At 45.6% G+C, this 142,349-nt stretch overlaps 3 protein-coding genes and 3 long non-coding RNA genes across 8 annotated transcripts; 5 read left to right on the top strand and 1 right to left on the bottom strand.

The window, feature by feature from the left end:
* Nucleotides 1–254: 254 nt before the first annotated feature.
* Nucleotides 255–15,010, top strand: NEIL2 (nei like DNA glycosylase 2). Its single transcript, XM_038573648.1, has 5 exons — nt 255–405; nt 2,469–2,608; nt 6,112–6,470; nt 11,820–12,016; nt 13,954–15,010. The coding sequence occupies exons 2-5, from the start codon at nt 2,471–2,473 to the stop codon at nt 14,265–14,267; spliced, it is 1,008 nt and encodes a 335-aa protein (XP_038429576.1). The 5' UTR covers nt 255–405; nt 2,469–2,470; the 3' UTR covers nt 14,268–15,010.
* An 8,710-nt stretch (nt 15,011–23,720) lies between these two features.
* On the top strand, nt 23,721–57,040 carry FDFT1 (farnesyl-diphosphate farnesyltransferase 1). 2 transcript variants are annotated; one of them, XM_038573645.1, is made up of 8 exons: nt 23,721–23,987; nt 32,473–32,570; nt 33,476–33,659; nt 39,724–39,852; nt 43,204–43,395; nt 48,646–48,822; nt 50,280–50,432; nt 56,111–56,332. In XM_038573645.1, the coding sequence occupies exons 1-8, from the start codon at nt 23,889–23,891 to the stop codon at nt 56,330–56,332; spliced, it is 1,254 nt and encodes a 417-aa protein (XP_038429573.1). In that variant the 5' UTR covers nt 23,721–23,888. The 2 variants fall into 2 exon arrangements, with proteins under 2 accessions (XP_038429573.1, XP_038429572.1); XM_038573644.1 differs by lacking the exon at nt 23,721–23,987 and having other exon boundaries at nt 32,191–32,570; nt 56,111–57,040.
* A 3,613-nt stretch (nt 57,041–60,653) lies between these two features.
* Nucleotides 60,654–80,966, bottom strand: CTSB (cathepsin B). 2 transcript variants are annotated; one of them, XM_038573646.1, is made up of 10 exons: nt 80,858–80,966; nt 68,816–68,966; nt 67,386–67,471; nt 66,355–66,469; nt 65,218–65,336; nt 64,313–64,398; nt 63,792–63,935; nt 63,167–63,283; nt 62,029–62,157; nt 60,654–61,651 (listed from the first exon to the last, which is right to left on the bottom strand). In XM_038573646.1, exons 2-10 carry the CDS (start codon nt 68,939–68,941, stop codon nt 61,554–61,556), a joined length of 1,020 nt encoding a protein of 339 aa, XP_038429574.1. In that variant the 5' UTR covers nt 68,942–68,966; nt 80,858–80,966; the 3' UTR covers nt 60,654–61,553. The 2 variants fall into 2 exon arrangements, with proteins under 2 accessions (XP_038429574.1, XP_038429575.1); XM_038573647.1 differs by lacking the exons at nt 65,218–65,336; nt 67,386–67,471; nt 68,816–68,966; nt 80,858–80,966 and having other exon boundaries at nt 66,355–66,428.
* A 3,647-nt stretch (nt 80,967–84,613) lies between these two features.
* On the top strand, nt 84,614–87,798 carry LOC119865843. Its single transcript, XR_005378220.1, has 2 exons — nt 84,614–84,921; nt 87,602–87,798. It is a non-coding gene; the product is annotated as an uncharacterized LOC119865843 (long non-coding RNA).
* A 12,767-nt stretch (nt 87,799–100,565) lies between these two features.
* On the top strand, nt 100,566–115,930 carry LOC119865842. The gene is made up of 3 exons (XR_005378219.1): nt 100,566–100,748; nt 102,965–103,152; nt 114,619–115,930. It is a non-coding gene; the product is annotated as an uncharacterized LOC119865842 (long non-coding RNA).
* Nucleotides 115,931–124,881: 8,951 nt separating this feature from the next.
* Nucleotides 124,882–131,398, top strand: LOC119865841. The gene is made up of 3 exons (XR_005378218.1): nt 124,882–125,790; nt 127,747–127,887; nt 130,965–131,398. It is a non-coding gene; the product is annotated as an uncharacterized LOC119865841 (long non-coding RNA).
* Nucleotides 131,399–142,349: the final 10,951 nt, after the last annotated feature.

Raw genomic sequence — 142,349 nt, 5'->3', positions numbered from 1 at the left:
GGGCCCCGCCCCCTCGAGGCCCCGCCCCGCGCGCCCGCCCCCGCGGCCCGCCCCGCCCCGCTTGGCCCCGGCCCCGCCCCCGCCCCGCTTGGCCCCGCCCCCGCCCCGCGCGCCCCGTCCCGCCCCAGGGGCGGAGCCCCGCTCTACCCCGCGCCCCGGCGGAACCCCTCCCCCACCCCCCCCCCCCCCGCCAAGCCCTTCCCCCCGGGAGGAGGAGCCCCGCGCCTCCCCTCCCCTGCCCACCTCCCGACCTAGCCCCGCTGCGCGTCCCCGGGACCTTTCCGCGTCCAGCCCTGCGCAGTCGTGCGCGGACGGCGGCCGAGACCGCGCTGCACCCTGCGCCCGAGACGACGTGCGGGCCTCGCCGCAGCGCGGGGGGTGTCGCGGGGCGCGGGCCCGAAGCCGGTGAGTGCAGCCTCCCGCCCCTCCGTGGCCCGCGCGGTGGGGCGCGGGGAGCCGCCCCGGGGAGGCGGTGCGCGCAGCCCCTGCGCTCGGGAGTGCCCGGCTTCCCCGCGGCCTGCGCGCAGTCGTCACCTGCTGCCGCCGGGACCGCGCTGTGACCGGCAGCTGGAAGCATCCCTTACGGAACTGCACCCCAGGCCCAGTGTTTCGGTTGGCTTGTTTACCGGGTACCTCCCTGCATTTACCCCGGGGAGGCTCCCCTGGGGCCCTGTCTCCGCACCCTGCATCTCCCCGCCTCACCTAGACAAAGGGGCAGAAAGCCGCCAGTGCAGAGCCTTCCTCAGAGAGGAAGACGCTCCGAAGCCCCTCTCCTCTGCCACTGCCAGTGTGGTCCGCGAGGGAGCCGTGAACCCGCGAGCCCCTGGAGGGAGGGGGCTTGAGACTAGGCAGGACGCCCCCCTCAAATCTGTGTCCTCAAATCTGCCTCCACTCCCTTAAGGCTGTGGCAAAGACAGCTCGCTGCCCAGTTTCCCATCCATAAGCATCCCTCAAAAAACATGCCCACGTGTTAAGAGATTTCAGGGGTTAGATGCATTTCGGATGAAAGCTTTTCCAGAAGCTTCCTCAGTTGGAGATGACCTGGGCGGGCACTGAGAGCTAGCTGGTTGAGGTTAAGGTCTCTGAAGTCAGGCAAGTCTTGCAACCCAACACTTTTGTCAGGACAGCCTCGACAATGTCTTGAAGGTCTGATTAGGGGAAACAGCGCTACCCTTTAGCGAAAATAAAGCACCATCCCCCGTAAAATACACGTTATTGAATGTGCTGCTAATTCGACTGTGAGAAAGTGTGGATATAGTAAGATCTCCATTTTGGAGTTTTTTTTTTAATTTTTATTTATTTATGATAGTCACAGAGAGAGAGAGAGACATAGGCAGAGGGAGAAGCAGGCTCCATGCACCGGGAGCCCGACGTGGGATTCGATCCCGGGTCTCCAGGATCGCGCCCTGGGCCAAAGGCAGGCGCCAAACCGCTGCGCCACCCAGGGATCCCTCCATCTTGGAGATTTTTAATTGTCTTTTAGAATTGTTAAACTACAGTAGTAACCACTCTGCCAGGTACCTACTTAGTTCTTTGGGTTTTCATCGTAAATTATAGAGTCTTGTGCAGGTGAGGAAACACGTGGCTAAGTAGTGTACCCGGGGTAAGGGGCAGGGCAGGGGGTGTGGGGACATCTAGCTGTGAGAAGCCAGGGCACAGGCCATTCAGACTCCAACATCTGAATGCTTTATACATAAACTCTTAGTGAACTTGTTTGATTTGGGGCAGGGAGAGATGAGGGTCACAGATAGCCATACATCAAGGTTAAAACAACCTCAGCTGTTATCAGTGACCAGGGATAATTATCTGCAGTTAAGCTGGACGTGGCCTCTCCCTGCTCTGAACTAACATGACCCCGTGTCTGCACTTGTCATAGTTCTGAGCTCTGCATTGTCGTCACATACACAGTGCCCCTCCTGGTGGGGTGGTCCTGGGAAGACCAGATCTACATCTGTGTCTCTGTGTCCCTTACAGTCTTCTCTTCCATCACCATTTCTCCTCTAAAGTGCTGCTGATAAATCAGCAGTAATAGGCTGGAATGATTGGTATGGCTGAAGCAGGGGCGGGGGTGCCAAGAAAGCTTGGAGGCGAGTTTGGGGCCTGCGGTGCAGGTGGTAAGTACCAAAGGCCAGCTCCCATTCAGGCTGCTGCAACGTCAAAGAAGCGGGCTCCCATGACATGATGCCTTAGCATGCTGTCAGTGCTTAATAAGTGTTTGCTGCATGGAGAAATGTGAGACGGGCCGGAAAGGGAAACCATCGCTGGGAAACTGGGCCACACCCCGCCATAGCTGGTCCATCTCTTTGATCTGACCACTCTTCTCAGCCACACTCCCTCTGTGACCATATATACTTTTCAAGTCAATGGCAAAAAATAGCTGCTCGAAAGCTTGGAACTTTGCATCCACCAGAAATACCAGAGAAAAACTAGCTCAGTCAGTGGCTTCTTTTCCCCATATCTGCCTGCAGGGATGCCGGAAGGACCATCTGTGAGGAAGTTTCACCACTTGGTCTCCCCTTTTGTGGGGCAGCAGGTGGTCAAGACAGGGGGCAGCAGTAAGAAGCTGAACCCTGCCAGCTTTCAGTTCCTATGGCTCCAGGATGCCCAGGTGAGTTCATCGGGGCTTGTTTGCTACCTCCTGTAAATGGGCTGGCTCCATCAGCACATCCTGTGACTTCCCTTAGAACTTCTCTCAAGAATTTTAAACTAGCACTTCCTTGAGCCCAGGACAACCATGCTGGGACCCCACGCAGCTCCTCCTCTTTAGGTCTGATGTTTCTCAGCCAGAAGTGGGCATCTCAGTGGCCTGTGGAACTCTAAAATGTATACTGTGCACACGTGAGCTGGAGATTCAGATTCAGAGAGTCTGTAGTGATTCTGGTCACCCAGGGTCCAGCTGACTCTGATGTATGCCTCTGGTTGGGAACGAGCAAGGAGGTAAGGAAGGCACATAGCTTTCTGATCTAGATTCAGGTCGGCTCATCCACACCTTGAGCATGAGTCAGAATTGCCTCCAGGGGCTCCCAGGGCTGCTGTGGTCTGATTTGTGCCTCCTTCTGGAAGCCTGCTTCTTATCCTATCCCAAATCACTCTTTGAGTCATGGTGAACTACCCGGGGCTCCTCAACCAATCCTTCTTGCCCATGGTTTTGACACGTTCCCCACCCTCCACCCCCATTTGGGCAGATCTTCCTTTTTTCCCCCACCTCTGCCCCCATTCCTGTCCCTTCATGTGACTGGTAATTCCTCGTCGTCAGCCTTGCCATTACATCCTCTGAGAAGCCTGGCCTGTCTGCTCTAAGGGTGGGGAGAGACTTCTCTGCTTGCAGGGCACCCTGTACTTCCCTCTGTTGGATCCTTATTGCTGAATTGGTCCTACTGGTTGAGCAGAGGAGACAGATTGACAAGGCAGGGCCTGAGCCCTCCTAGTATTGTATGCCCAACACTTAGCTGAGTGCCAGCTCTTAGGAAGCATATATATGGTAATAAGCTATAGAAAAAGTAAATTAGCTCCTTTGCTTTGCTGTGTGCTCCTAAGCAAATTAATCTCTTAGTTGGAGTTTCTACAATTGTAAAATGGAGATAAATTGCTTAGCAGTTAAAATTGTGTTAAATAGACTTTATGGCTGACATAGGTGCTCAATAAAGGTTAATCCTCTTTTTTCCACCTTGTCCTTCAAACACACCTTGTGAGTTATAAAACCTTCTTGGTTAGAACTGAAAAGAGATCTTCTAGACCTTCACTTATTTTTTTTTTAATTTTATTTATTTATTCATGAGAGACAGAGAGAGAGGCAGAGACACAGGCAGAGGGAGAAGCAGACTCTATGCAGGGAGCCCGACGCGGGACTCAATCCCGGGACTCCAGGATCACACCCCAGGCTGAAGGCAGGCCCTAAACTGCTGAGCCACCCAGGGATCCCCTAGACCTTCACTTATATTTTCTACATTTGGAGATAGAGAATCAGAGAGGGAGAACACTCCACCCAAGTTGATATGTCAACTTGATATGGGCTAGCTGGATGCCAGGCCACCTGACCTCCAGATCTGTGCTCCTCCCATGAGAGCTTTTGGACTCTTTGACCAGATTACTGAAAGGTTTGCAGGGGCAGGATTGGATCCTTTCATCTCTGGAACCCTAGCCCTTAGCCTGTGCCTGTCCCAGATCTGGCTCTCAGAGAATATTTACGGAATGGCTGAGTGGACAGAAGAATGTGTGGATAGGGAGCCTCGAGATGGAACTGCAAACTGGTTCCTACTAAACCAACACAGAAATTGGTGTTGTGGGACCCCAAGAACCCTGAGGGACAGAGAGAACTGTCTCGCATGTGGTTGGTAAGTTCTCATCACTGTGCTCCTTTCTCTGTGCCTCTACCTCCTAAGGATCTGAGTTGAATTTGGAAAGGAAGACCTCTCTCTACAACGGGGAAGCCTGTTAGGTAATTGAATGGGAAGGGGGGAAGCATATAATGCCCATTGGAGGGCCTCAGCAGAGAAGAGGTCCTTGTGGCCTGAAGTAAAAGGCTTCATGGAGGAAGTAAGATTTGAGTTGGACCTTGAAGGATGAAGGATTTAGGTGGACCAGAAGGAAAAGAAAGGGCATTTCAGATTTGTGAAGCAGTCACAGATAGGCGAATGGAGATAGAATGAGCAACACGGGCTAATGAAGCAGGGAAAAGATTGGTTCTACCCTCTACCACCCGTTTTTCTGGCCTGTCTCTTCTGTGTCTTTCCTCGTTGGTTCTCCAGTTTCTGTATTTGGAATTGTGTTTAATTATGACAGATTCAGAAGAGCAGATTCTTCATGTCTGGAGCTTTGGTTTTTGCCTCTGCCCATTGACATAGTGTGAAGTCCTGGGGAGGTGGTCCAGGATATATGGGAGAACACGAGGTCATCGGGCACCAAGCTCTTTCTGTAGGATTTTATTGCTGCCAGTTTGTGTATGGTGTGCATGGCTGTGTGCTAATTATTTCTAACAAAGGAAAAGTATTATGAATTAAATAAGAGGACTAGGGACGCCTGGGTGGCTCAGTGGTTGAGCATCTGCCTTTGGCTCAGATCATGATCCTGGGTCCTAGGATCGAGTCCCGCATCAGGCTCCCCACAAGGAGCCTGCTTCTCCCTCTGCTTGTGCATCTGCCTCTCTCTCTCTCTCTGTGCCTATCATGAATAAATAAATAAAATTTTAAAAAAATACAAGGATGACAATTTGTATTTATTTCTTAGCTAATCTGTGAAAACATTGGCAGCATATCTTCTCAATCATTCTAGGGTGGTCCTGCTGTCTAGCATAGACCTATGTTACTGCTAATCTAATTCTTCTGGCTTTCAATCACTTTTTTTTTTTTAAGATTTTATTTATTTATTCACTATAGACAGAGAGAGACAGAGACAGAGACACAGGCAAAGGAAGAAGCAGGCTCCATGCCAGGAGCCTGATGTGGGACTCGATCCCGGGACTCCAGGATCGCGCCCTGGGCCAAAGGCAGGCGCCAAACCGCTGAGTCACCCAGGGATCCCCGCTTTCAATCACTTTGAAAACCATGTGCTAACCACTCGTACCACTGCAGCTAAGAGCAAAGCCAGATCCAAAATACTCGGGGAGCTTCATGGAAGAGGCAAGAAGGGATAAGTTTGCCTTAGGCCTAATATCTGCATATACTTCTAGTCTTCCCTTTTCTGGATCTGTAAGGCTGTCTTCATCCATTCAGACTACTGTAGCAGGATAGCACAGACTAGGTAGGTAGGTGGTTTATAAACAAGAGAAATTTATATCCCACAGTTCCAGAGAATAGAAATCCAAGATGAGACAGCCTGGCAGTTTTGGTGTCTGGTGAGAACCTGCTTCCTGGTTCATAGCCATCTTCTTGCTGTCTTCACATGATGCCGGGGCAAGGGCACTCTCTGGGATCTCTTCTATAGGGACACTAATCCCTTTTAGGAGGACTTCACCCTCATGACCTAATTACCTCCTGGAGGCGCCACCTCCAGATACCATCACATTGTGGGTTAAGTTTCACCATACAGATTAGGCGGTTGGTGGTGTGAGGGGAGGCGGCCACAAGTCCATAGCAAAGACTTAGATCGTGTCCGTTTTTTTTTTTTTTCTAGGTCCATGGAAAGAAATTATTCCTTAGATTTGATCCAGATGAAGAACTTGGGTCCCTTGGCAATGTCTCACTGCCTGAGCCTCTACAAAAAGGAGAGAGGGAGGAAGAGGACCAGGACCAAAAGCAGGCCTTGAGGCCCAGCAGCCAGAACATCTCTAACGAGCCCTCTCAGCCCCTGGAGCTTGTCATTCCCAGTGGAGACAGTGGTTTGGAGTGTTTGCAGGGAGACACTTCTGCTGGAGGAGGTGCTGAGAGGTGGCTGCAGGTCAGCTTCGGCTTATTTGGCAGCATTTGGGTGAACGAGTTCTCCAGAGCAAAGAAAGCAAACAAGAGGGGTGACTGGCGGGACCCCATTCCAAGGTAATGGTGTGGTTGAGCATGCTGTGGGTCATGGCTCTGCAGGGCCTGTGGGTTTTCACTCGGGTCCCATGTGCCGGTCGGGGGCTGGGCTCTGTGGGCTCACTCAGGTGAGCTCTGCAGCAGCCCTCTTCTTCAGAGACAGAAGACACCTCCCTGGCCACCTATAGGTCTGTGCTCAGAGGGGGTGGAAGTGTACTGGGACAGCTTAGAAAAGGGAAGAACTTTCCCAACAAGCATGGGACATTTATGGCTTGACTAGTGCACTCTGAATTTAGGGACAGAATTGTCCCCGTTTTAATCCGTTGAATGGTGGGAAGAATATCTTGGTGTGTAAAACCCCGTCCGTGTTCAGGATTATTTCCTCAGTGCAGATTTTTCCCCAGGAGTCGTTGCTGGTCACTGAGAATAAACATTCTCATGGCCTTGGAGAAGTGCTCACTTAGCTGAATTTTTTTTTTTTAAGATTTTATTTATTCATAAGAGAGACACACACAGGCAGAGATACAGGCAGAGGGAGAAGCAGGCTCCATGCAGGGAGCCGGATGCCAGACTTGATCCTGGGACTCTAGGATCACGCCCTGGGCCAAATGCAGGCGCTCAACCACTGAGCCATGCAGGTGTCCCTTTAGCTGAATTCTTAACTAGTTTTGAATTATTTGTATACTTTTTAATCAATTTGTAGTGGCTTTGTATATTATGTGTTAACCTTTGTGATATGTAGTGCCAGTATTGTTTCAAGCCCACCTGTGTCTTTTGATAATGTTTATGCTTTTTGGCATTCAAGATTTAAAAATTTTTTAGGAGTGCTTAGGTGGCTTAGTCAATGAAGGGTCGGACTCTTGGTTTTGGCTCAATCTTATGGATTGTGGGATGGAGCCCTGCATCATATCTGGCTCCATGTTCAGTGGGGAGTCACCTGTAGATTCTTACCCTCTGCCCCTCCCCCCACTCATGCACTCCTGCTCTCTAAAATAAATCTAAACAATTTTTTAAAATATCTTGGGCAGCCCGGGTGGCTCAGTGGTTTAGCGCTGCCTTCAGCCCAGGGCATGATCCTGGAGACCCAGGATCAAGTCCCACGTCAGGCTCCCTGCATGGAGCCTGCTTCTCCCTCTGCCTGTGTCTCTGCCCCTCTCTCTCTCTCTGTATCTCTCATGAATAAATAATTAAATAAAAATATCTATTGAAGTATAGTTGACATCAAAGTTATGTCAGTTTCAGGTGTAGAACGAAATGATTCAACAATTCTAGACATTACTCAGTGTTCACAATGATAAACGTAGTCACCAAACAATGTTATTACAGTATTATTGACTATATTCCCTATACTGTACTTTTCATTTCTGTGACTTACTTATTTTAGAACTGCAAGTCTTTACCTCTTAATCCTCTGTACCTATTTTGTCCATCCTCCCACCCCTTGGGATTTTACATTTTTGTGGGGTCATTGGTCCGTAGTTTTCTTGATAGTTCTTAAGGTTTCTCCTCTTGCCAAAGAAGGCCCCTTCTACCTAAAAGTCACACTACTCTTCCATTTTCTAAAGTTCCATAATTACATATCTTTATGTTCAGAACTATAGTGTTTATTTATGGTATGACATAGGGCTGGCAAGACGCTTTGGACTGTAAAAACAACTCAGACTGGATTGAGTGAGGAGGAGATTTTTTGGCTCACATAATGGGAAGTTTTGATTGACAGTGGGCATTGGTGTTGACTCAATTCCCAGCTATGGGCTTCACGTGCTTGTGATTATCCTGTCTGTGCATTTATCCACATGTTGGTCTTGTCCTTAGACCAGCAGCAAGAGGCCCTTGTAGTCCAGGCTTTATGTCCACACAGGAAGAGAGAAGAGGGGAAGAGAAGGTCATTTCTCGAAGTTCAGATGAGCAAGGAGAGCTTTCTCAGAAACTCTCAGCAAACCTCTCATGGCGTGAAGCTGGCTCATGGGCTGATTGCTGAATTAGTCACCAGTCAGGGCAATGGAAATGCTCTTCACTAACAAGCCTCATCCCTAACTGGGTTTTCAAATTTATTGTCCCAGAGTTAATACACATCATTCTCTTATTTTTTAAATATCTTCTTGTGAAGTTATGTCTGCCTTTTTTTTCTTCTTCATGTTTTTTTATTTTCCTTTGTCACCTACCCCCCTTTTTTTCTTAATTAGTCTTACCAAAGTTTTATCAGCTTTGTTGATCTTTCAAACAATGATATTAGTTTTATATACTCTATATGGGAAGAGTATTTTCTGCTTTTCCAAATGTTTCAGTGGGGTCATCATTTTGTTTTGTTGTTATTTTTTTATTGGATTGTGATCAGGATATCAAGCCTGTAAGTTTTCTACTTTGGGCATCTATTAAAATTTGCAGCCAAACACATCATTGATCTTTGCTTACATTTTGTGTATATAAATGAAGATATAGTATGTTATGTTCATGAAAAGTAAAATATTATGTAACTGTTAAGAACAAGTTATTGCTTTATTGCTTTGCTCATGCAAATTCTTCCCATCCTTACTTATTTTTTGTTTATTTAATAATGTCAAACATGGGAAGAGGAGCATTAAAATCCTCTAGGGTGATTGTGGTTTTAGGAAGTTCCTCCTTGCCTTTCTATGTGTTCATGTGTTTGCTATCCTGTTGTCCAAAGCATCAAGGTCTCTAACTCTCACAGGTTCTTTGTAGTGTTATTATTAAATAACAATACACGCTTGGAGAGCCTGGGTGGCTCAGTCAGTTAAGGGTCTTGATTTGGGCTCAGGTCATGATCTCAGGCTCGTGAGTTTGAGCCCCACATCAGGCTCCATACTGAGCATGGAGTCTGCTTAAGATTCTCTCTTCTCTCCTCTCCCTCTGCCCCTTCCCTCCACCTCTCCCTCTCTTTTTCTCTCTCTGTCTCATTCTCAAAACAATAAAGTAAAATAAAATAATAGCATACTCTCTATTTGCCTTTGTCTTGAATTCTGCTTTTCTTTTTTTCCCTTTAATTTCAGTTAATTAACATATTATTGGTTTCAGAGGTAGAGTTCACTGATTTCATCAGTCTTATATAATACCCAATGCTCATTACATCACCCAGTTACCCTGTCCCATCACCCGCTACCCTCCAGCGACCCTCAGTTTGTTTCCTATGATTAAGAGTCTCTTGTGGTTGTCTCCCTCTCTGATTTCATCTTGTTTTATTTTTCCCTCTCTTGCCCTATAATCTTCTGTTTTGTTTCTTAAATTCCACATATGAGTGAAATCATGTAATTGTCTTTCTCTGATGGACTTATATAACTTAGCATAATACTCTCTAGTTCCATTCACGTTGTTGCAAATGGCAAGATTTCATTTTTTTGATGGCTGAGTAATATTCCATTGTATGTAAATAAACCACATCTTCTTTGTCCATTCATCTGTTGATGGACATCTGGGCTCTTTCCATAGTTTGGCTATTGTGGACATAGCTGCTATAAACATTGGGGTGCAGGTGGCCCTTCAGATCACTATATTTGTATCTTTGGGGTAAATTCCCAGTAGTGCAATTGCTAGGTTATAGGACAGCTCTATTTTCAACTTTTTGAGGAACCTCCATACTGTTTTCCCAGAGTTGCTGCACCAGCTTGCAATCCCACCAAGTGTGAGAGGGTTCTCTTGTCCCTCACCAACATCTGTTGTTTCCTGACTTGTTATTTTTAGCCATTCTGACTGGTGTGAGGTGGTATCTCATAGTAGTTTTGATTTGTATTTTCCTGATGCCAAGTGATGTGGAGCATTTTTTCATGTGTCCATTGGCCATTTGTATGTGTTCTTTGGAGAACTGTTTATGTCTTCTGCCCATTTCTTGATTGGATTATTTGTTCTTTGGGTGTTGAATTGTTAAGTTCTTTACAGATTTTGGATACTAGCTCTTTATCTGATACGTCATGTCATTTGCAAATATCTTCTGCCATTCTGTTCATCTGTGTGCACCTCACAGCCTGCAGAAGCTGTTCACTCTGCAGTGTTCACTTTTCTGTAGCCAAATCACAAGAGTGAGGTGGGGCCAGGCCAGTGTCAGATTCTTTAATACCAGTGAGTTCATTCATCTGCTCAAGAAAGTGTTGCATGTCATCTTCAACCTGCTTTATCTGCCTAGAGTCAGTGCTCTGACCATGTTTTCAGCAAGGCAATCTCCCCCTCATCCAGACCTCAGATGGGCTCGTCGTCATCCTCCTCCTCATTCTCTGGTTGTCTGCAGATCAGCACTGAGGTAATCCAGCCTTTTAGGAGCTCCAAGTGCCTCTCAGCTCCTTAGTGATCACATGGCACCTCACTTGCTTCTGGCGGTCAGCATGGGTAGCTTCTGATTCAAGAATGCCTTCCTAACACATTACAGTTCTCAGCTGTGCTCTTGTACGGTCTCTTTAGATCTCTCACAATAAACATGTAGCCCAGGGCTGCCCTTCTGTCCTTTCTTTCCCTGTCCCCTTGGCTTGAGGTCCCTGCTGACCTCATTTCTGTGGGGCATGTATTTTTCCTTGAGTAAACCTCAGAGACTGTGGTAGATGTGCCTCCGAATCCTTTTCCTCTAAAGTTGTCTTTCCAGGGGAGCACCTGGGGGGCTCAGTCAGTTAAGCGCTCAATTCTCGATTTCAACTCAGGTCGTGATTTCAGGTCGTGGGATCGAGCCCTGACTCAGTCAGGCTCCATGCTCAACATAGAATATGCTGATCCCTGCCCTGCTGCTCTCATCCCCCCACCCCATCTCACACACACACACACACACACACACACTCCCTCTCAAATAAATAAATATAATTAAAAAAATAAATAAACGAAGTTGCCCTTTTACTTCCACATCAGAATAGCATCCAGGTCAGATACATGGATTTATTTTCCATTCTGCCTCAGATGTGGGGTCTGGTCTGGTTATCTACCCTTACACAGTAACCCATTATTTCTTTATCAAAGTTCATAAAGTTTTTCCTGTGTCCTTGGAATTCAGGAAGTCATGGGCATATATGTAGGGGTATGTATTTCTTGGTAAATCTTGCCTGGACTGGGAGTGGTGCCTCTTTGGCATCCATTTCTCTGTCTTTCCTAAAAAACTGCTTTTGTGCAAGTAGCCACACCTCCTGGGCTTTAAGACTTCTGTACGTCATGTTATCTTCAGTGAACCTGTATGGCTATGATCAGAAAGTTGGAGTGATACATAGGTTTTCTTTTACTTACTGCATGTAGCCCTGAGATTTTTATGATTCTGGCAGAGCCAGAGCCTTTTCTTGTTTGGAGTCTTGGCTTCCCTGGGTTAACTTTGACGTTGGAGTGGGACCAGTGTGTACATATCCCCTCAACTACCCGCACTTAGAATCTTTTCTTTCTTTCCAGGTTGGTCTTGTACCTTAGCGGTGGCAGCTTCCTGGCATTTTATAATTGTCAGATGTCCTGGAGATCTTCGGCCTTGGTCCAACCCACCTCTGACATCTTGTCTGAAAAGTTCCATCGAGGACAAGCCTTGGAAGCCCTGGGACGGGAGCAGCCTGTCTGCTATACACTATTGGACCAAAGATACTTCTCAGGCTTAGGTATAACTGATGAGAAAGGGATGAGACCCACCTCAGGTCTCCTTGCGGCAATCACTTACTCGCCTTAGCTTCACTTCCTTCAGGTTTGACTGAGAGAGTTAGGTTAGACAATTTCTGGTTTTTCTCTTGGCTTCCGAATTTACATCCTAATTATATTATCAGCTGGGGTCTGCCCATGGCCACACCATAGCATAACTTCCTAAAGGGCAGGAGTCATGTCTTCTTTCTCTTTGAATCCTCTCATGCGTGGTGCAGTGCCTGGCACACAGGAGGTACTTGATTACTCAGTCAGTGTCTTCAGGGAACAGGACACTGTGCAATTTGCTGAGGGAGAGCAGTGCATTTGCTAACAGGGCCTCTCGCAGATGGAGCTGCCTGCTGGCAAAGCACAGATGCCTCAGGCCTCCATCAGGATCTTAAAAGCCATGAGTGAAGAAGCAGGTTCCCTCTCTCTGTTCAGGTGTCCTGAGCAATGAAACCATGAGCATTTTCAGGTGAGGAAAAGAGCTGAGCAATTTGAAAACTAGAACAGCTAACTAGCTGAATTCTAAGAACTGACTGCTCTTACTACCTCCACAGAGGACTAAGTGCTTCTGTGACTGGCTACTGAGTCAGTTGAGTGAGCTGCTGGTGAAAAAATCACCTCATATCCAGGGCCTGATGGTGCCTGCTGTAGGCACAGCTCCCCTCAGCAGCAGGAAGGAGGCCCAGGGGCTTGCCAGATGGTGGCCTTGCATTTTCACATTAAGACCTGTGGGAGCCCATGCACCCTGAGGGAGAAAGAGGCCTTCAGGTGTAGCCTGTGGGATATTTATAAGCTGGAGCTAATGATCTCTTAACTAGTCATTGTTACTAACAATAGTAAGAACAGCCGACATCTTTCAAGTGACTAACATGCCAGGTACCTGGTTTCATCACTGCTAGTCTGTAGAATAGCTACTTGTTAGTTTTCCCTTTATTCACGTGAAGAAACCAAAGCAAAGGACACATTGCTGCTAAGTGGTGCAGGTGAGATACGAATTCACGTAGTTTGCCAGGGAACTGAAGAGAAACGTGTGTGTGACTAGGGGTGTGATTATGAAGCCCTTGCAAAGAGCGGTGATGTCCTTCATCCATTATCCTGCACATGCTGAACACTTGCATTCTACCAAGTTCAGCTTCTCTCCTCCAGGAGATTATTAATGGCCTGGCAAGCATGAGCTCATTTCACTGCAACTTCAGATAGATTATGACAAATGCCTAGTAGAGGTTAAAGAAAGTGTGCCATTGGAGCGTTTTGAAGAGAGTTGTTGATTCTGGAAGGAGGAGGGATCAAGGCTGGCTTCACCAAGAACGAGGCAGTAGTAGACAAATAGTGAAATAATACTTTCTAATACTTTATATTTCAGGCATTAGGCTTGACATTTTAAATAATAACAGCTAATATTTACTGAGTGGTTACCAGCCGCAGTGCTCAGCGTGTGTGTGTGTGTGTGTCAGTCAGTGTGTGCAAGAGAGAGGATTCTCATTTATTGCTCATAAAAGCCAGGTAACCGATTCCCATTTTACAGATGAGGAGTGTGAAGCTTATAGAAGCTAAGGAACTTGCCAGGGTCACATGGCTAGGATCCGGTTGAGCAGGGGTTCAAATGCAGGCGGTCAGGTTCCATAGCCTGTTTTGATAACCTCTTTGCTGTAACATGGTCCATGGTTTTACCTTCACAACAACCTGCAAGGTAAGTAAGTATTAGCAAACTCACTTGGCAGACAGGGAAGTTGACTGAGAGTACGTGACTTGCCCAAGAGCCACCAGGCCATGGTAGAGTTGGTTCTGGGTCCTCTGAGGGATCTCTCCTGCTGCCGCCATACCAGCTTCAGAAGTTTGTTGACTTTGTGGACTGGGCTTATCATGGATGTGTTGTTCTTCCTTCCCTTGTCCTCTCCCTGCTTCCTCCCAGGGAACATCATTAAGAATGAAGCCTTGTACAGAGCCGGGATCCATCCCCTTTCTCTTGGTTCACTCCTCAGTCCTCGGCATCTTGAGGCCCTCGTGGATCACGTGGTGGAGTTCAGTGCAGACTGGCTTCAGGGCAAGTTCCAGGGCAAACAGCAGCACACGCAGATCTACCAGAAAGAGCAGTGTCCCGTCGGGCACCCGGTCATGAAAGACGCATTCGGGCCTCCAGGTGGTTTCCAGAGGCTGACCTGGTGGTGCCCTCAGTGCCAGCCCAGGCTGCCACCCAACGAGCAAGAGCAGGCCCAGCACTCCTAGCATGCTCCAGCCCTTCTTCACAGAACCTTGCCCTCGAGGGGCCGTGATTCCTGAATGTCAAGAAAGCAGGTGTTGTCGGCGTTTGGGTCTGAGTTCAGGAGTTTGAGAGCAGGGTGGGTCAGGGGGATGTCAGTAGTGCTGCTAGCCATCTCGCTGGAGTTAGGTTGAAGGCGGTTTCTACAGGGTTCCATTTTTTCCTTCTCTAGTTTTGGTTAATTCTTGCTATCTAATGCTGCCATTGGGAAAGATGAGAAAAATCCTGATGACGACAGTAAAGGGAAAAACCTCCCAGTGGGGCGATGCGAAAGCACATGGAAAGCAGCTATGCTTCAACGTTACTTTGCAGGTGCTTGGTTTTGTGTTTGAAAACTTGGTTGATTATAAGGCTCTCTGTTTAAGACACAGGAAAACAGAATTTTCTTTCTTTGTTCTCCTAGAGGATGGAGTAGCACATGAGAGCAGTGCTCTGATTGAGCCTCCTGCCTGGATCCTTTTCTATGGGTTGGAGACCCCTGGAGAAGGGTCAGAGGAGGAGAGGGACCGGGGAATTGGCCACCTTCCCTCTGTGCCCAGGGGGTTTTAGGAAAAAGCCACTTACTTCCTCCTCAAGGTGATATATTTGACTGTTGGTATGTTGAGCAGCACAGGAATCGAGGGTTGTAGAGACACTGTCAGGCTGTTAGCAACAGCTATAAGAAAGTAGGACAGCTTTGTTTATGAAAATAAAGCTCTGTGTTATTTTCTGTTGTCATCTTTATTTGGCGGCCCAGACTCTTACGCTGTGAATAACTGAGCTCAATGAAGGCGCCTACCTAGGGCCCACTGATGTAGCCTGATGGATCCACTTAAAAGGAACAGGGCAGGGAGGGGGTGAATATACACCTGCTTTTCTGCTCATAGATGTGCTCCCCTGGCATGAAATCTGCCAAAGCACAGCTGGATTTACTTCTGTTGCACCAGCCTCTGGCCTACAAGTCACTATGTGATTTGCACTAGTGAAATTGAAAACAGTGGTTAATATTTCTGGCTTTCCCTTCATCTCTCTTTCCCTCATCTCTCATCAGGAGTTGTTAACACTGGGGAAAGCCATTTTATGGCATACTTGTAACCCGTAGAATAGTTAATATATACTGAATACGTACCCTGGAAAGCTTTTAGCCTAGTTCTGGCCATATCATCTGCAGAAATCCCCCATGGTGATGAGTACTCACTGTTACTGTCCTTGTTTTATAGATGAGGAAACTGAACTCCAGACTAGAGGCTGAGGAACTTGCTTAACATCACATAGTTAACAAAGTTCAAGGGCATGCACTTATCACCCACTATTTTGTGGTCCCCTCTGCATCAGGCCTTGTAACTGTGCCCCCGTGCCAACCCCCGTGCTGGCTGACATCATTAGGGGTATGTCCCTAGAAGTAGCCAAGCTTCCTTTGATCCATCTTCTCTAAAAATAGGCCCCTAGGAAGAAGCATCATTTGTGATGTCTCACAGATGAAGGGTTCTGTCATTAAATAATGCTCCCTCTTGGAGCTTTCTGGAGCTTATAGAAGGTTCCAAGAAATCCTGCACAATTTCCAAATCATTTTATCATGAAACCCATTTTACCAGGGCACCTGGGTGGTTCAGCAGTTAAGCAGCTGTCTTCAGCTCAGGTCATGATCTCGGGGTCCTGGGATCAAGCCCTGCATCTGGCTCCCTGCTCAGCAGGAAATCTGCTTCTCCCTCTCCCTCTGCTTGCTGCTTCTTCCTCTGCTTGTGCACTCACTCTCTCTCTGCCAAATAAATAAATTCTTAAGAAACCCATTTTACCTTTACTCTTCTTTGGAACAGAGTGTAGAAAAGGCTGTAATCCATTAGGTTCCAACATTTCTGCACACATTGTTTCAATCTGTTTTCAAATGTGCCTCTCCACAATCTGATTTTCCTTTGGATTGTTACCTGTAACCAGGACAGCAACCCTGTTCAATCATGACAATTTTTTTTTAAAGATTTTATTTATTAGAGCATGAGCCGGGTGAGGAGCAGAGGGAGAAGCAGACTCCCCGCTGAGCAGGGAGCCTGACGTCGGGCTCTAACCCAGGACTCCAGGATCATGACCTGAGTGAACCGAAGGCAGACACTTAACCAACTAAGCCACCCAGGTACCCCCAGTCATCGCAATTCTTACATCGAATTCTAAATCCTTCCTGCTTGTTTTGCACCACAAATCTCTTCTACAACTGTACTTCAGTTATCTTTTTTACTTCACAAAAGTGCCAGTTCTTTTGGCCTTAGATTATGTATGCCTAAGAAGATAGCATAATCTGGAAGACTTAAAGACAAATGGATGCTCTCGCCATCCTGGAGGCTGGAAGTCTCCCAGTCAAGATGCTGGCAGGTTGGTTTCCTCCTGAGCTGTCCCTCTTGGGCTCGCAGCTGCCTTCTTGCCGCATCTTCCCGGGCCCTTTTCTCTATGTGCAGGCCCTCTTGGGTTCTCTGTCTCTCCTTAGAAGGACACCTGTCTTATGTATGTGTGAGGGCCCCACAATTAGGACAGTTCACCTTAATTACCTTTTTAAAGGTCCTATCCAAATATCCCATATGGTAGGTTAAGTCTTCAACATTGAAATTGCCTGGGGGTGGAGGTGGTGGTGGTGGTAGTAGTGGATACAGTTCAGTTTGTAACAGGATACAAAGGGGTTTCAGAATCTTCAACTTCTCAGAGGCCATTTCTCCATACTTTTTTTTTTTTAACTTAAATTAGTTGTAAAACCCTACTTCCAGACCAGATGCTGTGAAAATACCATTTGAGTAATAATAGATTGCTATTTGTATCTACAAGAATATATACACTCTTGCTTGTGGTGTGTGTGTGTGTGTGTGTGTGTGTGTGTGTGTGTATAATGTGAAAATGTGTGTGAGGGGCACCTGGGTGGCTCAGTTAGTTAAGCATCTGCCTTTAGCTCAGGCCATGATCCTGGGATCCTGGAATCGAGCCCCACATCGGGCTCCCTGCTCAGCAAGGAGTCTGTTTCTCCCTCTGCGCTCCCCACTTGTGTGCACACTCTCTTTCATGTATACATACATATATATACTCACATATACATGTTTCCTTAATTCAAATTTACTTTTCTAACCCATATGGAATAACGTAAGTGTGAGATGTTAGGCATAAACTGGGGCAAAGATGGCATCCAGCCAATTTCTTCTAAGTCAACATCTGATCAGTACAAAAGGTTTATAGTACAGGAGGGAAATGGGATGCGAAGGCTCTAGAGACACTGGGCACCACAGCCTGAGTGTGGGTCTGCACCTGTTGTGATTGGTGAAAAAAGAAAGAGAAGAATGCTGTTGTTGGGAAGAGAAGAGCTAGGCCTGGAAACAGCAGTGTGAGGAGAGGTACGAGAGCATTGTGGGGTCAGGCTCCTGGGTGACTAGCTATGCGGACACAGGGCTGGGAGGTTGGGAGCTGGTAATTCCTCAAGCTTGCCACCTGCCCTAGAGGAGCCCAGCTGCTGGCCAACAGGGAACATCAGCCAGGGGATGTGCTCATCCCCTGGCTGAGCAGGTTCTGTGTGGGAAGCGAATCCAATGTGAGGCATGTTGAACTGGGGACACCTGTGTGGCACCTTACTGGGGGGGACATACTCCTAGCTCTCTGCAGCCTAGGTTGGAAGGCAGAGTTTGGAGTTTTCCCTCTAGTGTGATGTTCAGCTAAAGAAAGTTAACAAGGGCCCTCACATGGCATGAGAAAAGATGGCAATCGCCGTGGAACCGTAAAAAAAGTCTTGTGCTTAAAGGGCGAGAGCAGAAAGAGAAGCTAGTCAATGAAAGATCAAATATAATAGGAGGAAAAATAAGCTTCGGGTAGAAGCAAATAGCCCATAATACTGGCTTATGCTGAATTGAAGGAGGAGGAGGAGAAGAGACCGTTGGATCCGTCAGTCAATCAAATCTGAGATCATGATAACCTCCAGGAAAGCAATTTGTGCAGAGTGGCAACCAGTCTGAAGGGGCTGAGAGATGCGTGGGAGCTGAGGAAGTAGAAGGGATGAGAGTGGTCTGCTCTTCAAGAAGGTTGGTTCTGAAGGAAACGAGAGAGAGGAGGTCAGGGAGGAGAATCATATATGAAAGGGTGGCTATGATGTGAGGATTTGCACATTAGTGGAGAGGAGAAACTAGGAGGGTGCAAGAGCAGGCCAGCTTCGTCTCTTAAAGATGACCTGGCCAGGAGAGGAAGATCCAGAGAAAATTCGCTGAAGGTGAGGTCTTTTGAAATACAAAGGAGGAAGGGAAAGGTTTGTAACAGCGATTCTGGGAATTTAGAGCCACTTTGGGTTTCAGGGGAAGAGTAGTAGAGCCACACTGAAGATCCAGGCTAGGCTGCTCCACCTCCCAACTTTCTCCAGCTGCATCCAGAAGCCTAGGCTCAGGAACAATGAAACGGATTCTATATTAACCCACAGTTGAAGGTGGTCAGGGTAAGAATGGAACAAGGCCAGCGAGGTAAATGAGAATCCTTAATATTTAAAAAAAATTTTTTAAAGATTTTATTTATTTCAAAAGAGTCACAGAGAGGCAGAGACACAGGCAGAGGGAGAAGCAGAGTCCCTGTGGGAAGCCCAATGTGGGGACTCGATCTCAGGACCCTGGGACCACACCCTGAGTGGAAGGCAGACGCTCAACTAACTACTAAGCCATCCAGGTGTCCCTAAAAAATTTTTTAAAATATTTTATTTATTTATTCATGAGAGACACAGAAAGAGAGACATAGGCAGAAGGAGAAGCAGGCTCTCTGTAGGGAGCTTGATGTGGGACTCAATCCCGGGACCCCGGGATCACGACCTGAGCTGACGGCAGACGCTCAACCACTGAGCCACCCAGGGATCCCTGAAAATTTTTTAATTATCTTTTAAATTACATATATCGGGGATCCCTGGGTGGCGCAGTGGTTTAGCGCCTGCCTTTGGCCCAGGGCGCGATCCTGGAGACCCGGGATCGAATCCCACATCGGGCTCCCGGTGCATGGAGCCTGCTTTTCCCTCTGCCTGTGTCTCTGCCTCTCTCTCTCTCTGTGTGACTATCATAAATGAATAAAAATTTTTAAAAAAATTAAAAAAAGTTTATAAAAAAATAAAATAAATTACATATATCAACAGATTCAAGTGATATAAAAGTTTACAGAACAGAACATAGAAAAATAATTCTCACACCTGCTGTGTCCTCTCAGGAGCAGACTTCTTCCTCTGACTTCAGTGACTTACTAAAGTCTGTAGAATGAGGGGAAATAGAGTGCACCTAGCGGTTGAGTTGTAGGGGTCACTGTCAGCACCATCGGAATTATAGCAGAACTACATGGACTTAGTGGAAGAAATGTGAAAGCAGGAACATGGGTAACTGACAGAAACCATAGCTACTATGCTCCCTTTTAAGATTTTATCCAGCATGGCAGGAGGCACTCGGAAAGTTTTAGTCCTGAAAGGAGGGCAGGTAGGGATGGCATAAGCGGAGTGGATGGCAGCTAGAAAAGAGGTGATGGAGTGGTGTGGAGCAGTGGAAATTACTCATATTGTCCTTATGCTATTAGGATGGAAGGAGAGGTTTTTGCTTGACAGAGTTGCAGGTGAGGGATGGGATACATGGAGAGTCCAGGTTTCACTTAGAAGTAAGGCGAGGTGACACTTGTATTCAGCAGATTCTAGGGGAAAGATTTCTCTATCTCATGAATTAGAGTTTTGTGGTAATTGACACTGTGAAAAACGTGATGTGTAATGTTAGTGGCCCTCGCCATTCAATAAGTATTTCTGACATGCCTCCTAAATGCTGGGTCTGGGAACGCAAGGATAAAAACACAAACCCCTATAGGATAAAACCCCAAGGATAAAAGAAAACCCTTATAGTGATAGGAAGAGACTGGCTTATGACAAAGAATGTTAAGTGTTTCAGTAGGTTATAGAGAAACTGCTCTGTGAGGGTGGGGAGGCTAGAAGTGTGTCTAAAAGTTCCCATACAGTTCTAATTTCAAGCATTGTTACTCCACAGAAAGTAGTGGAGACTTGTTATGGGGCAAGCACTGTGCCAGATTTTATGTTTAAATGAGAGGCTCTGACCTTGAGTTCAGTGAAGACATAGAAAAGAGATCATTGGAATACACCAAGTTCAAGACAAGAGCATCAACTGAACATGATGGAAGTATTGAGGTTTGTGGAAATAAAGACTACTGAAATAAGAACAAATGAGGCTCTTTATTCAGAGCTTGCTAGAGCAAGGGCAGCAGCCATTGTCACTTGTCACTTGCATTTGGCAGAGACTCAGAAACAGGCAGGGGAGTGGGTAAGCTCTATAATGAACAAAAGGGGAGGAACCAGGTATGCATACTCTGGTTGGAAGGTTGGCATGGAGAAGCTGGAAGCAGGCTAACCAGCAGCTGGGTATCTTATGTAATTTGTTTGAAGAGTATATTTGGCTTTCTGTGATTGGTCCTGAGTTGAAAGTAGAGGAAAAATATGGGGAAGTTATTGACCTAGTCCTGACTACTCTGGGCCTGTTGCTGCACAGGTTGTGCATCAGAGTTTTGTCATGGTGTATGGTCTGGTCATTGTCTATCTGTGTATGCCATCTCCGACTGGGCACCTAGGTCAGACTTAGGAAGCTGGATTAGGATCCAACTCTGTCTCTAATAATAGCAACACCATTATATCAGCCATGTCTGTCTCTTCCTACTGTCTGGTGGCCCTGGAAGCTCTTTGAAATCAAACCTCGTCTTGCTTGTTTTTTTGTTTTTTGTTTTTTTAGTGTCTGCCACATGACTGGTGTCAAGTGGATGTTTGTTGAATCTAAAGAACAGATAAAGGAGAAGTCAGGGAACTTCAGAAAAGAATTTCTGAAGGAAGGGTATCCACGTAAGCTGTGATGACCTTAAGGCAGGTAGCTGGGTGAAGAGAAAGGAAGAACATCCTGGGTGTGAATTACTCTGGTGGAGACTGGGGATATGTGGTCCTGTGGCCTGTTGGGGAACTGCAAGTGCTGCCAGGGCTGGATCAGGGCTATACAGTACAGAAGTGATGGGATAGAAAACGGCGAAAATCCAAAAAAAGGAAAACGGGTGCCAAACAATGAGGGAGTTTTTATTCAATGCCAGAATCTTTAATTTTATCTTGAAAGGCATTTCTTTTAAGGCATTTAAAATTGAAGAATTGTAGGCAAGAGAGTAATATAATCAAGTGTGTGTGGGTTTTTTTTTTTTTTTTAAGATTTTATTTATTTATTTATTCATGAGAGAGAGAGAGAGAGAGAGAGGCAGAAAGGCAGAGACACAGGCAGAGGGAGAAGCAGGCTCCATGCAGGGAGCCCGACACGGGACTCGATGCCGGGTCTCCAGGATCAGGCCCTGGGCTGAAAGCGGCACTAAACCACTGAGCCACCTGTCTGCCCACAAGTGTGTGTTTTAAATTACTCAAGCTGTCAAATGGGCATGCATGGAGAGAGAGAGGTGGGAAGTTGACTTGAAAATAGTTGGGAGAGAAGATGAAGCTTAAAACAAGATGAATCAGAGAGGAGAGGTTACAATGAGAGATGTTTGTTTCTTAGGTTCCACAGACTTGATGGAGGGCAGGTGTAGGAAGAGAACGGAGTTAGGGATGACATCAGGATTTGATAATTAGGCAATGCTGCTAGTGCCATTCACCGAAGTGTCAATGGGAGAGAGATTTCAGTTAGGGATGTAATAACTTTGGAGGACATCAAAGAAGAGGAGGTACAGGTCAGTTCAGTAAATGTTCACTGTGCACCTAGTATGTACCAGGAACTGTTCTAAATGCTCGGGGGTGTGTTAGTGAACAAAATAAAGATCTGTCAACCATTGAGCTTAGGTCTAACAAGAAGAAACAGACACTGAACATACAAGTAAACTTAGTATTATATCAGCCTGTTATAAATACTAGGGCAGGGATGGGGGTTGGGGTGAGGGGTGGGTGGTGGTGGTGGTGGTGAACTAGAGCAGGATGGGGATCAGCAGTAATGGTGGGTGGAGGGCGAGCACAGTAAAGCACTGATCAGGAGAGTGGCTGGCTCAGGGTCCTGGATCGAGTCCAGAATTGGGGCTCCCCACGGGGAGCCTGCTTCTCCTCCTGCCCGTGTCTCTGCCTCTGTCTCTCATGAATAAATAAAATCTTAAAAAATAAAATAGTGACCAGGGCTCATGGCTGGCTTGGTTGCTTAAGCCGCTGACCCTTGATGTGGCCTCAGGTCATGATCTCAGGGTGAGAGAGTGTGGAGGGGAGAGGGTGGGAATTCACATTCAACCTGGAATCTGCTTCTCTCCCTCAGCCCTTGGTGCACTTGTCCCCAATCTCTGTCTCTCCAAAAAAAGAAAAAAATAATAAAGATGGAGCTATAAATTTCTACATCAGCCTTTCATAGGTCGTAGAAACGCTTCTGATGCATTTTGGGGACAAAGTGGACACACAATTTAAAAGATCCTAGAGATGGGCAGCCCGGGTGGGTCAGCGGTTTAGCTCCACCTTCAGCCCAGGGTGTGATCCTAGAGACCAGGGATCGAGTCCCACATCAGGCTCCCTGCATGGAGTGGAGCCTGCTTCTCCCTCTACCTGTGTCTCTCAGGAATAAATAAATAAAATCTTAAAAAAAAAAAAGATCCTAGAGGTGAAATTCTAGGAGTGAGCGACATCATCCCCCGAGAAGTGAAAGGCTCTGCGGGCTGTGCAGCGGGCACGGGGTCACTGCTGGACGGGGTGCCCGGTGTTGCACGGGGCTGCAGGTGTGACTGCCGGCCAGGGTGCCCGGTGTTGCACGGGGCTGCAGGTGTGACTGCCGGCCAGGGTGCCCGGTGTTGCACGGGGCTGCAGGTGTGACTGCCGGCCAGGGTGCCCGGTGTTGCACGGGGCTGCAGGTGTGACTGCCGACCGGGTGCCGGTGTTGCACGGGGCGGTCAGCGCCTCCAAGCCCTCGCTCCCCGGGGCGGACAGTCAGCGCCCGCACCTCCATGGCCCGCCCACCCGCCCTTTAAAAGTCCCGCGGCCTCGCGCAGACACAGCACGGGGAGGTGCACGCCCCTGGAGAGTCAGTGCGGCCGCAGGACAAACAGGACCCACCACGTGGAATGATGACTGACAAAGTCGTAGCGAACTCGCCCTCTGGGCTCGCACCAAAAACTCAGGACGCGGGAGCGAGAACCCGCCGCAGCCACCTCGCCGCGTCCCAACTCGGGTCTGAGGCCCCGCCCCACCCTCTACGGAGGAGAAGCGCAGGACGAGGCCCACCCCCCACCGAAGCACCAATCCCGCTCACCCGCCCCTTTCTCGTCCTCCAATTAGCTTAGAGGGTACGGTCGTCACGCCAGACTCCTCCTGCAGCCGATTGGCCGGCGTCTCCCTGGTGCGAACGGTTCTGGCCAATCAGAGCTCGTCAGTCCACCCCGCGCGCCCCCGAGAAGTGGCGCGAGAGCTAGAGCCCGTTGAGGTGGGCGGGGAGGTGGGCGTGGCGCCCCGCTCTGGGCCCGCCTCTGCCCCGCCCCGCCCATTGCGATTCCTGGGTTTAATCCTCGGCTGAGCGCCGGCCGGGGTCCACCGGAGGTATCCGGAGTAGAGCGCCAGCCCCGGGAGCCTGCCGCCTGCCGCCAGCATGGAGTTCGTGAAGTGCTTGGGGCGCCCGGAGGAGTTCTACAACCTCCTGCGCTTCCAGATGGGGGGCCGGCGGAAGGTGATACCCAAGATGGACCAGGTGGGCCGAGCATCCTTGCATCCCGGCCGGGGCCGGCGGCTGCGCGCGGTGCTTTGGGGCCTGGCGGGCAGGCCCGGCTGCCGCGGGCGGGGAGCGCGGCGAGCGAGTGCCCGACGCCTCCGGCGCCCTCCTTCCCTCGGGATAGCAGACCCCCGCCCCCTCTGGCGGCCCCGCCCGCCCGCCTGCCCTGCCCGGTTCCGCTTCCCTTGCCCCAAATCGGGCCCAGCCGACCCAGGTCTCCTCGGCGGGCCTCGTCTCCCCTCCCCCCACCCTCCCCCGAGTTGTCCTGGTGCTTAAAATGTTTCTGCTCTTTGAAGACATTGGTTGTCAGGTAGGTTCTCTTCATGCTTCTGTCCTTGCGCATTGATGTTTATCTGTGTGTGTTGATGTTGCAAGATTGAGATTATATGGGTAGATTAAGTGGGAGAGGACGTGGGAGAGAATTTCATCAAGGGAATGAACTCTGCAGATGTTGCCACAATTATCTTTTCTGCAATGAAACGTTGCGCATCCTTCCAGTTTTAGGTTACCCTTCTTCCAAAAGCTTCCCTCCCTTCTTGCGGTCTGATCAGTCCCTACTCGTCAGCGCTTCCTCGTTTTGTTTTTTTGTTTTTTGTTTTTTGTTTTTTTTGGTTTTTTTAATAACACATATTTACTCTTCCAAGTTCTCATTTGCTACCTGTATATCTGTCGAGTGGCAGCATTGTTGGCCCGTTGAAGGCCAAACGTGGTTTTATTTACTTGTATTTCATCTGCCTCATTCTTTGCTAAATGAATACTTACGAAGGTATTTATCACAACAAGAAAAATTATTCTTAAGTGGTTATTGAATGAATAAGACACATTCAACAGAATTAGTGGGTTATATCAAAACGTTTAAGTTCTCTTCTCCAGCGGTACATCACAGGTACCGTTCTTTGTTTTAAATGTACTTTTAATTGGTGTTCTTTATCAAAACACTTTCATTTCCATCAGGAAAAAAATTTTTCTCTTTCTTTCATAACTCAGGATCCTTCTCATCCTTCAAGGTATAGCTTCCGCCGTTGCCACCTCTGTTCACCATTCAGTGCACAGGGATGCACGGACACCTGTTCCTTGCTAGGTGTTATGCTTGATGCACCATGGCGGAATGGCATGGATAGACAGTTAAGACGTACAAAGAGCTCACCATCTTATCGGGTCAGTAAAGTAAGATTGTTCATAGAAAATTTGGGAGCACCATAACAAGTAACCTGTGAAACTTCCTCAGCCATTTTATCTGGTACTACTTTATATCAGCCCCATAGTCTTGTGTTGTGGTGATTTGTGTATTGGTTTTATGATCCCCAAATCCCTTTCAGGTTTAAGATTCTATATTTGATTCTGGATTTTTAAGCTATTGGGATATAGGAATCCTATTTGATGTCCCTTTAGTGAATTAATGAATAAAAGGCGGGGGCACAAGTTAAACTTCACGTGTCAGAGTATATAGTAATTGCCATAAGGAAATTTACAGAAGGGAGAACTCACTTCTGGCTGGAATAGAGGATTCATCTTTTGGGGAATGCTTAAATTGCTCACGTGTCTTGCTCAATGAATGTTTAATTAGAGATTCTTGCTAAGAGTTTTTGGAGCTTTCCTGACATTATTTGAAAATATTTATGTTGTTGCACATCTGTGTGTTTTGAGGGGAAACAACGGCCCCTGTCCTCATATTCTGTAATCCGGTTTGTATAGTCTCCTGAACACCTCCTGTGACAGGTAGTTCACTACCCCTGGAGACTTGCCCACTCCATCCCCAGACAGTTTTGGATTTTAGGAAGTGTTACGTTACTCAGTTCTCCTTCTGAAACCAGAGTCAAATCCTTGTTGTGTGATACAGCGCTTGATGTGTTTTAAGAGAACTCTCATACTCTCTCTGAGAATACTGACATTCCAGCCAAATGTTCTGTGTTTTTCCCTTAGTTATCATTATCTGTAACTCTTTCCAGATCATTTACCAGCCTGATCTTTCTCCTTTTGAAGTCCAAAGTTCAGTAGACCAGTGTTCACAGTTGAACAGTAACTACCCTTTCAGTGTGGTCTGGTCATTTCAGAACTTTAAATTCCTTTCTTATGGACGCTGTATGTCTATGTAACATAGATTAAGACTGCTTTCAGTTTTTTAAAAAAATACATTTTAACTATAAAATATTTTAAGGAAATAGAAAAATATTGAAAATACCATAACCAATTTGTGTCTATTTCCAAGATTAGATGGATAGTGTTTGCTGTATTTGCATCATCTTTTTTTTTCTTTTCCTAAGAAATAAAATGGTGATATATGCAACGAAAGTCCATTTCCCGATCCTACCTCACCAGCACATCAGTGTTCACTATCTTTTTGAAGTAGTCTCATCATGCTGGGGACTTGGAATTGTTGTCATTCAGGTCCCTAACTGTACTTGCTCAGAACCTTTTCTTCCATTTTGATGCTCTGTTGACTTTTTAAACTTAGATTTTCACCCTTTAGATAAAGAGTGTCCTGATAATGGCTAATGTTTATTGAGCTCTTACTATGTTCCAAGCACTATTTTATACACCTCCTGACATCTGTTATTTAAACCTTCCGGTATCCTTATAAGGAAGGTACTAGTTTTCCTGTTTTATAGATGCGTTGTGGCTGGACAGTCTGTTGGTTAGCAGGCTGGACTGTCAAGGGGATCCTGGGCCAATGTGTCTCATCATCCGCAGGCTAGCCCTGAGGTCCCATGTGGCAGCTGGAGTGTTTCAGCCTTGCTTGAATCACATTGGCTACTGTCTTATTGGCCAAAAAAGGGGACCTAGATTTAGGGAGGCAGAGAGAGACCCCCATCCTGTGATGAAAAGAGCCATAAGCTTTTGGGGCCTTTTTGTAACTCATCGCACTTAGTCAATCTTGACAACAACCCTAAAGTGACAAACACTATTATTACTGCTCTTTTATAGGTTAGCAAACAATGGCATAAAGTAATCAGATAATTTGTTCAAGTAGTGATTCCAGAGTGCCAACCCAGGCTAGTCTGAAAACCTCCTTGCCCCCAGTTTGGAGGCTGCCTGCAAGGAAGAGCTCAGGTTTGAAGGCCCCAGACTGCTGATCAGATCCTAGTGCTGTCACATGCGCTCCCACATGTGATACAGATACTCTCTAATTCCTAGTTCTTTTCTTCCTTTCCAAACCTGGTGTATATTAGCTTCCTTCCTTTAACAATTATGTGACCACCAATGTCAAGTACTATTCTAGATGCTAGAGATACAAAAGTAAACAGGATAGGTGAAGACCTTGCTTTAATGAACCTTACATTTTAGAGGAAGACAGAATGAAAAAAAAGCAAGTATGGTTGACCCTTGAACAACATGACTTTGAACTGTATGGATTTACTTATACATGGATTTTTTTCCTGATAAATACAGTCCAATACTGTAAATGTATTTTCTCTTAATATTTTATCAAGCTTACTTTATTGTAAGAATACAGTATATAATACATATAACATACAAAAACCTAAGTGTTGATCACTGTTTATGTTTTGGTAAGACTACTGGTCATAGCAGGCTATGAGTAATTATGTTTTGGGGGAGTCAAAAGTTATAGGCAGATTTTCAGCTGTGGGAGGTGGCCCATGTTCCTTATCCCCACATTGTTCAAGAGTCTAATATATGTAACATTTCAGGTGGAGGTAAACACTACAAAGAAAAATAATAACGGGGCAAAGGATCTATGTGTCTAAAGTCAGGGGACACAATTTATAGGGTTGTGATTTGGGTCCAGAGACTTGAATTCTCTGAGATTCATTTTTCTTTCTATAAAATAAGACCATTGGAGAAAACAGTAGCATTGGTTACACATAGAGAGAAAAGTAGTAAGGGCATAGGAGAAAGATTTCCATGTTATAATCTCTTGATTTTTTTTTTTTTTTAAGTGAGACTCTTCTAGCTCTAAGATTTGATGAGCAGTAAGTACAATATTATTTGTTTTGTTGCTTGCAGTTTTTCTGAGTCCTTTTTAAGCCCCCTAGAGCCATTAAAAAAGAGAATAGTTGAATAGAGGAAGCATAGGAACGCATTTTCCTTTGCTTAACATGATCTTAGCTTCTCTCTCTTTTTAAAGATTTTCTTTGAAAGATTGAGAGAGAGAGTGAGAGAGAGAGCACATGAATAGGAGGAAGGGAAGAGGGAGAAGCAGGCTCCCCACTGAGCAGGGAGCCCATGTTCTGCTCAATCCCAGGACCCTGAGATCATGACCTGAGCTGAAGGCAGATGCTTAACTGACTGAGCCACCTAGGCATCCCCATTAGTTTCTCTATCTCTTTCTTCTACTATTTTTTTTTTTTAAGATTTTATTTATTCATGAGAGACACAGAGAGGCTGAGACATAGGCAGAGGGAGAAGCAGGGTCCCTGTGGGAAGCTGGATGTGGGACTCTATCCCAAGACCCCGGGATCATGCCCTGAGCCAAAGGTAGACTCTCAACCACTGAGCAACCCAGACATCCCAGTTTCTCTTTTAAGTTAAGTAAAAACTGGGGAGAAATGTGCCTTTAGAAGATATTGATGGTTAGCTGTTTCTATCATGGAAGAACTTGGCTATAAAAATTCAGGGTTCAGTAAACTTGATTTATACTGAATTTTTAGAACTGCCATCTGCAAGTTGTGTGATCAGAGGGCACGTCATGGGCAGCCCTGGTGGCCCAGTGGTTTGGCGCCGCCTTCAGCCTGGGGTGTGATCGAGTCCCACATCGGGCTCCCTACATGGAGCCTGCTTCTCCCTCTGCCTGTGTCTCTGCTTCTCTCTCTCTCTCTCTCTCTCTCTCTCTCTCTGTGTGTGTGTGTGTGTCTCTCATGAATAAATAAATAAATAATAAAATCTTAAAAAGAAGGGGGCAGATCACGGTAAAAGGTGTTTTGTAATTGTGCATTTCTGGCTTCTTTCAAGTCTAAATCCTAACTCTTAGCTGAGTAACTTTTGGTAATTTAACCTCCAGGCAACAGTGTCTTCATCTATAAAATAGAGATATTGATCACAGGCCCTTAACCACAATTTCCCAATGCGTAAATGGTCTAAAGATGAGGAATGTTTTCATATCTACCTCAAAGTCATGTGGCAGCAAAGCTACCCTGAACTGAAGTGACCCTGGCTTAGTACAAATATTCAAAGATTTTGCTAAAGAAATACTAACAATTAATTATGGAATATTACTCTATAGAGGTTGGGGCCATATTTACATCTTATTGCCTGTTTTCTAAAACATTAAAAATTCTGAATTCTGCTGTACATCTGGCCATGAAGTTTGAATGAAAGTGGATGTAGGTCTGTAATATCTTCCTTAAAGGATTTTTTAAGGATGAAAGGTAATATTTATATTTTGCTTGGCCTTTAGTAGTTGCCCAGTAAGCGGTAGTTTGTAATTTTATTGTTACATAAAATTGGTTATGTTTGTGGGATTTCTCCCCATTCTGAGGAATCTGTGTTAAAGTCTTAAGGAAAGCTGTGGGAATGGTCAGTAGCCATTCTTTCAATTTGAGGCTAGAGTCCCAGTCCTGGGAGTTGAGTCTTTGTACTTCTAGCCACTGCACACTCTTCCTCCAAATGCCCTCCATCCCTGTTTCTCCCCCACTTGAGGGTTCTCAGGAGCACACTTCATCTCACACACCAGTGGAAAACATCAGAAGGCTCTAGGGACAGGCAAGCAGTTCGCTCCAGTTTTTTTTCTACATCCCCCCTCCCCCACAGCAGCTCATGGGAATCAAGCACTGGAAATTTTCACAGTGAGTGGAGTTTTCCAGTGTTTGATAGTTATACCTTCCTGTATCTTCTTGGTAGTTTGAGGAAATTCTTTGTTGCAGAGTGAGGAACTGAAACAGATAGGTGACAGAAGAAAGAATGATGAGGGAAGAAGGCAAAGGAAGGGATTTATTGACCTTGCTCATTTAAGAGTGGAGGAGGTGTGTTGGTAAGGAGCCTTTGGTATTCCTTAAAATTGCTGTTCTTCAAAAACCTCACGTCTTTTGTTTCAGTTTATGGTTAGAAATCAGCCCCCAAGCCATTAATTATAGCTGAGGATTAAAACATTTGGTAGTGCAGTGAAAGGAAGCATTCTGGCCTGGTAACAACAGCTTAGGTGAAGACCTGCCATAGAGCTCAGTAGTAGCTGTTATTTTATTTTACTTGACTGCTAAGCCTGGCCTTTCCACACTTGAGAGGGAAGGAGTTAGTGAATGGTTTTTAAATACTCTGAACGTATTCATTTATTCATCAAACCTTCACTCAGTATAGTTATATGCCAGATACTGCATGAAATTATTTTACTAATTTATGGTGCTAAATATTAATTTTCACTAATAATTTTTTATTGACTATGGCAAGGAAATGAAATTCTCATGATTATGTGATTTTTTTTTTTAAAGCCTTACTTTCTTGATGTAGGATAGGCATCCATGATAAGAAATTCAGGCAATAATACACATATAAAAAGAACACGGGTCCACCAGGGTTCAGAGTTCACTGTTAACATTCCAAAGTGACTATAGTATATTTCCACCAGTGGATATGCCATATAGATATTAACCACTCTCCTGTTAGACATTTCAAATGTTTTCCTTTCCTTTTTTTTTTTAATTTTTTTATTTATTTATGATAGTCACAGAGAGAGAGAGAGGGGCAGAGACATAGGCAGAGGGAGAAGCAGGCTCCATGCACTGAGAGCCCGACGTGGGATTCGATCCCGGGTCTCCAAGATCGCGCCCTGGGCCAAAGGCAGGCGCCAAACCGCTGCGCCACCCAGGGATCCCTGTTTTCCTTTTCTTAAAAAGAGTGAGGGAGACCGAATGGGAGAGGGGTTGGGAGGATATATGGGAACTTTGTATTTTCTAATGTTTTCCTGCTAACGTAAAAGAGCTCTAAAATTAAAGTCTCTATAAAACACACACAGCCAGCAATTCTTTCAGATATACTTGCTTTGAAAATATGGCACCTTTTTTCCCCCCTGGAAAAATGATTATTGTTTTCCTTAGGGAAGAGTAGAGTTCAGGAAGCTGCTCATTACAGGTCACTCATTTGAAAGAAAAAGACAATTGGGGGACGCCTGGGTGGCTCAGCGATTAAGTGCCTGCCTTCTGCTCAGGGTGTGATCCTGGACTCCTGGTGATCGAGTCCCCCATCGAGCTCCCTACATGGAGCCTGCTTCTCCCTCTGCCTGTGTCTCTGCCTCTCTATCTCTCTCTGTCTCTCATGAATAAATAAAATCTTCTTTTTTAAAAAAAAAAAAGGCGATTGGAAATGTTAAAAGTAATAGCATTCCAGAGGATAGAAGACGATTAACAGGTGTTAAAGAAAAGCCAGAGGTGAGGGATCCTAGGGTAGCTCATCGGTTTAGCGCCGCCTGCGGCCCAGGGCGATCCTGGGGACCTGGGTGGAGTCCCGCATCGGGCTCCCTGCATGGAGCCTGCTTCTCCCTCTGCCTATGTCTCTGCCCCCCCCCTTCTCTATTTCTTTGTGTGTGTCTCTAATGAATAATAATAATAATAATAATAATAATAATAATAATGATAATAATAATAGAAAGCCAGAGGTGGTAGTTAAAGCAGTAAAAGTAGGTTTTATTCAGAATAGCCACTGCAATAGGGGAAAAGAGACCTGCGTTTATAGAACTGGGCTCAGTTCCGAATACAAGGACAAGTGGGAATTTCTAGCTAAGGAGCAGAGTGGACGAGTCGGTGGATGGAAAATGACGAAGACGGCATGTCTGGGGTGAGGGATGTTTTCACCAAATGACCTAACCTGGCTGCATTCTTGCTGGAAGCAGACCGGGGCGATGGGATGACGGGGAATGGGGAACTCCGTCGGATAGTCAGGTGATCAGCAGCAGGATTCTTGCTAAAATTGGGCGATGCGGGAATAGACACAGAAGTACAAGAGTGGAGGGTTCAGAGGAGCCAACTCCAGTTTGGTGAAGGAGAGCTCTTGGCACCAGGAGGAAAAGCCAGCTTCCAGGAGAGGGCCGGGCTCCGCCCCCCGCCCGTGCTCGCCGGGAACAAGGGGAGGACGGACGCCGAGAAAGGCTCCGGTGGCCGGGGGCGGGGCTGACCCCGGGAGGGCGGCCCCAAGGGGGGCGGGGCGGGCAGCGGGAGCCGCCGGGGAGCCCGCCCCGCCCCTGGGGGGGCGCCTCCCAGCTCCGCTCGGGTCTATGGAGGAAAAACTGTCCGCGGGCCCTGCGCTCCCCATGGCCGCGGCCGCCTGCGGCACCAAGGCCATGTCCCTGTTCAAGCGGACCCTGGTGCTGAGCCCCGCCTCGGCGCCCCGGGCCACGGGCACCGGCTCCCCGCCGCGCGGCTGCCCCTTGCCCCCCGCCGCCTGGCCCTGCAAGGACCGGGCGCGGGGAGAGGGCGTGTGCGGCCGCCTGCGGAGCCCGCCCGCCGCCGGCCGCCTGCCCCAGTCCCACTCCTGCTCCTCCGCGGCCCCCAGCTCCGTGTGTCTTCTCTGCCCGCAGGACTCGCTCAGCAGCAGCTTGAAAACCTGCTACAAGTATCTCAATCAGACCAGTCGCAGTTTTGCAGCTGTCATCGAGGCGCTGGATGGGGAAATGCGGTGAGTGGCCGGACCGCTTCTTTTCACTTGGGGGGAGGAGGGCTTTTCCAGGGGACTTTGAGCCACTGGAGGCTGCTTTCTGACAGCCCCGAGCATTGCAGCCTCCGTTTGTGCCTCAGCGAGAGCATGCCCTAACAGAGTGGAAATGTCCTAGCTGGAACACCCATGTATTTACTGTAGAATGCTCTTCCGGGCACTTCGCCATCTAATAGCGTCCCTGTGGGCCCAGCTTGCAGGGAAGCGGGGAGGGGCGGGGGGGTGTTTATTAACTTTTTTTAGTCCTGGCAGCTGAACCTGTCTCCGAGTAGGTCATGCCTTTTTCTTGACTTCACTGTGCCTGCCACATTGCAATTCTAGTATATGGGGTCAATTCTAATGAAGTTGTTTTTTTTATTTTTTTACGTTTTATCTAGTTAAGTAATCTCTACAACCCCACGTGAGGCTCAAACTTAGGACTCCTGTGACTGAGCCAGCCCAAGCGGCTTCTGTGCAGATTGCGTACATGAACCTAGACCAATTGCCTTGGTGTATGATAGTATTTACATTGAGAAATTTTTGACTTTATTTTTTATCTACAAAATAATAGTTCCATGTAAACACTTGGTCTGTTGATATTTGTGCTGTTAGTTCTAAGTTAGTTAAATGTAACTCATTCTGTGAGCAGTTGTGACAGCTGGTAGGTTTTTTATTTTGTTTTTTATAAATAAGTCACTGAAGTCCATCGCTCCCATCTAAGACAGGAAAACTAAGATGTTTCGTTAAATACTAAAAGTTTTGGCTGTCCTTTCATAGTTTTTAGAAGTAGGGCTGTAGGAGGGTTTGCATAAATGACATTTTAAAATAAATATTTTGGAATGTTCGTTGCATTATATTAATGCATTTTTACATGAATTCCATTTTTACAGCCATGCGGTATGCATATTTTATCTGGTCCTCCGAGCTCTGGACACTCTGGAAGATGACATGACCATCAGTGTAGAAAAAAAGGTTCCACTGCTACACAACTTTCACTCTTACCTTTATGAACCAGACTGGCGGTATATGGAGAGCAAGGAGAAGGATCGACAAGTGCTAGAGGACTTCCCAACGGTAGTGGAATTACAAATCTCTTCTGTGTATGGTTGTGTTTATAATTGATGATATAGTTGTCAGCCAGCCCTCATACCTGTAGAGAACAATAAAATAAGCAGTCTGAGGGCAGTATGATATGATGTGATGGTTAAGAACTCTGGTAGCCAAAACTCTGAAGCCAGACTACCTGGGTTGGAATCCTCTCTCTCCCACTTATTAACTGGTGCATAGTGATGTGGCCTGTGTAAACCTCAGTTTCTTCATCTCTCTATAGATACCTGACTCATAGTATTGTTCTGAGGTTTAAAAGAGTCACTATAGGGGGATCCCTGGGTGGCGCAGCGGTTTGGCGCCTGCCTTTGGCCCAGGGCGCGATCCTGGAGACCCGGGATCGAATCCCACATCGGGCTTCCGGTGCATGGAGCCTGCTTCTCCCTCTGCCTGTGTCTCTGCCTCTCTCTCTCTGTCTCTCTCTCTGTGACTATCATAAATAAATAAAAATTAAAAAAAAAAAAAAAAAAGAGTCACTATAGGTTAGAATGGTATTAGCTCCTATTGTTAGCAGTATGTTGCTTAGAAGCCCAGTGTTTCTTCCTTTGGAAAGATACATTCTAATTCTAGTGGTATTAAAGATGGATTCTAGGCTTGCTCACAAAACTCATTGCCTATATAATACAGCTGAAGTATAGGGTGCTACTGGCTCCTGGTACCCTTAGCCTGTAGCACGGGTATACTGTTCATGATGGGTAGGTAGCTGCTGGGTTGAGGACCAAAAAGCAGAGTGATCCTCTACCACTAACACTACATGATCCAGGACAAGTTCCTAAGTTTCTTTGCCTTAGCTTCCTCATTTGTAAAGTTAGAGCTCTGAGGATTGATAAGTTCATATATATAAAGTACTTAGGAGAGTGCCTGCTATATGCTAATTATTCTATCAGTACTAGGTATTTAGTCCCTTACGTTGGACTTAAGTGGGTTATAATTAAAATCCTGAGTTTTAGAAAGTTGACAAGGTTATGTTTTATATATGTGACTAGATCTTACTTTTCTGGTATTTGCATGTCTCATCACATAAATAAGTGCTTCTTTCATATCTTATAAATAAAAGTTTGCTTTAATGAAGTCTCTTGTTCAGAGACTTTGGTCTAACAGATCAAAGAAGCCCTTCTATTTTGTACTTGCTAGCATTTGAGGGGAAGAATAGTCCTCATGTGGCTGTTGCTACTGGAACAATCAGTATTTCTGAGTGGGGAGGGGAGGAATCCACGCTTTGCAAAAGAATGTTTTGAGGGCACCTAGGTGGCTCAATGATTGAGCATCTGCCTTTGGCTCAGGTCGTGATCCTGGGATCCTGGGCTCGAGCTCTGCATCGAGCTCCCTGCAGGGAGCCTGCTTCTCCATTTGCCTATGTCTCTACCTCTCTGTGTTTCTCATAAATAAGGATAAAATCTTTTAAAAATCAAAAAACAAAAGAATGTTTGAGAGGCTCCTTTTGGAGTAAGGACTATTTCAGATTACTGAGATTATGTCTTTTTTTTTTTTTTTTTTTTTTATGATAGTCACAGAGAGAGAGAGAGAGAGAGGCAGAGACACAGGCAGAGGGAGAAGCAGGCTCCATGCACCTGGAGCCCAACGTGGGATTCGATCCCGGGTCTCCAGGATCGCGCCCTGGGCCAAAGGCAGGCGCCAAACCGCTGCGCCACCCAGGGATCCCTGAGATTATGTCTTTATTGTCAAAGACAAAAATAAAATACAATAAAGTTCAAACCAGGAGAAAAAGATCTGTGAGGAATAATTAGGTGGAGCTGATACAGTATAATGCAATTCAAAAGAAGAAAAAGGGAAAATAATTTGTGAAGCATGATTAGGTGAGGAGTTAAAGCACTTACCTAGAGAAGGTACCGGTGATTTGGTTCTCCCAGGACACCTCTCATATGACCAGAGAGGCTGGGTTTCCTCTGACTAGAAATCCATGGCCATTCACTGATGAGCTTGTGAAATTCTGCTAGCACAGGAAGTGCTGAAAGCAGGGTCCCATAGCATTTATAATTGATGTGTATTGTCACTTTAAAAAGTTATATTCTAGGGGCCTCTGGGTGGCTCAGTCTTAAGCATCTGCGTCAGCTCAGGTCATGAGGTGCTGGGATTGAGCCCCACGTCAGGCTCCCTGCTCAGTGTGGAGAGTCTGCTTCTCCCTTTCTCTCTCCCTCTGTGTTCTCTCTCAAATTAATAAATAAAGTCTTTAAAAAAAAAAAAAGTTATATTCTAGCTAGAGCCTCCAAAACCAAAAAACTCTTCCAAACTATTTTCGACTTGTGTAGATTCATAACAATTGAATAATGTCTAGTCCTGGGATAAATGTTATAGGTATTTTAAAAATCAAGGCAGCCCGAACCCACTCAGCAAAAATGAAAGAGTATGAAAATATGTGAATGCTAGAATAATTTGGGGGCTATAGCTGATAAATGTTTAGATAATATTTCAATATGCTTAGAAAACCAGTCTTCTTTATAAAGACTGCATTCCAGTGGAAGAAAGTTTGTTCAAGAAAATGTCATCATTAAATCAGTCTTTCCTATGTTGGGTAGTAGGGTGAGAGCAGATAGACACCACCCTTCTGAGAACAAGAGACTGGTCCTGGTAGAGTAGAAGGGAGCAGAGAACACAGGCCAGGCATCACTGTTTTGCTGGTGTTAACCTTTTATATCCTTAAGAATGTGAACCATATGAAGCTATGTGTTTCATGAGGATGTAACTTTGATTGGAGGTCCTTATAGCCTGTCATTCCGATTGAGATAGGAATATATGGAAAGTCATAGTGCCTCATTTTCATAGGTTATGGTTTGTGCACATGCTGATCTATATCCCAGCACCTCCTTGAGAAAAGATGTACAATTTGAAGGGTAAAGCAGTCTCCTTGGGTTAGATGTACTATCAGTTTTGGGCGAGGTCCTGAGACAGAACAGATAACTTGGCCTCACTCACACAGTACTGCTCTTAGACTGAGGTAAGAAGGACCTTCGCCTCCTGGGCCCTCACTTTTGGGGGCCCCACTTAAAGAGATGAGGGGTCCCCAGGGCCATGGGAGTGTGTCTTCCCAGAGTTTATGCAGCTCCCCTTCTAGACTGTGGTCCTGGTTTCTGGAATTTCTTGCCCTCAATTCTCTGAGCCCACTTCCCGGGTTTGCAGTCTGTTTCCTCAGGCCTGTCTTCTCCGGAGGGGACAGTGATGGTGCCCCTAGGCCTTCTGGTGCTAGACAGAGCTGGGAGTGGGAAGGGAGGGTGCAGGCTGGGAGATGGGGATCAGCAGTCTCTGCCCTACTGCATTTTGGAACAAAGCCCTGAGGAAAATTTAAATTCACTCCTGAGTCCTTCAGGATGTGGTGAAGGTATCTTTATAAAAGCAGGAGAATAGAGCATACTGTTTAACAAGTTACTAGTATGCCTGGTAATTTTAAGATTGTAAGCCAGTATGGTGTGTAGGCTTCCATTTGTACTCTTGTCCTGGGCCCTACAGACTTCAGGCATAAGGCTAGACAGAGTGTTCTAACCCAGGGAGCCCTTCCTCAATGTGTGTGCATTGAGATAATCTGGTGTTTTATGCTTTAGTGGTCATTAGTGGATATCATTTGAAGTCAGGCTTTCTAGAACTTTCACCGTATGTTATGGATTAGATTAGAGAATATCTTTTTTACCTGGTACTGGTGGAAACTAGTAGTCTTCGAAATCTACCCCTAAACACAACTTGAAGGGGCAGCTGGGTGGCTCAGTTGGTTAGGCTTTTGCCTTTGGCTAAGGTCATAATCCTGGGCTTCCTGGGATTGAGCCCCATGTCAGACTTCCTGCTTCTCCCTCTGCCTCTGATCCTCCCTCTGCTCCTGCTCTCTCTTGTTCTCTCTCAAATGAATAAATAAAATATTAAAAAAATACAACTTAAGGAATAACAGGGCTGTTTTTAAATGCTACTAGTAATAATAACAAACATTTATTGAGCTATGAATTAGTTATGAAATATTTCATTATTCACTTACTATTTGTATTTTATGTTAATATAGTTTTAACATTTAATCACTGGCATACTTTATTACCCTTTTAAAAATTGGTTAAAAACAGAATATTGCATATAAGTGAAGAAGGTAGAATTACCCAGTTGTTTTGATCATAACACCCCAAAGTTTATAGGGAATTTTTATTTATAGGTGAATAGAAGTGTCATGCTACCGTTGACCCCGACTTGGTGTTTGGCCATCCTCCATTATACTAGTGGATTCACCATGATATCCTTCCTCCATGTACTTGAGTCACCAGAAAGTGACTCATGGACCTATAAATCTATTATAGTTGTGAAACAGAATTACCTGGAGGGGCGGTAAAAAGTCACTCAGAGCTTGTTACTCCTACAGAGTATGTGAATCCAGGTACTGAGTGTGGAGGAGTCAGCAGTGTTCTCTCTCCACCCTACTTCTGGTGTCTGGGAAAACATCACTTTTTCCTAGATATTTTTGTTTCCATGTTTTGAATTAGATACTTAGTCCTCCAGAGTTGTTGAAGGAGATGTTTCTCCTTCAGCAGTACTGTGTTTACTTCATTTTGGAGTGCTTGATGTTAAGAATCTAAACCTCCTCTTTCCCTACCTCACTGATCTCTGTGCTTATAAATAGAGTGACCTAGTCAAGGGTCTGTGGAAAGAATGGGGTCTGAAGGCGACTCAGGGATTCAAATACCCTTTGGTAGAGTTGCTCATTTGTTTCAATCCACAAAGTAATGACTTTTTGGCTTTGTCTTGGAACCGCTATTCTGGAAAGATTGGATTGATTTTATAGATTCTAGGGGAGTTTAACAGTTGGTGCTGATCAGAGTAATCCTAAAATTTCTTAGGGTTCTGAATCCCTTTGGGGCTGTGCAATCAGCTGGTTTTCCCTTAGGTCCTTAAATATAGGTATTTCCTGAGGAAGCTTTTCTAAGCTTTCTGTGAACATAGACCAAGTATTTCTCACACTTTTGATGCTTAACAGAGTCTGCTAACTGTCTCCAGTATTGTGTGTTGGCTCTATTAATATTTTGTAGCATTTTAAGAAGTTTCGTGGTGTTTCCATATTGTATTTTGATCATCTATAGACACTTCTTTAAACTTAAACAGGATATTTGTGCAATAGCCATGAATTTAAAAACCACCAATATGACTTCTACATTAGAGCTTGGGCTATGAAAACAAAATGTGGGGTACCATGCCTCAGATTACACTAAATTGAGTTGTGTAAGGAATTAAAATGTGTAGTCTTATATTAGGGGAGACACTAACTTCCTGATAAAAATTTGAGAAGTGATGATAGAAAACAGCTGGCTGATCTTGGTAGAATGTAAACCTGCCAGGGGCTTAAGATTCGGCTCCTTTCCAGACTGTGCATCCCCAGTGTCTAGAACAAAGCTTGTTATGTAGAAAATGCCTAATACATGTTTGTGGGAATGAGTCCTCCCTATCATGAGGTTTGTCTGAAATGGGACATTCTTCCTAAAATTCTTACATTTATGTCCACTTTATGTTGAAGCCCTTATTTATACTGGAAAGATGAGCATAGAGCCAGACATTGAATTTTCTCGGGAGTCTAGAAGCTTTCACATTTTAAGATGCTTCTGTTCTAACAGTAATAAAATTTCTGAGTTTTTTTTTTTAAGATTTTATTTATTTAAAAAAAAAAAGATTTTATTTATTTATTCATGATAGACATAGAGAGAGAGAGAGAGAGAGAGAGAGAGAGGCAGAGACACAGGCAGAGGGAGAAGCAGGCTCCATGCCAGGAGCCCGACGTGGGACTTGATCCTGGAACTCCAGGATCGCGTCCTGAGCCAAAGGCAGGCGCTACACCGCTGAGCCACGCAGGGATCCCCAATTTCTGAGTTTATTATTGCATAACAAGCAATATGTAGAAAACTAGCATAACCTAGGTTTTAGGCTTATAGATGAATCATTTGGGAGTCTTAATAAGTTCTACTGCTGCTCTGTTTTATGATCTATACGTACCATGTTGGTTCCCAGTATAAATGCATGTTTCATGTTTTCTGTTTTATGATTTCCATTTCAGATCTCCCTGGAGTTTAGAAATTTGGCTGAGAAATATCAAACAGTGATTGTTGACATTTGCCGGAAAATGGGATTTGGGATGGCGGAGTTTTTGGATAAACACGTAACATCTGAACAGGAGTGGGACAAGGTTAGTGCCTACAAAGCAGTGTCGCATATTCACTGCAAAGTTCAGACTGAGGAATAAAGTTGTCTACGGTTCCAGGTTTTTGGTTTTACAACCCATTAATTTAGCTTGGCTGTCCCCTGATACACCCTTAACATAGGGGCTTATGGTTGAGTACTTGAAATAACCCATGCCCTAGGGAGTTTACCATTCAAGTGGACCAAAGTAGATAGAACCTGCCCAGGGATACAAACATTAAGCTTCGAAAAGTGTCTGTGACCTGCAATAAAATTTTAGGTAAGTGGCCAGATTACTTCATGTAATATAGAGATATCTGAGGTTTTCAACTCTTAAAAATGTGTTTTTTGTTACTTATTTTTTTCACCACTGAGCATGTGTGTATGTGTACATACCTTAGTATCTGAATCAATCTCCAGTTCCATCTTAACACAAGATGACTTTTAAACTCAGTGCCCGCTTGACCCCATTTGTTGACAAGAAGTAGGTATCAGGGCACCTGGGTGGCTCACTCGGTTAAGTGTCTGCCTTCAGCTCAGATCATGATCCCAGGGTCCTGGGATGGAGCCCCACATGGGGCTTCCTGCTCAGCGAAGAGCCTGTTTCTCCTCCTCCCTCTACCCCTCCCCCTGCTCTAGCTCTCTCTTTCTGTCCCTCTCTGTCTCTGCCTGTCTCTCTCTCTCTCAAAGAAATAAATCTTGAAAAGAAGTAGGTATTACTTAAACTGTTAAGTGGTATATATGTTTTCGTAGAAACAAAAACAAGTTTATGAGAATTCAGAGGTACTAACTTTGGATCGTGGGTGTGTTGTGCTGAGGCGTGAGCGCTTCTCCAATACCTTACTACTTCCTTTCCCATCATCTCCCTACAGAATTAACACAATAGGAGAAGTTCCAAGTTTCTTAACCTCCCCCCCCCAATTCATATGGTGGTAATAAGCAAATATGTATGGGGATTAGCAGTGGGAGACCCCACACAGATGAGGTTGTCTTCCTCAGGAGACCTGGAAAGGGATATGAGAGCAGATGATGAGGCAAATAAAATTATAATGGCTTTTATTTGGCCTGAGTTTACTCCTGAGCAGCAGCTGTGTAGGATATTGGCCAGGGTGGAAGTAGGGGGTCAGGGAGAAAGTGCTTATCTAGACAAAGGGACCTAATTGACTATGGCTATGACTAAACTAAACATCAAAATACAGGATAGGAAAGTGGGGTCTTGCCCATTTTCCATAGGAATCTTTGTCAGACTTCTTCATCACCCCAGTGGAAGCAAAGACATTTTAAACATCTGAGCTATGCGTGTATTTTGTATCTTTAGGAGTGTTTAAGTTAAAATCTCAGAAGAGAGGCTACTACATATATATTCCTCAGGTGAGTGTAAGTCCAGAGTCTGACCTCTTAATCCTTCAAGCCTTAGATCTTGCTGGCAACGTCTTTGGAACTGTTGGTTTATGCTCTCCAAGTTAGCATGAGTGTGGCTGCTGCTGAATTATCAGCCTATGAATTTAAAGTTAAAGCTGAAACTCCTCCTGGCCAAGAATCAACCCTGGTTAGCTGCATGGTATCTTCCTTTTCTGCCCTACAGACCTGTGTCTACAGGAAATATAATGTTAGGTTGTTGAATACAAATTCTGATTAGGTGAAATTAAATACAATTCAATTTTAATGATTTTTTTAACCCCCTTCAACTTTGGAGGAAAAGGACTACCTCCATTCTAGGAATATTTCTATCTAAAGAATTCTTCTTAAAATAAAATCTGCCTTTCCTTGGGTAGCACTAAGGAAATACTAATGTATTTTATTTTATTTTTTAAAAGACTTTATTTATTCATGAAAGACAGAGAGAGGCAGAGACATAGGCAGAGGGACAAACAGGCTCCATGCAGGGAGCCCGATATGGGACTTGATCCCGGGACTCCGGGATCATGCCCTAACCCAAAGGCAGAGAGTCAACCGCTAAGCCACCCAGGCATCCCAGTACTAATGTCTTAATGTCTAGTAATTCTTTTTAAATTTCTTGTAGTTGTCCACAGCTCATTTCTCTATCTCATTTAGCATATCTTTATGCTTTCCAGATTCTTCCTTTCCTAGCCATATTTCAAGTACTTTCTTTTTGGTGTTTCATTGGGCCCCTTGATTAGTCTCTGGCTTTATGTTACTTTTCAACCAGAGGCTCTCCTCTTTGGTCTTTCTCGAACTTTTACCCTTCCTAATGTCCACCCCAGAGGGTACCTTCCTTAACTGCTCTCCACTTCTTAAATTGTGTAATGAGCATTCATTTCATAAGAGTGTTGCATTAACTTGTCTTGGGAAACTCTTTTCAGGAGAGGATAGCTTTGACAAACCACTTTTATGGGGAAAAAAATCCTTTGATGATCAAAAATGACATTTACCAAGATCTCTTTTGAGAAGAGGCAATTTCAGCAAAGTTGTTAGAGCCTACCTCCTAAGCCACACTGCCTGGCTTTGAGTCCCTGGCCTCTGACTTTCAGATGAGTCAGATGAGTGATCTTGGGAAATTAATTGACTGACCTCTAGTTGCCCAGTTTATACATTTGTAAAATAGTGATAGTAATGATACGTGCCTCATAAAGGTATTTGTGAGGATTAAATATGCAGAGTGCTTAAAACTGGTAAGGACAGAGCCATAGTACTTTGTTCTTCTATGAAATGAAGATTTTGAGACACTGCAAGATCCTAAAGTATCTTTAAGACAACTCCACTTCGTATTCCAGTTTCTATTAGAATATTCCTCATTCCCTTATTACTATCACTCTCAGTTTTAGGTATCAGAAAGCTTACTGTACTAGTTTATTTTTTCTGTACTTTTTTATTTTTTCTGTATTTACTGTACTTTTTTTTTTTTTAAGATTTTATTTACTTATTCATGAGAGACACAGAGAAAGAGAGAGAGAGAGAGGGAGAGGCAGAGACACAGGCAGAGGGAGAAGCAGGCTCCATGCAGGGAGCCTGACATGGGACTTGATCCCGGGTCTCCAGGATCAGGTCCCGGGCTGAAGGCGGCGCTAAACCGCTGAGCCACCCGGGCTGCCCCTTTCAATGACTTTTTATTCTAGGAGTAGTACGTTTTCATGCTAGACAGAGAAAAAAACGCAGTTGAAAAAAATAAAACCAGCCAGAGATCAGAGATCACTTTTGTTCAATCTTTTGTGCCCATCCTTCTTGGCTGTTTTTTATTCCTTACATGTACATAGTGTATACTTGTGGTTTTTAATCAAAACAAGATCTTGTCCATTCTGTTTGGAACCTGTTTTTGTTTTTATAGCTAATGATCTCTAATATTCCCATTTTAGTAAATACTGCATTATTAAAGTATTTTAAAAATATTGTTTTACAGTACTGTCACTATGTCGCTGGACTGGTGGGGATTGGCCTTTCCCGACTGTTCTCAGCCTCAGAGTTAGAAGACCCTTTAGTTGGTGAAGACATAGAGTGTGCCAATTCTATGGGCCTGTTTCTGCAGAAAACAAACATCATCCGTGATTATCTGGAAGACCAGCGAGAAGGAAGAGAATTTTGGCCTCAAGAGGTAACAGATTTAGGGGACTTGGGAAAAATAATCTTAAATACTTTTCTGAAAACAAAACAAAACTTTTGGTTGGAAGTGATGGAAATGTCGGTTCAAATAGCTTATCCAAATAAAAGAAAGAGAAATTAAACTACCCTGAACAATGTAAGAGGATTTATAAAACAGGTTATGACTTAGTTTGCTTCAAGGTAGACTGGCTAAGTCCAGGGATTCAGATTATATACATAGTGTTACACAAACATACATACTCTTACACAGAAGCTCTCTTTTTTTGTCACCTCTAGGATAGGCTTTCTCCAAGTGATGGATATAACAACTCATGACTCACAATCTACTGGCTTAATAAAAAAGTTCTTAGGAAGGCCCAGTTGGTGGGGCTTGGATCCTGTGCCCATCCCATAATAAGTTACTATAGCCAGAGGGCTGAGTTCTCTGGCCAGACCTGGATTCTGTCTTCCTAGCACACATAGATTGGATTCTTACCCAAAAAGGATTCTATGGCAGGAGGGAGGAAGATGTTAGATAGGCAAAAACTACAGGATGTTCATTATAAGGGACAGGAGTTGATCTTTGACTTAATTTTAAGAAATGGATAGGGAAGGGCAGGGATTGGACATGGGCTTTATTCAGAAGGAAAGCTAGAAAATCCTATGACTGTTTCCTGATTTTAATAATCCAACATTTGCCTATTGCTTTCCATAAAATGGTTCTCTGAAATCAAGTGCTTTTAATTTTTTTTTGAAATATTGTATTTATTTGAGAGAGAGACAGTATGAGTTGGGGGAAGGGACAGACAGTATCAGTTGGGGGAATCCCAGGTGGATTCCTGTGTGGGCAGGTTAGCAAAAGAGCTTATGACCACCCTTCCTTTGACACCACAGCTCAGTTAAGGGAGGGGATTTGTGTAAGGACCCTCAGTGAGTCAGTGGCCACCTAAAAGGGTCACCTCAGTCTGCTGAGTCTCAGCCAGAGTCTCCCCCATACCACACTGCCTAACACACAGGGGCATCCCTCCAGTGTGGTCGTAAGCACCAGCTCTGTAGTCCTGCACACAATTTACTTCCCTCTTCTCTGAAATTGAATTGTTAGACCACAGGGTGGTGGTGTGAATAAAATGAGCTGAACTTTATCCAGACTGGTTACTAAACGTCAATTCAAATAGCTTGACCAAAACAGAGATTAAAGAGCCCTGAGATACTATTTCTTGCTTAGGATTGGCAAAAAGTCCTAAATTTGATAATCCCTAAATAGGACTGGGGACACGAACACTCTGTTTGAAAAAAAACATTCTGTTTGTGTGCTTGGTGAGAGTCCCCTGTACAAACAACCCTGAGAGCTGGCCTCTTGGCAAGTGGATAATATGGGAAGTTATTGATCCACCTTTGTTTCTAATAGTTACATTTTATAAACCACTCAGATATTCATCTATACAGGACTGATTGAATGAACTATGGTATATTCACCTGGTGGAGGACAAAAAGAACTATACTACGATGGAGTAATCTCCAGGTTATATTATTAAGTGTAAAAAAGCAAGGTGCACAGCAGTGTAGTTTATTTTATTATTATTATTATTATTTTTTATTTTTAAGATTTTATTTATTTATTCATGATAAACAGAGAGAGAGAGAGAAAGGCAGAGACACAAGGCAGAGGGAGAAGCAGGCTCCATGCCGGGAGCCTGATGCGGGACTCGATCCCAGGACTCCAGGATCATGCCCTGGGCCAAAGGCAGGCGCTGAACCACTGAGCCACCCAGGGATCCCCAGCAGTGTAGTTTAAACAATAGGAGAAACCAAAACATAATAAAATGTGATTAATTTACTGTTACTGAAATTACTGAAACTATTACAGAAACTTTTGTAACTAATAGCAAATAGACAGTTGTGTTCCTGTCAGTTGAGGAGCCAAGATTTTTAGTCTAAAATAAAAGGTACAAATATAAAACTATGAGTTAAGTTAAACAAAACTCTCATAATCCTAAACTGAATTGGAAATATCAGTCTGAACTCCTGTTACAGATTCTCTTAAAAAAGAAAAAGTTCAGCTCTGTCTATGAAGAGGTATAGAAAGAAACCAGCAGTAGTATGTACTGCTGGTGTATCCGTTTGGTCTTTTAATACCATTTCACTCTATGGAATAGTGGGGGCAGGAAATATACAAAATGAGCTTGGAATACACTGTCATCCCAGGAAAGAAGGTAGCTATCAAAGTGAAGAGTACAGGATCCAATTTAAAGGGGCTTTCACTGGCTGCATATGGAATAGTTTGAGTATCAGAAGGGATAATAACTGCAATGGCTTAAAACACATCAAATGTATTAAAATCTAAAGAAAAATAAGCATGCGCCTCTTGAAAGATATTGGTGTGTTCCCTTATCAGGAGGTACGTAATGTCGATCTTTGCCAACTTTTGGTGTTAGCAGTTGTTAGGCTTCATGCCTAGTTCTGTTAATTTATTGTGATTACAGAACAGTATTTTTAAATCATTACTCTATTGAGACAGTTTACATACTATACAGTTTATCTTTCTAACATTTTTAGTGTTTTTTGTTTTGTTTTGTTTTGTTTTTGTTTTTCAGTATGTTCACTGAGTTGTGCTACTATCACCACAGTTAATTTCAGGACATTTTCATTTTTCCAGAAAGAAACTCCATGCCCACTAGCAGTCACTATTTTCCCCTGGTGTCTACTCCCCAGCCTTCGTTAACCAACCTTCTTCTTCCTGTCTTTGAGATTTGCCTGTTTGGGACCTTTCATGTAAAAAAGAATCATACAATATGCGACTGACTTCTTTCACTTAGCATAATGTTTTCAAGGTGCCATGTGGTAGCATGTATCAGTACTTCATTCCTTGTTATAGTCAAATAATATTCATTTGTATAGGTAGGCCATATTTTATTTATCCATGCATTAGGTGAGGAATATTTGGATTGTTGCCACTTTTTTATTATTAATAGTTCTGTGAACATTTGTATACAAGGTTTTGAGTGGACGTGTTTCCATTTCTCTTCGATATATACCTAGGAGAGGAAATGCTGATTCATATAGCTACCAACCTTTTGAGGAACTGTCAGACTTTTTCCCACAGTGACTGTACCATTTTACCAGTCCTGCCAGCAGTGTGTGAGGGTTCCAGTTTCTCCTCCTCTTTGCCAACACTTACTATCCTTTTTTATGTATGTGTATGACATCTTTTTATTGTGGTAAAGTTTACGTAATATAAAATTTACCATTTAAACTAATAGTTACACAATAACTACCTACTCCTTCTCCCTGTTATCTGTCTTTTTGATTCTACCCATCTTCATGGGTGTCAAGCAGTATCTCATTGTGGTTTTGATTTGCAGTCTCTGATAGCTAATGATGTGGAGCTTTTCATGTGTTGATTGGCCATTTGTATATTTGCTTTGGAAAAATATCTATTTGGGTACTTATCCTGAAAACTACTAAAATACTTTCAGATATTTTCATGATGTTGTTTGTTGTTATTATTGAGTTGTAAGGGTTCTTTCTACTTCTGGATAGAAGTCCCTTTTTTATCAGATACTTGACTTAGAAATATTGTCTCCCATTCTGTGGGCTAACTTTTTTCTTCTTTGATGATGTCCTTTGGAACATAAGAGTTTTTAATTTTGATGTGGTGTAATTGATTTAGTTTTCTCTTTTGTTATTGTGTTTTTGGTGTCATATGTAAGAAACCATTGCCTAATCTAAGGTCATGAAGATTTATGCCTACATTTTCTTCTAAGAGTTTTATAGTTTGAGCTCTTACATTTAGGGCTTTGATCCATTTTGAGTTAATTTTTGTATGTGGTGTGAGGTAGGGGTCCAGTTTCATTTTTTTGTGTGGGTGTCCAGTTGTCCCAGTACTGTTTGTGGAAAAGATTGTTCTTTCTTCATTGAATTATTTCAGCACCTTGTTGAAAATCAGTTGACCCTAAGTGAAGGTTTATTTCAGGACTTCCAATTTTATGCCATAAAGTAATTTTTAATTCTATAATTGTGTCTTCCTTTATTAGCTGGACTGATTTAACTCCCCTCCTTTAATATTTGCTTATTGAATGGTACAGTTGATGTATGGAAGGCAGTATATATATTTGATTCTTTTCTTTACCCAGCTTTTAAGATAATGAATTTTCTCTCATCCTCATAAGGTGACCAATTAGTTATTTTTTGCTATCATTATAAACTCAGGGATTAAAACATACTTGATTTGGTTTAATCTGCCATAATTATTCTCATTACTAAAGTTCAGAATTTCCCTCCTTTGGTCGGGAAGAAGTTCAGGTTGGCTCCTGAGTCCTCATGAGGGGACCCTTTGAGCGCTTCCTTGCCATTTGGTATGTGAAGATGTTCTAAGCTCATTTTGTACATTTCTTGCCTGAGCTCTGGATTCATCCAGCTCTTCAGGAAGCCTAGGTAAGACACCTGGGCTAATAGGAAATAGTAACCAGCACTGCACTTGGCTACTAGGAATAGTCATTGCTCTTGGGGTAGTCATCGTGTGTGTGCGTTTAGTTTTAAAACTAAAATATCTTGTAAGTTGGTACTGATATTTCCAGTTCACACATTCAGGACTGTCAGCTTGTTACATAATCTCCTCTGTATTACATCTCTACTTCATTGCTTCCTCATGGAGATTCAGAGATGCCAGAATTAGTATATGCCATAATTACTCATTTGCTTTTTTTCCCCACATTACAGATCCTGCCATCTCTTAATAGTGATGCTAATGCTACTGCCACCAAATATGATTACTGAAAATAATTGAAAAAATGTTTTTGCACATGCCATACTAATTCCCAATTTCTTATGATTGTGTTCATATCTGAATTGGCAGAGCAAGTAGCTATGGCAACCGTAATAATGTTTAATGTTTAGCTTGCAGTACTGTTATAGCTGATTTTGTATCTATCTGGTTACTTCTTTCAGGAGTAGACTAATGCCTTTCTGAATAACAGGAATCCTCTTTATCTGAAATCATCAAAGTATTGCTTAGTACACACTTACTAAATGTCCCCTAAGAGACCATTTCCCAAATACTTAACTGACTCCTAGGCTGTGATCAGACCCTGACAGGTTGTCATAAATAGCTACCGCATGGAGCTTAAAACAGACTTGATCTTGGGGAAGGATGAGTCCGGAGCTAAGAAAAATGTTACTGTGTATCATAGTTCTTACTCATGAATATTCTCTCCTGTTGCTTGTACATCCTTCCCTTATGCACATGCTATAACTTATTTTTAAGGTTTGGAGCAAGTATGTTAAGAAGTTGGGTGATTTTGCTAAGCCACAGAATATTGACTCAGCCGTGCAGTGCCTGAACGAACTTATAACCAACGCGCTACACCACATCCCACATGTCATCACTTACCTCTCAAGACTTAGAAACCAAAGTGTGTTTAACTTCTGCGCTATTCCACAGGTATGCGGTGGAGCTATCTTGTAGATGAGAGGTGGGAGCTAAAAAGAGTGGCATGGGGGTAGTGATGGGGATAGAGAGAATGCATTTACTATTTTGATTTGCTTGCATTTAGGAATATGGTTCCTTGGAAAGATGACTGGTCTATTTTCTTTTGCCGAGGGGGAAGCAGGCAGTGTTTCACCACACCTTTTCTCTGCCCCACAGCCACTACACCCACTCAGCCTCATTAGGTGAAGGTTTGTCATTACAGAGAGTCTTACTTAATCACCTAGTTTTTGCTGTCCTTTTCTCAGACTCAGGATAATGGAACCTGATACTATGGACCTAGCCCCTCAGTCCTCTACACTTTTTAATTGCCTTACCAGTTATTTTATTTTATTTTTTAAAAGATTTTTATTTATTCATTCATGAGAGACACACACACAGAGAGAGAGACAGAGACACAGGCAGAGGGAGAAGCAGGGTCCATGCAGGGAGCCCAACGCGGGACTGGATCCCGGGATCTCCAGGATCACGCCCCGGGCCAAAGGCAGGCACTAAACCGCTGAGCCACCCGGGCTGCCCTTTACCAGTTATTTTAGTTTTCAACTCAAGTACATGCAAGTCATGAGATTTAACTGATTTAGAAACTTGATTTGAAAAAAAAAGACACTTGATTTGATTTTTTTTTTTTATAAAGATTTTATGTATTTTTTTGAAAGAGAGAGAGTGTGCAGGAGCCTGGGGGGAGCATCAGAGGGGAGAGGGTGAAGCAGACTCCCCACTGAGCAGGGAGCCTAACTTGAGATTTGATTCCAGGACTCTGGGATCATGACCTGAGCCCAAGGCAGATGCTTAACTGACTGAGCCACCCTGGTGCCCCTTGATTTGATCTTTTAAGGACCAATCTTGAGTGGTCATTGGAGCTAAATTCTGCATGCCTGACTTAGGTTCCCATTTACCCTAGAGATAATTTGCCTATGAGCATTGGGGACTATGCCCCCTTCCCATTTCCCCCCCATTCCCTCCATGTTATTTTTCATGTGTAATGGATATGTTCATTGTAGGAAAAATAGAAAATTCTTTGTAAATATTATTTTGAGATACATTTTTTGGCTCATTACTCTAGCATGGAAAATGACTTACAGGCGTAATGCTTGTGTTTTTCCAAATAAAAAGGGGTCCTTGTGGTTAAACCAAAGAATATTTAAGACTTCAAAGACCACTTGATTCTATGTGTAGTTAGAGAAGGGACGAGTGGGAAAGGTCCAAGTTTTGACATGCTTTTTTCTTTGGTATTTTTTCTTGGTTATTTATACCTTAGCCCTTTGGGCATGTTCTTATTCTACAGAAGATTTTTTTCACCTTTTCATAATGGTGATTGTTTAGAGTGCCATTTCATACTTTTTTTCATGAAATTAGTTGAATTAGTGTTTTGTTTTGTTTTTTTTCCTCTCTCTCCCTCCTTCTATCTGTAGGTGATGGCCATTGCCACTCTGGCTGCCTGTTACAATAATCAGCAGGTGTTCAAAGGTATAGTGAAGATCCGAAAAGGGCAAGCAGTAACTCTAATGATGGATGCTACCAATATGCCAGCGGTCAAAGCTATAATATACCAATATATGGAAGAGGTGAGTTTTCGTTTAATTACCTGGAGAATTTGTAGCTATTTTTAGGATTTAAATAATATCACTGTTTAAATAGTTCATATTTGGATGTTAGATCATTGTTAACGACTCACTGTGTTATGATAGACAGGAGTTGGTGTCCTGTATCAGGAAAAAATGTGTACCCAGGTTGCTGATGGTTCTGATCCGTACAGCACGATAGTGGGAGGGTATAAATGCAGTAAACCCTTAGGGTAGAGCCCCTCAGTAGGATCAGATTTTTGGAGGGGGATGATGGTGTTAGAAGCCAACCAGGCTTCTTGGTTTATGGAAGAAGAAGGTGAAGCCGAGGCTTGTGCATGCTAATATAGTATTTGACCGAGTGGATCTCAGACTCCAGGCCACGATGCCTGACACTCAACCTGGTACTTCCCATTATTTCATGGGCTCTAACTGAGAAACCACAGTAGGAAATTTCAGTGAAGGAAAACCATCATGTTGCAATGATTTCTCAACTTTCTAATGCAAATCTCATTTCAAATGCCAAAACCACACTATAAAACAAAACAAATCTCCTGCTGTGGGAGATACAATATGACTAGGTTCAAAAAACTTTCTTAGAGGCTAAAACTAATCACCAGGCCTTAGAGCAGTAGTTCTTAATTGAAGGTGCACTCTCTCCCCACCAAGGGGCATTTGGCAATATCTGGAGACATTTTTTATGATCGTCACACTAGGGAGGGAGGTGGCTTCTGATGAGTGGAGGCCCTGCGGTCCTTAGGTATGTTCTACTGAAGATTGAACTACTACTACAGAAATACATGAAACCAAAAGACCTTCCACCTTCTCTCCCAGAGATAACCACTGCTGTCAATAGTTTTCTGCCTCCTTCCCATCCTCTGGTTATGCCTTTACAGGGATGTGATTTGTAATAGTGGTTTCCCCTACACAGAATTCTGCAAGACATTGATTTCCTCTGATTTCTATTGCATTTTGCACATTTTCCTTGGAGTTCCTACCTGTCTTCAATCTGACAAGCTTTGGACCTTGCATTTCTACCAGAGGCACCAGAGAAGACATAAGAGAAGATCCCATTTTTTTTTTTAATTCTAAAATTTTTTAGCGACTTCAACACTAGATAAAGTGTTCATTCGGCCAGTGACCAAAAAATTGCTACTATTGAGATTTAGGACAGTCCGGTTCATCGTAAATGGCCAGCATTTCCTCTGAGTTCCCTGTGTGCCTGGCATAGCAACTGAATAGTAGGTGGGTACTATTAATATCAAGGAAACCTGAGGCTGGAGCCATGATTTGGACCGAGATCTGGCTGACTTCAGAGCCTACGCTGTTCACTACAATCCTAAGGGGTTTGGATTACCCTTTCTGAACTGAATGGTGCCATATTAGACACTTTTCCTCCATTTTATATAAATTGGAAACCTTTTGTGTAGTTTGTAGTTCAGAGAAGATTTTAGTTCTGTAGTTTTATACTGACCACTAATTTTAGAGAACGATTTTTTTTTAAATGTTGTAGATAGTTCCATTACTCTCTTAAGATTCAGATTTTATCTGATGTTTTCTTTAACCATTGGAATTAAATCCTAGTTGTGATTCAGTTTGATTTAGGGTACAGGTAGGCAAACTACAGCTGGCTGCCCTACACCCTCATAAATAACATTTTATTAGAACACAGCCACACCTGTTTGCTTATGCACTGTCTACGGGTGCCTCATGATACAGCAGCAGAGTTGAGAGGCTGCAACAGAGGTGGCCCACAAAACTGAAAATATTTTCTGGCCCTTTAAGAATGTTTGCAGACCTCTGATTTAAAGCACCAGTTGTTTAAAAGTACTCCAGTGAAACTCAAGGTAATTTGGGGAAGACATTAATACTTGAGTTGATTTGATTCAGAAAAATCTCTGAAGACTTCCGAATGTGGAGGAATAAAATGTAATAATAGCTTTGATGTCAACATGAATGAAATTTCAAGTTAAAACTTTTTGTGTCAAGTCCACAAGTTGTCTGGCTTTTTTTTTTTTTTTTTTTTTAAGATTTTATTTATTTGTTTTGAGAGAGAGCACAAGCAATGGGGAGAGGCAAGGGCAGAGGGAGAAGGAGAATGGGGCTCCATCCCAGCACCCCAGGATCATGACCTGAGCCAAAAGCAGACACTTAACAGACTGAGCCACCCAGGCGCCCCAGTTGTCTGGGTTTTTGCTGCTGTCCAAATTTTAACACTGAATCCTACTTCTCCTCACTGATCAAGTTTGTTCTTTATGGGAAGACAGGAAGGCACATTTATTCTCTCAGGTATTGGGGCCTAACTGGTGGTCACAGTAATGCACTTGCAGGGGACTTTAAAGCTTTCCTCACGCAACCTGACTGCTTAAAGGAAGGGTTAGAGTGACAGCCGAACTGGCTGAGTAGGTGGGCACTGCTCCTCAGTGTCCTGCGTCCTCTGGAGCAGCCACAGCTTCAAACCAGTCTGGACACCTGTCAGCTGGCGAGAAGCTCAACCAGCTATTTTGGGACCAAAACAAATGCTCAGGCCAACAGCCAGAAACTATTATTTCCTTCTCTGCCAATCCTCATTCCTTGGCGAGGGCAATATTTTTCAAGTTGACACAGCTTCCTGTTTCACCCTGCACCGTGGTTCATCTGGAGCATTGTCCTGCCCATCAAGCCCTTTCTGTGCTCCTGACTCACAAGTATGGTCCTCCGGTCAGCCACGTCAGTGGCCCCTGGCCACTTGCTAGAATCTCACCCCTACTCAAACCCATTGAATCAGAATCTGCCTTTACCAGGATCCGCAGGTGACACCTGTGAACCCAAAGTCTGGAAAGCACTGTTGTAATCCCCATCCTCTCCTGACCTGGCTCTGCCTTTTCACCATGTGAAGAAGTGTGAGCTAATGTGCTATGAAGCCCCTCCACACCTCTGTGTCCACCTCTGCTGTGGGAGCCTACCCCCTGCATGTCCACGCTCCTGCTCCCCACTGTCGCCCCCTCAGGGTCGGCGGCCTCTTTATCTGCAGCTCCACCAACCGCCCCACTCTAGTCACTCCTCTAGTGTATGTATGCTCAGGCCACTCTGCTTAAAAAGTGGGCACATCACTCTCAAAAAAAAAAAAAAAAAAAAAAGTGGGCACATCGTGACCCTGGCCTGGCTTTGTTCTTCTTTACCTGCTCTCCTCCCCCTTCTCCCTCACAGTTAAGCTTCTCAAAAGATACATATACTTCATGTTATTCCTCCTTTTTCAACCCACCTCATGCTAGCTAGCTTTTGTTCCTATCTTGTCATTAGAACTTTCCTTACTGAACTGATTTGATGACCTTCTAATGACCAGTTTTTTAAGTGTCCCTGATCCCATTGTTTGACAATGTGGTTCTTTTTCACCTCGAAAGCCCTTTCCTCTCTTGGCTTTTGTGACACTCATCCCCGGTTTAACCTCTTACCTGTCTACTCCTTTGCCTTTCTGACTCCTTACACTGTTATTTCCCAGAGTTCTGTCTTAATTTTCATTTTCTCTCACTGAGCAAAAGCTTTCTGGCATTCTCTTTGGTGGCCAGGCTTCTTCCTCCACCACATGCTCATCACTCCTGACTTGATTACTCCAGCTCAGGACTTGGTCATAACCTTTTTTTTTTTCTGGTTAATGACATTACCATTTGCCTGATCAAGCAGTCCAGATAACCCAGGGTCCTCTGTTATTCTCTCTAAGCCTGATGTATAGGCATCTCCCTATCCTGCCTGTTGTACCTGTGGACCTTCCTACTCCTCAGAATTTTGCGTGCATTGCCCTCTGACCAAGCAATTCTAGGACTTTACATACAAAATTAACCAGAAAATGTGCAAAGGTGCTTATCGTAGCATTTTGTCCTCAGTCCTCATTGGGAATGAATTGATTAAACTATTAGAGTACATTTGCATTATGCGGCTTGTGTTTAAAACTGGAATGGCATCATTTTCTAGGTTCTGGCATTAAGAGATGTCCATAAAAAAATTATGTAAGTGAAAAAAGTGAAATTGCAGCATAATATATTTATAGTCTATTTTTAAAATAAAATTGTGGGGGCTCATGACCTGAGCTGAAATTAGATGTTTAACTGACTGAGCCACCTAGGGGCCTCTCTATTGCTTGTTTTTAAGAGCATTACTCCATCATCTAAAATTTTTTTAAAAAGACAGTAGAAAGGAAATTGCAGTTTCATCCTTGCTTATGTTTTTCTCTCTAAAGCTACTCTTGGTAGCATAATATTAGGTATTAGATATCATTAGCATATTTCTTTCTTTTTTTTTTTTTTAATGAGCTTTATGCCCATTGTGGGGCCTGAACTCATGACCCCAAGATCAAAAGTTACATGCTGTCTTGATGTAGCAGCCAGCCCCTTGTAGGCATATTCTTTTATTTTCTTGTTATACTAAATTGCAGCTGGGCCTTTTTGGTGGGGAGGTAGGAGGGTGGCAAGAATATGAAATATGTCTGTGAAAAAACATGCCTATTATATAATGGAAATTTATGGAAAAAATTATTTAAAAATATGCCTGCTCTGTTGTCTGCTTCCTCTTTGCCTCTGTCTTGGATCATTCCCACTTCTCACCTCCATCATCTCTTAACTGCTCTGTCAGTTTGAGTCAGTGACGATTTGTGCAGGGCCTCTTGTGTGCCAGGCACAGAGCTGGGCAGGAGGCAGAAAGATGAGGCGTGGTGCCTTTGAGTCTTGCAGTCTAGGGAGACACAGAGGATAGCTGAATTCAGTGTTAAGCGATAAGGCGGCACATGGCCCAACTGAGGGGTTCAAGGCAGGTTTTCTAGAAGACCTGATACCTAAGCTGAGACTTGGGCAACAGGTGAGAGTTGGCCGGGTGAAGGAGCATAACAGGGGCATTCTAGGAGGGGGGAATGATGTGAGCGAGGAGCAGAGCATCACACTTGTGAGACAACGGTCGGCAGTTGAAAGTTCAGACACTCAGCAGCTGATTGGGAGCCACTGAAGGTGTCAAGCAGAGGCCTTCAGTTTCTTTGGTGACGGTATGGAGAGCAAGCGAGTGGACTTGAGGGTTCCAGTAGAGTCAGGAGCTCAGTTTGGAGGCTGGTCATAGCTCAGCTGAGAGGCTTGGAGGGCCTAGCCCGCAGCAATAACTGTAAGCATGGAGGTGAGGCCTGGGTTCAGCAAATGCTTTGGAGGTTTGTGGAGGGGTAGGAGGGCAGGGCCCCTGAGAGGACTCTAGGATGACTACTCTCCGGCTTCCAGCTTCTGCTTTGGCCTTTCTGCATCTAGCCTGTGGCCTACACCGTAGATCCGTCTTGTTTGTCTGGCTGCGTTTGCCCAGTCTCTCCGGTATCCTTTCCCCTTTCCCCTCTCCATGTTGCTCTGCTCCAGCACAAACTCTGCGGGCGCAGCCAAGCTCTCCCTCTGTGCCTCGCTCTGTGAGGCGTTGTGGACATGAAGATCAGTGAGGACCTGGGGGCAGGGACTCCCTGGTGCTCCCGAGGACTGGCTGTGGGACGAGGCCAGCCTCATTGGACATCCTGTCTACTTGTCAAGTGGCTTTGGGTTATTCCTTTCATGTCCTCATTGGTAAGATGGACATAAAATACCTACCTGTTGAGGGTTATCATAAGAAGTAAACACAGAAGATGCTTATAAAGTTCCTAGCACCCAATAGTGCCGCTTACTGCTTTTTCCTTTCTTTCACAGATTTATCATAGAATCCCCAGCTCAGACCCATCTTCTGGTAAAACAAGGCAGATCATCTCTACCATCAGGACACAGAATCTTCCCAATTGCCAGCTGATCTCCCGAAGTCACTACTCCCCTATTTACCTGTCGTTTGTCATGCTCTTGGCCGCCTTGAGCTGGCAATATCTGAGCACCCTGTCCCAGGTCACAGAGGACTATGTTCAGACTGGAGAACACTGATGGGTATCAGTCCAGAAGCTACAGTTCATCACAGATCGACCTTTTCTTCAAGAGAAAGGATATCAGTACACCCCCCACCCCTTTTTTTCCCTTCCTGCTTTAATCCCTGAAAGAACTTGGTGGACTTGGGACTTTTAGAAACTGTGACAGGCAGTTGAGAAGCTAAGAATAAAAGGGGTGGATACGTCCCCCTCAGCAAGCAGGCACTTGTGGGCAGCACTCACCTCTGTGCGGTGGCAGCAACGGAGCGCTCCTGGCTGCCCGTCAGGGGAAATGGTTGCTTATGGGGCTGCCGAGAGATATTTAGGGTGAATCCTGGCTAGAATCATAATTAAATGTATTTAATTTGAAGCAACCTTGGAGTACATGTCCTTGTGGAAAGTGAAGTGAATTTTCTCAGTTGGATTCCCGTTTTTCTCATTTTGCTTTCTCCAATCGATCTGAATGTAGTAGGTGTCAGTGTTTGTGGGTCTAGGTAATGGCCTCATGTTTCCTAAGAATGCAGACTGTCTTCTACCCATGAAGACTAAGGACTGATTCTGGGAGGGGTTCTGGAATTGCTTCCTCATTTAAAAGTTTAGCTTTCAGAAAGACTGCAGGACTGCTTTGGGCCCCATCGTAGAAGATTGGCCTCCAGTTAAGGCTGACTTTTTGAGAAGACATCATATATAAAGATGTGTTTATAATAAAGAACTGAATTACTTTGTATTTGTCGAGGGCGGCTTACTCGAAAGCCTGGACATGCATGGCCAATAGGAGCTCAAGAATGGAGTTAGTGATGGAAGGACTGATGGCTGTCTGCTGCCAGCACACAGCCAGCCAGGGTGGTACCAAGGAGAAGGGTCTGGCTGCCTGGCCTCTGCGTGGCTCTGCCTGCAAGAAATGAGCACGGGGCAGCCTTGCTTCACTGGCCAGCTGGCTCTCACTTAGCTGCATGCAGATGTTATCACATCCAGGGATTGTGTTTGTGGGTTTTTTGGTCTTTTGTTTCTTTTTTAAAAGAATCTGTTTCTATACTGAAGCCTCAAGAAAGGCACAAGTGTTTTCAGGCGATGGGCTAGAAAGCCGAATGGCATTTAGCCAAATTCTTCCGGCACCACTGTTTGCCTTGTCTTTAGCCCCACACAGCGGGGCGGGTGTGAGGTGCGCTCACTCGTGACTACTGCAAATCAGCCTGGGCCCCGGAGGACACGGCCCCTCTTTCTACGGTGGTTTGAAAAAGCCCCTCAAGCTGAGGAATCCCCATTGTGGGGGCATTAAAGGACTTAATGGGAGCCGTTATGCTCAGTGTACATAGTCTATAGTCTACTCTCCTGCTGCAGACCTTCATGTATGGTGATTAATCACCAAGCTGAGGGCTTTCTCCAGCAGTAGTGCTGGCCTCGAATTGTACTACACAAACACATTGATTTTCTTCCTGCTGCTGCCACCTGATGCAGTGGCTTAGTTTGGGTCCCTGGAAGCTGCTGTTAACTGGTTCATTTGAAGCTCAGCTCTGGACAAACTGGTCACCACCACGCTGAAGCCAGTCATTTGCCACGTGGAGTACGGCTATGAGCCAGATTCCACAGTAATTTTCCAAGTATTAAGCATCAGAACTTGGTTTGAGATTCCAAGGTAGGTTGTTAGAAATTTGTGTTGAGGTGCCAGATGAGTTCTGCTATGGCCCATGTAGGACAGAGGACAACCTGGTGGAGAGTCTTGGTCTGAGGTGGATGTATGGCTCAGTAATGACCTGTGGGACTTTCTGAGCTTCTGTATGGTTTAGAAGATCTCCTAGGTTCCTCCTCGCCATAAAATAACTTTTACTGTCACTGACTTCTGCAAAGTCTAAGCTCTTATGCCCACTCCTGAGTGCTTTAGATGATTTTTCTTCTAAAAATATTTCTCTTAAAATTGCCAGATAAAATACAGGATGCCCAGTTAAGCTTGAATTTTAGACACACTAGGTTTCTTTTTTTTTAGTATAATTATGATCCAAATATTGTAAGGACCTATTCCTCCTAAAAAATTACTTGCTCTAAAATTCAAATCTAATTGAGCATCTGGTTTTTGTTAAATCTGGCAACCCCACCCTCTGCTCCACACTTTAATCAAATGTATAGCATCTCTGGCCTACAGTCTACTTGATTTCTACTTACAGTGGAATATTTTAGCTTTTCCTCAGAGGAGTATTTGACCCATCTGAATCTAGGGCTCTAAATTTAAAACTCCGTTATGTTACAACAGACCGGAGTAGGAGCCCAATCTCCACATATTGGGAGCCTTCTAGAGCTCCAGGTTAAAGCTGCACATGTGCATCCCCATCTCCCTTTTGGAGCATTACCTGGAAGCCCCATTCAATCACAACCATTCCTCTGGGGCTGGCACACCCATGCGTGTAGGGGAGGAGGGGGCTAGCCATTTGTTAATTATCCTTAGTCATTTTGGAAGCAGAGCGCTAAAGCTGTGGTTCTCAAACGTTAAAATCGGAATTGCCTGAAGGCCCCAGATTGCTAGGACCATTTGTCTCTCAGGTCTGGGGAGTACCCCCAAACTGACATTTTTAACAAGTTCTCCGGTGATACAAATGCTGCTGGTTAGGAGCCCAGTTTGAGAACCACTGCTCTAGGCCTTATTTTTCAAGCTTTAACGAACATATGAATCATCAGGAGTCTTGTTAAATTGCAAGGGCAGACTCCGAGGTCTGGCCCAAACTCTACGTTTCTAACAAGCTGCTAGGCGATGCCCACGCTTTTGGTCTGACGCATTTTAGAGTGGAAAGGGTTCAAGTACATGCACAAACTTCTAAGTCTAAACTAAAACCGTGCCCTCCTCCAGATAGTGAAGAAGGCACAGTCCCTTCCATCGATCATCTCATTTGGACAGGCAACCAAGAAAAAGCACCCCACCTGTTGAACTGAGGTGACACGTGATCAATTAGGTAATTTGAGATTTAAGTATTGACATTGATCCCAACCCCAAATAAGCATAACTGGTTTTGTTTTCTAACAAAGAGTCCTAAACTAAGTGTGCAGATGCCCTGTAGTTCCTTTGGGTTCTTGTGGTAGCACGACTCTGCAGGCATCTCTGTGGGCTTCCGGGTGAGTGCAAGCTGCTGGTGGGCACAGGGTGGAAATGGGATTATCCCATTTGTTTTCTAACAAAGAGTCCTAAACTAAGTGTGCAGATGCCCTGTAGTTCCTTTGGGTTCTTGTGGTAGCACGACTCTGCAGGCATCTCTGTGGGCTTCCCGGGTGAGTGCAAGCTGCTGGTGGGCACAGGGTGGAAATGGGATTATCCAACTGTCAGGGAGCAGGTCAAATTTATCAGAACTACACTGAGGTAATGAATGTCTCCTCATTGAAATTTTAAGAATAAAGTCATTGCAAATGTGTGGCTTTGGTAGCCTTTGTTAAGCACTTAAAAATTTGTGAAACCTAACTTCATCCTTAAGTTTTTCATCTTAATTCCAGGTCTCACAGCTTTTCCCTTTCATATTTACCAGGTGTTTAAGAGCTTATCTAATGAGGCAGTTTCTGAGTCCCTCCCCCCCCTTTTAAAGATTTTATGTGTTTATTCATGAGAGACACAGAGGGAGAAGCAGGCTCCCTGTGGGGAGCATGACTCCTGAGCCAAAGGCAGACGCTCAACCAGAGCCACCCAAGTGTCCCCTGATCCCTAACTCCTAATTCCCATCAGAAGTCAAACTTCCCGTGCTTCTGGAGCTAGCCCAACCCTAGGCTGGGAAAGAAAGTCAGGTGCTGACAGGCCAGTGGGATGGATGCAATCCTTCCACTTTCCTCTGTTCCCTCAAGAACTCCTGTACTTCACTGTTCAGGATTCTTAACCAGGACCATGCAGAAGCAACCCTTCATAACCAGCATGTAACCCAGAGACAGGGAGCTCAGCATACAACACGCAGGCTCTGCTCCCACCCCATCCCAGCATCGGAGGGGACCAGGGCCACCTGGTGGTCCTCCACTAGGACAGCTGGGCTCCGGCATCATGCATAACCGTGCTTAGGTGAATCCTCACACACGTTACTGCTGGCTTGGAGCCAGTAAAGAACGGACTGCAACTATGTTCTCAGCTTTTTAAATTCAGCAGGAGCAAAGCTAATCGGGGCCTGAGACACGGTTTAGGCGATGAATTTACAGAGCCAGGGCCAATGAAAATGACAGGGAACTGGGAAGAGAGAAACCACGGTTTGAGGCAGGAGACTTCTGGTTAGAGTTTCAAGGACTCTTGGATCCAGGAAAACAGGATTCTGTGGGATAAGGACAGACGGCGCTACAGGCCTACAGATGGCGGGATGTCACCAGAACACAAGACTACAAGGTAAGGGAGAAAACGTTTTATTGGCATAGTCATTCCTTTCCTTGTTGAATTAAGAGAGTGAAGCAGTGACTTTTAAACAGTTAAAGCCGGTTTCTCCCCAAATGAGCTTCCACTGATTATGCTGGTAGGCCAGTCGGGTCAGGACCACCCAGTTTTGTTGTAAGGGGACAGACAGTCCGTAAAGCGAGTACAGCTCTTCCAGCTGTTCCTCTTTCATTCACATGATCAGCAGAGGTGCACAAAAAATAAAACGTATATTGAGAAAGGAATCATGCCAAGGACCAGACCGTTGAGGGTCTTTGAGGCTACTTGACTATAAGCTCAGGAGATGCAGGGGCCCCGGGAGAATGGCTTTCTCCCAAGGGCTGCTCCACTACCTTTCTTTCCAACCTCTTCCAAATCTAGTGAGCTACTTGCTTAGAAGTGCCGCCGCCGGTGGGGACTGGTCTCATTAGGAACTCTACTTTCTATGGCTTTGGAACACCTAACAAACCCTCTAGGGTCTCCGTCTTGCTTGCATGACGTGCATGGAGAGGGGAAGACGTGGAGGGAGCCACAGCAGGAGCTGAACAGGAGGGCACTACTGGCCCAGCACTAGTCTAGGGGGGAGGCCTTGCTTCACTCACGGCAGTGGTTCACGTGGTCTAAGTGTGCACTGGGACTGCAGTCCACCCCACGGGCTGGGGGGCAGCCAGGCCTTGGATGTGTCTCCTTGGAAGACAGCTCTGATGGTAGACACGAGGTTGGGCCCAATACTTCAGGCCCTGTCTAAAACCTCTTGTATCTTATCTGAACTCAAAGAATAAAAGACATTCCTTACCCTCCACCTCCTCACCAGCCCAACTGGCTATATTTAGGGGGAAAACTGCCCAAGGGCTGGCAGGGCCAGTCCCATGGCAGATTAGATCTTTTTCCAGTACTGGTCAGTACATGGGATTCCAGCCACGATTTCAGATTCAATTCCACAGTGATCCCGTCCTCTGAGGATTTTAAAGAAGCCTGGAAAGCAAAAATAATATGCCTTTCAAGTGTGTGGAGATTTGACCCTTGCCCACATACTCAGACTCACCTCAGAAAGACCTAGGAGTAGGAGACGCCAGACTAGCCCCACAGCAGTCACCAAACTAGCAACAACTTGCTCTACCGACTTCTACGCTGTTTGCCCAGAGCCAGACACTGACTTGAGGCCATGTCCCAATCCCTACCACCCTCTATCAGGATCAGATCTGCCCTGCAAGGGAACCCTCAGCTCACGAGCACCCAAGAATCTGGAGGTCACTGCTGAGCTCTAGGCCTAGTGTTTGGAACAGAGGACAGGATGAGCCCTCCGTCCTGGCTCACACACCCCATTAACAGGAAGAGAGAGTTCCGCTCACCATTGTCGCCCCAGTCAGTGTTCCAGGAGTTGCCAACCAGCCAGTAGGGTGTGCCATCCTCCACTCCCCAGCCCAGGATACGGACGGCATGGCCTCCCATCATCTCTCCAGTGACGTGCTGGTACACTCCTGAGAAAAGGACAGCCCATTCAGGTGGAGACCAGGCTGTTGCCCCACTTCCCAGAGCATCCCTCCAACTCAGCTGGCTGCCCTGGCAGGACAGGGTCCAGAGAGCCCACCGAGCCCTCCCAAGAAACTGTTTGCAAACAAGGTTATACAGAGAGAAAATGCTGATGTTCTCTCTGAAGGTTCCAGAAGCTCCCACAACATTTGGGAATTATTTCAATAGGTTTTTGAAAGCCCAACACTCAAATACGTTTAGTAAATATTAAAGTGGAGTCCCAACAAAATGTGCTTGGTTGCCTTTAAAATTAAAGTCATAGATTCTAATTTAAGAAGTAAATTTAACGTTAACATTCGATTCCAGTTATTTGTTCGCCATACTAGGACTCCACGTGAGGATCTCTTCATCAAAAGGGTTTTGTAACTTAAAGAGTTTGACGCTGCTGCCCTGGGATGCCCTCTGCAAAGATGAAGCCTGAGAGAGGCTGGGGTGGCAGCAGCGTTGACCAATGCAGAAAGCTACAGGCCAAGCAGGCCAAGTGCCCTTGGGGCCTGTGGAGCAGGCGATCCCCTCACTGATGAGTCACTTTGTCAAACTGGAAATGCCTCCTTCTAAACTAGAGCTGAGGACTGCTAAAAACTGCCAGCTTTCTAAGTTTTTCTTGCCAGCATCATCTCCCTCAATCCAATGATGTTTCTTAAGAGTCAAGAGCTTTGAAGTTTTCAATGTGGCAGATCATAAAGGAGACAGCACTGGGCAGTCAGAGGCTGTTCATGTAAATGGGGGATTTCTAAGGCAGCTATCGGGCTGGGCGCCTGTCCGATGGCCCGGGGGGAGTCCCCACAGCCTCGCACACAGCCACCTGCCTCCTGTTTCCCCATCCACTGAACCTGAGGCATGGTCTGGGGCGGCTCCAGCACAATGTTATGTCTTCCTCCTCGATCCAGTCCCGGGCCGTGCCCAGAACCCACACCTCCCTAGCCCCCACCGCTGCCCTTGGGAGCCCACACACACCGGACTTGTACAGCAGGAAGTCGGAGTACACGGTGAAGGCCGCCTCCACCGGGCCGTTTTTGTAGATCTCTGCCATGATCTCCTTCTCGTTATCGGACACACTGTAGGAACTGCATCCTGGCAAAAGAACCAGCCAAGCAGGGGGGTGGGGGGGGTGGGGTGAGGAGGGTGAGGGGGGTCAGGCAGGCCCCCCCCAGGGTTCCAGCTGTCAACTTATCAATGATTTATGGGGTTCCGCCAAGTGAAGACCACGTCTAGGGGGCTCACCCAGCCCAAGGGTAGGGAAGGCCTCCCCGGGGAGCAATGATGGAGCTGGACCGGGCCGAGAAGTGGGAGCGCACAGCTCTGTGGCGCAGGGGCAGCGAGCACGAAGCCCTGAAGAGTGGTGCCCTGGGTCCTAGGCCTGATCACTCTGCTGTCAAGTGAGACTGACGCAACAGGAATCCTGAGGCCGAATTCGGGAGGGAGGCAGCCAGAAGCAGCAGTGTGCTGCTCCCTGGCAGGACAGTCGTTCATGGCCTTCCTATCTCCAGGGAGAGTCGACTGCCCTGTCCTCTCTCTTCCTCTGGCTCAGGATGGGTGTCTGCGGGGCCCGGGGTGCTGGGGAGCCCAGCTGCCGCTTTACCGTAGTGTTTGTCTTCTTTGTAGGACGGCGAGTAGCCGGGCTCGCAGATCTTGCTGCACTTGGGGGTATCCCCCTCCCCTGTGCATGGGGGCCGGGAGCCGTTCACGTGGTGCTCACAGGGAGGGATGGAGTAGGGTCTGCAGCCTGGGGGGCCAAGTGGAAAGGAAGGGATCAGCTGACAGCCTCCTCAGAAGCCCCTTGTGGCAAGAGGGAAACGCTGGAGCAAGGCAGGGGAGGTGTTGGGAGGGAGGGAGGATCATCACATCTGCAGCAGGGACACTTGACACCGTCGCTAATTCTGCCCCCCCCCCCCCCCCCCCCCAGGCAGTCCCCTCCCTCGGCAGTCCCGGGCAGTCCCCTCCTTCGGGCAGTCCCCTCCTTCGGGCAGTCCCCTCCCTCGTATTTCTGTTGGATTCTTCAGTGGCCTGCTCTCAACTCTCAGCCTTCACTTTACAATGCGAGGCCCATTCTTACTGCCTATAAGCTCCATCTAGCCAGAGGGTGTGACGGCAGACACTCACCCACATGAGAGTCATAGAGGCCCCCCGACACCAGGCCTTGCTTTGTCCAGAAGTTCCAAGCTTCAGCAGGAAAGCCTCCATTACAGCTGAGGAAGGAGCCACTTGTTAAGTTCACTGTGAGAGAAACTCTAGCTGCGCCCAGACCATTGCCCATGGCCCCAGGGTCTCTTGGGGACCCCCCCCCCCCGATAGTCACTTCTTCCAGGGACTCACCCAAGCTCCCAGGCCTGCCTGCCACCACCCTCAACAAGACAGAAGGACCCTCATATCCATGGCTACCCTGAACCAGGCTGTGCCCTTCCCGGAACCCAGATTATCAATCAGCACAGTGCAACTCCCTGGTGTTTTAATGCAGAAAATGTTAATGCCGGGGACTGGTTTAACTGTATGAGGTGAGGCCTGGACACTTTTTTAAAAACTCCCGGGTATTTCTAATCTATAGCCGTATCTGACAACCATGGTTGTAAAACCAAGGCCAGAGTGGGCAGAAAGGCAGGTACCCACGGTGGGAATTTAGTGTTTGGTGATCAAGCTGGGGACCCAACATTCTTCATTACAGAAAATAGGCCCCAAGGTTATTACATTTCCTTGAGCAAAGAAAGGGAACAAGGATGACAAAAACCAGGCCCGAGATCAGAAAGTGAGCCACATATTCTGAGACGGTCTCTGCTGTGCCTGGACCCCAGCCCCCAACCCCCAGCGCTGGGGGGGCGGGGGGGGGGGTCAGCCTGACTCTAGGCAGCTCACAGAAAGCAGCAGTCATACCACGGCCTGCCTCCAGACCGCCCAGTCCCCAAGCTGTCTCGCCAAAGGACCTTATCTGAGCTGGAGTACCAGTCCCATCCTCACAGAGGCCATTCCCAGGGGCCCGGCTCCCGCAGCGGGAGGTGCCGCTTCTGACTCACCCGTCCCCACACTGGTCGCCACAGCAGGTGAGCATGTCCTCGGCAGACACCTCCACGTTGACGTGCCCATTGGTGCGGATGCAGATCCGGTCAGAAATGGCTTCCACGGCCCCAAATGCCTACAGGGACAAGCCCCCCCACAGGTGAGCCCCACTCCTGGACGGTGGCCTCTGCCAGCTACCACGTCAGAGGACCACACCTCAGACCTCCTGGGTGGCTACTCTCCCAATGTCAGGGAGGGTCCAGGCCCTCACGTTTGTCTTTGAAGCGAGAGACCAATCTACCCCAAATCTCTACCTGGACACTCGGGTCATTTCTAAAATGTGGTTTTTGTTAACCTAAAACAGCTCACACAAAGAACAAATACTGTATGATTTTACTAAAATGAAGTATCTAGACTGGTCAGTAAAAGAAAGTAGAAGGGTGCTTGCTGGGGTGGGGGAGGGGAAAGGGTTTCCATTCTCAAAAGTTGCTAAGAGTTCTGTAGATGGGCGGTGGTGACTGCATTCATGTAATGTGAATGTACTTAGTGCCACTGAACAGTGCCCTTAAAAATGACTAAGGTGGGGCGCCCGGGTGGCTCAGCCGGTTAAGCATCTGCCTTTGGCTCAGGTCATGATCTCAGGGTCCTGGGGTCATCCCTGCTCAGCGAGGAGTCTGCTTCTCCCTCCGCCCCTCTCCCTGCTCATGCTCTCTCTTCTCTCTCTCTCTCTCTCAAATAAATAAATAAAATATATTTTTAAAATGACTAACAGACTTAAATTATACCACATGTACTTTTACCACAGTTAAACAAAATTAAGATAGCGCCTTGATACAGATGGGATATTTCTTCGTGAAGCAGCGGAGGGGTCAGAACTCCTGGTGTTTGCTGATGGCCTGGGGCAGCGTGTAAAACGGGGAAGTAAAAGCAGCTTCACCGCTGCACATGGGCCAGGTCCATACACCACACAGGGCGCTCTGCACATCGGTTCTCCTGCCCAGTCCTGGCAGTAACTCACGACCACAGGGATCTGCATGATTTTTATGTTGATGGAACGGAGACTCAGCAGGTTTATATAACTTGCCTCCACTGGGAAGTCTGACAACACGCCCCACACCCAAGGCTCGGGCCTCTCCCCGCCAGCAGGGCCTCACCCAGCAAGAACCGCAGGAACCCTGGTCTCGGATCTCTTTGATGGTCGGGCAGTTAGGCCACTGTTCGCGGGCATCGAAACTTTCCGGCAGAATCAGGTTCTTGGCAAACTGAACTCTAGATAAAGGAAGGCCTCCGTGACCCGCTTGCCAGTTACCACCCTCCCCCACCCTGGCACCCAGCAGCAACTGCAGGCCGGGCCATCACCTGGGAAGTGAGACCCACGGAGGACAAGCTGAAGATGACATCTGCAGGGCTGCCCCCGGGAATTTATAAAACTAAACCAGGAATTCTACTGTTCAACACATCTTATCATTCCATATGCTTCTTCCTAGTCTTCCTCTATGAGATACTTTTCAGGAGTTTGGCCACAAGATCCACACAACTGCATTTCTTACTCCCTTCACTCCACCCCGGGTCTGCCCAGGGTCCTCCCCTCATTTTTAACATTTTCACTATGGTGTGACGTCCCATAACTATTCTATCCACCTTATTACTTTTTTTTTTTTTTTTATTTTATCTATTTATTCATGAGACAGAGACACAAGGAGACTCCACACAGGGAGCCCGACATGGGACTCGACCTCGGGTCTACAGGATCAGGCCCTGGGCTGAAGGCGGCGCTAAACTGCTAGGCCACCAGGGCTGCCCTTGTTAGATATTTCTAATGCTTCCTACTAGAATAATAGCCACTTGACAATGCTCACTGTAGAGCTCTCTAGGAAAAAAAATAAAAAATGAAACCTTAATGGGCAATCAGATGGCTTTTCTTAGATTCTCCTTCAATTATTAAAGACTGGGTCCATCCAGGTCATACAGAAGCAGACCTGGAGCTGAGACACCTGGAGAAGCACAGCAGGACACACATTGCTGGAGGCTGAGCCTGTCAGGTAGAGTCCTTGCTGCTCCGAAGGGCTGAAACCTCTTTCCTTCCTTCCCTCCTTCCCGCATCCCAAACATACACCCACGTGGGCATGGCAGTGGTGTGGGCATAGATGCGGAGCGTACCCACCCCCAGGCAGCAGGCACTCACCTCTGTGGCAGCTTCGGCCCACCCAGGAAGGTGCCACATAGCCTCCTCAGGTAGCTCGGGTCCACGTTATGGAAGTTGTGTCCAGCCTGGAAGAGAACACCGGCCACAGCAGTCAACGGAGGGGGGATCTAGGGCTGGGAGTAGATGGGAGGCCTGACCAAGCCAGGGGGTGCCATCCAGCCTAGCATAGCAGGAGGTGCTGGGGAACTGCTAGAGAACAAGTGCATCCCCCCAAATTTATGTTGAAACCTAGCCTCCAAGGTGATGGCACCTAGAGGTTGGGCCTTTGGGAAGTGATTAGGTCATTAGGGTGGATACTTTGTGAAGAGGATCAGAATGGGGTTAGTGCCATTTTTTTTTTTTTAAGATTTTATTTATTCATGAGACACACAGAGAGAGGCAGAGACATAGGCAGAGGGAGAAGCAGGCTCCCCATAGGGAGCCCGATGCGGGACTTGATCCAGGACACCAGGAGAGAAGACAGACCTCAATCACTGAGCCACCCAGGTGTCAGATTAGTGCCCTTTTAAAGGTGGTATGAGAGAGCTGGCTGGCCCCTCCAACTAAGTGAGGATACAATGAGAAGTCACTTGTCTGCAACACAAAAAAGTGCCCTCCCTAGAACCCAACCATGCTGGCACCCCAAAAGTGTATTTCCAGCCTCCAGAACTGCAAGCAATACATTTCTATTTGTAAACCACCCAGTCGGGGATCCCTGGGTGGCTCAGCAGTTTGGCGCCTGCCTTTGGCCCAGGGTGTGATCCTGGAGCCCCGGGATCGAGTCTTGCATCGGGCTCCCGGCATGGAGCCTGCTTCTCCCTCTGCCTGTGTCTCTGCCTCTCTTTCTCTGTGTCTATCATGAATAAATAAATAAAATCTTAAAAAAAAAATAAAAAAAGTAACACCCAGTCTGTGGTATTTTGGTATAGCAGCATGATCGGACTAAGACAGGCAGCCTCCAGAGCAAGCAAAGACCCGCCCCCGAGTGAACCACCTGGGCAGCATGCAGCTCCGAGACCGGTGGGTATCTTCTCGGATCTGCTACATTGAGAGGTGAAGACAGACCCTCTGCAGCCCTGAACATGGCCCATTCTTCATTTCTTCACTCCTGCAATCCAGGAGCTGCCTAATGAGCCTTACCAACTACCATGATGGGGGTTCAGGTCTTCCTGGTTGTGAACATTTCCAAAGCTCATTTCTCCCCACTGCACCACCATGCACTCATGCACACATGTACACACATGCACGCGCACACACACAGCACAGAAGCAAAGGAGGATGCTAAGCATAGTCCTGAGTGGCCATGACTCTCAATCAGACCAACTGTCTGAGACAGACTGTCCTACAGCTGCAGTCACCACCCTTCGGAATCGGAATGTACAAACTAAACCCCTAGAGAAGGGACATGCACAATGGTCCCCACAGCTCACCTTCCACGTAGTGTTACGTTTGTTAACATAGTCGACCAGCTCATCCGACAAGGCATGGAAAGGCAGCCTGCTCTGGGCACCGGTCAGCATCACCAGGCAGCTAAGAGTGGTTAAGAGCTGCCACATTTTGGAAGCTGGATCTTGGATTCACCTAGAAAAGACATCAGGACGCTTCAGTTCAAGTGCTTTACACAAGAGTGCCAGCTCCGGCAGCACAGTTTGCGGGCCAGAAACCACCTAGCAGCCGAAAGACCCATGTTCTCTTCCTGGCTCCGCCATTTGCCCCTTTTTTCCCTCATTGTCCTCTTCTGTAAAGCCTGGATGTGGGTGCACAGAGCCCGCAAGGACCTCCAGCGCCGGTGGGCTCCCAGGCCCCACCTCATCCAAGTCCCAACCTATGCCCATAGCACACAGGGCCATGCTGAGGGCTGAATGTCCATCCACCCCCGTGCCACCACCCCCAACCAGTTCATGTGGAAATCCTAACCCCAGTGTGATGGAATTAGGAGGTGGGGCCTTTGGGGGATGATTAGTCATGAGGATGGAACCATCACGATGGGGCTAGTATTTTGTTGTTGTTGTTGTTGTTTTTAAGATTTTACTTATTTGTTCATGAAACACACAGAAAGAGAGAGGTAGACATAGGCAGAGGGAGACAAGCAGGCTCCACGCAGGGAGCCCGATGCGAGACTTGATCCCAGGTCCCCAGGATCATGCCCTGAGCCGAAGGCAGGCGTGCCCAAACGCTGAGCTACCTAAGCGTCCCGGGGCTAGTGTTGTTATAAAAGAGACCCCAGAGAGTGGTCTCACCTCTGCCATGTGAGGACACAGCTAGAAGGGTGTGTCATGTGGAAAGGGACCCTCACCCGGCCAAGCTAGCACCCTGACCTCAGACTGCCACATTTTGTCCCAAAATGAGAAACAAATTTCTGTTTAGAAGCCACCCGGTCTGTAACATGCTGCTGTAGCAGCCCAAATGGGCTAAAGAGGACTCCTCCAGATGCCTTGGAGCCAGGAGACAAAGCTGCAAGCAGTGAGGCCCCTCTGCAGCTGCGGCCTGGTGACTCATGCACACTGCTGGGTCTCCAGGGCTGTTCTCAAGCCGAGGCTGGGCTCCCGGCCTGAGGGGAGCAACTATTCCTTGGATGCTCCGCGGCTACCTCGGGGCCTGTGAGGATGGCACCAGCACCACCCCACTGTCGGTCAGAACCCCAAGGCCCAGGCCACAAGCAGTACCAACGACTCCATCCAAAGCAAATCAATAAACCCAGATCTTGAGGCTAAATGGACTTCGGCGCCCCACCTCCTGCTCTTGCCAAACTGCCTCTCCCTGGGTTTGTCCAACTACGTTTGAGACTCTTCCAAGTGAGCTCTCTGAGAGAGCAAACAGCCTATATGATTAGGTCCCAAATGGAGGACCAATCAGATAAGAAAAATGCAAATGAAAATATATTTTATAAGCCACATTCTGGATATAAAACAAGCAAACATGAGCCAACAAAGCCGAGCATGTGCCAATCTCAGAGCCAGGGCAGCAGAGCTGGTTTAGCCAGTGGCACAAGTCTGGGACTTTCTCTGTTTTTTCCAGCCAGCTAAGGGTTCTGTTTCAAAGATGGGTCTTCCAGGACGGGAAACTGTCACATTACAACCACAGTCCTTAGATCTTAAAATGGCCTGCAAGTCAGGAGACTGGCAGTTTCCAGCTCCGCCTCTGAATCATGCTCCTAGGCAAGCAGCTCCAATGAAAGCAAGAAATGTCCTGGATGCCATAGCACCCGGGGGCCTTGCAGGATACCCATGTGAGGAGTGATGGGTGGTGGCAGGAGGAGGGTTTTCTGTCCTTGACCTCAGGGGCTTCCAGAGTGCCTCAACTCCTCCCAGGTCACAGGGTTATGTGAACATGCTGCCCGCCTTCCACAGTGAATTCTACTTGAGGCAAGATTTAAAGTTGATGGTTGCTAAAGTAATAATTCATCCCGAAGAATAAAGGTGCAACAATAGCAAATGATTCAAGAGCAGGAATGGAGGCCTACCCTCTGGGGCAGTTAAGGAATTAGGAAACCCTGGGGAACACTGGCCCAGGGACAGTCCAACCAACAAAGCAGACCATTCAGAAGCATATCCACGGGGGAATTTAGCATCTGTGGCACAGGTGGGAGAAGCAGCAGTGCATATCAGTGATGGGGGCCGGCACCGCAGGCTCTGCATTTGAAACAAATAGTAAAGTCGAATCTTTACACCTGATTTCTCAGACCCAAGATGCGCTACACGGAACAACGATCTTGAATAAAAAGCTGCATGAAGAAAGTAAAAGCACTTTAAAAACTGTAATGTCAGAGTGAAAACCACTTAGGATTGACAAACAGAGCCTTAAAGGGACAATGTCTGATTACATGAAAATAAAGTCTCTCTTCTAGGGGAAAAAAAAAAAGTGGCACACTGACAAAACAGTCCTCACATATACTTCAAGGTTCCTCTCCGTATTATGTAAAAGGTGCTTAAAAATCTAAATAAATTAATTTACAGAAAAAGACTACAAACAGCCAAAGGTATGAAAAGATGCTCAACTCACAGGGAAGTACAGATAAAATGAGGGCCTCGCAAAGGCTGAGTGGCTGGATGGTTCCTGGCAGGGGTTAGATGTGGGGAAGCAGAAAGGCTGTGCTGCTGAACCCTGGTGGCAGGTACAATCATGGAGAGGATGGCCTGGCCATTTCTAGTAACTTTTCGATCTCCACACCCTTTGACTCAGCAATTTGACATTTAGAAATGTATCCTACTGTATTCAAAGATATGGTATACATTTGTTTACAGAATATTCTTTGTATAACAAAAGACCAGAAACAAAGTGTCTAAGGACAGAGTAACTCTTACCTTCCGGTAAATGATTAACAGAATACATTAAGGATGCAGTAAAGTGAATCATACTGTACTGATACAGTCAATATGCCCAAGATTCACGGAAGTGGGGAAAAAGCAAGTAGCAGCAAATGAGTCACGGCACGCGTGTGAGCCCAATAAGCAATATACACGCATATTACCGTTAACACATGTGAAATATCAAGAAAAACACGAAAGTGGTTATGTGTGGCAGGGAGATTTATTTTTCTCCATCCTTTGTAAAAAAAATTAAGTGAACATATTACATTCAAAGTTTTGGTCTTTTAGGAAGAAGCGTAGCTAGGGCTACCAAATCCCTGGACCCCCAAATGCACTTCCAATTGATTCCCAGTCAATTCCCAGTGAGGCCTTCTCCCTAGTGACTTTCTGCTGAAAAGCCCCAACCTTCTCGTTTTCAGTGACTCACGGGCAGGCTGGTGCTCACATGACCACGGCAGGAACCCAGACGGCCTCCAAACCGTTCAGTAAAGGTCTTGCTGGGTCCTCGTGTGGCAGAAGGAACAAGGGGGCTCTGAGGTCTCTCCTAAAACATTTCCTGGGCAGAGAAGCAAAGCACTCGGGCTCCTTTCTTTTTATCCTGCCATCCTCGGACTTACACTTGGCGCCTTCGCATTTTCCCAAGATAGGAGAACCTCGCGTGAGCACCAGAGTGCACGCTGTGGGCACACGGGCGTTCAGACCCATGGACTGGACTCACACCCAGGAGGGCTGCTCTCCCCAGCTTTCACCACCACCTGTCAGGGGTGACGGGGCCGCGGCTGGGTCCCAAGGCAGTCCCAGGTGAATGCTCCCTGTGTGTGTCACAGAGGGGCACCCCAAGCCGACCCCTGGGGGCTCAGCCATCTGCTGAGAGGTCACACCACGAGCGAGTGGAGGATGGGAGCAATCTCAGGGTAACAGACTTTGAACAAGATCTCTCTGGCTTTTCTGGTGGCAGAGAACGCAGGCACCCCCAGGTCCCAGGCAGTTCTCGGTTTCTGTGCCGATGGCCACCAGGGCCATGGCCAGGCCCCCCGTGAGACAGTCATGCACTTTCCCTTCTCATCTCTGTTCCACCGGTCCTCCTCCGTATTTCCTGTCAACGTCATTCTCAGGGAGAACTAGGGGCTCAGTGAACTACAGAGCATAAGCCTGGAGGCCTGAGCTCAGCTGGAACCACTGACTCCAAGGCCCATCACTGAGCACTGGCGAAACTCTTCCTTTCAGCCTGCCACCCCAGGCCCAGGGCTGTGGCATCTGGGAGAAAGTCTGGTTTGGGGTTCAATGAAGAAATAGCTGCTGTGGCCTAAGGCGAAGGCAAGCACTGGACTTGGAGTCGGGACATCTGGATTAGATCTTGCACTAACTGTGCAGCCTTGAGTACCAATCTCCACTGAGCCTCAGTTTCACCACCTGTAAATGGGGCTGATGACCATTTATCCAGGTGGAAGTCAAGAGTGCCGGGATCCCTGGGTGGCGCAGCGGTTGGCGCCTGCCCTTGGCCCAGGGTGCGATCCTGGAGACCTGGGATCGAATCCCACGTCGGGCTCCCGATGCATGGAGCCTGCTTCTCCCTCTGCCTGTGTCTCTGCCTCTCTCTATCATAAAATAAATAAAAATTAAAAAAAAAAAAAGTGCCATGACAGTGCCTGCTCTATAGTAAGAAAGCCATGAAAGGTTGCTCATTTAGGCATGCTCAATTCCCAGGTCCAACTTACCACCCAATCTTCCCTCTCTGTCCTCTTCCTTTCTGGCTTCTAGCCTGGGCCAGATTAACTCTAGTTCACTCCAGACCTGTCCACAATACCTCTATATCACAAAGAGTCTGAATTAAAATGAATGTTGTTTTGTTTTTTAAAGATTTTATTTATTTATAAAAGACATTCAGAGAGAGAGGCAGAGACACAGGCAGAGGGAAAAGCAGGCTCCCTGTGGGGAGCCTGACATGGGACTTGATCCCAGGACCCTGGGATCATGCCCTGAGCCAAAGGCAGATGCTCAACCACTGAGCCACCAAGTGCCCTAAAATGAGGTTTTAATTTCAATTAACTTCCAGATGGGAAGACTTCCAATGGGAGACTGCTGAGCCCAAAGAACATGAAGTCAGATTTCTCCCTCTAGAGGGGACGGATGCAGATATCCTGAGAGCAGTGGCAGTCTCACTCCAGTGGGCACCAGGAATCTTTCTGGGTCCACACAGATCGTGAACACTGGACCAACCACGACAAATGGCTAACAAAGCTGTATTCTGAACAAGCTGGCCATAGGTCCTTACAGCTTTACTTGAAACAGAACCAGTTTTCACTTCCCCTCTTTTGGGCAAACACTTCCCTTTTTCTCAGTCTTGTGTTTTTTTTTTTTTAAATTACAGGAGAGAATAAACAGAGAGTTCTTACTTATTCTATGAGAAAAGAGGTACCTAAATAGGAACACTTGTAAGTCACCAGACCGCCCTGCATGGTGTGGATGGGTGGGAGAAACAGCTGTGGACAGATTGGTACTTCTAGCCCTCCGTCAGCTGGTCTTCCTGGGTGGACGCAGGGTTCCACTCCACCCCTCCGCCCCTTTGCCAAGCCAACCTCTGGCTAAAAAAAGACAGGCTCTCGCATTTCTCCCATCTCCAAACCCCTACAGCATTTGAGTTTATATGAAAGGACATCCCACTGAAGATCTGTAGAAGGTCATGTGCAAAAGGGGCCTGTGGCCAGCTCAACCAACCCCCCCCACCATAGCATACATTCCCTAGACTACTTTGAAGCCATTCCCAGGACTACTATAGACCTTGGAGCCCTGGAAGGAGATGGAATTAACGCAGGAGAGGAGCTGATGCTAAGTTGCAGAAAGCTTCAGTCCTGATATTCTCTAAAGACATGGATTCGGCTTGGGCTGCCATGGAGTTTTTTTTTTTTTTTTTTTTTTTTTTTGGAGCTTCATTTTTAAAAAAGTTTTCTTATGTGGTTGTAGAGCCCTTAAGTAGACTGGATTCTAGATCTGTCTCAAATCTAAGGAGACAGGACATGTGTATGTGCGATTTCCAAATATGCCCCGCTGCAATTTTCTGGCCAACGCAGAAAAAGATGAATGCGTGCCCAGCACATCTTCCGTCCGGACTCCGCTCGTCCTTGCCCACTGCTGTTGTTCCTGCACGGCAGGACCGCTTTCACAGCTGGCTCTAAAGAATCAAAAACCGAGTGCCTCAATTTTGCCAAAAGCCACAAAGTAAGTGCCTTATACACCACCAGAGTGCCTACAGCCCAGGAGAAGGTGGACCAGTAGGAGGATCGTGAAGATTAGTGGGACCTAGCTAGAGAACTTGCAGAGACTTTTCTTGCCTCTTGCCATCATTCATGGCAGGTGTTCTTGAAGTTTCAACCACTTCGGTTCCCCACCCACACATCAGAAAGAGGCAGATCTTCATTTCCTCTGACTTGCCCACTTACCCCTCCTAGTTGGGACAACACTGAGGGGGCGGACACAAGTGCCTTTATCATATGCTCCAATCGAACTGAAGGACACCTGGCCTTTGAGTTTGAATCACAGCCTTGATGTTTCCTGTCTTTGTTCGTAATGGAAATATGTTTAACAAAACAAAAAGGGCTTCTGGTCGCCTGTCTCCTTAGAGCTGTGAGGATGAATAGGGCACCAGTTTGCGCTCTCTGTCCTCTAGAGCCAGGCTTCCCCCCCAGCTGAATGCCCCCAGGCAACTCCTTTGTGACCCAGAGAGGGCATCCCCTGCAGCTGGCTACAGCTGTGCAGCTAACAGGAGAAGCAGTGGGGGGCGTGAGGGGGGGCTCAACAGTTAAGCGGCTGCCTCCAGCTCAGGTCATAATCTCAGGGTCCTGGGATGGAACCCTGTGTTGTTCTCCCTGCTTTGTGGAGAGTCTGCTTCTCCCTCTCCCTCTGCCTGCACACACTCTCTCTCAAATGAACTATTAGAAAAAGAAAGAAAAAGAAAAAGAAAAAGAAAAAAAGAAAAAGAAAAATAGAAAAAGAAAAAAGAAGGCCCCACCTGCCTCACCCACCTAAACAGTTGAGGCCACTTAGAGGTACTCCCCCTGTTGCCCACTTGCCAACCATCTGTCCTCAAATCAGGGACTAATTTCCACCAGGTTGAGCAGGGTGGGCCTACACAAACTCATCTCCCGCAGTGCCTGGAAACCATCTAGCTGCTGTGCCCACAAATGGAACAATGCTTAAGATCATCCATAGCAGCCCACATCCTGCAAACAGAAAAAAATTACTACCTTGTCCTTGAAACAATGGACCCCAGGAAGGCCCGAGGCAGGTGAAAATTTTTGTATTGTTGAAAAACAAGAATACGGGAAAAGTTCTGGAAGCTTTTGCTCACCAGCTTTGCTCACTGACTCTGATACTGATTTACTGAGATGCTAAAGGGGGCATAACATTCTCATGTCTCTGTTTCTAAAGTAGGCATACCGCCCAGATTCTGAAGGACCTTAGGACTACTTTATGGAAGCTTTCAGAAATCCTTGGAGATTTAAATGAGATTAGCAGCCCACACCTCCCCAGCTTGCAGGAGCACGGAGGCTCTAATGCAACTGCAGGCCAGATCCCATCTCCCCGCGGGCTGGGTACTCTGGAATGAGATACTGGCAGTGGCAAAAGCAAGCAACAGAAGGGCCTTGCCTCTCCTGCTTACTCCTCGTTCCTCTCTTGAGGCCCTAGGAAGACATCCTCACCTCATGAGGCTGCTGGGAGATGTAAGGAGATGATTTGTCTTTTTTCCTTCTTAAAGATTTTATTTATTTGAGACAGAGACACTGTGCAAGTTGGGGAGGGGGAAGGGAGAAGCAGACTCCCTGTTCAGCAGGGAGCCCACATGATCTCAGGACTCTGAGATCATGACCTAAGCCAAAGGCAGACGCTTAACCGACTGAGCCACCCAGGTACCCTGGAGATGGTCTTTTTCAAAGTGCCTTCCATGCAGCCTGGCTTGGAGCACACAGCCCTTACAATGAACTGCCACCAGGAAATGGTTGTGTACTCACTGGTGAGGTGACTACACATCTCTCTACTCACAAACTAGTTAATGCTTAACATACCAGGCTAATCTTTTTATTCTCAGAAAAATTATGATCACCCTATTTTTATCAACCAAGGCCTCAAAAACTGGTTTATTCTATCTTGACCACCAGAACAAAGCACTCCTAAGCACCCACAGAGTTCAGATGGCTCCCAGCTGATGTACAACAATGCCTCCAACCCCAGAGTGGCCACAGCCCCTGGCTGGCACCACTTTCCCAGGCCTTGCGCAAGCCCAGAAACGTCGTGACTTATGTATGTGTAAGCACATCCTGCCCAAGCCCAGGTCAGAGGGTCACAGAGAAGCCCAGCCCCAGCTGGATCTCTTGGCAGAATAACCCTCACAGTACTTTATACTGGATCAGTTTACTCGTTTGGTGGTATCTAACCCCTCCTCCTCTCCTCATCTTCGCTAGTGACCAGGTTATCCTGAGGGCCAGACTGAAGTGAGTTATGAGCCTGGCAGAGACAGATAACACAGGCACAGGTATCTTCCTCGGCACCCTGCAGTCAACACAGTGATGTTGGAAAAAGACCTTTCGTCTCCTATAAAATGACTATTTTACAGCTGAGGGAAACTGGTTCTCGAGAAGACACCATAAGCAAGCAAGCTTGAAAGAGTGTATCTGAGTAGGTGTGGACAATTAAGAGATCAAACTCGAAAATCCCAATTATTTCAGTGATTCCTGCCATGTCACAAGCTTGCAGGAGCCTCAGTGTCATCTGTAAAGTGGAAGAGTCAAACTCCACTACTCATAACTCACGTGCATTCTGAAAATTAAAAAGTAAAAATAAAAAATTAGAAAAGGTTATTTAATTGCAGAAGCCCAGATACCTGGTAGGATCTAAAGAAACCTCAGTAAGTTCTTGCTGTTCGCAAACACATTAAAACTACAAACACTGGGCAGCTCCGGTGGCTCAGCAGTCTGGTGCCACCTTCAGCCCAGGACGTGATCCTGGAGACCCAGGATTGAGTCCTGCGTCAGGCTCCCTGCATGGAGCCTGCTTCTCCGCCTCGCTCTCTCTGTGTCTCTCATGAATAAATAAATCTTTAAACAAAAACAAAACAAAACAAAAACTATAAACACTGCGATCAACGACAAAAATACAAATCCTCACTAATCAATGACTTCTGAGAGCAAAGAATGACTTGAATTCCCGGTCCTAAAACTTCAAGCAGCAACACCGTTTCAAACGTATCAGGTTGCTAAAAATTGAAATCTGATAATATCTAATGGTGGTAAAGGAGGAATAGGTACCCTCAAACACCGCTGGTAGTACATATTGGTAAAACTTCACTGGACAGCATTCTGTAAGTATCTAGCAAAACAGAAGATGCACATGTCTTATGACCCAGCAACTAACTGGACTTCTGCTTTTGCCCTGGAGAAACACTCAGGGGTGCCTGAGAGATATAAGGATTTACTGCAGCGCTGCCACAAACAACGAGAAAGTAAAAACCACCTGTCTCTCTGTAAATACTCTACGTTTGGTATGAATGAATGAACAAGACCTTCGTGTATCAACATAAATAATAAAGCTCATGAACAGGCAATGGAAAAGGATACAACCAGCACAATTACAGTTAATAAATTTTAATAGCATTGTTCATGGATTGATACAAAAGTATTAAAAGCACAAAAAAGAAAGACTGAGGGTGGGGCACCTGCAGTGGCTCAGTGGTTGAGTGTCTGCCTTCGTCTCGGGTTGTGATCCTGGGGTCCTGGACTCAAGTGCCGCAATGGGCTCCCTGTAGGGAGCCTGCTTCTCCCTCTGCCTGTCTCTCTCATGAATAAATAAATAAAATCTTAAAAAAAAAAAAAAGGACTCAGGATTTATTGCACACACCCCCTTTCTTAGGCAGCTTCTGGAGTGTGCTCGGAGCTGAAACGAAGAGGTGAGGATATGGGATGGGGTACAAACACTGCTGACTGCCGCCCAGCGTCCACTGAGTACAGTACACAGCTGCACATGCCCCCACTACATTCATCTACTTGTCAACCCCCACCCCTCTCTGCATGTGAAGCTGAACCATAAAGTACCTGATCGCCACCCTTCTTGATCTAGAAAAATTCCCAAATATCATCTTAACATTTTCCTTGTGTCAAACTATCTAAAAAAGGCTGCAGACGTTGAGCCTTTGCTCCGAAATAGTCCAGTCCTTCCCTCCGGAAGAAGGGGATATCCCACACAATCACGAGGCCTTACCACATTTAAGAAAATTACCCAATGGACACTTTCTGACTCCCCTGAATGTGCTCTCTCTTGCTTCCCAGCCCAACAGAGATACAAAACATCTCTTACCCCTAAAATGTGTGCCAACTTACTACCCCAACTCCCAGGTCCTCTAATGGAGGAAAAGAAAGGACCAGTCTCTGAGAAAGGCCTCAGTTCAAGCTGCTGAATCAGCAGCACCTGGGCAGGTTTATCCTGAGGCTAAAGGGCTCCCACCCTCACCACCTGACCAGTCGGGAAACCAGCAGGGGAGTTAGTGGAGCCAGGGCTGGGCTGGCTTGCAAAGCCCCCAGATAAGGAATCTACATCCTTCCACTGCTGAGTGGCAATAACCCAGCTCTGGGACAGAGCTGCCCAAAAAGATGTGAGGGGAAACTTTCTCCAGGGCACCGTCAAAACCCTCTCTTTGGGAAAACCACACAGGGTGTGTGGGGGGATGCAGCTCAGCCCCTTCCTATATAAAGCTCAAGGGCTCTAGGTCACTATCACCAGTGCCAACAGGAAATAAGTCTCAGGGCGCCTGGCTGGCTCAGTCAGTAAAGCATGTGACTCTTGATCTCAGGATCCTGAGTTCAAACCCCACGTTGGGCACAGAGCCTACTTTACAACAAAACAAAACAATTCTCCATTATTTAAGGATGTTATGGAAGAAAAGCAGCCCCTACCAAACCAGACAGCCTCCTAAGCCTCTTCACTTTCCTATCATTCTCAAACTATAGAGTCAACTAGATAAATGCATCCCAGCTGCATTTCTGTCCGGTGGATGCACTGAGGATCAGTTTTTTCTAAGGTAACTAAAGATGCTAGCTGTCCATTTGAACCCCTCCAGCTCCCCCTCCCACCGGGTGTGAAGGACTGGCGGAGGGATGCCGGCGGCGGGGGTCCAGGTGCCTGAGGAAGAGAATGACCTAGGCCCACAAAGGGGCAAATCCATTTCACATCTAATTGGATGGCCTGCTGAGCCCGCCAGACTGTTACCCCTAAATGCTCCCCATATGCTGCTCCCTTTCGCAGACCTCCGGGGTCATTAACTAAAGGAAGAGCTGAGGCCTCAGGGTCTCTGCCCTGCTTTCCCCTCTCCCAAACAACCCGGGCCTATGTAAGGCTCAGTCAAGAAGTAAGGAGTGGCATCTTCCCCTTCCACCCCAGCCTCCCGGGGAGGGGAACTGGGGCTTCCAATGCCTAGACTCCTAAGCACTGCTCAGTTTCTCTTCCCATCAGTGGATCTAACTCATCATGTGGCCTCCACCCTACACCACCTAGTTCCAGGTTCGTTTTCTGGTCTCTGTCCTCTGGGGTCCCTGGAACTGTGTGTTCGGTTGTGGGCTGAGAATTGCCCAAACCCTATGAAATAAGAAAACACCTAGAACAGACGTAGGGAGACACTATTATCTCGGCAATTTCCTGAGGAAACTGAGGCCCAGAAGCTCACCAGGGGCCGGGGAGCTAGATTCTGGCCGAAAGTCACCGGGATCCCAGCCCAGCGCTTCCTGGCAGGACTACGCAGGCCCCCACGCCGGAGCCGGAGCCGGAGCCGGAGCCGGAGCCGGGCTGGCCGCGGACACAGCCCCGGGAGGAGGCGGAGGCGGAGGCCGGGGTCGGGGCTGGGGTCGGGGTCGGGGCCGGGGTCGGGGCCGGGGTCGGGGCCGGGGCCAGGCCGCCCACCCGGAGTTGGGGGCTTCTTGCTTTTCTCACCGCGATGACTTTCCGGAGCGCGCGGGCTGCCACCCCCGCCCCCACCCCGCCTCCTCGCCCGCCCCGGGATGCCGCGGGGCCGCACAGGGGCCCGGGCTCCCGGCCTCCCCACCTCCCCGCCTCCCCGCCTCCCCGCCAAGGTCACCTCCACCGCGGGGGCGCCGCGCCCGGCCGCCCGCCCGCACTCACCGAGCCCGCCGCCGAGAGCCTGGGCCTGCAGCCTGCGAGCCGGGCCCGCCAGCGCCGAGCCGAGCAGCCGCCCTGGCTTCCCGGAGCCGCCCCGCGCCTAAGTACCGCCCGCCCCGCCCCGCCGCGCCCCGCCCCGCCCCGCGCGCCCGCCCACTCGCCACGTGACCGCCGCCGGCCCCGGCCCGCCCCGCTCCCCCTCCGCCCTCCGCCCTCCGCCCCGCCCCGGCCCGGCCCGGCTCCGCACCCCTCCACCCGCCCCCGCACCCCGCCGCCTCCGCCCCGCACCCCCTCCGCCCTGCACCCCTCCGCCCCGCACCCGGACCCCCGCCGCCCTCCGTCCCGGCCCCGCACCCCCATCCCTCCGTCCCGGCCCCGGCCCTGCACCCCCGCCGCCTCGCACCCCTCCGCCTTCCGCCCCCTCCGCCCCCCCCCCCGCACCCCTCCGCCCTGCCCCTGCACTCCCTTCCGCCCTCCCTCTGCCCTCCGCCCGCACCCCGCACCCCCTCCGCCCGCACCCCAGGCACCCACGCCCCCACGGACCCTGCGCTCGCCTCTGCTCCCGGAGATCCCGCTGGGGGTGGGCTTGGCCCGGGGAAGAGGGACTCGGAGCCTCGGGCCAGTGGGGAGCGAGGGGAGATGAAGGTGGCCCGAAGGGTCTCCATCCAACCTGGACAGAGTCCCAGGGGCCGCCGCCGCCTGAAAGCAGCGGTTCGAAGCCTGCGGGATCCCTGCTTGCAGGAGGGGGTGACTGTCCCTCATTTCATCCATTCAGAAACCACTGAGTTGGGGGTATCATGATAGCAGGCCTCCCAGGGGAGCCTTTAGAGGCTCCTTTAGCGACGATAGTCTAAGAACGTGCCTATTAAAGCCTCCAGTTATGTAATAATAAATGGGTCTGACTTTCAGGACCTGCTTCAGGATTTCTAGAGAAGGACCTTAGGGGCAGAAATCCGTTTGGAAGAGGGGTCCCAATAGGCCTGTCCTAAAGGGACAGTATTTTACTTGGAGTTTATTTGGGGAGTGCTTACGGACGACGGTGGGGTGGCTCAAGACTCACTATCTCCATGAATCCCCGTGTTTCGAATCCTTCTGACAACTTTGCAACGTTGGCATGATCCCAGTTTTTCTTCCAGAGGCTCAGGAAAGTCTAGTATTTCATCCAGTGGCTTTTGGTAATAATAAGAAAGCTATAGGCCTGGTGGACTCCCAGAAGCCCTGGTGATGTAGTTTTTTTGTTTTTGTTTTGTTTTTGGGTTTTTTTGAGTAGTTCAGTCCGGAGACAGCAGACAAGAATTCTTGAGATATCTTTGGTGCAAAAAAAGTGATACTAAAGCATGGAGACATGACCTGTGAGGACAAAGAGCTGCTGCCCCAGGATTGTGGGGAGCTAGCCAGGGTTGGGTGAAGTAAAGAAAAGGGAAGTTCAAAAGGGACTTTCATATGCTAAATAAGACTCTTTTTTTTTTTTTTTTAAGATTTATTTATTCATATGAGAGAGAGAGACAGGCAGAGACACAGGCTGAGGGAGAAGCAGGCTCCATGCAGGGAGCCTGATGTGGGACTTGATCCCCGGACTCCAGGATCACGCTAAAGAAGACTCTTGGATTCCTGGAGGACCTTGCTATTGTCAGGCTAAGATTATTTTTCCCAACAGCAAAACATTGACGTTAAGACAGCTGGGAGCTTCCTGGAGGAATGTTCTACTCTGCGGATCTCAATATGGGCTGCAGGTTATAAGGCCATTTAATTTTTCCTGCATTTCCTTCTGTCTTTGTCTCCCACATCACTGGCTGCTATCTGCTGCATCTTGCAGATACCTGGCCGCCAGGTGTCACACAGTCCCCGTGCCTGCCAGGGCGCATCAGAGAGCTGTCTAGACACATGTACCTCTTTGGTCCCAATTAAAGAAAGGAGTCAAGATGGCCCCACTACAAGCTTACCCAGTCATATCTTGAGAACCATGGACTCAGGCTGCAAATCAGTGTTTTGACATGTCCTCTCCCACATGGTGTCAATCATTTTCAAACCCAGTAATGGAGCTTATAAAAGGAAACCCAAATGGGGAGGACACACGGATGACCATGGGAAATCTCTCCTCATCGTAACAGGAGTGCTGAGTACTTTACATGATCTCTCTCTCTCTCTCTCTCTTTTTTTTTTTTTTTTAAGATTTTATTTATTTATTCATGAGAGACAGAGAGAGAGAGAGGCAGGCTCCATGCAGAGAGCCTGATGCAGGACTTGATCCCAGGACCCCAAGATCACACCTGGAGCCCAAGGCAGACGCTTAACCGCTGAGCCACCCAGGCGTCCCACATGATTTCTTTTTTTATGAAATTTTGAATGGGTGTCATTGTAGAGATAGATTATCACTTTTGAAATAACAGAGAAATAAACAAGTACAACTTCAGTAGAACGTAACCCTTCCTGCCTTAGCTAGGAATGCTTCATGGAGAAAGGAAGGCACCACATAATTTGTTTATTCTCGAAGCCCTCACTGGATCTTAAACTCCAGGATTTTTGCCTATAGTTAAAAAGAAAGCCCAAAGTAGAGTTGTTATGTGATTGCAGGGTTCTTGTCTCACGGAGTCCAAGAATGAATCTCACAGGGAAGTGAAAATGTATTAAGTGAAGATAGGAGCAGAAAGGAAAAAAAGAAGCTCTCTAGCGTGAGAGGGGCCCTGCCGTGTGGGTTGCCACTTGGGCTTTTACTGGCAGTCTTGTATTGAGAACTGACCAGGAAGCTTGTGGCCTTGACTTTTTTGTGCGGGCTTGGTTTGAGCAAGGACTATTGATAACATCCTTAATGGCTTACTTCTTCTTTGAGGTCTGGTTGTTTTCTGTGATTACAAGGTAGCTGACAAAAAAAATAAAAAATAAAAAAAAAAACTTCCCAAGCCTTCCCATTTAGGGCTAGGTGGTCTAGTTCATTCCCTTATCTTGGGTTTTGTCCACCTCAGCATTTTTCCACATTTGGGATTTCCACTCCCCTGTGGAGCCTAGTTAGAGGAGTCAGGGGCCTCCCATCTCCCCCTGCCTAGACCCTAACCCTTTCCTTACTCAGAGTCACTTGTCCCCAGGATAGTAAGCCAAGACTTAACTGCAGCATCTGTCTTCCCAGGAATGGAATGTTAAGCCAATGAATCCAGAATTTCTGGTCAGCACCAATGAGGTAATCTGTCAAATGGGCCCTTTCTAACCTCCCCATTCCCCAAGGAAAATCACATTACCCACCTAATAAGACCCCCTGCCTTTCTGGCTAAGGGAAAGTAACCTTGCCTGGAACGGTGTTTCTTTTGCTAATAACTTTTTGCCCCATCCTTTTCTCCATAATGCACAACACCTCTGAGCTCCCCTTACTTGCCAGATGGGGCGATGCTAGTCAACTCATAAATTGTTTAATAAAGCTAATTAGATCTTCATATTAACTTGGTGGAACTTTGCTTTTTTTTTTTTTTTTTTTTTTTAATTTATTCTTGAGAGAGAGAGGTTGAGGCAGAGACACAGGCAGAGAGAGGAGCAGGCTCTATGCAGGGAGCCCAACGTGGGACTCCAGGATCACAGCCTGGGCCGAAGACAGGTGCTAAACTGCTGAGCCACCCGGGCTGCCCGGAACTTTGCTTTTAAATGCTATGTTGTTCTTTCTGCCTCCCCCCACCCCCCCCCCCACCCCGCCCCAGCTTGTAGCAGAGAGCCTGGCACCTAGTACAGAATGAATATTGAGTGAATGTCTCCACGCATGAGGTGGGCCTTGAAGGTTGAGTAGAATTTTGCCTTAACCTGCCAAGTTTGAGGTCAGGGGCTCAGGGAATGTTGCTCAGAGCTTGCAGAAGGGCCTGGACCTGTGGCAGAAGCCATTTGCCTGCCGAGCTTCTGGAAAAGAGGCCTGGGTGTCTACTCAAAAGAGATGAAAACATATGCCTTCACAAAGATATGTGCTCAAATGGTGATTGTAGCATTATTTATAATAATCAAAATGTTACAGGACTTCCTTCTCCTTAAGGTGCCTGCAGTTCTTGGTTATACCACTTTGAAGAATGAAGAAGTAGACCAGACTAAGAGTGGTAAGCAGCAAAGTTTCAAAATTTATTGGTTGATAATAAAGTGATAGTACAAAACTCATGGAGAGAGAGGGGTTCTGAGAGGGTTGCCATCCATGTTTGTAAGTCTAGGGATTTCTATGGGTTTATTGGAGGGCTATTTTAATCTGATTAACCCTCCCTGCACCTGTCATCCAACAGCTTTTTGTCCTCTATCACATGGGAAAGGGTGGAGGGCTCCTTCCAGGGTGGTATAAAATCCTTCTGAGGGTGGTTTCTCTTGGGGGCAGGGCATCATTGTCTCTGCCTGCCTTTTTTCCAATTTTCCTCCATCAAAAAGATGGAAAAACCCAATGTCCACACACTGATGAACAAAATGTCATACACCCATACAATTCATAAAAAGGAAACCCATTCATAAAAGGGAATGAAATACTTGGGCATGCTATAACATGGATAAACTTTGAAAACATTTATGCTAAGTGAAAGAAACCAGTCACAAAGGTCACATTTTTTCCATTTATACTTAATTAAAATATAATGTATTATTAGTTTCAGAGGTAGAGGTCAGTGATTCATCACTCTTATATAACACTCAGTGCTCATTACATCACATGCCCTCCTTAATGCCCATCACTCAGTTACTCTATCCCCCTACCCCCTCCCTTCCAGCAACCTTCAGCTTGTTTTCTATGATTAAGAGTCTCTTATGGTTTGTCTCCCTCTCTGATTTTTGTCTTGTTTTATCTTTCCCTCCTTTCTGCTATGATCCTGTTTTGCCTCTTAAATTCCACCTATGAGTGAGAGCACATGATGTCTTTCTCTGACTTATTTTGCTTAGCATTATACCCTTAAGTTCTATCCATGTCCTTACAAATGGTAAGATTTGGGTTTTTTTTATGGCATATATATATATGTATATATATATATATATATATATATATATATATATATATAGCCAGATCTTCTTTATCCATTCAACTGTGGATGGGCATCTAGGCTCTTTCCATAGTTTGGCTATTGTGGACATTGCTGCTATAAACATTGGGTTGCAGGTGGGCCTTCAGATCACTACATTTGTATCTTTGGGGTAAATATCCAGTAGTGCAAATGCTGTCATAAGGTAACTCTATTTTCAACTTTTGAGGAACCTTCATACTGTTTTCCAGAGGGCTATATCAGCTTGCATTCCCATCAACAGTGTAAGAGGGTTTATTCCTAGATACCTTATGGTTTTTGGTGCAATTGTTAATGGGATTGATTTCTTAATTTCTCTTTCTTCTGTCTTATAGTTAGTGTATAGAAGTGCAACTGATGTCTGTGAATTGATTTTATATCCTGCTACTTTGCTGAATTCCTGTATGAGTTCTAGCCATTCTGGGGTAGAGTCTTTGGGGTTTTCCATATAGAGTGTCATGTCATCTGTGAAGAGTGAGAGTTTGACTTCTTTTTTGCTGATTTGGATGCCTTTTATTTCTTTTTATTGTCTGATTGCTGAGGCTAGGACTTCTAGTACTATGTTGAACAGCAGTGATGACAGTGGACATCCCTGCCATGTTCCTGGATTAGGGGAAGAGCTCTCAGTTTTTCCCTATTGAGAATAATATTTACTGTGGGCTTTTCATATATGGCTTTTATGATATTGAGGTATGTCTCACACTGTGAGGTAGCCCTACACTGTGAAGAGTTTTAATCAAGAGCCACATATTTTTTAATCCTATTTATATGAAATGTCCAGAATAGGCAACTCTATAAGGTAGAAAGATTAGTGATTGCCTTGGGCTGACCTGGGAAATTTGGGAGGAGAAAGATAAAAGGCATAGAATTTCTTTTCAGAGTGATAAAAGTGTTCTAAAATGGATTGTGGTGATGGTTTTATATATATGCTTTTAAATTTATGTTTATATATGTATATATAATATACACTTATTTATTACATAGTTATATACAATATATAATTTGAAAATTATTTTGAAATTTAATTATTATAAATAAAATATTTCTAAATTATAATTTATAATTATATATTTTATATATACTTATATTATGTAATTGTATAATATTTATTTGTAAATATAAATATTAAGTTACATATAAATGTATTTATACTATATATTTACTATATTTATATTTTTTATACATAAATAAAATTATGTATAAACCATTGACTTGTGCACTTCAAATGGGCAAATATTATGGTATGTCACTTTTATCTCAATAAACCTATTGCCAAATAAAGGATTGATAAGGAAAGTACTAGAAAAGGCTAAAGCAGAAATAATCCCTTTTTTCCTTTTTTTGGCTGTCCTTTAAGAATTCCTTTTCTGAAGGAATGCCTGATTTTTTTTATTTTATTTGTAAATGCCTGTAAATTTGTTTTCCCCTGGCCTCTCTCTGCCAGCTTCTAAAATCCCAGGGAGTTAGACTCTGTGGTGGAGATTTTTCACCAATAATCTGTTGCTATCTGGTGGGTTCTTTAGGAGTTAACAATGGTTTCTGAAGGTATTGTAAGCAGAAAGAGTTAGGGGTCCCCAGAAAAAGAAAGACAGATTTAGCTCTCTTGACATAAGAAAAATCATTTTAGGTCCCCAACTATCTTGTGAAAGAATGTAAGAAGAAACAGCCACTATCAGATCAGGAGGTAGCTGGATCATAGGCGAAAGTGGAAAGTGACCTGACACACACTCTTGAGTTATCTTTGCAGGATCTAAACCCTTCTGAGCACTCAGATACTGGACCAGCTGGAGCCAGGGAATTGATGATGGCCATTGCACAAGAGCCTTCATGAATACGTAGCTTAAAACCACCCCAGTTCCACTGTTGTTTGGGAAGACACTCTTTGGGAAAGATCCCAGGTGTTCTTTTGTACTTGCTGCAAATAAAACCCTTCCTTTTCCTATTCTTTGGCTTGGTTGTATCTTTGGGCTCAACACCCACCAAGAGGCGAACCCAGTTTCAGGTAACACTTTTAGCAGCGGTCAGTGTTTTCTCCTGTGTGTGGGCCCAACAGTGACATCTGAGGAATGCATCCCCTCTCTACCTTCTCGTTCCTCCCAACAGTGTTCAAACCTGTTAGTTCAAATTTATCTTCAAGCTCAGAGTTGCAAGGATCTTACAAGATCAGACCAACGTACTTACCCAGACTGATTTAAAAAGACAGAAGTGGGAAAAGAAGGTCCTACGCCCAGAGCAAAACCAGAACAACACGGAATTGTTTTCACAATCCTCAAAGGAACAGGAAAATTAAAAACAATAATTGATCATCTATTATGTGATCTGCTCTGTTATATAATACATATCTTTTAAAGAATATTTTCAACAATCCTGGCATGTGGGAAAGTTCTCTCCATTTTACAGAGGAAGGAAAAGGGACTCAAAGACATTTGGAAGATCTCTCTGGGCCCCTCATTCTTCCTTCAGGCCTTTTATGAGCCCAAGAGCTTCGTTTCCTAAGACCTCTAGCAGGTGGAGGGAAGCCAGTGTTTGGTGAAGGATTTTCTTCCCCCCTTATCTTCTGTCCCCGGGTCATCCAAACCTACAGGGTCAGAAGCATGAGCTTCTAATATGAACCAGAACATTCTGAGCTTCCTTCCCAGAGGGCTGTAGTGGGAAAAGGTTGACAACACTCCTTTATACAGGGATCTCCCTTCTCAACACCTTGTTTCTAACTTAGATGGAAAAAAAAATGGAACCAGAAAAACCTGGGTTTGAATCCAGTTCCACAATGACCTCACTTCTCTCCACCCCTGAACAAGCTGTTAGAAGGAATAAATTTAAATTAGATTCTGTACAGTACAGCAACCATAGTACCCCCGTACTTGTGCAATGATGGCAAGCCCCTCCCATCTCCTGACATCCAAAGCAAGATATATAGAAAGGTCTGGTTTTATTAAAAATGCTGATGAGGGATCCCTGGGTGGCGCAGCGGTTTGGCGCCTGCCTTTGGCCCAGGGCGCGATCCTGGAGACCCGGGATCGAATCCCACTTCGGGCTCCCGGTGCATGGAGCCTGCTTCTCCCTCTACCTGTGTCTCTGCCTCTCTCTCTCTCTCTGTGTGACTATCATAAATAAATAAAAATTAAAAAAAAATGCTGATGATACCAAATGTTGGCCAGGATGTGGAGCAATGCGGGTAACTGTATATTGTTTGTGGGATAATAAAAGGCTGCAGGCACCTTGGTTTGAGAAACTCTGGTAGTTTTTTTTTTTTTCTTTAATAACAAAACTAAACATACCCTTACCCTATGACCCAACAGTTCCATTTTTGCGTTTTGTGAGATTTCAAGAGAAATGAAGACATATGGCCACGAAAAGACTTGTACAAGAGTGTTTATATACTGGCCTTATTCAGAACAGCCAAAAACTGGAAATGGCCCAAGTGCCCATCTGTACAAGGATGGATCAACCAGCCCCAGTATATTTAACGATTCTTCCCAAACAGAAAAAGAGGTCAAATTACTGCAGCACACAACCACAGGATCAGTCTCAAATACATTATGCTGAGTGAAAGAAACTGTAAGCAAAAGAATGTGTACTATATGAATCCTTTTAAATGAAGTTCTAAAGCAAACAAAACTAATGTATAGTGGAACACACTTATAATAGTTTCCTCTGGGCATGGTGAAGGCGGAATTGGTGGAGAGGAAGCTTGACAGCCTTCTGCAGTGGTGGTTATATTGTATATCTTCATAGGGGTTTGGGCACACAGGTGTGTGAGCGAGACTGATGCCATCTTGGACAAATCAGCCACGATGACCGGTCTGTGACCTGAAACCTTCTTAGGTGCACCTCTCCCTCCCCTGTTCTTTCCTTTCATTTAACCACATCCTTAAACACACCCTCAGGGCATAATGTCCTTGATTGCCCTGGAGATACCACTGTGACATAGGCCTATTCTTAAATATTCTCCTTTTGGGTGATCCCCCAACAAGTACTCCCAGCACCTAAGGGCTATAAAAGTAGGTCTTAGGGGGAGTGAGGTTGCAGACAGATCTTCTTTCCTAGGTTCCCTAAATAAATCATTTCTCGTCTCAGTGAACTTCTTAGATTTTTTCTTCTGTCACAGGGCTCCTTTGGCCTTTTAAATTTTATTTTTAAAAAGATTTTATTGATTTATTTGACAGGGAGAGAGAGCACACCCAAGCAGGTGGAGTGGCAGGCAGAGGGAGAGGGAGAAACAGGCCCTGAGCAGGGAGCCCAATGTGGGGCTTGATCCCAGGACCCTGGGATCACAACCTGAGCCAAACACATATGCTCAGCTGACTGAGCCACCCAGGTGCCCCTCCTTCAGCTTTTAGGAGTCTTTCTGCATATACCTCCCTTTCGCAGAACGACAGGTGTATATCCCTGTCAATACTCCGGGAATATACCCTTCAGGTTTGTGAATTCCATCATTGTAGATACATTTTACCTAAAAAGAAACCATCATGGGCAAATGCTGAATTCTGGTTAATGACAGGGATGCTGAAAGGGAAGTTAACAGATATCTGCAACTTTGAGATACATTAAGATGACGGATGGCATGAAGAAAGAGGGAGGGAGGAGAAACTGGATAGGTGTGCAGTGAAGCACAGTAAAATATTAATGATGGAATACTGGCTGTACATACCAGTGTTCATCATAAAATTCACTGTAAAGTTTTTTCCAGTTTTTTTTGTCTTTGAAATTTTTCTAAATATCACGATGGAATAAGCGTTCTGGTCTTAGAACCATACGTAACAGAGCATAGTATAAGTTGGAAACAACTCTGCCAAAACCAGATGTAAAAGGTAGACTCGAGTCTTTCTTTCTTTTTAAAGATTTTATCTATTTATTCATGAGAGACAGAGAGAGAGAGAGAGAGAGGCAGAAACACAGGCAGAGAGAGAAGCAGGCTCCATGCAGAGAGCCCGATGCGGGACTCGATCCTGGGACCCCAGGACCACACCCTGGGCTGAAGGTGGCACTAAACCGCTGCGCCACCCAGGCTGCCCTTTTTCTTTCTTTCGCACACACAATCTCTGGTGTCTCTTTTGTGTCCTAATCTTCTTTTCTTAAAAGAACACCAGTCAGATTGGATTAGGGCCCCCTCAATAGAATCATTTAACCTAATTACGTCTTTATAGGCTTTGTCTCCAAATGCAGTCACATTCTGATGTCCTGGGGGTTAGGGCTTCAACACATGAATTTTGGGGGGAGGCAATTCAGCCAATAACACTGTGTTGGAGGACAGGGCTGCTTTGGACTTTCCCAGAAGAGGCAGGCTGTTTGGCAACCCCAGAGAAAAAAACTGACTGGGGACATTCCTGACTATGTTTCTGAACTGGGAAGCGAACAGAAAACAATGCAGGAGCAAGGGTCAGTCATTCTCAGCAAATGTTCATACATACGTCAGTTATGGGACAGGTTCTCTGCCAGGTACTGGAAGTTAAAAGGAAACTTTGCTGCAAAACAGATTGGGTCAGGTTGCGCATGTGTTGGTAATCAAAATAAATTTCCTTGAAGACGAATGCAACAGCAAATGAGCTTTCCTCTATTCCTTTTAAAAGTGTCTTTGTGTTGTTTCCCGGCTTATAATCAGAGTCAGGATTCAGGTTTTTACATTGCAAATAAATAGCTTCATTATTTTCACATGAGTTACTGGTTTGGTTGCCTTGATGTTTAGAACTAACCTTATATGGTTAAACCATCCCAAATGGTAGTACCTACTTGCTGCCTGTGGCTCTAGTCAAGAGAGAGCTCTGTAGTCCCTGTTAAGAAGGATTCTTGGAGATGTATTAGTCGGGGTAAGTAATACCAACTGCTGTAACAAATAGACCCAACCCAACACCAGTTCATTTCTTATTGAAGTTGGAGACCAGTGAGGGTTGGTTGGGGGGAGGTATTCTGCTTCATGATGTCACTGAGGGACCCAGGCTGCTCCCTTCTTGTTGCAGGGCCATCTACCCATGGTCGCTGAGGTCCCTGGCAAAGGAAGGTGAGAGAATGGGGAAAATGTCCCTGTCCTCTTCACCACCCTGGCTTATGGGTAGTATACAGAGCTTTTGCATACATTCCACTGAAGAAAACTCTCCAATTAACAGGGCTGGGGAACATGGTTTAGTTGTGTGCCCAGGAAGAAGAAATGGTTTAGAGGAGCTTGGGCTGGTCTCTACCACAAATTCCTAATCGTGGTTCCACCACTTGGACAAGTTCATTAAACTCTCCAGGCTCCCTTTTTCCTCATCTGTAGAATGGCAGTGGTGATAGGATAGGGGTGATCGCAGGGTTGTTGGGAGATCAAGGTAACATCTTACTCAGCTTGCACTGCTATAACAAAATCTCATAGACAGGGTGATTTAAAGAACAGGACTCTATTTCTCACAGTTATGAAGACTGGAAGTCCAAGCTCAGGGTGCCTGTTGGGTTGGTGTCTGGTAAGTGCACTCTCCTTGGCTTGCAAATGGCTGCCTTCTTGCTGTGTGTGTCCTTATATGGTCTTTCCTCCATGTGGACAGGTGGAGAGAGAGAAGAGGCAATCTCTCTAGTGTCTCTTATGCTCATAACCTCACCTAAACCGAATTATTTTCCAAAGGCGCCATCTCCAAATACTGTGCCATTGGGGATTAGGGCTTCAACAAACGTAATTTGTGGGGGGACACAGTTCCATCTATGGCAGAGATTGGTACATGTAGAGCACTGAGTGCCCAGCACAGAGCTAGTTCAGTAGCCGTCCTGCTCCAAATCAAAAGCACTGACCATATCTGGAAGGGTGTTTATACTCAAAAAGCTTCTTATGGCTTATAACATATTCTCACCCTCAACCTTTTCTACTCGGAACCTCTTAGCAGCCCTGTGAGGTGGACTTTTTCCAGATGACAAAACCAAGGAAAGGCTGGGCGATTTTCCAAAGTCACATGCACTTAAGCAGTTAAGCCTCCTGACTCAGTCCAATGTTCTTCCTCTCTCATTTTCTGAGGTCATAGTCACTACCTTCAGTGCCATGTGGTCCCCTGGACCCATTCCAAGGCTGCTGAGAAGTTTGACGAGAGAGTCTGAGCTAAGAGAATAGATGACCCTACCTTGGGTTTCCGACCTTGGGCTTTCATGGGTTGTTTCAGTGTATTTTTGTCCTACATGCTAAATTTCCTCTAGGGACAGACTTACTGACTTAGCTCTCTGTGAAAAGGCAGCTCCATGCTTCCAGAAGTGAATACCAGGTGTCCAACTCCTGAAGTTATCAGGAGGGGTGGCAATAGGGAAGTACCCAAAATTAGGATTTCTCCATCACTTGTGGCCTAGCCCATGGTAGGTCCAAAGAGAAAGTAAAGAGTAAACTGTTTCAATTTAAATCATTGCTCTGGCTCATTTTAGACATCAGTGAGACTGGCCATCAGAAGGGCCTAATTGCTACTATCAGTTAAGAAACACTGGCTCATTTGCTATATCTAGCCAATAAGTATTTTTCAAAAATTAATCTTCGAAGAAGCATTTTTATTTTTTGGCTATTCTGCTTTTGCTTGAGAATGTCTTTAGATTTGAGAAATCCAGGGTAAGACATAAAATCCTCTGTTTTCTCAACATTTACCTGTATGAGCTTTCCATCCTTGTTTGTTTATCTAGGGTTATGATAGATGAGAAGACCTCCTCTAATTGATGTGTGTGTATGAGCAAACGTATAAAGCATGCTTCACTCGTTAATGATCTCATCTGTGTGTGAAGGGAAGTAGTGGATCAGTCATCAGGGGATCAGGTGGGGGAAGCTGGTGAATTTTGTATCAAGATGAGAAGGGATTGGACATTCGGTGGGGGCAGGATATAGCCTCACTCCCAAGTCAGTTTACTGCCTTTCATTCAGCCAGACATGGCCTTTCATCCTGGAGCTTTCTGGAAGGTTGGCTAGGGTTATGGGCCCTGGAGCCTGTCAAAGAATGGGGCCTCCTGCCAATGAGGGGAGCTGACATGCAGGAGGCAGGGTTACAGCGTGACCAGACCTGTCATCAGAATGAGTTGGTAGCACTGAGCCAGATGTAGGTCAGGTAGCCTAGGGCAGAAGACAGTCTTTACTTAAGCCTGAAGCCAGCCTTCCTGATGAACCAACACATCAGCTGAAGACCACGGGACAGGAGGGAAACCATGGTCTGGGTATCTAAGATTAACTTGACTTAGTCAAAGCAAAAATATCTGTGCTCTGTTAAGTTGTTCCTTTTATGCTTTCCTATTTTTTTGCTTTTGCATTAGACTTTCAACTAGGGCTTCCCCTTCCTTTAGAACCGGGTAAAATGGATGGAAACCTTTTGTTTTCATGGCCCCTTTGGATGTTTAAAGCTGTACCTTTCATGTTTGCATATCTATAGGGGAGGAAGGTGTGCTGGTTTTCTGAGAACAGAAAACTCTACCCCATGCTTGATTTCCACACACATCTGCAAAAATCCTGGTGAGTTTAGTAGACCTTCCTGGAAGTTTGGGAGTAGGCATTGAGGGAGCCAGGAGGTGAAGGGTTGTATCTTGCAGAAATGCATCCAGAATATGAGGCATCTCCTTTCAGAAAATGTTCTTTAGTGACCCCAGCTGTGCTGTCCATTTACTCCCAACCTCTCCATCTTTTTGGCTCTTTTGCTTGTTCCCATATCTCTCACCTTTTCTTTCAGTGGCCAAACAACCCATTTCTTCTCTGTCTCATGCACAGCAGCCTCCCTGTTCTGTGAAGTCCCACAGGCTCATTTAGTCCAACTTGGCCTGACAAAGGAGTTCCAGCATCAGTCAGAGCTCTGGGGCTTGCTGTGTACTCTTGCTTTTCAATTTCACTTCTCTGAGAAAGGTCCTTTAGGAAAATCCAAACTTGCTCAGTCAAACTAAATGGGTCAGGGCAGGATTGCTGGTGGGATTGTGTGTGCATGTGTGTGTGTGTGTGTGTGTGTGTGTGTGTGTGTGTGTGACCCAGCATCATCCTGGCCACCATTCTGGGGTGTGCCTAGAGAGAGGATGAGGTGGCTATTGGGGAGCCCACCACTGGATTGAGGGTGGAGAGGTGCAGCTCCTTCCCAGTTGGCATAATGGTTTTGCTGGTGCTCCAGAAGCTCTCCTGGGAGACGGAATATGTTCTAGACACATCTACCCAGACAACAAACTTGCCCTGAAGTGTTTTTATTTTTAAATAGACTTTAATTTTTTAAGGCCTTTTTAGGTTCATAGCAAGATTGAGAGGAAGATACAGATGTTTCCTATGCCCTTCTTGCCCCCACACACCCACTGCCTCCCCTACTATCAACCTCCCCCACAGAATGGTACATTTATTACAGTGGATGGTACACCTGGGTGGCTTAGTAGTTGAGCATCTGCCTTTGACCCAGGGCATGACCCTGGAGTCCCCTGATTGAGTCCCATATTGGGCTCCCTGCAAGGAGCCTGCTTCTCCCTCTGCCTGTGTCTCTGCCTTTCTTTCCATCTCTCATGAATAAATAAATAAAATCTTTAAAAAAAAAAAAGTCATTTGTTACAGTGGGTGAATCTACATTGACACATCATGATCACCCAAATTCCAGTAGGTTACATCAGAGTTCACTCTTGGTGTTGTGCATTCCATGGGTTTGGGCAAGTTTACAATGACTTGTATCCACCATTACACAGAGTAGTTTCACTGTCTTAAAGATCCTCTATACTCCACCTATTCATGCCTCTCTCTTTTGCCCCAAACTTTTCATCTTAGAAATGCATGTCAAGTTTGACTTTCATTCATAAGTGCATATTCATGTTTGTATTAACATAAAAATAATGTATTCTTCAGGTTTGCAGTGTTTATTGTATATTTATTCTGTCTACTATGTGTCAGGCACTGTACTAGGCTTTGGGAATTGAAGGCAGGCGTGACTAATGTGGAACTTGGGATCTAAGTAGAGAGACAGCCTAAGTAGTCAGCCTACCAACAGAAAACACCACAGCTCTGGTTTTTAATTTAGAGGCTGAATACTTTTAGGGGTCTGAAAAACCAGGTTACTAAGTGCTATTTTACTCCCTTCTCCCTTGCAAAGTTTTTCTGTAGCTATTCCAACAAGTCTCAGAGGAGGCACTTAGGTTAGGAGATGTTGGCTGAATGTGTGAATAAAGGGATAAATGTATGGATTATAAAGTTTGACTCTAATTCTCATCTAGGACTGTGATGGTTAATTTTATGTGTCAACATTACTGTCCCAAGGGATGTCCAGGTAGCTGGTAAAACATTGTTTCTGGGTATATCTGTGAGAGTGTTTCTGGAAAAGATTAACATCTGATTTAGTTGATTAAATAAAGAGATCAGCCCTCACCACTACAACTGGGCATCATCTAATCCACTGGGGGCCCAAATAGAACAAAAAAGGCAAAGGAAGTGTAAATATTTTCTCTCTTGAGCTGAGGTGATCATCTCCTGCCCTCAGACATCAGAGCTACTGGTTCTTATTCTTTGGACTCCTTGATTTATAGCAGTGGCCCTGATCCTTGGGTCTTTCACCTCAGCCTGGGACTTATACCATGGGCTCTCCTAGCTCTCTGGCTTTGCACTTGGACTGAATTGCACCACACGATTTCATGGTTGTCCAACTTACAGCAGATTGTGAGACTTTCTGGCCCCAATAACTGCATGAACCAACTCTTGGAATTAATCTTCTCTTGTCTATCTGTCCTTCTCTCTTTATATATCTATCCTATTGGTCTGTTTCTTTGGAAAACCCTGCCTAATATAAGGAGTTTGTTATAACCAGTCTGAGATAGAGATGAAATCTGAAAACCCCGGTGCTTTAATGATCTTTGGAGATGATTTAGCTTAACCCCGTAGTTGGAGCTCAAGGAGGATGAGGCCTAGAGAAATAACACAGGTGTGAACTATCTGGGCTAGAATGGACAAGACCCCAAGTTCTTGGGAGGCATTGTGGACCCAAATCCACTCCCCCTGCTGTCTATCCTTTCAGGCACATGCAGATGACTGGCATCACCACTTGACACAGATGTCAACAAACATGACAATGCATTCATCTGATAGGGATCATCATCACTGCTGTTTCCAGAGCCAGAGTTAACAAACACTAAGGTAATAGTGTGGATACTGTCTGCTTCCCCAACCTCCTGGTTGCCTGCTGCAGTGTGGGTCAAGGGCATGGGGTGGAGAGAAACGGGGTGCTAGGAGCTAGGGAAATGGCTTGGCGTGAACGTGCTATCTCTAAACCATCTTTGGCTGGGCTCCCATTTTATTAGGTGGATGATAAGCCTGCCATCCCTGGAGTTCTTCCTGTGTCTTGTGGTAAGGCTACACGAAGAGGCTTCAGTGGGCTCTTGAGGATGTCTTCTCAGGGGTCTTGGGAGTAGCACTAGTGGGCTATATAGGTGTGTGTTTTCTCTCAGCATGAGGCAGGGTGGTGGGGAGGAAGGGCAGGCTTTGGGGAGCTGTAACTCGGGCTCTGTGCCTTTTCTAGTTGGTGTCCCCTTGAGCAAGTCACTCAGCTTTCTGAGTCTTAATTTCATCCTGTTTCCTCTGTGATGGGGATAGTATTACCTTACAATAGGGACATCAAGTGCCTAGCATCGTGCTTGGTAGATGGAAGCTGTAGGCGGTGGTCATCATCATAATTATTAGATAAGGAGCCTGACTGGGACGCCTGGGTGGCTCAGTGGCTGAGCGTCTGCCTTTGGCTTGGGGCATGATCCTGGAGTTCCCAGACTGAGTGCCACATCGGGCTCTTTTTGCAGGAAGCCTGCTTCTCCCTCTGCCTATGTCTCTGCCTCTCTCTGTGTTTCTCATTAATAAATAAATAAAATCTTAAAAAAAAATAAGGAGGCTGACTCTCTGCTATCCATCAGAGAGGGGGGCTGAGATCAGGGTTTATGGAATAGTGCCTCTTTGAGAGGGTGCAAAGAATTTCTGCTCCTCTCCCGACTGCTTCCTGTTAGGTCCTGTTGGACACCATGTGGCTCTAATACCATGAGAGGACCTGATGGAGCTTTCCCCGTCAGGCTGTCATCAGCTCTGCAGGTCCAGATGACCTTACTGTGGGTGGTGATAAAGCATGTCCAGGAGATTAAACTGAGTAGAGCCCCATCTCCCATGGTACTGGCAAGAAATCCCTTCCATTAGAGCATCTTACATTGATTGGTCAGGATAGGTTCTAGAGTATTTTCAGTAAAACATCAGTTTTACTAGGCAACTTGATGTGGTGGAAAGAATACAATATAATGTATCATAATACACAAGCCTGATGTAAGGCAGATTTATTTATCTTTTAAAAGATTGTGTTTATTTATTTGAGAGAGCGGGAGAGGGACAGTGAGCGCAATTGCAGGGAGGGACAGAGGGAGAAGCAGACTCCCCGCTGAGCAGGGAGCCATCTGTGGGACACCATCCGTGCTGGGATCATGACCTGAGCTGAATGCAGACTTGTAACTAACTGAGCCACCCAGGCACCCCAGCTTTTATATTTATATTGCAAACAGTGCAGTATACAAGCCTGATATAAAACCCTGGCTCTGCCACTCACTCACTGTAAGAATTGGGGAAAATTCACTGACTTCTCTGAGCCTCATTTTTTTCTGCAAAATAAAGACAATAATCTGAGTAGTTATGAGGATGAAATGAAATGCCCCAGGCACAATAGTTTGCTAGGGCTACCATAACAACATATCACAGATTGGGGGACTTCAAAAACAGAAATTAGTTTTCTCATCGTTCCGGAAGCTAGAAGTCTGAGATCAAGCTGTCAGTAAGTTTGGTTTCTCCTGAGGCCTGTCCCCTTGGCTTGCAATGGCCAGCTTCTCTCTCTGTCATCACATGGTCTTTCCTCTGTGCTTAAGCGCCACTGATGTCTGTGTTCCAGCTTCCTGTGGTTATAAGGACACTAGTCATCTTGGATTAGGGTTTACCCTAATGACCTCATTTTAGCTAAATAACCTCTTTAAAGGCCCTATCTCCAGGGTGCCGGGGTGGCTCAGTTAGTTACACATATGCCTTCAGCTTGGGTCATGATCCCAGGATCCTGAGATGGAGCTCCATGTCTGGCTCCCCAGAACCAGGGAGCAGGGAGTCTGCTTCTCCTTCTCCCTCTGGCTCCCTGCAACCCCTCACTTGTGTGGGCATGTGCTTTCTCTCTAATAAATAAGTAAAATCTTAAGATGAATGAATGAATGAATGAATGAATGAATGAAAGCCCTGTCTCCAAATACAGTCACGTTCTGAGGAACCTAGGGCTAGAGCTTCCACATATGAATTTTTCGGGGATACAATTCAGCCCATGACACCAGGAGAAGCTTCTAGCCAAATAGTGGCTCCCATAGATGCTGACTATGAGGAGACCTGGACATTTCTTTCCCCAGCCTCTTTCTCCCTGCTCCTGGAATGTTTCTGTGGTTTGGGAGTTGGTAATTGTGCAGGGGGGGGATAGTGATATTTTTCACAGAGTTCAGCAGTAAAAGCTGATTAATGGCAGGAAGGAAAACACAAAGAGCCTCCTCAGCGTTGCTCTCTAAGCAAAGAGTCTACCCTCATGCACTATTCTCGGGCTGGTATTCCCGAGAAATTATTTGCAAGTTCTAGAATACGCAGAAAATGTGTGGAGACCAGGTCGAAAACATGCTGTGGTTACCACCCACCTCTTGTGCCTTTTGTGATGGACTGCTCGCTGCCTGAGTGAAGAAAGGGTGGGCTAGTAGATATTTATATACCCACGTAAGTGGAGGCTCTTTGGTGAGAAGGTCTCTCTCGGTAGCAATATTATTTATGTGCATAATCCCTGAAAGAGTCTAAGGAATCTTAAAACTGAAAGGCACTTCAAGCTGATTGTATGGGCCAGGTACGGTGCTGGATATTGGGGATAAGATCGGCTCTTGACAGGCTCTCTCCTCTCACAGAGGTCAGCTTTCCACAACGTCCCACACAGACACTGTCAAAAGTCCATGAGGCAGTAGCACTTGCCATACATCAGGTGAACTCAGGCCAGTGATTGCTGGCCCAGTGCTGGCACATTTGGGGGGCCGAGATCCTTGCTACCTCGAGGCCTCTCTGACTTCTGGATTTCCTGATAGGGGGTTGGACCTCTGCCCCACCTGCTCCACTCCTCAGGTTCAAATATCACTTTGTACCCGGGCCAGGCTGCCACCTCCTTTGGTGAAGAGCCAAATGGCTTCAGCTCCATCAGCTCATGCTCCGGGGGTACAGTTCCCAGGCCTGACATCATTCTGGGCGGGCCTCTTGCCATCTGCCACTGTCTCCCTAAGAGCAGAGCCTCCAGGATAGACCCAAGCCTGGAGTAGTAGAGCCCCCGGGGGGTGGGATGAGAGAACAGCACTCCCCGCTAAAACCAAGTACCACTTCTTCTGGAAGCAGTAATATCACAGATAGTTTTTTAAGGGCAAGAGTCTTTTTTCTCAAATTTCTTGTGTTCGGACTCCTCATTAAGTCACCTCATTTCTCTCTTCTCCATATTAGGGAAGCATGATGAAGCCACTTTTCTCTCATGTTCTTATTTTTATGAATAATAATGTTCATCTATTTATAAACCTGTTGACCAGCTAGGGAAAAGCTTGATGTAGCAAAAGCCTTGTCCTAAATATATTATGGATTTCTTTTTCTTCCTTTTTTTTTTTTTTTTCTTAGCGAGTGAGCATGAGTCAGGGGGTGCTGAGGGAGGGGCAAAGGGAGAGAGAAAGAGAGAATCCCAAGCAGACTCCCCACTGAGTGCACACAGGGCTCAATCCCCACACGGGGCTCAATCTCACGATCCTGAGATCATGACCTGAGCTGAAAATCAAGAGTTGGATGCCTAACCGACTGAGCCATCCAGGCACCCTTTTGGATTTCTAGAAGTCTGACCTGTGGTTGGAGCTGCAAAGAGGATGACAAGAGTTCCTTTGTCTTTCCAGACTAGTCCCAGGTCAGTATGAGCTCAAGGACAGGTCAGTGTCTTCTGCTCAATTTCAATCATTGAGGCATATTCTTACTTCTGGATTCCAGGTGAAAAGCCTTTGAATTCTCAAAATTAAAAATATGTTATATATTTAAATCTCAGATTGAAAAATATATGTTATATATACACATAATACATAAATATAAATGATAGTAATAGTCGGTATGCACTTTCAATGTGCAATGCCAGTCAGTGTATGAGGAAACTGAGGCAGAGGGATTGAGATTATCTGTCCAAGAACCCAGCAGTCAAGCCAAGATACAGACCCAGTTCATCCGGCCAGAATTCAGGGAATCAGTCAGGAGCAGTAACCAAGACCAACTGAAGCAGGAGGCAGAAAACAGAGGGAACCTCCACACCCACCCCGGGAGATAGTGGTATTCTACTTGGGGAACCAAATGAGTTGTACTTCAGCACACACACAGACACACATATACACATGCACATATGCCCCCCCACACACTGTGTCAGGCAGATGATGGGGCGAGAGAGAATATAACTGGAATTCTTTTATTTATTTATTTGACAGAGAGAGAGAGAGAGAGAGAGAGACAGAGAACAGAGGGAGGGGCAGGGGGAGAGGAGGAGAGAATCTTCTTGATTTCTTCCTGAAGAGAGCCCTACATGGGGAGCATCTCACGACCTTGAGATCATGACCTGAGCAGAAATCAAGAGTTGGATGCTCGACTGACTGAGCCACCAGGGTGCCCCAAGCATAATTGGAATTCTGATTTAGAGAGTCAAGGAAGGCTTTACCAAAGAGACTTCAGGGTTCAGACTTCTAAAGACAATAGAGTTTCAACAGTAGGAAGAATGGGGAGCCAATGCCTCAGATCCTTCTAGGGGTGGGATCAGCATGAACAGGGTTTGGGAGGAGGCACATGGCGCAGCACATCCCTGAGGAGGGCTGGATGTGGCAGGAATGTCAGACCTGGGGAGGGGAGTTAAGCAGCAGGGAGCAGGAATGACAGACTCAGCAGCCTTGTGAAGCTTATTTCTGAGGCACCCCTTGCTTCAAATGCTCTCCCTCTCTCCAACTCCATCTTGGAGTTCCAGGCTAAGAATAAACATGTTTCCCCTGAAGTGTTTATTGGTCCCTGTGGCGGGAAGGGCACTCCCCCTCTCCTGGGGCTGCTAGAGTGAGTTCGGTTCTCTGGAGTCACCTTGCCAGCAGCCTGTTGTTATTTGGTGCTAAGCACCCTGGGGAGCCCCAGGAAGGAGAGGTGGTGCCTGCTCACCTCCGTCCCTTCTCGGAACCCTGTTTCTGAGCCTGCCCCTGGGCATCTCAGTGCTCACGGCGGCCTCCTTCCTCACTCCTCGCTTCCCAATGCCCCTCCGGCTAAATTAGTCCATCGTCTTGCCCCTCAGCCGATCCCAAGAGGCCTTGGCACTCACTGGGCAATAAATTCATCATACTCCGGGGAGCAGGGGGGACCTAAGCTGGAGCCATTACCTGGTCTTGACCCCTCACCGAGCTTTGCACTCCCCACTCTCAGAAAATATGCCAGGCAGAGAAAGGAGGAAGTGTTACACCTGTAGAATCTCTTGCAGATCTCTTCTGGGTCTATCAAGCGGGCTTGCTTTTTAACGTTTCAACTGACATTTAAAAATCCAAAGCCCTTGCCCCACATTATTATCAGTGAAGTAAGTGAATTATGACGGCATGACTGTGTGAGCCCCATTCTGTCCTGCGGGGAGGGAAGTGAGGCTTGCAGCTATGACCCAGTGGCTTCCCCAGGCTTCTAAAGACAACAGGGGGGACCCATCAGGGGACCCATCAGGGTCACCCTGTGGCCGGGGGAAGGCTTCCCAGTGATAAGGAAATAAAGGGAATGCAAAGCATTTGGTCTAGTCTCTGTCTATTAGTGTCTAGAAACTTCTTTACTGTCATAAAAACCATCCAGTTGAGGCCTAATCTAGAGAGGTCAGGTATGCCTTGTTTGCTCCTGAGTCTGGGGTCCTCTGCCCGTCCCAGCTTCCAGACCCTCTGACAAGGGCAAGGTACACCTTGCTCACCTTGGACTTCAGAGACCTCCTGATGTTTGCCCTGCCCCCTCCCCTTGGAGGATCCAGCGATTCCCTGAAGATGAAAGCAGGAGGCATCAAATGCTTCCATTTTCTCCTGAGATCCACCGTCATAACCAGCTCCAAGCCTTCTTCGTTTCTGTTCTTTCTCCTAGTAGCTGTGGAAGGGCTCCTTATGCTGCCCTTACCATCTCCCCCACCACCTCGTTGGGACCATATCCTGCCTGCTCTGTTCTCACAGCTTTGTGCCACATCCGTATCTTTCTCATGCCTCCAGAATCCACTGAACAGCTGTGCAGATTGCTCATTGCACAACCCTCGGGGCACCATTCACAGAGGCAATGAGGTGAGTTGCACAACAGTAATACTAGCTCTGTGGGCAGCCTCCATACTTCATACATTGTCTTTGTCACGTCAGAGTCCCTCAGAGGCTTCCCTGAGTCGGCAGCTTTGAGTTCCTTTCCCCATTTTTGAGAAAGTCTTGCTCAGACATGTATTTCTCTACTATAAGAAAAGAAAGTTCATTATGACAAGTGTACGTCTCAGTGTTAGGGAGAAGCATGGGGAATGGTGAGGAGAGGGGAGCCATGGAGCATACAGGCCTTACATAAAGGGTAACTTCTACTCAGTTCTAGAGATTCTTATCATGTAAGAGATGCCAAAAGAATGTGGCTATGCCTTCTGGTTTATTTGGTAGAAGTAGAAATCTGGATTTTTAGGGGGATCTAGTTGGCTCAGTCAGTAGAGCCTAGGACTTTTTTTTTTGCCTTCCTTAATTTTTAAAAAAAAATTTTAAATCAATTAATTAACATATAGTGTATTATTAGTTTCAGAGGTAGAGGTCAGTGACTCATCAGTTGCATATAACACCCAGTGCTCACTACATTGTGTGCTCTTCTTAATGTCCATCACCCAGTTACCCCATTCCCCCAACCCCTTTCCTCCAGCAACCCTCAGTCTGCTCCCTATAATTAAGAGTCTCTTATGATTTGCCTCCCTCTTTGTCCTCATCTTATTTTACTTTTCCTTCTTTTCCCCTATGTTCATTTGTTTTGTTTCTTAAATTCCACATATGAGTGAGATCATCTGATATTTGTCTCTGTCTGATTGACTTATTTCACTTGGCATAATATCCTCTAGTTCTATCCACATCATTGCAAATGGCAAGATTTCATTCTTTTTAATGACTGAGTACTATTCCATTGTGTATATATACCACATCTTCTTTATCCATTCATCTGTTGATGGGCATCTGGACTCTTTCTATCCTTTGACTATTGTGGATGTTGCTGAACTAAATATTGTGGTGCAAGTGACCCTCCAAATCACTATGTTTCTATCCTTTGGATAAATACCTACCAGTGCAATTGCTGGATTGTAGGGTAGAGTAGAACGTAGGACTCTTGATCTCAAGGTCATGAGTTTAAGCCCCACAGTAAGTATAAAGATTACTTAAAATTAAAAAAAAAAAAGAATTTTAAAAAATGAAATCTGGATTTTTATATTTTTACTGCTTATATTTTATTTATTTATTTATTTATTTATTTATTTATTTATTTAGCTTTATTTATATTTTAAATGGAAGTATTTTTATTTTATGTACAAAGAGCTAGCAGTAAGGTAGAAATCTTGCATGACCCATTCAGGCAGTTCACTTAAACCAACTTAATGCAGTCTTTATTCTTTGCCAACTGACAAAAACACCAGTGGCACACATCGAGGCTGTGTTTCTGGATCAGATTGTGCAGGTCTGAGTACATACCCTGAGATGGTGAATTCCAGCCGAATTTTCTTGGATGGCTCCAGCAGAGTCACTGGTGACCCACCTTGCCTTCTTAGATGCAATGAGGCAAAAGGGAAGAGCTCCCAAATGCATGTGCTCTTTAAATTTGGGGTGGAGGGGAGAACACACAGTTTACCCAGAATGTGGTGCTGACAAGTGAGGCAGGCTTTGTGTGGCTAGCTGCTTTGCAGGAGTGAGAGAAATCTGGATTTTTAGATGGAGCCTCCAGCTTTTTAAATGTTGGCTCAAATGGAAAATAAATATCAGATGGGACCAAACAAAAATGATTGTGAACTGTTTTTGTCCTACCAGTTACAGATGGTAGTGTTCTGCTTTATATCTCAAAAGGCAAGATTGTCACAGAGGAAGAAAACTGTCACCAGGGGTTCTGCTATACATGATGGAGACTTTTTGGGGGGCAGCATCTTGTGGTTTTGAAGGCTATCTGACCAAGTGGCACCTATGGGATATGCAGGATTTTCCTGCTATGATGGCACTTTCCCCTGCCTGGTTCCAAATTTCCTGATGAACAATTTCCTGATTGTCCTTAAGGCAATGTGGGGACATTTAATCTCCAGGGATGACAGTCGGTTTGGATATAGTGGTGTTCCCTTACCAGTTACAAACAGTGACATGGTTTGTAGTGGCAAAGAGTCCCTGAGTGCTTTTCCCACTTTTCAAGGCCTCTTTGGAACCCTTTAACCTAAAGAGTACCAAAGAGTTAATATCTAGCACAGCAGGAAACCTCCAGGCACCAAGTCAGTCACTAAATACTTTGAATATTATCCACATGGTATCCTATTTTTAGATTGAGAAAGGAAATCTAGAGGTTTTCTCAGTTTTGCCTGTAACCAGCTGCCTGCTTGGTGAATGGTAGAATTAGATCATCAACTCAGGTCTTAATTTGGCTCTCTCTTAATGAGAATACATGATTTTCAGATATTTAACAGCTTTGAGCATGAAATTTTGAAGGCCAGTGTAGCCTCCAGGTCTTCACAAAAGGTAAAGAAACAATGCTCTGAGTCAAAGGACACAGGTAGCAAAGAGCATGGTGCACACGTGAGAAGGTGGCCCTTCTTATGTAAGACACTGTTAGAGAACGTGTCCCTGGGAGTCTCTGCCTCTTCAGAAGGAACCTTAAAACAAACATGGAGCTGACCTGAACCACAGTGTAGCCTGTAAATTGAAGCAAGTCTCTGAACTAAGCTCAGTCTAGATTTGCCAAATAGGTCAACTTGAAAACCAGTGAGCAAGAGACCAAATACTTGTTGTTGCACGTCACCAAGATTTGGGGTGGTTTGTTATGCAGCATCATTGTGGCTGTAGCTGACTCACACAGAAATTGGTTAATATTTTGATGTGAGTCAGATTTAAGTTTGGCTTGGCTTCTACCACCCCCTGTGTGATCCTGACCAAGTTATTTAACTTCTTACTACCATAGCCTATAGCTTATTTTTGTGAAGATTAAATGAGACTATATGTGTAATTTGCTTAGAATATTATCCGGCACACAGTAGTTCTGAATATTCTAATTAAAAATAATGTCAATTGGGACACCTGGGTGGTTCAGCAGTTAAAGTGCCTGCCTTCAGCCCAGGGTGTGATCCTGGAGTCCCGGGATCAAGTCCCACGTCGGGCTCCCTGCATGGAGCCTGCTTCTCCCTCTTCCTGTGTCTCTGCCTCTCTCTCTCTCTCTCTGCTCTCTCATGAATAAATAAATAAAATCTTTAAAAAATAATAATGTCAATTGATTTTTTGGGGAGAAATGTACTCCCATTATCCTAACAACTATTCTCAAATTGCACATTTCTTTCCATTCTTGTCCACATGAATACATATTTCAGATCCTTTCAATCATAATGTACATAGCCACTTTCACTTTGATCAGAATTATTTCCCTTTGTTTCTAAATAGCTTTCATGATCACATTTCTTTACTGTTTACAGAAGACTTGTAGAGAAAGACTGTAAGTTTTTCATGATTTTATATTTCTAGTTTAAAAAAATATTGCCAATGCCACAATATGCACTAATTCAAACATTTTATTGGGCATCTGCTCTGTGCCAGGCACTGTGCTAGGAGCTAGGGACACAAGAGTAAATAAAAGCAGACAAAAATCTCAACTCCATAGAACTCATTAAAGTGGGAAGACAGACAATAAAAAAAACAAATACATAATAAAATATTGTGTCACTTGGTGATAAGCTATGGAGAAAAATAAAGCAGAGAAGGTAGATGGGAAATACCAATGGAGTTCAGGGTATGGTTTGCAATTTTATATAGGATGGTATGGGAATATCTTACCAGAGTATAGGAGGTAAGCAGTTGAGCCATCCAGATATTTGAGGAAGAGCATTTTTAAGATTTTATGTTTAAGTAATCTGTACACCCGATATGGGGCTCCAACTTACAACCTCGAGATCAAGAGTCTCATGCTCTACCAACTGAGCCAGCCAGGCGTCCCAAGGAAGAATATTTTTGATAAGAGAGATTAGTGAGGGCAAATGTCCTGAATGCCCTGTGTGTTTGAAGAATAGTCAGGAGGCTATGTGAGTGAAGTGGAACATGTGAGATGGGAAATAGTAGGAAATAAAGTCAGGAAAATAAAAGGGAGTCAGAATGCGTAGGGCTTTGGCTTTTTTTCTTTTAAGCCTATCTATCTTTTGTGTGGTAGATAGGTATGCAACCATCACCACCATCCATCTTCGGAACTTTCAGTAGTCCCAAATGGAAACTCTGTACCCATGAGACACTACTTCTCCCCACCTCCCCCCAGCTCCTGGCAGTTCCCATTCTACTTTTGCACTTTGGCTTTTACTTTGAGTGTTATAGGAACTACTGGTGGATTTTGAACAGACAAGTGCTATGATTTGACTTAGGTTTCAACAAGCACATCTGGCTGCTGTGTTTAGAATGATGCAAGGGAGAGGAGGGGCAGAGGCATGGAGGCTAGATTGGTGGAAGAAGATGGAACCTTGGACCAAGGTGGTTTCAGGGCAGGTGGTGAGAAGTGGTAGTAAGCTCAAGGCAGAGACAACAAGACTTTTGAATGAACTTGATATGGATTGTGAGAGAAAAAGAGAAATCAAAGATGAGCACAAGGTTTTTTGGCCTAAGCAACTGGAAGAATAAATTTGCTGTAAAGTTGGGTGGGGAAGACTTCAGAGGAGGTTTTTTGGGGGAAGATCAGGAGCTCAGTTTGGACATGTCTAGAATGACATACTTTATTAAGCATTTGAGCTAAGATGTTGAATAGAAAACTGAGTCTGGTATTCCCAGACACCAAATTGAGGATCAAGATTTGAAAATAAGCAATGTATAGATGGTGTCTAATGCCATAGAGTGATTGAGTTTACCAAAGTAGAGAGAATGGCCAAAAAAAAAACAAGTCCTGGGAGTGAACCTGAAGACTCTCCAAGGTTGGAAGGTCATGAATACAGGAGGAATTAGAAGGAAAAGTGAAGAGAAGCAGCTAGGGAAGGACAACCAGAAGGGTGTGTCTTGTGGAATTCCAGTGAAGAATGTGCTCCAAGGAGCTCTATGCAATCAGTAGGGGTTTGTACTTGATGGGATCTGTCCGTACACCTGCTGCACATGAGGGTCATTGGTAGGTCAAGGAGTGGAGTTTATGAGCCAGCATTTAGGAAAAGGGATTGAGGCACAGTTCAGGGAGGGCCAGGGAATGGGGGGAGAGGGCCCTGAGGAGTGAGTGGAATTTGTGGATTAGGGAAAACAGCTGTTCAGAAGTGTCCATTGTGGGCTCCAGATGCTTGGAGTGGAGCCCCAGAGTAAAGGAGACTGGGACTGTGGCAAGGCATGGGAATGCAGCAACCTTCCAGGTCCCTGGAAGCCCCCACACCCTGATAAGAGAAGGCCTCCAATGAGCTCTAGGGCTGCTGGTGGAATTGTCTTCAATCAGATGTGTTCAGAGGCTACCTGTCTGATGGTGAGAGGCAAGGATAGTAGGGCTGCTAAAATAAGATCTGGTCTATGTTATGGGCTTTGTGTCTCCCCAACCCCAATTTCATATGTTGAAGCCCCAACTCCCAGCATCTCAGTGTGTGACTGTATTTGGAGATAACCTTTAAAGAGGCGATTGGGTTAAAATGAGGCCTTTAGGGTGGGAGTCTGATTGGAGTCCTTATAAGAAGAGGAAATGTAGATACCAGACAAGCACACACAGAGGGGACCATATGAGGACACAGTGAAAAAATGCCATTCTGCAAATCAAAGAGAAGTTTCAGAAGAAACCAACATTTCTAACACCTTGATCTTGGATTTCATGGCCTCCAGAACCATGAGAAAATAAATGTCCTTGTTTAAGTCATCCAATCTGTAGAGAGGCCCATAAGGCAAGAAACTGAGGGATACTTCTGGCCAAAGCCAACTGGGAACTGACGCCCTGAGACCAATAGCCCAGAAGGATCTGAAGCCTGCTGACAGACACATCAGTGAGCTTGGCTGTGGATTCACAGCTGAGCCTTCAGATATGAACACAATCTTGACCAACACCTTGAGTGCAACTTTGTGAGAGACCTTGAAGCAGAAGACAGCAAAGCTGAGTCCTGATCCCTGGCCCACAGAAACAATAGATTTGTGCTGTTTTAAGTGTTAGGTGTGCACTAATTTGCTACTCAATGGTAGATAAATAATACATTCTTGGAAAGGTCCTTGAGATTTAGCCTGAGGTTTCTCTTGGACCCAATTAGCTTTGGACTGAGGTGGCCTCCTTGAATGTAAGCAGAAATTTGAATCTCCTGGGATAAATCATCTTACCATTGACCCCCTCAAATTCCTTATGATGAAATGAGAAGTCTGCACAGATCTCCGAGATCTCTGTGAGTGCAAACTTTCTACAACATGCGTTAAGAGCCCACAGCCAGTACACCTGGATTGGTTGGCTTGTGGCAGACCATTTTTGCCTTACTTGAAAGCCAGTTTTTGGTGTTTCAGATTTTTGCAGAAAGCAGCTGGAGCGAGTCAAATAGTGTCTTCAAAATTCATATCCATCTAGAACCTCAAAGTGTAACCTTATTTGGAAGTAGGATCCTTGCAGATATAATTAGATTGAGATCATACTGGATTAGGACAATAACTGATGTCCTTATAAGAAGTGGTGAGGACACACAGAGACAGGAGAAGGAGATATGAAGACAGAGGTGAAGTTAGAGTGATTAGCTACAAGCGCCTGAAACCCAGGATTTCCAGGAGTCAAGAGGAGCTAGGAGAGAGGCAAAGAAGGAATTTTTCCTAGATACTTTGAAAGGAGTGTGATCCTGCTGACACTTTGGTTTCAGACTTCTAACCTTCATGACTGTGAGAGAGTACATTTCTCTTGTTTTAATCCACCTGGCGTGTGGTAATTGGTTATGGCAGGATTAGGAGACTAATCAAATGGCATTACTTATTTTCCTTGAAACTTGCATATACTATACAAAATTATTAGGACTCTTGGAATTTTCATGAAAAATTATAGATATCTAAAAAAAAAAGAAAAATTATAGATATCTCACTATGTGGCCATGTAAAAGAACGATTTTGAAGATTCTAGGTAATTTGGAAAGCTACTTCTGATTCAGTGTTAAGACCAGAAAGCAAAAGTATGTACAGCATGATTATAACTAATTTAAAAAGAAACCGCCTGCACAGGGAAGAAGAGGAGGCTGTGAGCTGAAATAGAAATAAGATGGTAGGATTGGGGAGGATATTCTCTGCTTTAATTTTTCAAAATTCTTTGAGGTGCTTTATATTCACTTTTGTGGATAATATTATAGGAAAACTGAATAAAAGAAATCTAGATTTTGAGAGAGAATCTGAGAAACATACAGTTTATGGGCCATAAGACTGAAATGAAGTGACTCTGCCACTTGATCTAAGAATAACAATATTAAGGGCACCTGGGTGGTTCAGTTGGTTAAGCATCTAACTCTTGATTTCTGCTCAGGTGGTCATCTTGGGGTCCTGTGATCCAGCCCTTTGTTCAGCTCCATGCTCAGCATGGAGTCTGCTTAAGACTCTCTCCCTCTCCCTCTGCTCCTCCCCCCTCACCATGCTCTCTCTAAATATAGTCTTTAGAAAAAAAAAAAAAAGGATAACACCATTAGCCACAAAAGTGCCTTACCTGCACCCTTCCCCATCTATCCCCTCTCTTCCAGAGGTTACAGCTGTTCAAAATTGAGTACCTATCACTATTTTGCCTTTAAAATATATATATTAGATTTTATTTATTTATTCATTAGAGACAGAGAGAGAGAGAGAGAGAGAGAGAGAGGCAGTGACACAGGCAGAAGGAGAAGCACAATCCCTGCAGGGAGCTTGATGCATAATTCAATCCCAGGATCCCAGGATCATGACCTAAGCCAAAGGCAGACGCTCAACTGCTGAACCACCCAGAAATCCTAAAAAGATTTTAAAAATTATTTTTAAGTAATCTCTAACCTAGCGTGGGGCTCAAACTTACAAACTAGAGATCAAGAGTTGCCTGCTTCACCTACTGAGCCAGCCAGGTGTGTCCCTATTTTGCCTTTCAAAAGACAGTATTATTGTGGATTATGCATGTGTAAATGATCACTGTTTGATTCTCCTTTTTTTAAGGTTTATTAGAATGGTTGTACGTCCTAGTTTTGGGTTATGCTTTTTTTGATCCAATAACCATACATAGAGATTTATATTGTTATACTTCATTGATGGATGGCCTGGTCTTAAAATGTATGCATTTATAGCTTTGTCTAGATATTTTAGAACAATGAAGAAGAAGGGCAAAATCCATTTTGAGGCAGTAAAACCTTCTACAAGGAGGCATTTGCAGGCAGGATTGGACCAAGTCATGGTGGTTGTTTTCTTGTCTCTTTCTCTTCCCCACTTTGGTATTTCATATTTCCTGTCAGGCGTGATTGAGCACAGGCACCCACACACCAGTTCCCGTTCCGGGAGGTGGTGCAGGCAGGATGGAGGTGGGGGAGGGCACCATCCTTGAATGAGGAACACCTGACAGCTCAGCACAAGGCCCAGACTTCACAGCGCAGCAAAACTCTGCTGGTTTCTTGGAAGTCATTATGAAGTATCTTTCATTTTTGGCATTTCTGCTTCCTCTCTGGATCTTTGGTCCATGCAGTGCCCTCAGTGCCTCCTGACTGTGGAGTCACATGTCTTTCTCTACTTTGGAGTTTGAGCTTTATAATGTTCCAACTCTTTGGCAATAGATATAGCATGTGGGCCTGATGTCAGCAGCAGGGGAAAAAGTCTTTCTGTGGATTTCCATCAACATCCACATGATACCAATGACTCCTCATGGACCCCTGATCTGACCCTCTGATAGAAGAGGTCACATTCTGCAGATTCTCCTGAGTCAGGCTCTAAAATGCTAATAACAGCATTTGTGAAGTACTTAAGAGTTTACAAAGCCTCTCCAAACACCCATTCCTGGTTGACTTGGCAACCACCCCACAGTTGAGCAGTTCAGGTCCATCTGACAGAGCAGATGATCCATTGTTAAGTGAGAGAATGGGGCACAGTGTGGTTAAAGAAGACAACCAGCATGTATTGTCTACCCCAGGCCTACTGCTGCAATAGGTGCTTTACACACCTTTATTTGAACCTTTAAACCAATTTGTGAGGCAAGTAGTATTTTCATGCTATTATTTTTTTTAAAGATAACTGTTATGGACTGCATGTTGGCTCAGCCCTCCGATTCATATGTTGGGGCTCTAACTGCCAAGGAAGATATTATTAGAAGGTGGGACTTTGGGAGGTAATTAGATTTACATGAGGTTGTGGGAGCAAGGCCCCCATGATGGGATTAGCCTGTCCACATGACTGGTAGAGTGAGAAGGCTGCTCTTTACAAGTCAGGAAGCAGACTCTCACCAAACACGGGAGCTGCTGACACCTAGACCTTGGACTTCCAGCCTCTAGAACTGGGAGAAATTAATGTTTGTTGCTTAAGCCACCTGGTCTGTGGTATTCTTACTATAAAATTGCCGGAACAGACTAGGACGGTAAGTCGGCTCAAAGAGTGGAGCAGCACAGAAATAGTGGAAGAGCAGGAGCTGAGACCTCAGCTCTGTCTCCTGTTCAGTGCTTTTGCCCATCACTACTTATGTTATCTGTTGCTGAGCAACTGATTACTCCAAATCTTAGTGGTCTATTTATTTATTTATTTATTTTTAAGTATTTAAAAAATTTGTTTGACAGAGAAAGCAAGGAAGCAACACTAGCAGGGAGTGGTGGAGGCAGAGGCAGAGGGAGAAGCAGTCCCCCTGCGAAGCAGAGACCACCCCCCCACCTACCACCCCCCCCCCACCTCCGCCTACCCCGGATGTGGGGCTCTATCCCAGGATCCTGGGATCATGACCTGAGCCAAAGGCAGACACTTAACCCACTGAGCCACACAGGAGCCCAAAACTTAGTAGTTTAAAACAACAGCAATTATTTGTGATTTTACAGTTTCTATAGACAAGGAATTTGGGGCCTGTTGTAGCTGGGCTGCTCTGGCTCAAGGTCCATCACAAATCCTAGTCAAGATGTTTCCTTGGGGCTGCTGTCAACCTACCTGAAGACTTGACTAGGCCCGGAGGATCTGCTTCTCAGGGGATCTCCAGCCTTCCTGGCTGACTCACACGGCTGGCAAGTTGGTGCCAGCTCCTGGCAGGTGGCCTAGTTTATCTGCATCTCTGCTGCGTGAGTGTCCTCATAATGTAGAGGCTGGCTTCCCGGAGTGGGAGGCCCATGAGAGAGCCAAGATGGAGCCTCAGTGTCTTTTATGACTTTGCCTCAGAAACCACAACTGTCATTTCTCTATATCCCATTGGCTGCAAAGGCCAGCCCTATTTGATGCAGGAGAGTATTACACAAGGGCGTGAGTACTGGGAGGCTGGAGTTACTGGGGGCCATCTTGGCATCTGGGTGCAATGCTACCTCTGTTGCCTAGCAACATGGAACGTTGATGTTGATTAAAATCCAATACAGAGATACCATTTTCAAGTCTTAATTGGCTTCCAGAATCTGACAGAGTGAAGATTTTAGGTTTCCATAATTTTTTTTTTAGGTTTCTATGATTTTTTTAAAAAGATTTTATTTATTTATTCACGAGAGATGCAGAGAGAGAGAGGCAGAGAGACATAGGCAGAGGCAGAAGCAGGCTCCCCGTGGGAAGCTTGATCCAGGACCCCAGGATCATGACCTGAGCCAAAGGCAGATGCTCAACCACTGAGCCACCCAGGAGTCCCTGTTTCTATCATTTTATAATAAAAATTGTACTTTTGCTTGCCGATAATGTAAACAATGGAAAGGATGAACATAAAACGTAGCATTTTTTTGAGGAGACATAATTGATGAATTAAAAATCCTAAACATTCAGTATAGGTTTAAAAAATAGACCCTCTCCCGATACACTCAAGTTAACATTATCACACTTTATAAAACAATAATTCCTTGATATTGCCTAATCCCCAATCCAAGTAGTCTCCCAAGCATCCTTTTCAGTTGGTTATACAGAGCTATACATTGCATTTCGTTGTCATGTCCTCAAGTTTCTTTTATTCAAAAGTAGGCCCTTTAATCATGACCCTGACTTGGAAGTTCCTGACCCAGTAGTTTTGCAGAATGGCTTTCTGGGCTTCTCTAATTGTTTCCTTGCTGGGAAGCTTAGGCTGTTTCTCTATCCCTTGCATTTCCAGTTAATTGAAAGTTAGGTCTAAAGATTTGATAGGTTACAGTTAACTCCCTAAACTAGAAGACATCATAGGAGACGGACTTTATGTTTCCATGTATCAAGAGACACATTAACCCTGTCTCCTCCTCCATCAGTGGTTGTGACATTGTAATATAACAAATATATATTTGGTCTGTGATAAAATAAGACATTTATGTTTGTTCTTCATCCCTGATTCCTGGCACAAGAGCTTCTTAAACCCTTGGAATTTCCTAAGTGGTGTGGGTGAGAGGAGTGTCTTTTGTTATTCATAGAAAAGCCCCTTTCAACCTTACCTGGGTTTATGCTAATGAAACGACTCTTGGCGGATCCCTACAGAGCTTCAGGATAGGAACTGCAGGCTGGTGGAATCAATCACGTGATCAGAAGTTTGGAATTTTCAGCCCAATCCCCAGGCCTCCAGGGACTTGAAGATCTTCCAAGTTGGTGAATATATCCTGGTGCTGCACCTCAACTCCACAGGGACAGAAAGTCCTGTACTAGAGCTCCTTCTGGTCCTCACTCTGTGTTCCTCTACACTTGGCTTTTCATCTGGATTCTTTGTAATATCCTTTATACTAGACCAGTAAACAGAAGTAGTTTTTTTTCTCCCTGAGTTATGTGAGCTGTTCAAGCGAACTATGGAACCCAAGAAGGGGTATGTGGGAACTCCTGATGCATAGTTGACTGGTCAGAAGTATGGGAGACCTGGACTTGTGATTGGCATCTGAAGTGGGGGACAGTCTAGCCTGTGGTGTCTGGGCTAAGTCTGGGGAGTTGGGGTCAGAGGACACCCAGTTGGTGTTCACAGAGAATTAGGGAATTGGTTGGTATGGGAAAAACAGCCCCACATGTTTGATGTCAGAAGTGCTGTAAGTAGAGAAACCGTTTTTTCTTTGTGTGTATAAGAACTCCAGGATTAGGAGTTGGCAGCCTCGTCACTTCGTCGGCCAATTGTGCTATTTGCCTTGTGGCTGGACAGTAATGAGTGGGTGTTACTTTGGCCCTACACAAAGTCCAGCTCCCCATTTAGCAATTCACTTTGCCATTTCAACATTAAGGAATAGTCTTCAAAGGAATCAATAATCTCATTAGAATTGGAAAGTATTGATTTTCCAATTCTGTCAATACTTTCATGTTTAATAGCTGACATTTTTCTGGAAGGTAGAGCTTTCTCTCATCAACTGAAAATACAGTTCCTGCTGGAAAAGTAGAATAAATGCTAATACTTTTATTTTACATGACTAATTTTCAAAGTAAGGGGCTGGTTTTATAGTCACGCCAATTAATAACAAATGAGTGTTTTTTCCATATTAGCTTGGATTTCTCTTCTTTGACTACCATCATGGATTTGTGGACTTTTACTGATTCATGTGTTTCAAGCAACTATATTCATAATGTTTTAATGCTCTCATGCATTTTTCACAACTATTTTGAGGTATAATTGACTTATGGTAAACTACACATGTGTATACAGTGTACAATTTGATGAGTTTTGACATATGCATATATCAATGAAACCATCACCAAATAAAGATAATGGATACTTTCATCGCCCCCATAAGTTTTACTCTGTGCTTTCTAATTCACCCTTATTTCCACCCTGTTCCCTGGACAACCACTGTCCATACACAGTGTCCAATACACTGTCTATTGCTATTTGTTTTTATTTCCAATAATTTTAAATAAATGGAACCACACAGTGCCTTCTAGTTAATGTCTGGCTTCTTTCATTCACATAATGATTCTGACAATCATCCATGTTGTTATGTGTATCAATAGTTTGTTCCTTTAAAAATATTTTGAAAAATGTAAGCAGCTTTATTGAGATATAATTTACATAAAACCAACTGCATGTGTTTAACATGTATACTTGGATAAGTTTTGATTCTTGAGTATATATGATAAAACATCACTATAATCAAGGTAACGAAATCATACATCACTCCCCAGATTTTCTTGTGCTCCTTGGTAATCCCTCCTTTCTGCTTTTCTGTCTCCATCCTCTCTCTACAGGTTTGACTTCATTTTCTAGAATTTTATATAAATAATCATATCTTGTGTGCTTTTTTTTTTTTGAGACTCATCTATGTAGGTGCATGTATCAATAGTTCACTTTTTAAAAATTGCTGAGTATATTTCTTTTTTATTTTTAAAAATATTTTATTTATTTGACAGAGAGAGAGAGAGATCGATCATGAGTGGGGACAGAGAGAGAGGGAGAAACAGACTCCCTGCCAAGCAGGGAGCCTGATGTGGGACCCTGGGATCATGACCTGAGCCTAAGGCAGATGCTTAACCAACTGAGCCACCCAGGTGCCCTCTGCTGAGTAGTATTTCCTTGACTAGATAGAGCACAGTTTGTTCAGTTGCTCACTTGTCAATGAAAGTTTGGGTTATTTCCATTTGGGGGCTACTATAAAGAAAGCAGCTATGAGTATTTGAGTATAGTCTATGTGTGAGTGTATATTTTCATTCATTTTAGGTAAATACCTTAAAGTGAAATGGCTGGGTCATATCTAGGTGACTTTTTTTTTTTTTTTTTTTTTTTAAGTAGGCTCCATACCCAGTGTGGAGGCCAACGAGGGGCTTGCACTCATGACTCTGAGATCAAGACCTGAGCTGAGATCAAGAGTTAGACACTTAACCAACTGAGCCATGCAGGTGTCCCAGTCAGTGACTTTTTAAGAAAACTGTCCAAACTGGTTTTTGAAGTGGTCAAACCATTTTACTCTCCAACCAGCAGTGTGTGAAGAGTTCCAGTTGTTCCCCATCCTCAAAAATGGTGTGGGCAGTCTGTTAGTGTAATTATTCCAGTGGGTGTGCAGTGGTATCTCATTATGGTTTTAATTTGCATTTCCTTGATGACTAATGATGTTGAGCACCTTCTCATGTGCTTATTGGCCATTCATATATATTCTTTCCTGAAGTGTTTATACAGACCCTTTGCCCATTTTTGAAATTAGGCTGTTCACTTTCTGAGTGTATAAAACAGAAAGTATACAGAGTTATAAACATGAGTGTTATCTGCATGAGGACAGTGGGTTCTGTCTGTAGTTTGCCGCTCCTGTCGTGACCAGAAAGTGGTTGGTCAAAGGGAACTGTAAGCTCCTGGGCAAATGCAGCAAAGAGAGTCACATGGCAGGGGAGAAGGGCAGGTGGAAGAGAAGGAAAGATGAGGCTGGTGGGCATCTCATGGCACTAGAACCTCTAAGATGGGGTCCATGTGACTGGGAGGATCATTGTGTCTGGGCACCTCTTTCCCCTTTTTGGTCCCAGCTCATGGCTCCCAGTCAAAAATCCTTCAGACCACAGACATAAATTACCAGGAAATTTGGCTGCAAAGCATAAATGCTAGAGATTAATCTCATCTCCAAACTGATACTTGTGTGAAGCAAAAGAGCCAGGAGTATGGGTTTGGTGGTCTTTGCTCTGCTGCCTCAGAGAAGTTTTGTAAATCACTGGGTAATGATTTTGATAGTAGTGATGATTAAGATTGGGATATTCTATACTTTTGGTGCATGTAACAATTTTGAAAGTATGTCCTGGCCGAGTATACTTCTTCCCTTTGTGATGGGCAGGGCGTTGGTTAGTGTGCCCATTTGACAGCACAAATAACTGAGGTTCTTCTAAGTTGGGAGTAGTGGGGCTAGGAATCCTTCTCCAGTCCAGAGACCTGGGGGGAATCATTCCCAGGGCAGTGTCTAGCGTCCCACATGTTTACCAGCTCTAAAATCATAGATCCCACGTGTTTCATACGGAAAATTCAACTAAATACATTTCAGAGATGTAACTGATTTTGTGAGACAATTCATGAATCGGGCAACCTCCCATCTAACAAGTAGAGGTGTACAAAACGGAAGGTTTTTACAGAAGGAAGGCAGGGGGAGAAAGTTATCAGCAAGAGAAAAGGATCATTCCAGGCAAAGCTGCTCTCCCTCCGGGAGAAAAGCAAGGGGTTTCATCATGCAGATTAGTTCATCTTTTGGGGAATGGGGGGATGGAGAGGGCCCCTGTGGTGGACTCATTGGCTCAGGTGGAAAAATCCCTACCTGGCTGGTTAAGACTATGTTTCCGGGGGAGGTTGACCCTGCAATCACATGAGGTATCAAGCTCCGGTCTGGGAATTTGGTTTATGTTGTGCCCAAGATTGCGAATCCGAGAAGCCACCAAGGAGCGGACACCAATGCAAGTACACGAGGGTTTATTTACAAGCTCCAGCTTGGGCAGAGCAGGGGCTTGGACCCCGAAGTGGGTTACAGCTGGGTTTTTTATGGGCTCGTCTAGGGGATTTTCAGAAGGGGTGGAGGAATTTTTTTCCATTCCAATATGGGGGAAAGGGTGGGGGAGTTTCTTAAGATCTGATATGGGATTCTCTGCCAGAGGGGATTCTGAGCTTTATTGTCTTTCTGATATGGGATTCCCTGCCTAGGACCTTGTGCAGTTTTTCCTGTAAAGTTCAGCTCTGATTCCCAGGGGCCTAAGATGGCTGTACTTGGGCTAATGCTAACCTTGAGGTGGGATGGCCTTCATTTTTCTCAGCCTCCACAGTTTAAGTGACATCACTTGGGGCCTGTGGTTTTGTTTTGTTTCTATTTATTTATTTAATTTAATTTAAAGGTTTTATTTATTGACTCATGAGAGACACACAGAGAGAGGCAGACACACAGGCAGAGGGAGGAGCAGGCCCCCCACCCGGGGAACCAACCCGATTCTGGGATCACGACCCGAGCCACCCAGGCGCCCCTGTGGTTCTGATTTTAACCGGCCTACCTTGTCTTCTCCTTCGCCTGTGGATTTATTGCACAACCAAGCACTGTTCACAAAACAAACAACAAAAAGAGAAACGCCTGCGCCTGCGGGGCTTCGGAACCAAAGACCCAGAGGAGGTCCTGTAAGCTGCAGGGACCCCTTCCCCCACGACGAAATGGAGCCACCTGTCCTGCCCTGCCGTGCGAGTGGGTCCCGCGGAGCCCTTCTGAGCCCCGCTCGGCACCAGCCAGCGGCTCGGGCTTGTGTTTGTTCCTAACCAGGCCCGCAGGTGGCCCGGGTGAGCCCGGAGGTGCAGGGAGGGGGGCAGGGCGTGGGGGGACGGGGACCGGGTGATGGGGGCTTGGGGGAACAGGTGGCCCAGCCGCAGCTCCGGTGTCCCGCGGGGTGGCGGAGCCCAGCGGCGCCCCCCAGCGGCCAGCCTGGCGAACAGCCGGCCGTCGCCACGAGTGGGCGGTGCGGGCTCGGCGCGGAGCAGGTGGCCCCGGGGGGCGTCCGTCCCGGCCCCAGTCGGATCCCGCGGAAGCCGGTCGTGCGGGGCGCGGCCTGGGGCCCTGCGGCGGGGTCCCCGAGCCTGGGGCTAGAGGGCGGAAGCCTCCGCCTGCCGCTGCAGACCCCAGCCTCTCCTGGCAGCCGTCGCTGTTGTCTGTTGCCTGGGCGGGTGGGCGGGCGGGGTCACGGCGTCCCCGTGGTTGTGCCTCTCCGCCCCGGCCCTGGCTCCGGGCCCCGTGGCCTGGAAGGCGTCCGCCCCAGCGCTCTCGGCCTGAACACGGCTCCTGCCTGCGCCCCCCCCCCCCCCCGCCCCCAAACCACTGCGCCACCGGGGCTGCCCGATGCCCTCTGTTAATTACCTGGATGTTTTCTAACCAGAAGGGCAATATAGTTGCCGTTTTACACAGAAAAAAAACGTAAAGAAAAGGAATCATCTATTATCCTACATAATTACTAATTTTAAGACTAATTTTAATTAATATAACCCTCTAGACTTATAAACCTTTTCTCTGCAAATACATGTATTCTACAGATATGAGATCACATATATTAAGCATCTTTTAATGTGCAAAAGTGACCCTTCTGTGGTCGGTTATTGAGTTTTGAGAAAGCAGGAACTCCTACTTACCCTTCAAAGCCCAGGCCATGGAGGCACCTGGGTGGCTCAGCGGTTGAGCATCTGCTGTGGGCTCAGGGCGTGGGACCGGGGTCCTGGGATCGAATCCCACATCAGGCTTCCCTCGGGGAGCCTGCCCCTCCCTCTGCCTATGTCTCTGTCTCTCTGTGTCTCTCATGAATAAATAAATTTTTAAAATCTTAAAAAAAAAAAAAAAAAAAAAAAGCCCAGGCCATGTCACTCTTCCCAGCAGGACTCTGATTGGCACAGGCCATAGTAACTACTCTCTTATCCATGACATGTTGATCATATTTTTATATCAGTACTTATTATTTTGTATCTGGTTTATGCATCTGACTTCCCCACTTGCCTGGAAACCTTTGAGAGGGGACCCTTCTGATAGATTTTCATATTCCTGACTGTTAAAGAGAAATTATTCTTTTTTATTCTTTAAGAGAAATTATTCTGATGCTTGTTAAAATGACAAGGAAGACTTAGTTTAAGTATATTGCAATAGGGGTCAGGACTCTGGCAGTAGGGGAGAGAAATGGGGTTAACGCTTGGTTTATAACAAGGTCAAGTGAGGACTCACAGCCAAGGAGCAGGGTAGGGTCAGTAGATGGAAATGACTGAGAAGAAACATCAGAGTAGGGGGATTCTTACTGGAGGCTTAGACATTAGGGGTGCTGCGTGGTGCGCTTGATCAGACATTCAGGGTGCTCCCGTATCAAGGGTAGGGGATTCTTGCTAACCTGACTTAGCAGGATTCATGCTAAAATTGAGCCAGGCAGTGGGAAGACAGGATCGGGCCAAGGTCAAGTTCAAGGCCTGCTGAGAGGGGGACTCAGAGGAGTCGATTAAATTCAGTCAAAGAGAGTTTTTTTTTTTTTTAAGATTTATTTATTTATTTATTCATGATAGACATGGAGAGAGAGAGAGGCAGAGACACAGGCAGAGGGAGAAGCAGGTTCCATGCCGGGAGCCCGACGCGGGACTCGATCCCGGGACTCCAGGATCGCGCCCTGGGCCAAAGGCAGGCGCCAAACTTCTGAGCCACCCAGGGATCCTCCCAAAGAGAGTTTTTGTCACACTATATACATATCCTGGGTCACAAAGGGAGGTGGGAGGAGCTAGGAGACAGGCCATATTTTAGGGACCATCATTTTTGCTCTTGCTCCAGGCTCTACGAATATTAAGGACAGTCCTGGGAGAATTAGGATAGGGGCTTTTTCTGGGGTGGGGATGGGGGTATTATTACAACTTTAAGCAGGATGGTCAGGGAAGGCACATGGAGAAGGTGACATTTTACTAAAGACCAGAGAAAAATGAAGAAAGGAGTGATGTGAATATCTGTGGAAGACCATTCTAGTCAGGGGAAAATGTAAGTGCAAAGGTCCTGAGGCAGAAATGTGCCTGGCATGTTTGGGAAAAGTAAATGTGGCTGCCCCCCAAGCACACCTCAGCCCATGGGGACCTGCTGGATCTGTGTTTGTGGAAAACATAAAAGAAATAGGCCATCCATAAATGTCGTATTGCCTGGCTGAATGAGTGGGCCAGCCTCTTTGAGGAGCCACTCCCAACAGCACACAGATGCATCTTCCTTGCCTACTCTGTGCCAAAGGCTATTTCTTGGCCAGCTCTGATATCCTGATGACCAGGGACTACTACTCTACAGGCCAGGGTTTTCCCAAACCTGCTATTCTTACAAGCTTTTCCCAGTTCCTTCGAGACTCTCTCATCACCTCCACTTTCCTGTTTTCCTCTCCCGGCCAGCACCCTTAATCTCCCCATGGTGTCCCCGTACATCTGCTTGTCCTCAGAGACACCAGTGTCTCAGATGTGGCTGCAGACACAGAGCTGAGAAGGGGCAGTGGTGGTGGTGGTGGTGGTGTGTAGCCATGGCCCCCTGGCCGGGGGTGGGGTGGGGAAGGGAAGGGTTAGGGCCTGAGGGAGGAAAGACTCAGAAGTTGGAGGCTTGACCTGGTCTCAGTCCAGGGGAGCGTGTGTGGGTATTTACATGGTAAGAGGAAAAGAAAAGAAAGAACCTTAATTTTAGGAATAGGTCCAGAGATTTAGACCTAACATGGAGTCTGAGTCTTAGATTTTTAGCTGATGGCTTCTGAGCTTTGCTGCTCCTGCTCTGAGCTTCTATCCTCAGTCTCTGGAGATGGACATGCTTCTTGTGGGGAGAGGAGTTGTGGCCTCCTGCTTCAAGGACATGTAGATGCTCCCCCCACCTCGCCTCCCCAGGTCTGCCCTGTTTCCCTTTGCACGGGTTGTTCCTCTGGGCATGACCTTCCTGTCTTTTTGTCTAGGCACCACCTATTCATGGAGGACTCTGCTTAGGCCTTCCTGGCTACTGTCCTGGCCAGTGAGGCTGCGTGGGTACCCCCACCCCATGCTACTAGAGAACCCAGACTTTCTTGTTTTGTTCCCTTGGTCACTCCTGCCCCCAACGAGCTCATTTGCTTCCCTTGGTGGCAGAGGTCATTCTTATTCTATGTCCCCAGAGTCAGCTTGGACTGGATGTGGGCAGTAGGTGTTCAGACCATTAGTTTAGTGAATGAATGGGTAGAAGGTGAACCCCAGAACATGCTCACTGGAAATTTGGTGCACCCAAGGAGTCATCTAATGGTGAAGGGGAGTGCCACGAGAGGGGACACTTGTTGGGGTGAAAGTGGGGGCAGGACTTGGATTTGGCCAAGATTTTTCATGCAGTTTCTGGAGGTCGAAGAGGGTTGTACCTGCTATCTGCATCTGCAGGGAGGAGTCAGGGAGCTGGGGGAGTGCTTGGTGCATGTTTGTAAAATGGTTTAAATACAAAGGGTTCAAAATTACCATCTATACAAGGTCAAGTCCACTTGGGAGGTAGGTGGGGCAAGGACAATATGCTCAATATTTTACAGATGGAGAAACTGAGGCTCAGAGAGGCGACTTAACTTGATGTAAAGGCAGGGCCAGGGCTGAGCCCAGTCTTGGGTTTTCCTGGGCTCTGTCCATACCTTCTCACCAGCATCTTGTCCCTCTGTATAGCCTTCTCCCGGTGACAAATATTGACACAGCTGGTGCAGAGAGGATCCAGGGTGTGTGAGCTTGTGCCTTCCATAATGGTGTGGGATGCTGGGTTTGGACCACATGCTCCCCATGGCTTCTTGCCATGGTCAAAGCCTCTGACCTCTTCAGGGGACTTGTGAGAAGCACTCTTTTCACAACTGCCCTCAAAAGGTCCCTGTTGAAGGTATGTGTGTGACAGAGCTGGCTAGGGGGGCTGCCAGGAGGTGGTGTTGGAAGGCAATAGGATTGGCTCCTGTCCCCCATTCCTCCATTGCTCTTGCGTCTCCCGGGCCCCATTTTTGCAGTTGTTTGGTTTCATAACTGCCCTCATCTTTCTAGTCTCACCATCACTTGGGGGAGGGATAAAAGATATTTGCAAAATGGGACATTAAAATGAAGTTGACTAACTTGCATATATTTTATTCAGCATTCTTTTTTTTAATAAAGATTTTATTTATTCATGACAGACAGAGAGAGAGAGAGGCAGAGACATAGGTAGAGGGAGAAGCAGGTTCCTTGCAGGGAGCCTGATGCGGAACTCGATCCCAGGACCCTGGGATCACGACCTGAGCCCAAGGCAGACACTCAACTGCTGAGCCACCAAGGCATCCCTCATTCAGCATTTTCTCATATATTTTTAAAAGATTTTATTTATTTATTCATAAGAGACACACACACACACACACAGAGGCAGAGACATAGGCAGAGAGAGAGAGAGACAGGCTCCATGCAGGGAGCCCAATGTGAAACTTGACCCCGGGACTCCAGGATCACTCCTTGGGCTGAAGGCAGGCGCTCAACCGTTGAACCACCCATGTCCTGCATTTCTCATATGTTTTGAGGTAGATATTGTTATTCACACTTTGCAGGTGAGTCAACTGAGGCCTGATTAATAATTACAACTGGACACTTATGAAGTGCCCAGTACTTTATTTATATTCTTTATTTAATACTAGTGGCTTCTATTTGTTGAATACTTAGTATGTACAGATACTGTTCTAAGCTCTGTACACACATGAACTCATTTGATCTCCACACAAACCGTAAGAGGTAGCCTGGATGAGGAAATGGGGGCGAAGAGAAGGTCAACAAAATACCTAAGGCCAGAGCAGGGAAGTAGCAAATCTGGGATTCAAACCAGGTAGTCTGACTTTTATTGGAAAATCCCAGCCCAAGAGACATGGTTAGTCACTGGTGGGGCTGGGATTTGAACCCAAGCAGCAGACTCTAGTGCCATTGGCAGAGCTAGGGTACAGACACTCTCCTCCAAGTGCAAATGTAAAAACTTCTTTCTTTACATCATGCTTTAAGCTGTGCCAAATAGCTTACCTGCAAGGTCTTGGGAAGCAAGAATGGTATTTACCTATGCCTGGTTTCTATAAGGAGAGGTTTTTCCTCAGTGCCCTCTGGGCCTGCTCTGATCCCCTGTTGGCTGGGATGGAACAAGCAAGACCATTTCATTTGGAGTTCCATTAACAGACCAGCTGGGTGAGTAGATTCAGAGCATAATATCCTTTTTGCTTGTTTATTTTATTTCTCAAAAATGTTCATAATATGAGCAGGAAAGTGGAGTTCTTTTTGTTGAGTATGTTCCTAGAGACCTCAGCATTTACACAGTACCGAGAACCAGGGGTCATGTTAAAAACATTTTACATTCAGAATGGGACAGAATAGAAAATGGACTGTATGGCAGTGAAACTTGGCCCTAGGGGCCTGCTGTTGTGCCAGGTGTTATTCCTGTAATTGCCGAATTGTGCAGGGTTCAAGAAGTTCCTGAGGAAAATATCAGGAATACTGGGGTGGCCAGGGGACCTCCAGGAGGCTCAGGAAAGTAGGTATTTTACAAAACACGTTGGAAGTATTTTAGTGTTTCAAGAACTGGTTGGCATGCTGGCTAAATATTAAACTGCATAAATTCCTTGATATCTATTGACCTAGTTTACAGATGAAGAAACTAAGGTGCGAGAGAAATTTAAGTAATTTGTTCAAGATCACTCAACTATTATGTGATAGAGTCAGGATTCTCATCTGTCTGGCTGAATTCAAAACATGGGATTTGGAGCAAAATATTTGCTAGATGGAGAGGAGATGTCATACCAGCACTTACTGGGGCCATGCCTGTATCCACACATGAAAGCCTACTGAGAGGATGTTGCAGTAGACAGCCCCTGGGAAGGTCCTCATTCATCCCTGGTATCCCCTCTCTTTGAGTGACTTGCTTCTCAGTTCTTGAATACCTCAACATAGGGGGATGTCACTTCCATGATTTGATTACAAAGATTTTGACTGCTGTCTTGCTAGCTGACTCTCCCTTGCTGGCTTTGATGAAACAAGTTTGTAGGGCCCATATGGCAAGGAAATGAGGGCAGCATTTAGCCAACAACCAGTTGGGAACTGAGGCCTTTAGTCCACCATTCCAAAAAGAATTGAATTCTGCCAAAAACCACATATGTGAGCTTCTCCAGTTGAGCCTTCAGATGAGTCCCCAGCCCTGATTGACATCTTTGTTGCAGCATGCTGAGAGAACTTGAAGCAGAGGACTCAGATAAGCTATTCATGGATTCCAAACAACAGAAACTGTAAGATAATAAATATGTGATTTTAAATCCCTGTTTGTTATGGGAAAATAGGTAACCAATACAGATGTACATCCAACAACTTAAAAAAACAAAACAAACAAACAAACAAAAAAACAAACTATGGGAATTGTATTATCCAGATGACTTAAAGGTTGAAATACAACACTTTTAGTTTTAAACATCTTGGTAGAAGTCATAAAGACTGTTCCTTCAAAGCTGCAAACAGTTATCTGTCTTCATTTCTCTGAGAGATTGTTATTTGGTTGAGGGAAACCACCAAACTATTAGTTAAATAAATGTTAAATAACCTAAAAAAATCAGGCTGTGGAAGGTTAGGTTATTTGGACCAAATAGTCCATTGAAAACAAGAAATTATTTTTTTTTAACTTTTTTAAAAAAAATTTATTCAGAGGCAGAGAGAGAGAGAGAGAGAGAGAGGCAGGCAGAGAGGCAGAGACACAGGCAGAGGGAGAAGCAGGCTCCATGCAGGGAGCCCGATGTAGGACTCGATCCCAGGTCTCCAGGATCACACCCCAGGCTGCAGGCGGCGCTAAACCGCTGCGCTACTGGGGCTGCCTGAAAACAAGAAATTATTGAATTTTTAAAAATCTTAAAAGCATTTAAGTATGGACATAGCAGTACTAAATTATCTGGTCAAAATTGGAGTGTAAACAAGTATCTAGAAATGTAAGCAGAATCTAGAAAGCACTTTGGCTTTGAAGGCATTTACTGATGCTGGCAAATGTGGATTTTCCTTTGGCAGCCTCATGGATTGGATGATAGGGCAGAGAAACAAAGGTCCAAGCCCATGTAAATTGGAAAGTCTAACAGAAAATTTCTCCCACAGTATGCTGGCCTCACAAAAGGGCTATATCCCTAGCATAATGGTGAGCCAGATATGTACCTGTCCTACTGAGGGTGAGCAATTGCAGTTCTCATTGCCTGGGTGGACCAAGGAATCTTAAGCTTTGAACTTGGTTTAAGGCAGCTCTGGAGGTGCATAGCCCCTAAGCATCTCATAGAAACAAGCAAAACTCTCTTTGGAGAAACATATCTTTATATTGGATCTGAAATTATTACTATAAATATTTTTCAAGTATAATGAGTAGCTCACAATAAAAGATAACCTGGACCAAAAGAAAACAAGGTACCATCAGAAGAACAAGCAGAAAGAACAGACCACAGAAATAAATCTACAAATACTTGATTATTGGAATAATCAGGAAGAGATTCTCTTCTGTTGGTCATTTCAAACATATCCCCACAAAAAATGTACTTAATATGCCTAAAAGAATAAAAGAGAAGCTTGAAAATCTCTGCAGGAAACTTTCCAAAGTGACATAAGATCTTAAACCAAATAAAACTTTTAGAAATAAAGTGTACACTAACCCAAATTTAAAAAGTTCAATGGCTGGCTGGCTTTAATAGCAGATGAGACACAACTAAAGAGAGAATTAGTAAGTAGGAAATTAGCCAGAGAAAGATCTCTTGGATTACAACACAGAGAGATAAAAAGAATAGAAAATGGAGAAGAAAGGATAAGGTATATAGAAGATAGAATAAGAGAGTCTATTATATGTTTAGTTAGAATCCTAGAGGAGATGAGAGAATAGAATAGAGACTAGATTTGAGGGATAATAGGTACAGATTTTGCAGAATTGATAAAAGACCTCAAGCCACAGGTTCAAGTGTAATAGAATAAATCCCTAAGTGAATAAAGAAATCCTAGCCACATCTTAGTAAAACTGCAGAAAACCAAAGACAGAGAAAAGAATCTTAAAAGTAGCTTGGGGGGGGGGGGGGGGATGACCACACCAATAATAATGGAATCTAGAAGGTCATCAAATATTTTCAATTGTGCTGAAAAAAATATATAACCATTAATCTAGAATTCTATCAGTGATTTCTTTTTAAGGAATAAGAGCAAAATAAACAGATAGATGTTGTTATTTTCAGATAAAACCAGAGGAATTTTCCATTATTAGTAGCCATGTAAAGGAATCTTATGGGATGTGCTTCAGGCAGACAGTAAAACCATCCCAGATGGCAAGACTGAGATACAAGAATAGAGAGCAAAGAAAATGAGTAAATATACAGGTAAGTTTAAATTTTGTACCCTACATGGTATGAAACAGCAATAATAATAATTAGTGGGATTTAAAAAAAAACTGGAAAAATTGAATTATATAGCAATTGTGTATAAGCTGGAGGGGTAAATGGAATTAAAGTGCTGTAGGTCATTATATTGTCTGGGAATGGGATAAACATTTATTCAGCCTTAGACTTTGATAAGAAGTTAACTTTGCATGTTATGATTTCTGGGGTTATTATGATAAAAATAGGGATTATGACTTCCAGAGTAGTGGAGGAAAAAAAGCATGATGGAATCAATCAAGTTAAGTGATGGCAAGAGGAGCAAGGAAAAGCAAACATAGGGCAACCAGGACTGAAAAAAGTCATAATAGTCGTAGACTTAAATATGTCAGCAATTACATTAAATATAAATGCACTAAATGCTGCTGTGAACAAAGAGGTTAGGACTGTATAAAGTAACTCTATGTGGCTCAGAGAGGGAGCATTAACCTGCCCAAGGTACCCAAGGGAGTTGAGTCAGGGCTAGCAATGGGGTGCCTGCTTCCTAGTCCTGTGTTCTGTCAAGCTTACCCAGTCCAGTTCAATGGAGCCCATTTATATTGAGCAGCCAACGGTTTGCCAGGTGGTGTCAGATACTGCAACACATAGAAGAGTAGAATAAGTTTGCTGTCTTTACGGCATTTTCCTGAAATGAAGAGAAAGTATGTCTTAACATGAATTCTAGGGCACAGAGTTCTCTAGGGATTTATGGTGTCACCATGTCTACGTGATGGGAGTGGGGAGGATAGTGACAGTTTTGAGGTTGTGTCTGAGACAGGCCCTGCCTGTGTGTCTAGTGTCCATTCTAGCAGCACCACATGAAGGCAGAGGGGAGGGAGGGAGGGAGGGAGGGACGGAGGGAGGAGGTGCTTTTCTGAATGGGAATTCATCAATGTATTTCTGTCTGGGGCAGTTATCAGAGTTGCTATTTCAGTGAGTAATGGTGGAGCCTTCACCGGGCTCATGCCAGACGCTGGGGGTGGGGGCACAGGGCAGTGATATGGCAGGGGTCCTCTCTTTCGTCAGAAAACATGAGCTCATGCCAAGGTTTCCACAGGTCACCGAGATAGCACCGGCTCTCTGGAGACAGGCGTGACCCTCAGGTCGGCTCCTAGTCATTGAACTAAGTGGGCTCAGATAAGGGCCGGATAATGGTAGCCAAACTCCCACGGCCTCTTTGGGCCTCCCCCAGGGCCCTGAGGCCAGAGAGAGGGCAGGTCAGGGAGGGGCCAGTGGGTGCACGTGGCCTGGGAGCCTGCTTGGAGCCCCCTGGAGCCAGCCACAGGGGAACCCGGACCTCCTGGGGCTCATGGCCCACACTCTTGGTCTGTGCCCCAGTCTCCAGACCAGAGTTGTTCGGACATACAAAATGGGGGGTTCCCATTAGACATCCAATATCAAATTTGGAAAAATATCAAACTGGTAGCCCTTCCTTCTCTGGACTTCTTCCGATTTCAAATTTGCAGTATCTGTTGGCAAATTTTAGTGAGTGGGGAAGTAGGAGATGTTTGTATTCAGGGGCCTGCTATGGATCTGGGGTGGCCAGGGTTAATCTGCCCAATGTTTTCAGGGAAAAACAAGGCCTGATTTCTCAAGTTCCTCAACCTCTGTGTCCTATGACCCTGAATTGGCCACCTATGATTTAGTGACCAGTGGCCATTAAGACTTCCTGGGACAAAAAAAAAAAAAAAAAAAAAAAAAAAAAAGACTTCCTGGGACATAAAACAAGCCACACTCATTTAAAAAGAAAATGAATAAAGTGAAATCTGTGTGTCACCCCGACAGAATGATGGTCATGGCCCCAGGCCTGCCAATCTCTGGGGGCTGCTAACGCAGTCACGTGGTGAGAGTAGGAGACAGATTTAAAGCTAAGGAGGGACTTCCATTTGGAAATTGTCCTCTAGGTTGGCAAACACCAGGCATGCGTGCTGCCAGTTCCCCTCTATCGCTTGTAGATTATGGAACCTTTTTTTTTTTTTTTTTTTCTTCTGCCCTAGAGTAGCCCCCAGAGAACCACTATCAAAGGACCAGAGTCAGCATGTGATAATGCTATGCTTTGCTGTCTCTGAAGGAGTCCAACTCCTGTATTCTACAGAGGGGAGCACTGAGGCCCAGAGAGGCTGGCACAGCTGCCTCTGAGGTTGGTACAGCTAGGACTAGAATGCAGATCTCCTCCTCTCTGCTCATGCCTTTGTACCCACCCTGCTTTTGTGAGCCTTCCTTCTAGGGCGAGGACTGAAAGAAATCATCTGAATCATCACTGCTTACAGGATGGCTCTTAAATTTTAAAAAATAAAACTCTAGGACCTTGCATGTAGACAAACTGCAAATGAGAGTTAATATTTCCACAGAAAGAAATCTGTCACTAGAACAGAAAAACAAAACAAAACACCAAAACAACCACAAACCAAACCCCAATATCCCTCCCTGACTGGAACGCTAGTGACATCTACTGGAATGTGCAGATACTGCATGGGGACAGGCTAACAGTCACCCCTTCATTTCAATATGATTTAGTATGCATTTTAAATGTATGTGATTCTATATCTTATTTATACACATGTAGAAAAAGTATAAAATATGCTTGCAAATGATAAATATAAATTCACTTAGCAGTTACCTTGGGGGAGGGTAGGATGGAGCGCATGATAAAGGTTTTAGCTCTATCTATAATGTTTTTCTCTTTTAAAGAGATCTGAAGCCAATATGACTAAGTATTTACACCTGTTAAATCTTGGCGGTGGTAATATTGGAGTCTGATTTTCTGCACCTGTCTCTTTGTTTAAAATAGTTTAAAATAATAGTAACAATGATTACATTTATTATGTAGTAATCATTAAATAGTATATATATTTATTATCCTCTATATTAGTTATATAAATCATCTATTCATTATATGTTGTATAATTACATTTATGTAAGGACAATAAAAAATAAGAATGTAAAATTTGGAGTTCAGGTTCTTGTCTCTGATATCAGGCAGCAGTTATTTATAGCATAAGTTATTCATACTTGCTGGCTATTATTATTATCATTAATAGGTTTACTGGAGTTGATGTAAGGAGCTGAACAGCATTCAAAGATTCCCATATGGGTTAATGAGCAATGACACTCTTCAAAAGAGGTGACAAGATGAAGATGACATATGCATTTGCTGGTGTGATATTGGGCAGACTCACTTCTTTGCTCTTGTTGAAGAATGGTCTATTCCCCATAAGGACATGTGTCCTGGAACATCTGGATGTCAATGGCATCTAGAATGAATCTAGACTTTGTAAGGAAGATCTCAGGTAGGAGACTGGTAGGTAAAATGGACAATCAGTATTATTTCCAGATTAAGGTTGCGGCCTCGAAATTAACTAGGTTACTTTCTAGTTAGGATCATAACCCAGAATCTGCCTGAGCAAGGCAGCGGGGCTAGAGCAGGTCTCACCCTATTTTGACAATTCAGGTTTACTTTCATAGTTTTTGCATATCCAGGTCCCTTGTGTATGATTGTTTACATAATGCATTTTTATTTAAATAAACTTGCTTTTGGTTACCAGAGATTTGAATGTGATTGGTCTGGGATGTGTCCTGGGATTTTTTAAAAAAAAATTTCACTTAATTCTGTATGAGCCCAGGTAGAAAACTACTTCTTCAAAGCAAGAAAGGGCAATCTTGGTGTTTGGGGATGAAGAGGGAATTGAAAATGAGGATAGTTAGTGTGAGAGCTGATACTATGGGCTCTGGAGTCTGGGTGGGGTGGATTCTGAAAATGGGTCTATTTGGTAGACGCTTGATTTTAACATTCTCATAGGGACATATGATGAGGCCCTGGGCCTGTAAAGAAGGAAAGTTAGATTTGAGATACCCACATAAGTCAGGGCCCTTGAAAAGCCACATACTTAGTGCTTCCCCTTCCACCTTCACACTGGTGAGGGAGACTGTTTGCCTGCAGCTCTAGGTAGGAAAAACCTCTAGGAGAATCCAAAATTCCAGCTGACAAATTCACTTTAGAATTAGTCCCAAACTACCCAAATATCTATTCCTGGGTGAATGAATAAACAAAATGGGGGCACATACATGCAATGGAATATTATTTGGCCTTAAGAAGGAATGCAATTATTTTCATTTATTTTCACAATTGAGATATAATTGACATATAACATGTTTTAGATGTACAAGGGATGAAATTCAGACACATGGTACAACATGGATGAACCTTGAAGATACTATGCTAAGTGAAATAAGCCAATCACAAAAGGACAGATGTTGTATGATTACACTTATATGAGGTACCAAGAATAGTCAAATTCATGGAGACAGAGTTGAACTCATACAAGTGGTGGTTATCAGGGACTGAGGGAGGAGAGTGGAGAGTTAGTGTTTAATGGCTATTGAGTTTCTGTTTGGGATGAAGCAGTTCTGGAGATGGATGGTGATGATGGTGGCACAACAATGTTGAATGTACTTAGTGCCACTAAACTGTACACTTAAAAGTGGTTTAAAATGGTAAATTTATCATGTATATATTACCACCATAAAAAAAATTGGTCCCAAGTTTATGATGCCCCTGGAATTTTTGGCAGAATTCAATAAAATATTGTTTGGAGGAACAATCCTCTTTCCAAAGTGTATGTGGTTCCCTATGTTCACTGAAAATAGGTTCATAGTAATAAATTACAAAATGGGAAAATAACCTATCATAAAAGAGATTCATCAGACATGATAAGAAGCAGGATTGCCACCCCAAGAGTTGAGACAATTAAGCAATCTGAAAGAAAATAAACAGATATGTTAGAGATGAAGAAACAGTAAGAACATAACATACTTTTGTGTAAAATAGCAGCTTAGACACAGCTAAAGAGAAAATTAGCAAATGAGAATACAGATCTGCATGAAGCCCAGAACAAAAAAGAGATGGAAAATATGAGAATGATGTTATGAGACATGAAAGATGGAATGAGAAGTTTCACCCTAAATCGGAAGTTGATGTTGGCAGTGCCTTGTGCTAACCCTTTCGACCCATCCGACTAGTGCAGTTGTGGTGGATAACTCCACGAGTGATGCCTACATCCCTTTGTAACCACGTGCCACAATGTCTCTCTGTTCTAACTCTGGGCTTTTGCCAATATTGCAATATTGCTTTTTGTCTTCACCCTTTGGTCTGAGGCTCCCTGGCTCCCATCTCCCCAGCTAGTGAGATTTTGGATTATGTTAGCAGCATCGGTGAGTATGCTTGTTTAAGAGCTTCACCTTCATCTCTCCTTGGTGGGGGAGCAAACATCTTAACTGCTGTCTACAGATCAAATTCCCCTCATCTCCCCTACTGACTAGAGGGGAGAGGAGAAGTAATTATAGCACTGCAGGGACTTGTGCTCTACCTCTCCAGCCTCAGTTTCTGTATTGATAAAATAAAGGGGGTGGGGGGGAGATTGGCCCACACTGATGGATTTTCTGACTCTAACTCAATGGAAAAAACTTCTGACCACCCTCCCTGGTTTCTCTGCAGTGGTAGCTAGCTACTTTCCAGAACAACACAGGTGAAAATAACTTCCTCCTCCATTGTGTCCACGAGGTAGGCCAGGGTGTGGTGGTGACTGTCTCTCCTTTGGTTACTCCTCCTGTTCCCTTCTCCACTCACCAGGAGGTTGAAAACCAGGCTGAATCACAGGTTTGCCACAGAAAACAAGATGTTTATTTTCTTTCTGGGTTTTGTTTAGATCATAGGGTCTATGGTGGGTGGATTCTAGTGTTGCTGTTTTCTTCTAAAAAATTAAAAAGTTTTTATCATCACACAAATTGTATGGAAACGTCCTTCCATTACAGAAGAATTCAGATAATGCTAATAAAGCAGATCATTTCCTCGCCTTCAATTCCAGCTGTCTTTAGAAGAAACACTATGGTCATCCAGTGTTTTGCCTTCCCTGCCTTTCTCTCTTTCCTTTATTCTCTCTTTCTAAAATACAGGAATATGTATGAAAATATATAAATATACATGATAACATATGAATATAAATAATGGGTATGTATATTTAAAACATAATAAATATAAAAATCTATACACAAAGACATAGATATAGCTAGATATCTGATACTTATATCTATTTCTCTAGAAATGTATATATTTATTTATATAATATAATGTATATAAAGTCCACAATTTGTTCTTTTTTTATAAAGTTTTTTTTTAATGTTTTATTTATTTATTCATGAGAGACACACAGAGAGAGAGAGACAGAGACAGAGACACAGGCAGAGAAAGAAGCAGGCTCCATACAGGGAGCCCGACGTGGGACTTGATCCTGGGTCCCCAGGATCACACCCTGAGCTGAAGGCGGTGCTAAACTGCTGAGCCACCCGGGCTGCCCTATAAAGATTTTATATTTATTCATTTGAGAGAGAGAGAGAGAGAGAGAGAGAGAGAGAAAGAGCAAAGGATTAGAACAGGAGAGGAGAGGGAGAAGCAGACTCCCCACTGAGCAGGGAGCCCCACGTAGGACTCAATCCCAGGACCCCGAGATCGTGACCTGAGCCAAAGCAGATGCTTAACTGACTGAGCCACCCAGGCTCCCCTTGTTCTTTTTTTAAACTTACATATTTGGGGGAATCTTTTGGCATGAAGATTTTTCTTGTACCTTCTGACTGGTAGTTAGCATTTCAGAGTATTGAGATACCAACTGTAATATATTTAACCACTTCCCTGTCTATTGACATTTAGGATGTTTATAATTTTTGCTACTATGATAATTCAGCAATGAACATTTTTGTACATATCTCTGTGTACACATGTAAATATTTCTCTTGGGTAGATATGGAAAGTAGACTTACCAGTGACGAGAAGACACACTTAACTTTTCAACATTTTAACAATTGGAGATTGTTTTCCAAAAGGGCTATTTCACTATACAAGTTACCTAATCAATGTATGAAAGTATCCATTTTTTTTTCAGTCTTTCATGGAAATGGATTGTTTTCAATATCTTAAATGTTTTTCCCTGCTGTCATTTTACTCCTTTAGTATCTCCCACCCTTCGTCTCTCTTTGTGGCATCTCCTTTTCCAATGTATCAAACACAGACGTGCTTCACAGACTCCTACTTTGTACTCAAGTCATAAAATTACCCAAACATAATCCATATGGTCAGAAGTCATGGCGGGAAAAACACTCAAAAGACATACACGGGAGTTTGCAAAAACACATGTCTTCACATACAAACAGTCTTCTTTCCAGTCAAGATAAGAATATTGGTGGGAAAAGTGCTGCCGGACTATCTCACTTCCCGGTGTGGGTGTCCCAGATAAGTGGCCTCCCAGATCTGGACAATAAAACCCAGCCTGACAGCTTCTCCAGAGTCCTCCCCCGCCCCTCCTGAGAAGCCTCAGCCTCTCTGGCTGGGTCTGCAGCCTAGTCCAGGACAGGCAGGGGTGATCAGTTCTGAGCCAATCAGAGGGGTGGACAGTGACAGTGACCTAGGAAGAGGGGTCAAGCCCATGATTGCTGAGTTGCTGGGGATATGCTCTTGCCCAGAATCACTTATCACTGTGGTCTGGAAGGGAGGATGGCACTGTGGCTCAGCTTGAGGTGGACACACAAGTTTGTAAACCTCCTTCCTCCTTTTCTGCCCAAGGCACTCTAAGTGGGATGCCCTGATAAGGCTTCCCTCTCCTGCCAGCGTTCCTGTCCCATCCTACACCTCTCAGGTTGACACTGTGGCATCCTTCTGCCATACCTTAGTAAGTGCCGGGTCCTTTGCTTGTCCTAAAGAATACAAAAAACAGTAGGTTCCTATTTCTGTCCTTGAGGACCTCATAGTCTGGTGGAATGTCCCGGGTGCCTCTGGCATTGTAATTATAATTCTAGACCAGGTCTCCCCACTGGGAGTCTAAAATTAGTATAGTGTTCCTGGCTGCTGTGTCTTATGCATATGGTCTCGGTGCCTGCTGCTCTAGGATGTGCTTGGGATCCATTTTGAGTCCCTTCTTCTATATGTCAGGTACAAGCATGAAGAAGGGCACATAGGAGACTAGCAGTGATGGTGCGGGGGGATGGGGCACCCCGTCCCTCAAGGTGGTGGCAGCTCCATACTGAGCTGAGGCCAGAGGAATAGACTACTCCATGTCCCGATATTCAGGGCTGGGGACGAGAGGCCTCAGAGTTCCTCTGAGACTCTGGGTAGCGAGAGACCTTGTTAGGCTGTACAGAGTGTGAAGGTGCCCATACCAACAATCTCTGTTGGTCCCCACGACCTGGGAGGGAAGTGGAGCAGGGCTTCTCATATCCATTACAAGGGGGACAACAGAGCTCATAAAGGTTAAATGACTCACCCCAGCTTGCACAGCCAGAAAGTGAAGAGCCCAGCTGTCTGGGCTTGAGATTTTGGGGCAGGCATGGACCGTGTCTCTGGGAGCTTGGCAAGCTGGCGCCACATGACAGATCCCTTGGGAAGAGGGGGCCAGAGGCTCTCCAGGGCATTCTCGTGGTGCTCAGGCCCTGTGCACATCCTTAAGGAAGGGTAGGCCGAGCAAGTCACACTTATGCTCTACTCAGCCCCCAACATGAGCATGAGTACGAGATGGTTAAAAAGAGAAAAGAAGCATTAAGGGTGGACTTGAGGGCTAACTTCTCTGGAAGGTGGGTTTACACTTTGGTTGTATTTTATAGGCCTGATATTCCCAGCACTGGTTGATGAAGCTACTGGAATATTCCATTGAAACAGTTTGGGTCATTTGCTCTCCAGTCAGGTTAAGACCCAAACCCTCAGACTTTTTTGCTTTCTTACTGAACACTGATATCCTAACCACAGTCACAGCCAGGTCACTGGGGCCTCGTACTCTGAAATGAGGAGCCGTAACTCGGGAGTGTCCTAAAACAGTCTGTCCGGACTGGGAAGAGTCAGAGAGGTAGGTCCAAGGCAAAATTCTCTAAAAGAATTTAGGGTTAAATATCAAATGTTGGGAAAACCCAGATGTAAACAATGAGACCAAAAGCAGGAGTGGAGCCGAAGTTCAGAGCCAAGGATTTGGAGTTGGATCAAGAAGTTCTTGATGGGAGGTTTGAATTGAGAGGCAAGGGTCAAGGAGAACAGTAGCCGGCATATTTTGGGGTCCTGGTTTTAAAGTGTGACAGCCTTCCTGTTGATACTTCCTGTTGACCAGCACTCTTGATAATACTCATTATTATAACTAAAAAATGGCATGTCTGTGAAGGCTGTGGTCCTGGGGGTGGGGGAGGGGAGTTTAAGTGCCTGGGTGTTCCCAGTCCTCACACTAGGCCCAGCGCGTGGCAGACCCTTGGAAGGATTAGCAGGAGGCTCTGTGTGGTTATCACCCCAACACGAGGGCTATCAGGCCTCTGGAGGCCAGCCCCAAGTGGCCCTGCCCATCTGCCCCTAAAAGAAGGAGGAAGCCTCTCCTTTTGGAGCAGCCAGATGGATACAGGGCCTGCTCTTCAGAACCAGAGCCCGAAGGTCCAGATGGAGCTGTTGTGGGGGAGATAAGGTATGTTGAGTCAGGAAACGGAAAGATAAAAGCCGCATAAAAATGCAGGAAGCTATCAGAGCTCTTTAGAAGGAGAGGGTACGGATGTGAAATCTGGGATGGGAACTACTATCCTCGGCCCTTCCTGCCCTCTGACCACCTGACCCACATCCAGTCTCTGGGTCCCTCCTAGAGGTGCAGGTTTACCCTGGAGGTGACTCCTGGCCAAGAAGAGAGACACCCAGGGTCTGCACAAAGGTTCAAGAGAATAAAGTGGCCTGGTGCTTCCAGAAGGGTGTAGGAAGTGAGTGGAAAGGGAGAGAGAGGGCCTGGGGGACTGCATTTATCTGGGAGCTGCTAGGACAGCATGTTGCCCACCTATTGGCACTTTCCCTCTGGGGTGAGGAAAGCAACTGTCCCTTGATGTTTGACAAATGTCTCCCTGACAAAGTCCACTTCTCTATCTAGCAATTTCTGAAATCAGGAGGTGATTGAGATGCCAGAAGTCACAGTGTGTCCTGAGGAAGGACAGGATGGAGTCCAGGGGAGCATAAGGCTCACATAGGTCCTGTGATCCAGCAGGAGGGAGCTCAGGGGCTCGGGGGTGGGGGGGTCATAGAATCCCCATTTGTGTGCCCAAAAGATGGGGCAGGCTGTAGGGGCTGCGGGAGGAAGGCAGAAGCTGACCACCGTAAGGGACAGCACACGGGCTCTAGTAACAAACCACCGTCACACTTACCGAACATTTTTTACACGCCAAGCATAAAGTACTAATGTGTTAATTTATTTGATCATTACAACAGTGGTCTGGGAGAGTAACAGTTGCATCCCCATTTTACAGAGGAGGTGGCTGCAGTCAGAGAGGGAATTTACTTTGCTTAAGATCATGTGGCTGTCGGAAGCCTAGCGGCTCAGCTCCGGAGCCCGTCCCCTGTGGGTGACCACGAGGCTCACCTGGCAGGGGAAGGAACCGGCATCCTCCATCGGACTGGACGGGGGCACCAGCAGTGCAGTGACATAACCAGGCAGGACACAGCCCGTTCCCTGGGGCTGGGCAGGTCTCCCCTGAGCTCCCCATGGCTCTCTCCATAGGCTCACATGACCCTGGGCCAGGAAAGTACACACTGAAACTGGACTGTGACTGTGACTTTAATCCCTGAGCTGTATTGGTCACCCCCTGATCTGGCCTGAGACTACCAACGTGGACAAAAATTAATGGTCGGCCTTGGCCTGGGGACTCAGGACCAGGAGTGGAACCATCGAGGGACAAAGGGAGACTCCTTCTTCCCCTCTGCGCCTGGCTAGGTGGTGGCTGCCAGTTGCAGCTGCCTTGCACCCAAGTGTAGCGCACAAGAGTGGGGAGGCTGGGCTGGGAGAGGGGGCCGCAAGCAGGGGCATTGCTGGCCGGGGGGCTGCAGGAACCCCCAGAAGGAGGTCGGGGCTCTTCCGATTTGAAGGCTGCGGCTGACACTCCCCAGAGCTCCAGCCTGTGCCAAAGTAACCAGAGCTGCGGCTGTCCTCTGCCTGCGGGCTCCCTCCCCCCTCTCCCCCTCGGCTCCCAGGGAGGCTGAGGAGCAGATAGGAGCTGGGCTCCGAGATGAAGTCATCTGTTTTGGTGCCAGGGAAGGGAAGGGCTGAGGGGAGCGGGTGGAGGGGCCACAGGGCCCGGGCTCTGTCTGCCTTTCCCTGGTTGGCGCCACAGGTTGGAAAGCCTGAGTCTTATCTGGGGAGTGCCCATAATGGGGGGATTGGGGGTGGGAATGGGGTCCCGGGAGGGCAGGGGACTGGTGAGGAGCGTCTGTGCATTGTTAGCAAATCTGGAAGTAAAAATGAGAGTTTGGTTGAAATGTCGGAGATGGGGGAATTTGTGAGTCTCTTGCAAATTTTGTCCAGCTGATAACTGTGAATGATTTAATCCGTGATCTGATAGGAGTCCTCCTCTGACCATATGCCATTCTACAGAAGAGGAAAATAACCTGGGGGACATTCCAAAGTGTAAACGCTTTGGCCTGCTCTACAGACACTTCTGTTATTTGTCACTGTCTTTCAAGGAGCCCCATGCCGTTTGCTAGTTTTCTCTCTGGACCTCAGCAAAACTTGGGCTTCAGATGCATTCTTATGAAGAGACATGCAGGCACAATTTGCTACTGTCACATATCTTTTTCAAAGTAAAGTTTAGCATAGAGTGCACAAATCTTACGTGTACAGATCGATGATGCACTTTTACTAATGGATGTACCCTGTAGACAGTGCCCAGATCCAGACATAGACCAGTCTCTGTGCTCCTGCCCTGTCATTGCTCCCAACCCCCCACAACTGCAACCAGGACCTCTGCCACAGTTTTGTGTGTCCTTGAAACTCATACAAGTGGAGTCATGAAGCACTGTTCTTTTGTATCTGGCTCTTTTTCCCATCATTGTCTGGGAGACTCACTCTACTCTTGAATTGTGTAGCCACAGTTGACTCTTTCTCTTTTCTCTAAAAAAAGTTTTAAAGCATTTTATCTTAACAGTAAAATTGAGTGAAAGGTACAGAGAGTTCCCAGGTGCTCTGCCCCCACGCTCAGAGCCTCCCTTGTGATCCACGCATCTCTCCACCAGCTGGATACATTTGTCACCATGATGAACCCACACTGTCACACCATTATCACCCAGAGTCCCTACTTTACCTCACAGTTGACTCTTGGGTGTTGTACATTCTCTCCTTTTTTTTTTTTTTTAGAGATGTATTTATTTATTTGAGAAAGAGAGAGAGAGTTCCAATGTGGGGGAGGAGTAGAAAGAGAGAGAGAAAGAGTGAGAGAGAGAATCTCTTGCATAACTCCGGCTGAGCCTAGAGCTTGAGACAGGGCTTGATCTCAGGACCCTGAGATCATGACCTCAGTCAAAATTAGAGCAGGTCACTTAACCAACTGAGCCACCCAGGGGTCCCTTGGGTGTTGTACATTCGTTGGATTTAGGCAAATATATAAAGACATGTATTTTTTTAAAGATTTTATTTATTTATTTATTCATGAGAGACACAGAGAGAGAGAGAGGCAGAGACACAGGCAGAGGGAGGAGCAGGCTCCCTGCGGGGAGCCCGATGTGGGACTCATCCCAGGACTCCAGGATCACACCCCAGGCTGCAGGCAGCGCTGCCCAAGACATGTATCTGTTATTACCGCAGTATGTAGAGTATTTTCTTCCCGTAAAAATCCTCTGGCTTCACCTATTCATCCGTCTTTCTCCCAGTTCATTCTGTTTAGTGTTAGGAATATCCCATTGTAAAAAAATATTCCAATATTCCGCAATGATCTATCTACTTACTTGTTGATGGCACTTCCAGGTCAAGAAAAAGCTTCTACGAGCATTCCTGTGTTCTGGTAGATGTATGCCCTAATTTCGTTTGCATACATACCCTGGAGTGGGAAAATACTCTACTCTGTTACTGTCTTAGAGTAATCAGTCCTAGGATTAGTAGATACTGGCAGTGTTCTACCGTGTGTGAACATGCGTGTGTGTTTTCAGCTTATTTATCATCATCATCATCATCATCATCATCATTTTACCTATATGCATTTCCTTCAAAAATAGGAAAATTCCAGTTGTGCATCCTTGCTAATTCTGGTATTGTCCATCTTTTTGGTTTTATCTATTCTGATGGGTTTGCATTGGTATCTCACTGTGGTTTTTTTTTTTTTTTTTAAGATTTTATTTATTTATTCCTGAGAGACAGAGACAGAGAGAGGGAGAGAGAGAGAGAGAGAGGCACAGACACAGACAGAAGCAGGTTCCATGCAGGGAGCCAGATGCGGGACTTGATCCGGGATCTCCAGGATCAGGCCCTGGGCTGAAGGCTGCACTAAACCGCTGAGCCACCCAGGGATCCCCATATTTTGAATAACATTTTAATTTTTTTCAAGCCCAGTTTCTGTATAGAGTATCCTGAAGCAGGAACTGCAGCATGATCATAGCAGGAAGGGCAAGAAGCGTGGCAGCTGCTGGAGGGTCTGGACCGATCCCACCTGCTTTCCCGGAAGGAGGGGGTGGTTCTGGAGGAATTGTGCTGGAAGTCAGCCCTTCTCACCCAAATGAGACAACAGAGAGTGCTGCCGGGTAAGATTAGAGGGGTGATAGAAGTGTGAGCCATTGCGAGTGAGCTGTGGGTTTAAGACCCATGGGTGTAAGACCAGACAGACAAGGAATCAAGGCCGTCAAGATCAGAAGGACTATCTGAGCCCCAGGGTCCTGGGCCCTGTGGCACAGTTAAAGACTCTTAGGGAATGGAAAGGCTGGAGACAGGTCTTGATGGGAGGTGGATAAGAGCTGTTGGAGCCTTGGGAAGTGGAAGCAAACAACTGCACAGGAGGCATTGCTGGCTTAGATGCAGGCTGTGCATAGTGGAGGATAAGGGAAACTGAGTCCAGCACTGGCTATGTTTTTTGGACTGTTTTGAAAGTCCATCTGGGGCTTCTTGGCCAGGCAGATGTAAACATCTTCCTCTTCTGAGGAGTAGGATATGATGTGTGAAGGAGTCAGAAATGGAAAATTAACGAAAGCAAAAAACAAGCCCAGAATCCAGAGCGGCTAAGGCCAAGAGCTCACATCTCCTGCTATGATCTGAATGGTTGTGTCCTCCCAAATTCACATGTTGAAATCCTAATCCCTGAAGATGATGGTGGTCGAAGTAGGGTCTTTGGGATATGCATAGTCATGAGGGTGAGGCCCTCATCAGGGATTATGTCCTTATGAAAGAGATCCCAGAGAGCCCTCTCTCCCTTCCACCATGAGGGAACACAGCAAGGAGCCACTGGCTATGAGTCAGGAAGACACCCAATCTGCCAACACCTTGATTTTGGGCTTCCTAACTTCTGGAACCGTGAGCAATAAACTTCTGTTGTTCATAAACCATCCAATCTGTAGCATTTCGTTACAATAGCTTGAACAGGCTAGGACACCAGCCAACCGGGGTGCCTGGCAGGCT

This window comes from Canis lupus, chromosome 25 (assembly GCF_011100685.1).
Source record: "Canis lupus familiaris isolate Mischka breed German Shepherd chromosome 25, alternate assembly UU_Cfam_GSD_1.0, whole genome shotgun sequence".
NCBI lineage: Eukaryota > Metazoa > Chordata > Mammalia > Carnivora > Canidae > Canis > Canis lupus.
Note: the sequence above shows the minus strand (reverse complement) of the source record. Positions and strands in the feature narration are given on the sequence as shown.

Excerpts from the sequence above, each read along its gene's own strand:
- NEIL2 (XM_038573648.1), top strand. The coding sequence starts at position 2,471 with ATGCCGGAAGGACCATCTGTGAGGAAGTTTCACCACTTGGTCTCCCCT. Across the intron at positions 2,609-6,111 it reads TATGGCTCCAGGATGCCCAG|GTCCATGGAAAGAAATTATT; the intron begins GTGAGTTCATCG and ends TTTTTTTTCTAG. Across the intron at positions 6,471-11,819 it reads TGGCGGGACCCCATTCCAAG|GTTGGTCTTGTACCTTAGCG; the intron begins GTAATGGTGTGG and ends CTTTCTTTCCAG.
- CTSB (XM_038573646.1), bottom strand. The coding sequence starts at position 68,941 with ATGTGGCAGCTCTTAACCACTCTTAGCTGCCTGGTGATGCTGACCGGT. Across the intron at positions 63,936-64,312 it reads CCTCTATGACTCTCATGTGG|GCTGCAGACCCTACTCCATC; the intron begins GTGAGTGTCTGC and ends TTGGCCCCCCAG. Across the intron at positions 63,284-63,791 it reads CAAAGAAGACAAACACTACG|GATGCAGTTCCTACAGTGTG; the intron begins GTAAAGCGGCAG and ends TTCTTTTGCCAG.
- FDFT1 (XM_038573644.1), top strand. The coding sequence starts at position 32,206 with ATGGCCGCGGCCGCCTGCGGCACCAAGGCCATGTCCCTGTTCAAGCGG. Across the intron at positions 33,660-39,723 it reads TGCTAGAGGACTTCCCAACG|ATCTCCCTGGAGTTTAGAAA; the intron begins GTAGTGGAATTA and ends TTTCCATTTCAG. Across the intron at positions 48,823-50,279 it reads ACTTCTGCGCTATTCCACAG|GTGATGGCCATTGCCACTCT; the intron begins GTATGCGGTGGA and ends TTCTATCTGTAG.